The 144,179-nt window shown below is 39.7% G+C and overlaps 2 protein-coding genes across 4 annotated transcripts; both read right to left on the reverse strand.

Annotated features, from left to right (window-relative positions):
• Nucleotides 1-18,263: 18,263 nt before the first annotated feature.
• Nucleotides 18,264-38,296, reverse strand: CXHXorf38 (chromosome X CXorf38 homolog). 2 transcript variants are annotated; one of them, XM_058292283.2, is made up of 8 exons: nt 37,839-38,296; nt 37,529-37,663; nt 32,103-32,222; nt 30,147-30,296; nt 29,065-29,244; nt 21,536-21,701; nt 21,038-21,059; nt 18,264-19,611 (listed from the first exon to the last, which is right to left on the reverse strand). In XM_058292283.2, exons 1-6 carry the CDS (start codon nt 38,244-38,246, stop codon nt 21,537-21,539), a joined length of 1,158 nt encoding a protein of 385 aa, XP_058148266.1. In that variant the 5' UTR covers nt 38,247-38,296; the 3' UTR covers nt 18,264-19,611; nt 21,038-21,059; nt 21,536. The 2 variants fall into 2 exon arrangements, with proteins under 2 accessions (XP_058148266.1, XP_058148265.1); XM_058292282.2 differs by lacking the exon at nt 21,038-21,059 and having other exon boundaries at nt 37,839-38,295.
• A 2,185-nt stretch (nt 38,297-40,481) lies between these two features.
• Nucleotides 40,482-120,129, reverse strand: MED14 (mediator complex subunit 14). 2 transcript variants are annotated; one of them, XM_058291707.2, is made up of 31 exons: nt 119,424-120,129; nt 114,631-114,657; nt 112,293-112,398; nt 105,456-105,629; nt 104,701-104,830; nt 104,170-104,298; nt 103,760-103,867; nt 103,146-103,278; nt 101,812-101,962; nt 101,219-101,330; nt 98,550-98,675; nt 97,070-97,148; nt 85,885-86,044; nt 83,621-83,815; nt 78,179-78,313; nt 74,635-74,711; nt 69,660-69,820; nt 69,433-69,579; nt 68,650-68,741; nt 67,509-67,661; nt 66,930-67,199; nt 60,186-60,332; nt 57,985-58,096; nt 53,933-54,064; nt 51,829-52,011; nt 50,164-50,399; nt 48,361-48,540; nt 48,160-48,267; nt 45,740-45,865; nt 45,179-45,371; nt 40,482-42,619 (listed from the first exon to the last, which is right to left on the reverse strand). In XM_058291707.2, the coding sequence occupies exons 1-31, from the start codon at nt 119,636-119,638 to the stop codon at nt 42,546-42,548; spliced, it is 4,371 nt and encodes a 1,456-aa protein (XP_058147690.1). In that variant the 5' UTR covers nt 119,639-120,129; the 3' UTR covers nt 40,482-42,545. The 2 variants fall into 2 exon arrangements, with proteins under 2 accessions (XP_058147690.1, XP_058147691.1); XM_058291708.2 differs by lacking the exon at nt 53,933-54,064 and having other exon boundaries at nt 119,424-119,985.
• Nucleotides 120,130-144,179: the final 24,050 nt, after the last annotated feature.

The following is a 144,179-nucleotide window of genomic DNA, read 5'->3' on the forward strand; positions in this document are numbered from 1 at the left end:
GTATATACCCAGAAGAACTGAGAACAGTGACACAAACAGACATCTGCAAACCCATGTTCACAGTGACATTAAGAAATACATACTGAAGTTCTTAAGAAACACTTGTAGGGGTAAAGAGAGAACAATAAAGCAAATGTGGTGAAATGTTCATAGTTAGTAAATTTGGGTGAAGGCACATGGGAGTTCTTTTAACACTTCTTTGTTATTCTTGTTTTAAACAATTCTAACTGCTGTGGGTTTGATTTTCTTTTGTTCTTTTTTTTTTTTTTTTTTTGCTGTGGGCTTGAAATTGTCTCAAAATTAAAAGGTAAAAAGAATAATTAAAATAAAGAGAGGCTATCTTTCTGGTCTGCTGCATTGGAATTCACTGAAGAGTCATGTAGGTCCAGGGATCTTGGGTAGAAGAAAGTGTGCGATGATTGTACATTTTCAGTAGACTGGGAAAAGGTATGAATCAGGCTTTGCACTTGCTTGTTTTCCCCCATCGTTTTCCTTTCTAAGACAATACTGAACTTGCCAGCCATATTCCCATTAGTATCTCTAACTTGAGTTACACAGTAGACCTTTGACAGCTTGTAGTTTGAGAGAAGTACAAAGTGCAGAAATGCTACTTCCAATAATATTAACGGTAAAGAAATATTATTTAAAATAATGACAAACCTTTAGCTGCTGAGTGTCATCTATTAAAATGCAGCAGACTATACAGCAGGACTAATAGACCTGTGGCAAGGGATCATCACAGGACAGCATGACTGGTTTTCTGGTTTTCTCTAATCCTGAACCTGTTTTGTCACTATCTTTGCTTCAGTCAGCTAAAAGTCTCTACAGCTTTTTTCATTCCTAGCCCTGTCCCTTTCTTAATGCTCTGTATTCCATCTTGAAGACCCTTTTACATCTATGTTTCCCTTCAAGCTCTGGCCAAGGTTCACCCTACTGTCTTACCCTCTGTTCATACTGTAGGTTCTGCCTGTTCATTTTGCCTGTAACAATCAACAGATATCTACCAGGCATGAAACTTAGACAAAGGATATACATATATAGTCTGGCCTTTACCAGTGGTGCCAGGGAGTGATTGTCTGTACCTCCTTTTCTCTAGCTATCAAATACCCCTTGGAATAGGCAGGACTTTTCTTGTTTCATTTGTGTCACATCCAGTTAATGCATTAGAAAGGCCTATGGGAAGAAGGAGTATTTCATTTGATGATTCCTTCCCTCATCTAAAGGAACTTACAATATACATGGAAAGACAAAAACACATTAGAATTTAAAGTGATTTGCTCAGAGGATTGATTTGAGAAATAGGACAGCTTAATCCTGGTCTACCATGGCAAAGGACATAATCTCTTTAAGGCCTCATTCCTTATTTGTAAAATGAGGGTGTTGGACTGGATGATATTAAAGGTGATAACTAGGGAAGCAGTTGTGGCTCAACTGATAGAGCGTCCGCCTACCATATGGAAGGTCCAGGATTTGATACCCAGGGCCTCCTGACCCGTGTGGTAAGCTGGCCCGTGCGCACCGCTGCCATGCGCAAGGGGTGCCGTGCCATGCAGGGGTGTCCCCCACGTAGGGGTGCCCCACATGCAAGGAGAGCCGCCCCATGCAAAAAAAGTGCAGCCCGCCCAGGAGTAGTGCTGCACACATAGAGAGCTGATGTGGCAAGATGACTCAACCAAAAAAGCGACAGTTTCCTGGTGCCACATGACAAGAATGCAAGCAGACACAGAAGAATACACAGTGAATGGACACAGACAGCAAACAATGGAGAGGAAGGGGAGAGAAATAAATAAAATAAATCTTCAAAAAAATAAAAATAAAGGTGATAACTAAAATTCACTGAGCACTCATTACCTACCAGGCCTTCTGCTAACCACTTAATATGCATTAACACATTGAAACCTCTCAGTACTACTGTGGGGGAGGTGCTGCCATCCTCTTTTTACAGAGAATCTGTGAATTCCTTTTCAACCATAATGTTCTAAAATTATTTGATTTCAAGTTAAGTAATATGGCAGATTGCATTTTCTAATGGTGGCCACAACAACAATATTTTCTATCCCATATGTTCTTCTTAAAGTGTGATTTTGACACCCCTCCCATTGAGAGGTGGGTCCATGCTTCCTCCCACTGAATTTGAGTTGGACTTGTGACTATGGTGAAAGTGATGTTATATAACTTCTGAGGCTAGGCCATAAAAGGCAATATGGCTTATATTAGTTTTCTATTGCTGTGTAACAAATTACCACAGATTTAGTGCCTTAAAACCACACCCGTTTATTAGCTCACAGTTCTGGTAGGCCATAATTCTTGGCACAGTATGACTGGGTTCTCTACTCAAGGCTGAAATTAGAAAGACTTCTCAGAGGCTCTGGGGGAAAATCCATTTCCAGTCTCATTCACATGATTAGCAGAATGCAATTCCTTGTGGTTGGAGGACTGAGGTTCCTGTTTCCTTGTTGGCTGTCAGCTGAGGGTTGCTCCCAGCTCCTAGAGGCTGCCTGCAATCCTTTTTTGTTTGTTTGTTTGTTCTAACAAAATTTATTATGCAGTAAATAAAAAGGTTAAAGACTTTTCCATTCAAATAAAAATAACTTATAAGTACACACATAATATAGTACCTTATGGTGATTCCAGTAAATATCACAGGAAATACAGTACATTTTCAAGTTGGAGAGACAAATGCTTTCTCATTCACAGTGTCACACAGGAAAGCCTGCTGACATGAGGATGTGTATAAGGTCATGCTCTTAGGAACAGTCCACACAGAGCTGTGCCGACACCATGCTTTCAGAATGTGAAGTACCGGGCAAACCACTCCTGGCGCTGGGGATCTGGAGAAACCACTGGGGAAGCATCACTCTGAGGAGGATGTCTTTGGGGGGAAATTACAAGGCACACAACAATGTGTAATGAAAACTCCAGTAGTCATGTTCCTTGAGCTCATGCGCATGCATCTTACTGATACCTCAAAAATGTCTTGGACTCTTTGGGTGGCACTGGCTGTGGAAGTGGTTTGCTGCTGTTGAACTCAATATCATGGACTGGAGAATTAGGAGTGGGATCTAGGTGGTTGGGATGTCTGTTGCCCACTCCACCAGATTCCAGAGCACTTGAATTGGGAACACTCAATGGCTACCTCCAGCTTCAAAGCCAGCTATAGAGACACTCCCTCACATCAAATCCCTCTCACACTTTGAATCTCTGACTTCTTCTGCCTCCAACCTCTAGACCAAGACTTAGAGGGTTCATGCAATTAGGTCAGGCCCACTTGGATAATCCTATCTTAAGGTCAGTTGATTTGGGGACTTGATAACATCTGTAAAATTCCTTTTGCCATATAACACCGGGGTAATAGTTCATCATATTTGCAGGTCCTCTTCACACTCAAGAGATTATACAAGGGTGACAGTCACTGGAAGTCATCTTAGAATTCTGCCTGCCACATAGCTTCTGCTTAGTACTCTCAGCACATTTGTTTTTGGAACTCATCCACCCTTCTGTGAGGAAGCCCAAGCAGCCATGTGGTGAGGAACTGAGGCCCTTTGGTCTACAGCCCAGGCTGAGCTCCCAGCATCAACTTGCCATGTGAAAGAACCCTTTTAAAAGTGGATCCTCCACTCCCAAGCTGAACCACCCCAGCTGACAAGGTAGATTTGTGAGTAAAATTAATGGTTGTCATTGTTTTAAGCCACTAAGTTTTAGGATGGTTTGTTACACAGCAATAAATAATCAGAACCAAAAAACCTATGTGAGACATCTACGAGTACTGAAAGCTTCTTGCAAACAAGGAACAGTAACATCTTTCTCTTAGGACACTGGAGCATCTGACAATGTAGGCCTAAAATGTCATTTAATACATACTTTCTGATTTATGAATTCAAACTTACTCTGAACTGATTTGCACAAGTATACCAGTTATACATATTTGGGAACCCAGCATTTAAAAAGAGTTATCTAGAAATAATGCTGCTCTCCTTCTGAGCAATAGCCGTGCTATATATATATGTTTTTTTAAAGCTATATTTGTAAAATATTTAGGATGTGAATGAACAGAGATAATCAATGTACTACTTTTTTTTTTTTGAGGTACCGGGGCTGGGGATTGAACCCAGGACCTCACATGTGGGAAGCTGGTGCTCAACCACTGAGCCACATCTGGCTCCCCAGGTTGGTTTTCTTGTTTGTTTTTGTTTTAAGGAGGCACTGGCAACTGAACCCAGGACCTCCCATTTGGGAGGCAGGCTCTCAACCACTTGAGCCATATCTGCTCCCTAAATGTATTATTTTTTTTTAAATTGAAGTATATCATTTGTACATGAACATACGTAAACAGTAAGTATACAGTCAAAGTTGTGAACTTACAAAACAAAAAAGCATAACATCATACAGGAATCCCATACATCAATTCACCATCAACACCTTGCATTATTATGAGACATTTGTTTGAAATTAGGAAAGAATATCATTAAAATCTTACTACTAACTATAGTCTATATCTTACATTTGGTATATTCCCTCTCCCAACCCACCCTATTATTTTTTAAGTATATTTTTATTACAGAAGTTGTGAACTTAAAAACAATCATGCACATGTGTAAAATTCCCATACAACACCCTTACATCAATACACCACGCTGTGGTGGAACATTTGTTACTGGTTGTGAGATAATATCATCAGACTATTACTACCAACCATGGTCCATAGTGTACATTTGGCACACTTTTTCCATATTCCCCAATTATCAGCACAGTACCTCTTTGGCATAGATGCATAAATATTACAGTATTGCTGTTACCCACACCCACAGTCCAGTTGTATTTTTCACATGCTTCTTCACATTCCCATCACCCTGCAATAGTGACATACATCTGCTCTAGCTCACAGAAGGACAATCTTGCATCTGTACCATCAACCACAACTCTCACCCACCTTTGGGTTCACTGTGTTATTCAGTCCCTAGATTATTCTCTAACTTCTTTCAATTGACATTTACTTCCCTAGCTATCCTTTCCAGCCACATTCCCATTTATAAACCAGCTGCTACTCACAATAATGTGTTACCATCAACTCTATACATTTCCACACTTTTACAGTAAAGTTAATTAAAACGTCTACATACATTAAGCATCACTAGTCTTCCTCAGCCCCCCTCTTATCTCCTTTAAGAATCCACCACAGGGAAGTGGACTTGGCCCAGTGGTTAGGGCATCCACCTGCCACATGGGAGGTCCGCGGTTCAAACCCCGGGCCTCCTTGACCCATGTGGAGCTGGCCCATGCACAGTGCTGATGCGCACAAGGAGTGCCATGCCACACAGGGGTGTCCCCTGTGTAGGGGAGCCCCATGCACAAGGAGTGCGCCCTGTAAGGAGAGCCGCCCAGCACGGAAGAAAGTGCAGCCTGCCCAGGAATGGCACTGCACACACGGAGAGCTGACACAACAAGATGACACAACAAAAAGAAATACAGATTCCCAGGGCCGCTGATAACAATAGAAGCGGTTACAGAAGGGCGCACAACAAATGGACACAGAGAACAGACAACAGGGGGGAGGGGGGAGAAATAAATAAATAAATCTTAAAAAAAAAAGAATCCACCTACCACCGTTCTTGAAGATGTTTTCCTACTTTTTCTTCTAGGAGCTTTATGATTCTTGCTTTTATATTTAGGTCTTTGGTCCATTTTTGAGTTAATTTTTGTATAAGGTGTGAGATAGGCATCCTCTTTCTTTTGGCTATGGATATCCAGTTCTCCCAACACCATTTGTTGAATATACTGTTCTGCCTGAGCTGGGTGGGTTTGACAGCTTTGTCAAAAATCACATGACCATAGATGTGAGGGTCTATTTCTGAACCATCGATTTGGTTCCATTGTTCTTTGTGTCTGGCTTTATGCCAGTACCATGCTGTTTTTACAACTGTAGCTAGGTAATATGATTTAAAGTCCAGAAGTGAGAGTCCTCCAACTTCATTCTTCCTTTTTAAGATATTTCTGGCTATTTGGGACCCCTTACCCTTCCAAATAAATTTGATAATTATGTTTTCCATTTGTTTAAAAAATGCTGGTGGAATTTTTATTGGGGTTGCATTGAATCTATCAGTTTGGTTAGAATTGACATTGATAGTCTTCCAATCCATGAGCATGGAATGTTCTTCCAGTTATTTAGGTCTTTTAAAATTTCTTTTAACAATGTACTGTAGTTTTCTGAATAAAAGTGCTTTACAGGAAACGGACTTGGCCCAGGGGGGAAACAGACTTGGCCCAGGGGTTAGGGCATCCGTCTACCACATGGGAGGTCCGCGGTTCAAACCCCGGGCCTCCTTGACCCATGTAGAGCAGTGCTGATGCACGCAAGGAGTGCCGTGCCACGCAGTGGTGTCCCCCGCATAGGGGAGCCCACGCGCAAGGAGTGCACCCGTAAGGAGAGCCGCCCAGCGTGAAAGAAAGTGCAGCCTGCCCAGGAATGGCGCCGCCCATACTTCCATGCCGCTGACGACAACAGAAGCGGACAAAGAAACAAGACGCAGCAAATAGACACAGAGAACAGACAACCAGGGGAGGGGGGAATTAAATAAAATAAATAAATCTTTAAAAAATAAAAAATTAAAAAAAATAAAAGTGCTTTACATCCTTGGTTAATTTTATTCCTAAATATTTGATTCTTTTAGTTACTATTGTAAATGGATTTTTTCCCCTGACTTCCTGCTCAGATTGCACATTCCTAGTGTCTTTTAAAGTCTATTTCATCTGATATAAGTATAGTTACTCCAGTTGTTTTTTTTTAATGGTTACTGCATGTGTGGAATATCTTTTTCCAGTCTTTCACCTTCAATCTATTGGTTATCCTTGGGTCTAAGGTGAGTCGCTTTTAGACAGCATATAGATGGCTCATATTTTCTTATCCATTCTGCCAGTCTGTGCCTTTTGATTGGGGAGTTTAAGCCATTAATATTCAAAGTTATTACTGTAAAGGCAGTTCTTATTTTACCCATTTTGACCTTTGGGTTTTATCTGTCATATTTTATTTTCACCACTCTTTTGAGACTTTTAGTTACTTTTACTGATATAAGCTTCATTTCTAGACTCTCTTCCAAGCCTCTCTCTCCTGTCTTTTCTTTTCAGACTGTAGCACACTCTTTAGTATTTCCTGCAAAGTCAGTCTCTTTGTTTTAAACTCTCTTAGTTTCTGTTTGTCTGTGAGTATTCTAAACTCACCATCATTTTTGTTTTTTGTTTTTTAAAAATATTTTTATTGGAGCATATCATTCATACATGAACATATATAAACAATAAGTGTATAGTAAAAGTTGTGAACTTACAAAATAAACATGGATAACATAATACAGGGGTCCCATACATCACCCCTCCACCAACACCTTGCATTGTTGTGATACATTCATTACTAAATATGCAAGAGCAACATCAAAATATTAGTAACTATAGCTTACATTTGGTGTATTTTTCCCCCAACCCACCCTATTTTTTCAAACAAATCAATTTTATTGATACATATTAATAAAGTATGCAATTTATCCAAAGTGTACAATCAATGGTATTTGATACAATCACATAGTTGTGCACTCATAACTTTAATAATTATTAAATTATTATTAATTTATTAAATCAATAAATTATTAATAATAATAATGATTAATAAATTATTAATCATTATTTCGGTAATAATAATTAAAAAAAGACAAACAAACAAGAAAATTCCTTCCCTCTCAATCTGTTTCCCCAGCTATACATAGCTGTTATTTTTGGCTATTCTTGCACAATTATTTATTTGTTTATCAAGCAATTTTATTGAGATATATTCACATATCATATGATCTATCCAAAGTGTATAATCAATGGCTTTTTTAGCAGTTAAGACCTTTAGTGTGTAAAATTGTAAAATAAATAGAAAAATAGATTGAAAGAAATTATGAATTTTAAAAGAGAGTTCAAGGCCAAGTTAGATTTAATATAATCAATTATAAGAGATAGTATAGCAACAAATATTTATAAATGTAAATAATAATTGTAATATAATAGAAATTAATTATAACATTCTAACTTTTATATTACAGCTCTAACTATTGGACATAATAATCTTTAAGAATGAAATGAATTATTTGTTTAGTTATTTAATTTCCATTTAGGCCATAATTCTTTCTAGCTAATCAAATTCCTATTTGGGAATTCTTCACATCTTATTGGAATGAATTACAGCAGATAACAATATGCCAACTCATAATTTTATGAGGCAGAAAAACTCAAAATCTTTTTCAACAGTAGTCATGCTAAATCATTACTGGTCCAGATGGATTATTTTAATTAAAAGTATACATAAGAAAGGGTTAAAGAAAAATGAAGTATCCAAAAATATATCTCTTCTCCAGTCCTCAGTTAAAAGCAAGTGTTTATTTTATATGAAGAAACTTACAGAATACTGATCACAGGAACAATTTGCTAGTTGCACTGAGTAATTATTATTCACATACTATAAAACTGTTATTTTTACATTTATCTGGTCTACTCCAGCTTTTTTTTTTTGGTTACTATTTGCATGGAATACCTTTTTCCAACCTTTCACTTTTAACCTGGTTGTGTCCTTACATCTGAGATGGGTCTCTTGTAGACAACATATAGATGGCTCATATTTTTTCATCCATTCTGTTAGTCTGTGTCTTTTGATTGGGGATTTCAATCCATTAACATTCAGTGTTATTATGGTAAAGGCATTACTTACTTTATCCATTTTGTTCTTCAGTTTTCTGTTGTCATACCATTTTATTATCTGTCTTCTTATCCTTTAGTTTACCCTTTCTAATAATCTTCATTTCTAAACTCTTCTCCAAATCTCTCTCTCATCCTTGTTTTTTCCTTTCAGGCTGCAGCACCCCCTTTAGTATCTCTTGTAAAACTGGTTTTTGGGTAAAATATTCTATCAGTTTTTGTCTGTGAAGACTTTGAACTCACCCTCATTTTTGAAGAACAACTTTGCCAGATACAGAATTCTTGACTGGCAATTTTTCTCTTTCAATACCTTAAATACATCATACCACTTTCTTCTCTCGTCCATGGTTTCTGATACAGGTTTGCATTTAATCTTACCAAGTTTCTCTTGTATGTGTTGCTTTGCTTTTCTCTTGCTTCTTTCAGAATCCTCTCTTTATCTCTGATATTAGTCATTCTGAGTAGAGGTTTCTTGGGGTAAGTCTACTTGGATTTATTCTGTTTGAGATATGTTGTCTTTCTTGAATATTGATATTTATGTCCTTCATAAGGGTTGGGAAGTTTTCAGTCATTATTTCCTTAAATATTCTTTTTGCTCCTTTTCCATTCTATTCTCCTTCTGGGAAACCAATAATGCAAAAGTTTGTGTGTTTCACACTGTCATTAAATTCCCTGAGACTCTATTCCATTTTTTTTCCATTCTCTTTTCTTTCTGTTCTCCTGTCTTTTCCAGTTCAGATGTTCTGCTTTCAAAGTTGCTAATTCTGTCTTCAAGCAATTCAGATCTGCTCTTATGTGCCTCTAATGTATTTTTAATCTCATCCGTCATGTATTTCATTCCCATAAGTTCTGTTACTTTTCTTTGGAGGCTTTCAAATTGTTCTTTATGCTCTCCCAGTGTCTTCTTAATATCCTTTACTTCTTTAGTCATATTTTCTATAAATTCTTTGAAGTGATTTAGGAGAATTGTGTGATTATCACTGATTAATTGTCTTAAATCCTGTATTTCTTCAGGATATTTTGTTCGTTCTTTTGGCTGGGCCATCTCTTCCTGTTTCCTAGTATAGTTTCTAATTTTTTGCTGATGTCTAGGCATCTGAATATGTTGGTGAATTTACTCTGGTGGCCAATTTCTCTCTCTTGCCTACTGTTTTTTTTAATCCACCCCCCCTGCAGCTTTTTTTGTGTGCTGTCTGCTCTCTGTATCCATTCATTGTACATTCTTCTATGTCCGTATTTATTTATTTCCCCTCCTCCGCTTGCGACTTGCTTGCTGTCTGCTTTCTGTGTTCATTCACTGCAGGCTCCTCTGTGTTCTCGCTTGTCTCCCTTCTTTTTGTTGCATCACCTTGCTGAGTTGACTCTCTGCGGCATCTGAGGGTTGGGTGGTGCTACGCTGTGTCTGCAGGCCGGGCAGCACTCTGCAGTGGGCGGGCGAGCCTGCCTTCACAAGGAGGCCCCAGGACATGAACTGAGGGCCTCCCATACGGTAGATAGGAGCTCATCTGATTGAGCCACAGCTGATTCCCTATTATTTTTATTTCCACAGCTTTTCCTTGGTATTTTGTTCAACTTATTGTCAGTCTTTAAAATTGCCCAGCTTAAGTTTTCAAAATCAGGCCAGGGACTCACTAGTGGGGCAGAGATTTTCTCCCAGGGGTTGGATACAGAGAGCATGAACAGTTTTTGTCCATGCAATTTCCAGACCAGCCAGCATATAGTGCTAACTAGAGTACTTTTCTGCTGAGTTGTTTCAGTCTTGGCTTTCCTGTGTTGAATCTCTAGAGAGAAAATTCAAAGTGGGTTCTGCTGGCCGAATTCACTGAAGGAAAGCACCCCAACCTCCCCTCCCCTTTCCCTTGAAACAGATGGCAGAAAGGAAGAGGTCTGTTCCCCTCACTGAATGCAGTGAGCCAGGGGTTTTACCACAGCTTAATATCTTGGGGGTAGGGGAGGGGAACCCTTCCCAGATGCTATGGGGCTTGGTAACTCACATTTTAAATTTCAGCTTCTTTGTCTCTCTGTCCCTCACCCTACTGGGAGTTGTGTAGCACTGTCCTGGTCTGTTGACTCTCAAAGCAGATTCCTCAGACAGCCTTTGGTTCTTTCTCTGTTGTTTTTGTGAGCGCATTCAGCTCTGCCTATTAGCTATTAGTCTGTCACCATCTTCCAACAATCTCCCTGGGTTTTTCTGCCATCATTTTTAAAAGACAATCTTGCTGGATATAAGATTCTTGGCTGGAAGTTTTTTCTTTTGCAGTATCTTAAATATAACATGACACTTCCTTCTTGCCTCCATGGATTCTGATGAGAAATCAGCAATTAAATCTTATTGGGTATCCCTATATGTTATGCATTGCTTTTCTCTTGCTGCTCTCAGAATTCTCTTTGTCTTTGGCATTTGACATTCAGATTAGTATATGTCTCAGAGTTGGTCTATTTGGATTTATATGGATGGGAGTATGTTGTGCTCCTTGGGCACTGATATCTGTCCTTCAATAGGGTTGGGAAATTTTCTACCATTATTTCTTCAAATATTCCTTCTGCTCCTTTTCCCTTCTCTTCTCCCTCTGGAACTCCCTTGACATGTATGTTTGCACATGTCTTGCTGTCACTTAGTTCCCTGAGATATTGTTAAATTTTTCCATTATTTTCTTCATCTGTTCTTTTGTATGTTTGCTTTCGGAGGCCATGTACCTTTCATTTCCATAAGACCTGGTATTTTTCCGTGTATGCTTTCAAATTCTTCTTTGTTCTCACCCAATGTCTTCTTAATGTCCTAAATCTCTTTAGCCATCTCATTGAATTTATTAAGATTTGTTTGAACATCTATGATTAGTTATCTCAACTCCTTTATGTCATCTGGAGGCATATCTTGTTCCTTTAACTGGGCCATATCTTCCTGTTTCTTGGTATGGATTGTAATTTTTTGTTGGTGTTTTGGCATCTGACTTACTAGATGTATTTATTCTGGGTGCAGTTTCTCTCTTTAGTTTAGGGCTTTCTTGCCCTTTCTCCCTTGCTAGTTGTGTAGTAGGAGCCAAAGATGTAGTTGGTGCTGTCAGTTGTGGAGGCTCAAGCTGCCTGCATTACCCCTGAGACTGATGAAGCTTCTCCCACCTTTCTCCTTTGCCAGGGGTAGGAACAGAGCTGCAGTTATGTTGTAATAATCCAAATAATGCTGGCCAAGACCATCTGTAGTTACCTGGAGAGACTGATGAAGCTTCACGCCTCTTGCTCCCCTGCCTGGGGCAGGGATGGAGCTGACAGATGTGAGCAGCAATCTATGCTGTGTGTGTCCAAAATGATTGCAGGTACCCAGGTAGACTGACGTAGCACCAGCCCCCTCCCTGTCAGGGGTGGGGATGGACCCTCTGGAGTGCCCAACAATCTAATTCATGTGGGCTGAATGTGCCTGCAGTTGCCCTGAGAGGCTGATCAAGTACTGTCCCTTTTGCTTTTTAGGGGGTGGGAATGGAACCACTGACTCCCAACAGTTCAGTCCATGTAGGCGGAAAGTGCCTGCTGTGGCCCAGAGAGGCTGAGGGAACAGCAGCCCCCTCCTATCCTATTGGGTGGTAGAGGTAGATTCACAGGTTCCCAACAGTTCAGTCCCTGTAGGCCGAGAGTCTGGATAGGCTTAGGATACACCAGCTTCCTCCTATCCTACTGGGGGGTGGAGATGGATCCACAGGTATCTACCAGTCCAGGCCACGCAGGTCAAAAGTGCCTGCTGTTGCCCAGAAAGGCTGAAGAAACACAGCTCCTCTCTTATCCTATTGGGGGTTGGGAATGGAGTTACAGGTGCCTGAGTATCCAGTCTGTGTGGGCTGAAAGTGCTTACGGTTTCCCAGAGAGGATGAAGAAACACCAGCCCCCTCCTATCCTATGGGGGGGAGGTGGGAGTGGAAATGGAATTGAAGGTGCTCAACAAACCAGTTCCTGTAGGGTGAAAGTGCCTGTAGTTGCCTGGAGAGGCTGAGGAAACACCTTCCTCTCCTATCCTATTGGGGGCAGGGATGGAGCTATAAGTATCCTAGTATCCAGTCTGTGCAGGCTGAAAGCACCTGTAATTGCCCAGAGAGGCCAACAAAACCCAGCTCCTCTCCTATCCTATCAGGGTGTGGGGACAGAGCCCCAGGTATCTGACTATACAGTCTGTGCTTACCGAAAGCACCTGCAGTTGCCCAGAGAGGCTGGTGCAAGTCCCCCCAGCTTCCTCCCTGCCAGAGGTGAGGCTGGGGCCTAGGCTAGGGCTGCTATTTGATCTGGGTGGAAAGAAGCTGGCCCCTACCATCACTGTGATTTTTAATCAACCCTGCTTTCCCTCATGCTGGGAGCAGAGTTAAAATGGTGGCTACCAGACTCTTTCTGACCAAACAGGTTCAAACTTTGGCTGTTCCTAGAATTATCCCTTAGCCAGCCTAATTTACTCATCAGTAGCTAAAGTCAGCGGCCAACCATCTCTTCCTCCCCCATTTTTTTTGAAATATACCTTCCAACTCCAGCCATGGAATAACTTCCAAGGTGGCTTGTGCTGCCAGTGGAGGATGGGCACCAGCCTCTGCAACGTGGAGTGCTCTACTTACGAATCCTCATTGCAGATGGGCAATCTCTTCCTTCTGTTCTTTCAAGGATGTTGTCAGATGCTCTTCTGGTCTCCTGGTCCCCCCAAACAGATGCTTTAGTTAGCTTTGTTTAGATTACTAACTGTCCTGTAGGACAAGCTGACTCCTGGAATGTGTTACTCTGCCGCCATCTTGCTGGTTGTCCCAAACATATTATTTTGTAAAAGTACAATGGGCTTGTTTGTAAACCAGTTCTTAAAATATTAATAATATTTCAATTTCACTAAGAATCTTCATCAACAGATATTAAACCTATTAGGTTAGGTGAAAGACTGTTGGAGAACAGACCATTCATACGTTCTTACAGTGGCTCCCCTTTGATTATTTATTGATTAGAGAGAGGAAAAGTACTTTTACAAAAGAGAAAACTAGCAGACAACTCCTTAACCAAGTGATCAAACTTAATAGGACCAATGATGGAACAGAGTGACATCATGTGCCTCCCCTTTTGCCAAAGATGCTTAACCTGAATCTAATCATAAGAAAACAGACAAGTCGAAATTAAGGACATTCTGCAAAAGCAATGGCTTGGACTCTTCAAAAATGTCAATGTCATGAAAGACAAAACACAAACTGGGGAGCTGTTCTACGTTAAAGGAGATTAATCTAGAGGAGCTGATAATGAAATGTGAACTTGATTCAATCCTGGATCTCTCCCTAATAAAAAAGGGAAGGGGGAAAGCCATCCAGAAAGTTATAAAATTTAAATATACGCTGCATATTAGATAATAGTACTGTACTAAATGGTAATTATCTGAGTAGTGTATAGTATTGTGTTTGAAGTAGGAGAACATCCTTGTTCTTTTTTTTAAACAGATGAATTTTATTGCATCTTTAAAATATCACAAATAGGTCTGGCATCTTGTTTCCGTTGCCAGACAACTCTCAGATATTATTCATCAACCTGCTGAACTGTTTCTTTTTTAGAAACACAGATGCCAGTCCAAAATTTTTCTGATATCATTGGTTTTAATTGTTGTGGTTTGCTGAAGCAAAGAGGCAGGCTTTGATATAAGTTCAGTGTCATTTCCTTTAAGCATTAACACATCTTTCTGGGTCTGAGCTACTGAACAAGCCACACCTGGCCTCATCGGAACCCTACAGCTTCATTTTCCACCCAAGAAATTTCAGAGATCAACAAGAGACCCGTTCTTGTGCATCCTCTCAGCGTGATGTTGACAGTGGTCTTCATTCTTGCAGTAGATGTGGCAAAAGAATGTCCTTGTTCTTAGGGCAGACATGCTCAACTATCTGCAGTGAAATATCACTATGCCTGCAAGTAACGCTAAAGCAAATTTGGTAAGGATTAAAATTCTGTACCTGATCGAAGAATTCTGTATCAATACCCAGTCAACTGTGTCCACAGACTGGACAGGGAAGCCAAGTTTCCTTCTGCACGGCTGAACAGACATAGAAAGGGTGAGAAGTAGCAGGGAAGAGCGAAGCACGAGGCTGATTCCGCTTTGCCAGAGGGACATGCACGTGTATGCGCGCCAATTCGTGCATGCCAACCCCACGCGCTGCCCACGCATCTATGGCAGTCGTGAGGAGACGCGAGACCGAGGCAGAGGCCCCCATCCAGGTTGGCTGCGGGTTCGAGGCCCCACGAGCCTGGCACCATCTGTGGCTGACTGTCCATCCATCTGTCGGCGCACCCACGGCTCGGCCATCATGGCAGCGGATGGGGTGGGGGGGAAATGAGGAACTACTTGGCAGATCAAGGACTTCCAGGGATACCTGCCCAGTATGCACTTCTGGGCTCCTGTGACCTTCACAGGCATGAAGTTGCTGCTGGACATCGTCGGTGACCACGTGGCCTTCTTGCGCATCGAAGCGCGCTGGGAGCATTGTCACGCCACCAACATGCTCTCGCCTGTCCCCCCCCCCCCCGCGATTTTGCAGCCTCCAGGTTCAGCCAGGCAGCTGCGTGGCCCACTTTGCGGTTCCCCAAAAGATGTTCTAAATGACTGGGAGGGTCAGAGCCGAACTTGGCAGCTGGCAAGCGCTGAATTATTTCTTTTCAAGCAAAGACAAATGAAAAGTTTGATTTGGGCTCCAAAAACCATGCAAATCCGATTGAAACCAGCAGTTTGGGTTAATAAAAATAGAAAATAGCCCAGACTTGAAGGCATTGAGTCTTGCCTGTTTTGTGACCTGGAGAGATGAGGTTAGGTGAACTGTTGTTTTTCACAGGACCTGCAACCTGAGGGTTTAGCTTCTGTGGAAGGAAGCCCGTTTGTTTTTTAGAATGGGGGACACTAAAAATTATCCACTAATTGTTTTGTTTGTCTAAAGCTCCCCTGGGAACATGTCTTTATTTTGGTGTCCAGGCTAAATAAGGGGGCTTAGTACCACACCTGACTTTTAAAAACTTGGTACAGCCACAGATCTCTTTACACACACACACGAGTCAAAGGGCTACCAAAGGAAATGCTTTGAAATGGGTTTAAATGAATTCAATGAAATCCAGGTTAGACTTTAAAGGAGCACATTCTTTTTTTCTCTTGAGGTACTGGGCACCAGAGACTGAACTCGGGACCTCGTTTGTGGGAAGCCGGCGCTCAACCACTTTAGCCACATCCACTCCCTCGGAGGACTTATTGAGAAAGGGACCTTAGACTCTCTTGGTGACTGAGAACAATTACACCCTCCTCCTTGGGAACAGGATAAACAACTCTGAGGATGGTTGCTATCAGCCCTGGATCCTAGGTACATAAAAGTTAAACAGGACAAAATCCTAATTCTTCCCTCCTTTCTTCAGCCCTAAAGATGGGGGAAATGGCAGTTTGTAAAACTGGTTAGTCTATCACCCTGTGTTGAAAGCAAGTTAGGGTTGGGGGTGAGGGTGGGTGGGTGGTCAAGGGCACTGGCCCAGAGTAGCCCTCTAGGAATCCTGTGGGTGTGTGGGCCTCGCCTCTGCACCAGAGGCTGTCCTCTAAGAGTTGATCTAAAATGTCCCTCCTAAAAAAAAAAACAAAAAAAAAACTTCCTCTTGCCCTTACTTCTGGGAGATGCAGGAAGTTCAGGAGGGATCTACTGGGGAACCCCAATATATGTTTAGTAGTGCTTAAATCCTCCTTTTAATAAAGAGTTCAAATGTAAAGGAATTGCAAACTATCGGAAAGGTTCTAAAGATAGCAGCTCTTGGGTAAAGCAGGCATACCATTAGTGGAACCCCGCTAGAGCCCTCCTTTGCTACGGCATCTAAGCAGAAGTCCTCTTGGCAGGCAGTCTTTGTGTTTCATAGTCTGCATACAGGGTGGGGAAAAAAAAAACAGTGGAAAAGCATGGTGTATCAGTTATCTGTTTCTGTGTTAACAAATCACACCAAAACCTCAAGAGGTTTAGAAAAACAAGTATTATCATAAATTCCAAGGGTCAGGAATCTGGGAGTGGCTTAGCTGTGGGCTCGCTTAGCTGTGGGCTGGGGCTGGAGGATCTGCTTACAAGCTCACACACACAGCTGCTGGCAGGAGCCTTCTGTTACTATGTGGGCCCTTCCACAGGACTGCTCACAACATGGCTTTGCCCAGAGCATGTATTCCGAGAGAGCCCAAGATGGAAGCCACAGTCTTTCTTATCTAATCTAATCTGGGGAATGGCACACCGCCACATAAAGTGTGCCGTGTTCGTCACACAGACCAACCCCCGTACATTGTGAAAGGACAACACAAGGGTAGGAATTCTACGAGGCAGGGATTGTTGAGGGCCGTCTTGGCGGCTGCCTACCAGACAAGGCTCTGAAGAATTCGCATGCCTTTCTGAAGCTCAGTAAAGTAATAAAGCTTGCACATAAAGTCATTGTCCACCTGCCCAAAGAGATGTCACAAAGTGTTCAGTTTAGTTTTGTGGTAGTTATTAATGTGCATATGTAATAGGGCATGGGTTTGAGAAGCAGGAAAGAAGTTTTTGGAAGACAGTGGTACATCTTAATATTTTAGATAATTGAGATTACAGTGTAGTAATAAGCCAGTTCTTAAAAAGTTCTGAAATGAATCATAGCCTTACATTGTTTTTTCAACATGAGAAATTAATACATTTTTGGGTTTGTCTTACAAAATGTACTTTGTAATTTGAGTGTTATATTTCAGTAAAAGGCCACTGTCTATTGAAGACATTTCACAGCAGGCTCGTTTCTAGTTTACCCGGTAAGAGGAGGAAATTTATGTTGATAATTTCTCATCACTCTACATTTATAAGAGAAAATATCTGAAGATTGCAACACTTCCGCTCTAATGCAGTGCTCCACTTACCAGATCTAATTTGTAGTGTATCCACCCAACTAGACCTTTGTTGCCTAGGCTGAGTGGCTAAAGCCATATAAGTGATTAATACTTTAATAAAAATGAACAATCTTTTTTTTTTTAAACAACCATTTCATGATCTCCCCAAACTCTCAAATGCAATCCTTTCTGACCTTGGCAATTTAACTTGAACTGTCCACAGATCTCCACCACTCCATTATGAAGCCAACGCTTTCTGAATTTGGCAGAACTATTTTTCCAGAAGATTTTGTCACTGACATACTCTAGTTCTTCCCCAGAATTCGGTGTTTTATACTGAGTTTAGTATGTAATGTCCTCCTCCTTAGGGCCCCTGGGCTCCCTGATAAAGGACAGGCTAAATTAGAAGGAGCTGCCTTATCTTTGCAACTGTAACGCTAAACCATTTTCCTCCTCTTAATTCTTCCAAAACTAGGAGTCACATGTTGTGTCCCAGGGAGAGGCTGAGAGCAAATCACACTGTTGGATGAAGACAGGGCACTCGGAAATGAAACAAAGGCAGCCCTATGCAGAAAGGAATCCACTTACTGAGCTACTTCTCATGGCCCTGCAATGCCTAGTGTCCCAGGAAGTGGACCTGACCTCCACAAGAACGGAGGCTACCATTATTCCAGGAAATGTGACGAAGCAGTTTTACAGTTTGAACTTATTCTTTATTATTTTGGAATTTACAATTTCAATAATAATTTAAAAACCCTCAACATCCATGAGTTCAGGTTTGTAGTAAAAATGTCAGACAGGAGTATACAAAATAGAAAAGCCAAATTCCTTCTCACCAACCCTCCTCCCCATCTACTTCCTGGCCCAGAAGGAAAATCACATAACCTTTGAGAACTCTGTTATTTAAAAATACAAATGGTAATACAGTAGGTTATGCATGGTTAAACATTTTTTGCTACTTAATGTGCCTTAGAGCTCATCCCATATTAACTGCACTGCAGCATGACCCTGTTCTTTTTAACAGTTGCAGAACATTCTGTAGTAGGGAGGTGCTATAATATATTGAACTGCCCTCTACCGATGGGTGGTTGACAAGGCTGCTGTGGATGTCCCTGTGGGTGCCTGCCTGTACCCAGTTTTGGAGAAGGAGATGCCCACAGGTTTAAATCTCTGCACATGCCCTGTTTGCTTTAAAAAGCCTGTTCTGGGCATTTCTTCCTTTCTTGGTTTCTTATTTCAATGTAATTAAATGTTGCCAGTTGAAAGTTTTCTGAAAAATACTTTTAATTTAACAGAGCAGGCACTAAATAAATCTAGTAAGAGGACAATAGCTCCTATACCATTGTCCATATCTTACAAAGCCTCACAATTGTACCTACTTCTAGGTCTGGCACATGGTGGACACTCGATCAGTGTTTACTGAATAGGTAAATATTGCAACTAACTAGATGCCAGAAGTATACCATGAAAGTTCCTGAAACTCAAAATTAGGTCTTTAAATTGTTTAGTGAATCGAGATTTAATTCTATCCCAAGTCTTGTATCTCATATATAGGGCCTAAGAAATATTTCATTGAAATTTCTTAGTCTGGGGGAGCTGCAAGGTGAATGAAAATTCTTACTTTACAACCTAAGTCTTCGCAGGGAACTCCCATGAAATGAAGGGAGAAAGAAAATGTAAAACTAAAGGTCAAAAAGTAAGTGGAAAGATTAAAAGAGGAATGTAGAGGCACATCTGCCTTCATCCAGGTTTTACAGAATTATATTAAATGCATTTTAACGTTAAAGTATGTCAAACACCCCTCCCCCATTGTTGATTCTCTTCGGCAGATTTCATCCTGGATGGGCAGTTGAACACGCAAAGCAGCATGTCTTCCCTCAGCTTGGAATGGAAGCTTCTCCCAGGCAGTGGGGACAACGGCAGTTGTGGCCCTGAAGGTCCAGAGGTGACACAGCCCAGTGGTAAGGAAAAGAGCAGATGCGGGCAAAGGTGAGGGTGTGGCGGATCTCCAGATCATCACATGTATTGGGCTAGTGCTTCTGCAGTTCAGGAAACAAATGACAAAGTCAGGAGTGGAGGACTTTTTGGCCAGAAGGACTGCAGGGACCCCACCCTCCCTGTATGAAAGCCTTGCTAATTCCTTTGCAAGGATGGGTCTTGCACAGGAAGCGGTGCCAGATCCTGTCCACTGGCATCCTGTCTCTGGCCTGCAGCCCACCTATACTGTCCCCCGCTGCTCATGACCCACTTAGGAAACACCACTCAAGGTAGAGTAAGGGTTGCAGCTGTGGTCAGCAGCTGACTGCAGAACTCAGTCAACAACAAACTAGGACTTTGCAGCTTTTAGTGCAAACTCAGGACTGTACTTCAGTGACCTTGGCTAAACCTTAGCTCGTTATAATAGTAAAGTCTCCTTCTCTGGGTGGATTTAGATGCCATTTTCAGGACATGCAATGTATGGCCAAGCATTTTAGAGCATGTTAGAGCACAGAGCATGCACAGTTAAGAACCCACTGACAGAAACCCCTACCTGTCCATCTTTCCTCACCACAAAACCCCTCTCTAACAAACCAATAGAAGGCTGCAACTCCTAAATTCGGGGAGGTGAGTATGAGACTTGCTCCCTGGCCTCCACCGGCTTAATAAAGCTCTTTCCCTTGATTGACCAATCTTGGCATCAACTCCTATTCTCTACACCAGGCAAAAGAACCAGGCAATCTATAAGGGTCCACTACGGAACTGGGGATATAGCTGTGAGTGCCATGGGCGTTTCCTTTTCCTAAGAGAACCAAAAACAAGCCCCGACTGAGTTCTCCCCCTGGCTTTCCTATTCATGGTGCTGGCCCAGGCCCTCTCCTGCTCTGGTCGGACGAGTCATTCTGTTCTCCAGCATCCCAGGGACCAGCTTGGGCCTGTGCCCTTGCCCCGCTCTGCCTCAGGATGCCAGAAGCTAGTAGTCACAGTGCGGTACTAATTGGACATGGCTAGAAAACAGTGGCCTTCTAGGCAACTTTTTCCTTGCCTACAGTCCATCCTTGGGTATAACTCGTGAATGAGACTTTCAGGCAGTGGGAAGGGAGGGCAGGCCTTGTCTGCCCATGGACAGGGCACTCTGTGGGAGCCCTCAGCTCATGACCCGCTGCTCTGCCGCAGCACTATGGTCTTTACTATGTCAAACAGCTAGTTTAGGACGAGGAAAGAATATCATCTTTTAAACAGAAAAAGAAAAACAAATTCCTGGATGGCAGCAAGTTTTGGCAAAAGAGTACTTAATATATTTTTTTGATTGGTATAGATACACAACTCCAAGCTTATGAATATTTTAAAAAACTAATCCTAAAGAGCCAAATGAAGGTCCGCGAAAAGACAGCTCCTTTTTGCTTGTACAGTACTCTCATAAATTTCTCCTGCTGTGCAGAAAAGGATGTCTGAGATGAAAGCCATGCTGACTTTCACAGAACCTACCTGATTTTTGTCAAAGGGCAACCTAAAATAAAAGAAAATGTTTTAATTTTCTTTATTTGAAGGGAAAGAAAAATGAGATAATGAAGACACTGATTTAAAAAAAAGTTTTCCTTGTGAAAATTAACCAGTTGCTACTAATGCCACCGCTAAGAGGCAGGCATTCTTGGTAAACTATATTTTAGGGCTGAAATCCTTTCTATATTATAAAATTGATTCACTTAAGACTAGACCAATGACTTCAGGTATATTTGGCTAAGCAAAGTTGACAGGAAGTTTGTTATGTTGAATTATTTCACAGATGTGAGAACCATTAATGAGAAACAGCACAAGGCTTAGTGTCCTTCATTTCATATACAAGGGCACAGAGAAATAACAAGGGCATAGGAAACCTCAGATGAGACCAAGTTGTGCATTCAGTATGACTTTATATGACAGAACAGACATTACAAAGACGAGGCTCTTCTGTTCTTATTTAAAATCATATGCCTAAAAACTCACCTCAGGCCTTTTCTTGAGACGTCCAGCCGGCCCCAGATTCCTTTGAATCCTGTTTTTGACCCTGGAGATAGAGGCTGTCTAGCCTCTGCATATCTTCTCTAAGACCATTTCTAAGATCCTCATTGTCTCTCAGAAATTCCTTCACCATTTCCAATCTATTTGAGATCTGCAAGAAGAAAATCACACAATGTACAGCTTCAATAATTTTTTGCAGACTTGTAATTCAAATGAAAAACTTACTGGCTCCAAGACTGGCTTCTGCTCATGAGTCCACCAAAAGAGACAGAAACTCTGGCTATAGGAACCTGTCCAGACAGGTGAAGTTTTGAAAAACAAAAACAAAGCAAAGTATCCTCCACTCAAAACACAATCTGGGATAGCTGGTTTTGGGACCACAGAGTGTTTGTCTCCTCAAATTGACAGAGTACATGTTGGGTTTTTTTTTGCTTTAAAACTTCCTGCATAAGTATGAAAGAGCTTTGTTTTAGTTATTTTAAAATATATATTAAAATATACATTTATTAATGATATAAAGGAGGTAATAAATGCACGATACATGATTCAAAATGAATGCAAGAGTACGAGGTAAAAAGTAAGCCCTCTTTCCGACCCTGTCCCCATCCAACTCCTCTCCTCAGAGGTAACCACAATCAATGGTTTCCACCAGAGATATTCTATGTATTTACATATGAACTACACATACATGTGTACATATTTTTAAAAACACAAATGAGAGCATACTGGACACTGTTCTTCACCTCATTTTTCCCATACCAGGAGGCTGAATAGTAGTGCAGTGATGGCTGTTTCATATCATAATAGACTATTTCAAACCTGTTAAGACAGACAATGCTACAGTAACTAACTTGGTGTATGTATCTTTTTGCACAAGTGTCTACTTGTAGGATTTGTTTACTTATTTTTGGAGGTTACTGGGGTTTGAACCTAGGACCTTGTACATGGAAAGGAGATGCTCAACCACTGAGCTACACCCACTCCCTGGACCCATTTTTATAAGTGGACTGCAGTTTTAATTGTGATAGATTTTTCCATTTTAATCTTAAGAGATTTTCCTAAAAATGACACCTGTAGGAGCTGGGCAAATTTAAACTCCCACCAGCAGTATATTTTCTGACATTTAAACTATTAAAAGTGCTCATAAGATAGTACCATGGCAGTGTTGCCACCAGGCTTCTCCCAAGAGACCAAACTGGTCACTGGTCATTACAAAGAGGAGAGGTCACCATATTTTGGGATATGGTGGATTTTTAAAAATGGAGAACCCAGACTACCAGCTAAGTCGCGACTATCTAAATCTAATGAAGAAGAAGAGCGACTGCACACTCTACCTCTAGCAGAGAAGTGGTTCTCCCACTTTCAAGAATGTACATAATTGATTCTGATTCAGTAGGTCTAGGGTGGAGCCTGAGCAACTGTGATGTCAGGGAATGAAAGTGCCAGATGCGAGATGATGGCTGCCAGGGATCCAAGGAAAGGGGCACGATACCAGCTTGGGGTCAGAATGAATCAGAGGAGCTGAAGATGACAGGGGGTTTTCAGACATGTTGGGAAGGAGACTAGGGATGTGCCCTTGAGGTGGAGTACTTTCTTACATGGTTGGAAATAAGCCTAGAGCTCCTAAAGGATGATGCCTAGGCTTCAAATAAAAAGTCTAGAAATCATAAAGATCTGAAAAGACCACATCAGTGACAGTCATGGCTTCCCTTAGTAACAGTGGATATTTCATCAGCCCTTATCGACTTATTTACTATGCCTGATGCTCCCCACACGCCATGCTCAGTGTCAAGGCGGACTTCTGACTCCTTCCCCCGGTTGGGAGTGCTTCTCATTTGATGACTCCAGACCTGAACTGGGACTCTTGTGCTGTCACCCTCTGCTCCTTTCCCGCCGGCCCTCAGAACACATTCGTTTTATATCCCACTCAGTTTCTTTGCTCGAGGTTTGATGTGGAAACCTCTGCTCCTCCACCATCTGCTCTGCATCTCTTTTCTATTCCAAATCGCCTTTCTTTCTAATGAGCTCCAGTGGGCGTGTCTCATGATGGACATATCTTCGAACTTCAGGTTACTCTTCTGGGAAAAGCAGTATACGCATTTGCTCTTGAAATGTTCTTGAGAGGCGCCTGTAGCTGGGGAGATGATTTCAGTGGGGAGGAGAAGCTGAGTCAAAAGGAAGCTTTCGCTTTTTTTTTTAATTACTCAGAATGGGTAAGGCTTGTGCATGTTTTTATGTAAAGGAGGAGGAAGAGGTAGAGGGAAAAATGAAAAGTACTGAAAAAAAAACACAAACCGATGGAATGCAGACAGACAGACCTGGGTACTGAAACCCAGCTTCATCAGTTAGCTAGTGGCGATGTTGGGCAAGACGCTTCACCTCCCTACCAGGTAGGGAGGATACCAACCTCAGAGGATTCGAGGAGGATTCGAAATCATCTACTGAAAGTAGTGCTGTGTCTGGTCCGTCCCTTCCTTCCTACATTTGTTTAACAAATGTTCACTGCGAGTCTAGGTTCCTGGCTTTGTTCTTGGTAGAAGATGCTTAGCAGCTCCAATCTTTTCCAGTCACTTATGCTGAAACACTTGGCCTTGTCTTTGACTCCTCTCTCTCTCACATGCCACATTTACCCACCTCGCCACCTGTACCCTGGTCCAAACCACTGTCCTCTTACATGGATTGCTTGTGACAGCTTCCTAACAGGTCCCCCAGCTTCTGTCCTTGTCCTGCCCCCCCTCCCACTCACCCCAGCTCAACACACATCCTTCAGCCAGCAGCCAGAGGGCTCCTGTTGTCATCCCTCTGCTCAGAGCTCTGTGATGGCTCCCATCTCAGAGTAAGAGACTATGTTCTTTCAAAGGCTCATTGGGCCCAGTATGGTCTGTCCCCTGCCCCCTTAACTTCTCCGACCTCGTTGCCCACTCTTCCTTCCCTCACTCCACTCCAGCCACACTGGTCAACTTGCTGATCCTCAAACACTTATAGCAGGCTCCCACTGGGGCCTGGGCATGGCTGTAAATACTCCTCCTCCAGGTAGGTAACATGGCTACGCCTCCCCTCCTTCAAGGGCTTGCTAAGCCTCGTACTTTCTCAATGAGGCCACCCTGACCACCCTACCCAATGCTCATCCCCACTCTGCCACTCCTGCTCTACACTGCATTTCTCCTTCTAACATGGCACCCAATTTACTTAGTGTTTCTAGTTTATTGTCTGTCTTACCCTTCTGGGGATCTTTGTTGGTTTTATTCGCTGATGTATACCAAGCTTCTAGAACTGTGCCTAACACAAAGAAGGTGCTCAATAAATAGTTCTGGCCTGTAACAGATGAAGCATCATTGGCTCTCCTTTTCCCTACTACTGCTAGAGTCCACACGGTCACTGTTCCTTCTTGCTGTGCTTCCCCATGGGGTTCTGTGAGGGGGGTTCCTTCACCAGGGTTTAAGAAATCAGAAGTGATTTTAAAGAGTGTGCACACAATTTACATGTTTTTTATCCATTTACTGCACTCAATGTTCTTTTGCTGAATTTTTTTTTTTTTAAGGAGGTACCAGGGATTGAACCTGGGACCTTGTACCTGGGAAGCAGGTGCTCAACCACTGAGCTATATCTGCTCCCCTTCTGTTGAATTTTTAAACATCCAGATCCCAACAGAGCACAGAAGGCTGAATTCTGCTGCAGATGGGTCCACGGCAGACACAAGCATCTCTGGGTGCCCCAGGGGCCTTAGCAGCTGCTGCTGCTCTCATTTGGCTCCACAGCAGAAAGCGTTTTACAATCACAGTTATACATGCATAGTATATTTTAATGTGAGGCCCTTTTTATAATTTTTTATACCATTTTTATAACGGAAAGACTGGAAGAGGTGAGCTCTCTTGGCCATACTCTCCTTGGCACTGCCAGGGGGGATCAGATGGTACAGCCTTCCCATGCTCCTCGGGGCTTTGCTGAAATTGTGACACTAAATTACCAGCATTAACCAAATTTTTCTTTCTACTTAGCCTTCCAATCCTGCCCCTACTGTTTTAACTAAAAGCAGAAACAGGTCTTGTTAAACATTCACAAAAAGTCTTGGGGTCATAATACAGCTGCTGTATTTCTTGATTCCTATATGAATTTTTTCATATTTTAACATCTCAAATAAGAAGACACCTTACTGCTGATAGTGTCTTACAACTAACTGGTGACTTTTTTTCTTTCTTTCTTAGAAGTAACTGAATACCCTAAAATTGATGGCACTTAAGAAAAAAAATTACTGATATTTGGTCTTATCATTCATATGCTCGAACTTTGAGCACTAACCCTAAAGAACACTGATAACCTATATTTGGTAGTGAACTTTCAAAACAAGTCAAGGTCCACACACCATGGAAAGCCAACCTCTAACTTCTTTACTTAGAGACATCTCACCTATCAATGCTAACTGACATTTTGATCAACTGAAATATTAAGAGAGTTGCCATGGTCGGCTGCACAGAAAGCATGAAAAATAAGCATTTATCAACTCCATCTAGATACTTTGTGACCTAGGGGACAAGCCAAATTAACCCCTAACTCCTCTGTAAAACAGAGACAATTAGGGTTTAAAATTTACACTCGCCAGCTCCCAAGTGATACGAAATCTGCAGCCCAGCATGTGAAAAGGCACGGGCCCAGAAGCAGGAGCGCTCTGCGCCAATCCTCCCAGCCCAGCCATGTGGCCTTGCATCCATCCATCAGTACCTGTTTCTTGGGGCCACTGTCTCGTGTGTAAAGCAGGGGGTGTGTACAATGACTGCAAGGTTCCCTTTTGGCTCTCAACTCATATGAACTCCTGTATGTTGTTACTGAATATACAGTGCCCCTTATTAAACAGATAGGAAAAGAAGCGCAGCTCCCTTGAGAGAGAAGAGAACTCCTGACGACTCAGGGACAGTGAGCCTGATCTTGGGGTTGTCTTCTTTTGCTCTACTCTGCTTCTGAAAGAGACGGAAGAAAGAAAACCAGGGCTGGCTCGAAAGATATTTTAAAATAAAGCAAGAGGGAAAAGGATGTGGCTCAACCAACTGGGCTCTCGTCTACACATATAGGAGGTCCAGGGTTCAATGCTGAGGGCCTCCTGGTGAGGGCAAGCTGGCCCATGCAGCGAACTAGCCTATGCGGAGTGCCAGCCCATGCGGGAATGGGGTCCCGCACAGGAGTGCCGCCCTGCATGGAAATGGCACCCAGCGCGGGAAAGCCACATAGGAGTGCCAGCCAAAGCAGAGAGCTGGTGCAGCAAGACGACACAACAAGAGACACAGAGGAAAGAAAATAAGAAGATGTAGCAGAACAGGGAGCTGAGGTGGCACAAAAGAGTGATCACCTCTTTCCCACTCCGGAAGGTCCCAGGACCAGTTCCCAGAGCTGCCTAGTGAGAATACAAGCAGATGATACAGAAGAACACACAGTGAAAGGACATAGAGAGCAGATAAGGGAGGGAATGGGGGGAACGGGGGTGGGGAGAAAGAAATAAAAAAGAAATCTTAAAAAAAAATAGTAACACAAGATGGAACACATGGGTTTAAAAAATTAAAGACTTAACAAAAGGCCCACATTCTCATCCATCCTTCCCACCCCCTGCATCTTGCTTGCTGTCTGCACTCTGTGTCCATTTGCTATGCGTTCTTCTGTGTGTCTGTATTTATGCCCACCCCCCCTTTGTGGCTTGCTTGTTGTTTTTGCTCTCTGTGTCCACTCACTGCATGATGTTCTTCTGTTGTTGTTTTTTTAACTTGTCTCCCTTTTTTTTGTTGCATCACCTTGCTGAGTCGGCTGTCCGTGGTGCTTGTGGGCCAGATGGCACTCTGTGGTACTCATTCATCCTTTTAAAAACCCATAGTGTGCCGGGGCAGGTGCACCCAAAAACCAGTGGCACCCAGTCCCTGCACTAAAGGAGCTTACCAAGCTACATAGTTATTATAGGTAGGTTTACAGTAAGGAGCATGGCAATGAAAGAAATAGGTACTTTGTATTTAAAAAAACAAAAAACACCACTCTTCCTGTATTTAATGAGGTAACCAGCAAACTACTTTCCTAGTTCAGGAGGAATGGAGAGGTGAAATGATTTGTCCATAATCTCTTGGTGATCTAGAATTCTAATCTAGCCAGTGCTGAAGTATTTCTGAACCTTTTTAGAATATGATTCCACTACTGTTAGTACCTTCTATAACTTGACTGTAATAAATTCGTCCTGTATTCCCTATCAGGACATAAGACTATTATTGGCCTCCAGGGTTCTAAACAAAAACCCTGATTCCCTGCCTTCCCTACCCTTCTGCCAGCTCCATCCCATGCCAAAGAAATCTAACCAGCCACAAAGATCTACCAGTGCTGCTGAGCAATGCCTCCAGAACCTGGCTCCTCCTTTATTGTCCCTAGTTTATACCCTCGTTCTCTCACCCTCACATGACTGCCAGAGCCACTCCAGTCCAACCTCCAACTGCCATAAGAGTTAACTTTCGAAGAGTCGTATCTGATCACACCGCTCTCTCTTGCTTAAAACCATTTTGGCTCCCCAGTCCTTTTAGGAATAAGGTTTAAACCCCTTGGCATGGCATCGAAAGCCTTTCAAAATATGGCTGGTACCACCATCATTTCTGACCATACCTCCTGAGTATGCCTGGTTGTTCCCTGGGCCCAAACTATTCTTTTGTGCCTTTGCAAATGCTGTTCCTTCTGCCAAGAACGCCCTTCTTCCCTTGCCACGTTGCTGCTTCTTATTTGATTCAGCCAGTGCCAGCTCACCAGCACCGTCCTGGCAAAGCCTATTTTGCAAACCTCTGACCTGCAGAGAACCCCCTCAGTACTCTGGTGTGTCACTGTTTTGGTTTTTTTTAGGAGGTACCGGGGACTCAACCTGGGACCTCGTACATGTGAGGCATATGCTCAACCACTGAGCTCCACCGTTCCACCCCTCAGTACTTTGGTCAGAACACCGCTGTAGCCCTTAGCAAGTTGTTGCACTTGGTGACACCGATTAGGCACTCAAATGTTTGCTGACTAAATGAACGTGTTTGTTAAAAAGTAGTATTACTCTGTGCCAAGAGAATATTCATTTCTGGAAATCATTTGCCATATAAATCAGAAATATAATTGGCTATATGTTAATATTAGCTACTTTGTGAATATCCTTGTTCTCAGGAAAAGCACATGGAAATATTAAGTGTTCAAGGAGCATGATGTATATCACCTACCCTCAAATGTTTAGAAAATATAAACAGAGAGAGAGACGATAGATAGGTCGATGGACAGAGAGAGAGAGAGACAGAAAGATATGGTAACTGTGGCAAGATGCTAAAATTCGGGGAGCTGGGGAGCTGGTGGGGGGAGGGGAATGTTGGAGTTCTCTGTATTATTTTTTGTAACTGTCTTATAAGTTTGAAATTATTTCAAAATAAAAAGTTTAAGAGGGAAAAAAAATGAGCTGCTTTTCCTCCTTGGACCTTTTTTTGTTTTGTTTACTAGCACAGATGATGTAATACTTTTTTATTTTTTACCTCTTCAGGCACCACCTCTTGTTCTTCTGCTTGAAGATAAATCTCTTGAAGTTTTTCCTTTAGTAATTCCATTTCTATTTCATTTACTTGGCTCTCACTCAGGTGAATTCTTGTTTGACATTCATTACCATCTTGCTGATCTTCCTCGGGGAGATGAACAGCCCAGTCAGATGTCAACAGCTGTTAGATTACCAACCAAACATATGAACTGATTTAATGGAAAAGGTACTCCGTTGGATTACTCAAAGAATTTACAATTAAATATAATTAATTAGATCCATTTCAATAACATCCTGTGACCACAGAAAAGCTTGTCAGCCCAGCAAAATTCTAGAGTTCATAGCAACAAGGTGGGCATATTCTTTCCCCTGCTCACTCTGAAATTTAGCTTACATCTGTGACAGTTAGAGATTATTTTATGAATCCCAAAAAGAGAAAGGTTATGTTTGTAAACTAATCTATTCCTCTGGGTGTGATACCCTTTGATTACATTAACTCGGGATGAGGGCCCTTCAATTTGATTACTTGGTAAGATCCCTTTAGGCTTTTGATTGGACTACATCAGAAAGGTGTGACTCAGGTTGAGTCTTCGCCCCCTTGTTGGATCTGATATAAAAAGAAACTCAGAGACAGACAGACAGGAAAAGGAAGCTGCCATGTTTGATCCTGCCATGTAAGAAAGAAGATCGCTTAAGCACGAAGCCCCAAGAGCGGAGCCCACAATGCTGCTCAAGAGGAGACAAGCTCTATGGCTGGTTGCCCTCAACCTCGGCAGAGATCGGTGGCCATCTTGCTTCGACATGTGGCAGCACTCCAGGATCACCAGTAGCTGATTTTGGTGAGAAAGCATCTCTAACGGTGCTCTGAGTTGGACTTTTCACAGCCTGGAACCATAAGCTTTTACCCCAAATAAATCTCCTTTATAAAAGCCAACCCATTTATCATACTTGACATCAACAGCCCTTTAGAAAACTAAAAGACTATCTAGTAAACTTCAAATTCTACATGAGTGTGACCGTTTCCCATCCCACCCCGCCCCCACTTTGTTCTATAGGCCCAGAACTGTTAAAAATGATTTTTACCTGTTCTATTCTAGAGTATACTGCCATGATCTCTGGGATATTCTTGAACTCATTCAGAAAATTTTGGATCTTCATCTGAAAATCTCGAAGCCATGCAGAAGATACTTTCATCTCTGAAGAGTGCATGATCTCATTACGGCACTTAATCACCTAGGGAAGGACAAAAAGGATAAAAGGCTTCAAACTTAAAAACAATGCTGTAAAGGGAGAGTTTGTAGTTCCAAAGAAGACTTCAGAAAGGCTCTGTTAATTATAAAATCTACAAGTGTGGCCCCCAGAAAAGAATGGCCAGAAGTTTCTCAGAATCATGTGCTTAATCTGGTGGGTACTTGTATCAGGGTTGAGGATAATCCAGCCCCCAAGTTGGATCCATATTTAGTTTTGCCCTGCCCAGAGGGCATATACCAAGAAGTGATGTCCTCCTTGGGTCACAAATGGAAATGTCCTCAAGGGTGTGGTGGGTAACCTGAGTGGAGCTGGCAATCCCTAACAGCAGAGAGACAATGAGGGGTGATGGGATTGGGACTAATTGAAGAGTAGACGCCCTGTCTGAAGGGGCAGCTGCAACTCAGCTCATGGCTTGCTACTAGGGGAGCTATATGAGCCCAATGTTGTCAGATCTCTTGAGAGTTCAAGAGTAGCTGGAAATTCAGATCTTTTTGACAATTAGTTCAAATTTTTAAAAAAACTGGGCAGGATAAAACATGTCTGTAAACCAGATTTTGGCCACAGGTATCCAGGAGTAAAAAGAAGGCAACTGGGGAAGGGAGGTATGGCATCCTTCCCCCTTCCTAAGCCTCTGGAGCAGATTTCCAAGCAATCCAGACGTTCTTGAGATGATCATGGGCTCCCTGTGGGTGCTATCAAGGTTCGGGGGATGTTCAACCTCCTGAAGCTTGAATAAATTCATCAGGGTAAGAAATGCAAATGAACCTACAGTTATCCTTAGCCCTTGAAATCTTGTGGCTAGCTGGATACCACTTTCACATATACCCAAATCCCTTAACCTAAATCAACCTGTCAAAGAGCAAAGAGCAAAGAGTATTGATTCTGGGTATTCCCACAGGCTGAAGCAGGTAATGCAAAAATCTTTTAAATAGCTCTGGGAAGTTGGGCCAAGGAAGTTTTTTGATGTGGGATCCATGATGAAAAGAAAAGCAACTTTTGCTTATATTTTAAGACCAATGGTGTGTCTAGTCATATATTAATATATAATTCACATAAAGACCTCCACATTGTGGTTAACAGATATCAAAAGGGTCAGCTACTACGGTAACTCTTTGTTTCTGCTGATGTCATAAAGGATTCCTGGTCTTTTAATTAATCCAGGTATGCTATATACTCTTTTCAATGGCCCTCAGAGTAATAAAAGTGCAAGAGTTGTTTCCTGGGTACTAGAGAAAGTCTACATCTCCCAGAGGAACTCTGATAAGCATCGTGATCTACTCTGACCTTGTTTAGCCACTGGTGTTTATGTTTTCCTCAGTTCCATGTAACTTGGTCTTGCACTGTTTAGCCAAAGGGAAGGATTCAAATGTTGGGGTGAAAGTGGCAGAATGATGTTTTGCTCCATAGTTTTTTTTTTTAATAAGGAAAATTACTTTGTTTCTGTTTGTGGCAGGACAGGGAAGTGAAATTTCAGGGTCATATATTTTAGTGGTGAACAGCACAATAACAAGTTGTCAGGGAACTGTGATTAGGGAGAAAATAATGGGTTAGTCTCTGGACAGCATTCCTGCCGGGATTCCTGGATATCACAGGAGGCGCACACGATCTGCGCTCCACTGGCCTGCGTGAACCACGGCTGAATTGTCACTGCATGCCACTGTGTTGGGAAGATACTGCGTGTGGTTTCTGCACAGCTGGCTCCACAGCCCTGGGCGTGTTTCACTGCTGGGCTTCACACTACGTACCCGACGGACTCTTGTGACGTGGTGTTAAATCTCCAGCTCTTACCTCTGTGACTTTCTTTCGATCAACCACGAAGTGGTCACAGAAGTTGATGAGACTTAAAAGGGCAACAGCATCACATTCCTCGGGGCCTCTTTTGTCAGTCAGTCCTCGGGGCATGAAAGCCTGTAGTACAGGAAGGCACAAGGGCACCTGAGTTTCCTCCAACTCCAGTAGCTGGCGGGGCAAGTATGACATGCTTATTTCAACAAAGGATGACCAAGCTCCTCTTAGTCACTGAGTCTTCAACTTAGAGGCTTCCAAGTCCAAAATAGAGAGAGGAGAAATGGTGTCCCAGGAAAGCCTCGCCCAGGGGAATAACTGACAAACCTGACCAAAGGCCTCCCACATAACTGGTTTCTCTGTCTTAATGGCACACAAGCCAGGAAGCATGGGTAGAAAGCCTTTAGCCTTTTTTTTTTCCTTACTGAAGTTTCAGTGGCTGAGTTGTGAAAGATTTAAAAATAACACTCTTGTTCCAAAGTAGACACTTCTTCACTGACTTGAGAAATTTCTGTCTCTTGGTTTAAAGTTAAGAGTAAGGGTTTGACGATGTATACAACCTACTTTCAAACTGATAGGGAGACAAGTAGATAGATAGATTAATAGACAGACAGCTGGACAGGTAAAATGATATGGCAGGGAGCAGATGTAACTCAAGTGGTTGAGCACCTGCTTCACATGTACAATCCTGGGCTTGATCCCTGGTACCTCCTAACAGACAAATGGAAAAACCAACTCTCATTGGGGAGCAGATGTAGCTCAGTGGCTGAGTGCCTGGTTCCCATGTATATGAGGTTGGGTTCAATCCCGGTACTTCCAAAAAAAAAAAAAAGATGCAGCAAATGTGGAAATGTGGCAAAATGTTAAAATTGGTAAATCTGGGTACCTGAGTGGGGAGTGTCCTGGGAGTTCTCTGTAAGTGTTCTGTATTATTTTTGCAACTGTTTTGAAAGGTTTGGAACTATTATTTTTTTAATTAAGGGTTTGCAATCTGACAAGAGCTAGGTTCAATTCTCAGCTTTTCCACTTGCTAGCTGTGTGACCTTTGGCAAGCTGCTTCTCCTCATCGGTTAACAGGGAGTAACTGTCCCTATCTAGCTTGAAGGATGATGTGAGAATTAAATGAGTTAGGGAAGCGGACTTGGCCCAGTGGTTAGGGCGTTTGTCTACCACATGGGAGGTCCGCGGTTCAAACCCTGGGCCTCCTTGACCCATGTAGAGCTGGCCCACGCACAGTGCTGATGCGCGCAAGGAGTGCCATGCCACGCAGGGGTGTCCCCCGTGTAGGGGAGCCCCACGTGCAAGGAGTGAGCCCCGTAAGGAGAACCGCCCAGCGCAAAAGAAAGTGCAGCCTGCTCAAGAATGGCACCGCACACACGGAGAGCTGACACAAGATGACGCAACAACAAAGAGACACAGATTCCCATGCCACTGACAACAACAGAAGCGGACCAAAAAAAAAAAAAAAAAAAAAAAAAGGAACACGCAGCAAATGGACAGAGAACAGACAACTGGGGCGGGGGAGGGGGGAAGGGGAGAGAAATAAATTTAAAAATTGAAAAAAAAAGAAAAAAAAAGGAATTAAACAAGTTATTGCAGGTAAAGCACTTGCAGGGTGCCTGGCATATGCTAATGGACATGCTAAGAAATGCTGGCAATCGTCATGGTGATGGTGCCAGGTGAGTAGGATGCACAGAGGAGTTGACAGATGGAACCCTGTTCGGGCATGCTCTTGCCTTTAGTAGGATTTTATGGCCTGAACCCCAGAAATGGTGCTATAGCCAGGACGGGCATATTTCCTTACTGAAATAGCTCCCAATTTGCATCTGGATGCAACCGCTTTACCAATCTAAGAATCTCAGGAGTCCATTCCTGCCAAGGACTGGAAAATAGGACATACGAAAAATCACTCGCAATGAGAACTCCAAATAAAGAGAACTATTTCCTGGAAAGCAAACACATTTCAGTAGGCAGTATCTCTTATGAAGCTGTCCATAACGGTTTTCTGAAAGGGCTTCTGTGATAGGCGGGCACACCCCAAGGAGAGTCAGGGGTGGAACTGCACACCTGAGCCTCACATAATTAAGACTTTTGGATCCCCTGACTGACCCGTCAAAAGGTGCCCTAGCCAGTACCATCACCGTCTATGTCTCAGCCAGCCGACTTTAGCCTGTTACGGATGCCTCAGGTGTTAGCAAAGACGGTAACTCTACACTTATCACAGGCAAAACAACACAATGAGACTGAAGAAAAGAAGCCACTTAATTCAGCTGTCGCTGGGAGGAAAATGCCAAGTTTAGGGGGCCTTAGCTGCCTCAAAACCAGGCATAGTTTTTCCATTACTTCCAGACTTTAAATCATATTACCTAGCTAATATGGCATAAAGATAGACACACAGACCAGTGGAACCAAACTGATGGTTCAGAAACAGACCCTCACATCCATGGTCAAGTGATGCCTTCCTGCCCCCATGGCTCCCTTGTCTGTTTTCTCATTGTCTGCTTGTTTCTTCTTTTCAGGAGGCATGGGGACCTGAACCTGAGACCTCCCATATGGGAGGCAGCACCCAATTGCTTGAGCCTATCTGCTCCCTGCTTGTTTTGTTTTTGCTCGCTGTCTGCTCATTTACTTGCTCATTGTCTGCTCACTGTTTTGTTTTGTTTTTTTTTGCTCATTGTCTGCTCGTTATTTGTTTGTTCTTCTTTAGGAGGTACCAGGAACTGAACCCGGGACCTCCCATGTGGGAGGTGGGCACCCAACTGTCTGAGCCACATCCGTTCCCCTCAAATGATTTTTTTTCTTTTTCAAGTGATTTTTGACAAGCCTGTCAAACCCACCCAGCTGGGGCAGAAGCACTCTGTTCAATAAATGGTACTGGGAGAACTGGATATCCACATACAAAAGAAAGAAAGAGGATCCCTATCTCACATCTTACACAAAAATTAACCCAAAATGGATCAAAGATTTAAATATAAAAGCAAGAACCATAAAGCTCCTAGAAGAAAATGTAAGAAAACATCTTCATGACCTGGTGGTTCAATGATGGGGGAGGTTGTTGGTATGGGAGGAGTGGGGTGGGGGGATGGGGGGCTACGGGAACCTCTTATGTTTTTTATAATGTAACCTTTTTTGTGATGTATCTTCAAAAAATGCAAGTTACAAAAATGATGGGGGTGGGGGTGGGGAGTGTGTTATATGGGAACCTCTTATGTTTTTTTAATGTAACGTTCTATGTGATCGATTAACTTTAATCTTAAAAAGTGTGTTATTTAAAAAAAAAAAAAAAAGCCTGGTGGTAGGTAGTGGATTCTTAAACCTTAAACCAAAAGCACAAGCAATGAAAGAAAATATGAATAAATGGGACCTCCTCAAACTTAAACACTTTTGTGATTCAAAGGACTTCGTCAAGATGGTGAAAAGGTAGCCCACTCAATGGGAGAAAATATTGTAAATCACATATCTGATAAGGGTTTGATTCCATCAGATATAAAGAAATCATACAACTCAACAATAAAAGAATAAGCAATCTAATTTAAAAATGGGCCAAAGACTTAGACATTTCTCCAAAGAGGAAACACAAATAGCCAAAAAGCACATGTAAAAATATTCCATATCACTAGCTATTAGGGAACTGCAAATCAAAATGACAAAATATCATCTCACACTGTATAGAATGGCCATTATTTGAGAAAAAAAAAAGTGCTGGAGAGGATATGGAGAAATAGGAACACTCCTTCACTTTTGGTGGGATTGTAAAATGATGAAGCCTCTGTGAAAGACAGTTTGGCTGTTCCTCAGGAAGTTAACTACAGATCTGTCATATGATCCAGCAATTCCTCTACTAGAAAAATATCCAGAAGAACTGAAAACTGTGACACGAAAAGATATCTGCACACCAATGTTTATACTGGCTTTACACACAATTGCCAAAAGATGGAAACAACCCAAGTGTCCATCAACCAATGAATGGATAAACAAAATGTGGTATATACATACAATGGAATATTATGCTACAGTAAGAAGAAAGGGAATTTTGGACACATATGATAACATGGATGAATCTTGAAGACATTATACTAAGTGAAATAAGTCGGACAGAAAAGACATATTGCTTGGTCTTACTAGTACAAACTAAATACAAAGAATAAACACATGGAGTTATAAACCCAGAATATAGGTTATTAGGAGATAAGAGGAGGGCTGTGAAGGCATTCTGATGCTTAATGTATGTAGATGCTTTAATTAACTTGACTGTAAAAGTGTGGAAATGGATAGAGTTGATGATAACACATTATAGTAAGTAGGAGCTGGTGTATAAATGGGAATGTGCCTGAAAAGGGTAGCCTAGGGATGTAAATGTTAATTGAAAGAAATCTAGAGAATAATTTAGGGACTGAATAACACAGTGAACCCAGAAGTAGATGAGAATTGTGGTTAAAGTACAAATGCAAGAATGTCCTTCTGAGAACTAGAACAGATGTACATCACTATTGGAGGGTGACAGGAATGTGGAGACACCTGGGAAAAACACAATTAATGTAACCTATGAACTATAGTTAACAGCAATATTGTAATTTTCTTGCATCAATGCCAATGATGTTCTGTATTAATAATAGGGAGATATGGAAAAAGTATGTCAAATGTATGCTATAGACCATAGTTAGCGGTAATACTTTGATGATATTATCTCATAATCTCTTCCACAATGGTTTGGTCCGCTGGTGGAGGGATGCTGTATGGGAATTCTACACATGTGCTTGTTTTGTAAGTTCATAACTTCTGTAATAAAAATATATTTTAAAAAAATTCTAAAGTGTCCCCAACAGGCCCAGTTAGTAAGTCACATTGTCCAGATTTGAATACAGGCCTAACAATCTCTTTCTAGCTGGCTGCCTACTCCTTTCCTATTCCCTGAGATTTTATTCCTTACTAGGGAGCTTAAGGTCCTTTCCAGTTTAGCCCTAACTTTCACTGTCTTACTCTGCCATCCTCACGGCACCCTATATGCCAGTCAAGAGCTATTCAGTGAGCCTCTCCTCAAAGAGGCCTCCCTCTATGCCTGTGGTCCTGATGCCCGCTCTACATCTTCCCCCATCATCTCTTGTTGAAATCTTTCCTCTACCTTTCCAAGCAGTGGGTAGCAAACTCAAATGCCTTCAGGAAGCAGACAGGTAGAAGAAACGGTGAAGCTAGGTTGGGACCAATATAACAACTCTGAACTGCTTAGACGCTTAGAATAAAACATTAAAAAACGTTGTGGATCAAATACAACCTTCGGTCAGCCTTTACTCTAAACGTAAAGTCAGCCAATGGCTCTCCTCTCTCCCCACATCTGTTTTTATGAGTTCCCAGCTTCCACACAGACCCAAGAGATGGTCCCCGGCACCAGGTGACTGCAGCCTCCCTCCCTCCAGGCTGCAGGTGCTTACCTTGGCCACCTCCCAGGCATCGACGGGCCAGCGCCCCGGATGGCAGTTTCCCCAGTGGACGTCTGCATTTCTGTTGGTGTGATGTTTCAAAATCTCTCGCTTCCACTCGGCACACACCTGACACTGAGGCTGAAACTACAGGGGGCGGCGGTGAGGAGATGAGACCCGGGAGAGAGACGGGAGGGAGACGGGAGGCATCCTGGCCATCAGAGCCCGGACGTCGCGGTCGGCCCGCCCCACGGAAGGGACGGAAAAGCTGTGCTCCGAGGCGGGAATGGGGAAGTGTCAAGGCCCGGAGCCAGGTGCTCACCTGGCGGGCGCGCGGGTTGCACCGCGAGCCACCGTAACAGAGGGTGCGAGGGCCCAGGCCGGGGAGGGCGGCGAGCAGGCCGCGGTGGAAGGCGAGCACCTCGCGGCCGACGAACCCCTGCAGGCAGCCGCGCAGCAGCAGCAGACAGTGGCCCGCCTTCACCCAGTTCTTGTACTCCGCGCAGTTGAGGCGCGCGGCCAGCTCAGACAGCACCATGTTCAGCTCCGGGCGGGGAAGTTGGAGGTCGGGGCGGGGTGCCCGGGTGGCAGTGCGCAGGCGCAGGGGCCCGCCAGGGCGGCATACGCGGCCCCGCCCAGAAGCCGCCCCACGTATTCGGCGGGGGTGGCAAAAGGGGCGGTGCTTCCTCACTGACCACTGGGACGGGGTGTTTTTTGGCTTCACTGGCATATTGGCCTGGCCCTAGACAAGGGGTTCTTAACCTTTTTTGTTCACGATCCCTTTGCCAGTCAGGTGAAATGAATACTGTAATTTATTACATACACTCATAAGAGAAGGAAATGCTAGATTTGTTATAGGTCAGAGAAAATTACTTTTTTCAATTCAAGCTCACAAACCCTCTCAAACCCGTGGACCTCTGGTTAAGAACCCGTGTTAGATGTTTAAGGCAGCTTCTACCTGAAACCTTTACATCTTCTTCCCTGTCCCCCAAATTGAGACCCGTCACCCCTGGATTTCACTTCTCCTGATGCTCAGCTTTAATTTTATTGTAGAGAACGAAAAGTATTCAAGGCACACTTCTTGAATTTTAAGTGCTTCTTGCAATCTAGAATTCAATTCTAGGAAGTTTAATTGGTCCCTATGCCCAGATTAGCTGTAGCAAGGCCCACTATGCCTGTACCTTGCACCTATTTATGCCTCTGCTGTGTGCCAAGCTGACAGAAAGCTCAAAAACCTCCTCCACCACTGGTCCACCTCGTAGGGGTCAACAGACAACACATCACCTCGTTTCTGGAGGGCTGCACAGCCCTGAGCCTGAGAGCGCATTCTTCCACTGTGGTCCTGAAGCGTGGAGTAAAAGCTAGACGATGGTTCAGTACTCTTGATTATATGATAATGGGTGTTCCCTTGACTTAGAAGATGGCACAAGGCAGTCTAAGTTCCAAATAAGCTTCACATGAGTTGGCTAGAGGTACTCTACACAAGAATCACTGGAAGACGATGGATTATCAACTCCAACTGTCAAAAGGCCATCTCGGTTTCTGGTGCTTTGAGTGAGCTTCTTGAGCTTGGAAACCATGTTAAAATTGTGTGTCAAAAGACTCTGAGGAGTCTGGAGGGCTTGCCTATACACTGAAGCCTTTCCCTAGCTCCATGGTAGCAGCCCAGTGGTCAGGAGCACTAGCTCTAGGCTCAAACTCCCCCTTCTTAGCTCTGTTTTATCTTAAGTAAATTACTTCACTTCTCTGAGCCTCAATTTACTCATTTGTAAAAGGAGGATACTAATACCTACCTCACAGGCTGGTTGTGAGGATTACATAAATACACTAAAATACTTAGAACAGTGCCTGGCACATAGTAAGCCCTCAGTAAATACTAGCTATTACTTTATATTGCCCCAAATATGTCCTTTAATCAATCAGCCATATTTTCTTGGGCAAGGTATTTTAAATCACTGGCCACTTGGAAAAGGAGGCAATTTATAGAAAATTATGAGCAAGTATGAGATCCAAAAGATCATGGTGCTTTTGGAGTTGTGCAGCTCAGTGCTAGCTGGCCTCTGCTAATTTTTTCTTTAAGAATCTCCATACTAAATCTATCCCAAGTAAACTTTAAATCATTCCCTTACACATACTGTCTACTCCCATCAAACCAAGTGAAAAAGAAAATTCCATAATAAACAATGGAATAAACCTTAAATTTCTTTTCCTGTCTTTTAGGTTCTTTGAATGTAAGTTCTCTTAAAATTTTCTGTATACTGATTTTATACCAAGAACACTTGGATGATAAATATTAAGAAAAATGTAATAGGTAGTTCTTTTTGGGGGGAAAAAACATGAAAGGAACAACTTTTTATGTTGAAATTGGATAAGAATTCTGAGTAGCAAAATTATACTGAAGTTATCAAATTAACCATATGGACCATAGAATGACTAACAAATTGTCAGTATCCTGTGGCTGAACAGGTTATCGTGTTAAGTGCAACATAAAGTTATTAATGGACATTTAAATTCAAATTTATGTATATTTTAGTTTTTGCTTGCACTTAGCTCAGTGTTAATTTTCAAACATAAGGTTCAGCACCTTTTATTAATAACTTCCAATTGATATTTTCTGTTGGAAGTTGTCATCTTCTTCCTTTCTGTAAGTCTGAGAATTACTTCTATACATTCTGAAACAGCACTTCAGCAGATGGGAAGGGGGAGAGGTGGCAAACCAGGACCAATTTCTGGTTTCAAGATTAGATAAATATGAAACCAGACTACTATCCAAAATAACTTCATCAAAATTAACTAGAGAGTTGGTAGTTCTCTGAAACTTGTGGTGTAAATTTTATTATTCAAAGTACTAAAATCACACTGAAAACACCTAAAGTTAAAACTAAAACCACCTATTAGGAAAAATCACTATGGGCATCCGGTCCCTTTGGTTGAACCTTGGTAACAAAAGAGGCAAAAGGCATGATTTTGTGATGAAGCCTAAAATTCAAATGCTAAATGTTTTCAAACTTTAATAAGGTATATATCAATTCCAAGTATCAAGCATATCAAAATTCAAATTCATGGGTTGACTCTTAATAAGCATAGAAAGCAAATTCTGTTCACTGAATCCTACCTGACTTTCAATCTGTACAATGCATTCAGAGGTAAGTTAAAATTGGGGGGGAAAAGTGTCCAATGAATGCATCACATTTAAAAATGGATTTAACATTTCTAAACCACACTTAAAAAAGGAAAATACTTGAAAAGTTAACTCTATTAATAAAATTATTTGAAACAATGTTATTCTGCAGATAAAAATACAATTCTTATTTATACATGTAGATGTCTAAATGACAGAAAGGATTCAACATCAATTAGAAAAGGGCTAAGACATCTTAGATAGCCAAACTGATCTTACTATCATTGTAAGAACTGAAAACAGAAAGATAAAAGGTAAGTTAAAGGAAAGATAAAAGTTCATTCGCCTGCTCCTGAACAGTGGCAGAGTTGGGTGAGAAGCAGGAAATGAAGGCAGAAATAAGACATAGAAGAAAGGCAAAGAAGGCCTCAACTCTGAACAAAAACGAACAGAGAATCAAGCAAATTCAGAACAGATATGATATAGCTGCAGTGAGATGCTCAATACTAGAATTTGGTAGTTGGTAGTTGCAGAAACTCGATTAAATCATCTTAAAAGTAGAATCAGACAAAGGATCTACAGTTTAACGGAGATCCAGTATTATAGTGACCAGTTAACTCCGCATGGTGTTATTTTTTTAAAAACTTTCCTAATGAGGTCAAACCACCAGAAGACCTTTGCCTCAGATGGTGTTCTTAGACTTTAGTCTCTGACTGACTGGGAGAGACATCACAGTGCTTGAAAAAGAAACCCCGTGGAGATATGTCAGTACCAGAAACTACATTTGACTCTGGATTTTGGATTCTTCGAAGTAAGGTGACTGCATCAGGTCTCTCTCAAGCAAAGCATGCTATCTTTTTATTGACAATGAATTCAGCTGGGATTGTTTAAGAGTTGAGGGGGAGAATTTGAGCAAGATAAAGAAACATTTCAGGAAATCTCATGCAAGGGTAAAGCATTAAAGTCCTTTGTTTCCTAATTAAGGTTGTAAGCAGAATTATCTTGTAAACTAAATTTGCCTAGCAGAAAAGTTACACATCCTCAATAGATGAGAATGATTGCATTATTTGGGATCTTTGCTCAATTATGACACCCTTGCTGTCTCTTCTCAAAGACTAGGTTCTTTAATTTTAACCCAAATCCTACACTGAAAGACCACCGAAATGCTAAATGTCAACCACCAGTCAATGAGGAATGTTTGAAGAAAATAAATTAACCTTGAAATAAAAAAGCAGATGCTTTTGGTCAAATTTCAGACACGTATTGTTAGAAATTAATTACTGGCCCCACCAGGTCAGAGATGAAGGGAGGCCCTGAGAAGTTTATAGCGTTTATACACACACAAGTGAGTGTCACTGTTTTTGTTTTTGTTTTTGTTTTAACCTAGTTTTATTAAATATTGCTTCTTAGGGATCTGTTTATAACAACTCCCAGAACATTTTCATGTAAGGATTCAAAGCGGTCATATTAAAATACAGCTTCAATATAAAGTTTATCACAGTTTTACAGTATTCAAAAATGACAGACCTGCCTTAAAAAACAAAACAAAAACCAAAAAAGGACTGTTACACCCAAAACATAAGAAAACAATTAAATAAACAAGGTTTGGCATTTCCATAACTTTATAGTATAAAACAGAATATTAAATCTATTACTGGCAAGTGGACACTGACGTATTACCTAGTTTGAAATGTGTCCCATTGAAACACACTATACAAGTTCACTATACAAAAGATTGATGCTCTTTTTGATGAAAGAAGTGCACCCTGAAATTTTTTTTTGCCAGTTTAAAATATTTAGCTCTTAAAGTCAAAAAGTCCTTTTTTTTTCTTTTTTAAACTGAAGGCTGAGTTCAGATTTTTTGTTGTTTTGTCTCATTTGTCAGCCTTCCTGGTTTAAAAATAGTGTCTATGGATGCCCACCAGGGGGCAGTGTAAGATTAGCCATTAAATCACGAACAGCTGCAAATATTGTGCATTCACCTGCAACAGAGAAAAATGGTCATTAGCTATTCGCAATACAGGAAAGATGATGTTAACACACCGGTGAGGGAAGGGTAACTAAATTTAAAATCAGTAAGAACTTTAAAGATCAAAATAAAAGACTAAATTTTAACTGCTCATATTATAGGGGATTAAGTTTGGTGTTAAGTATCAGATGCTTAGTTTGGGTTTTGTTTTTTTCCCTCAAGAAATATTGGACAATTCCCAGTTAGGCTGAAATTTAAGATATGCCTAGGGTTTCTCTACAGAAAGACTGCATGCAGCGCTGGAGAAGCCTTTGAAGTTGGGCTTTACTTGCTTAAATATTTTGAATCTAATGAAAGGATGGCTTTTATATTTATGCCTTACTTATAACCTCAGTAATGTCTTTATCAAGTTGCATAAAAGACTACATGAAAATGTCTATGGCAGCGTTGTCTGATAGAACATTTCCACAATGATGGAAATGTTCTGTACTTGTGCTGTGGCTACTGAGCACTTAAAATGTAGTTAGCTAGTATGACTGAGGAACTGAATTTTAAACTGTAATTAATTTTAATTAATTTAAAATTAAATAGCCACCTGTAGCTAGTGGTGGTCATGTTGGACAGTGCAGGTCTGAGGCATCTATTGCTCCTAAGTTTTAAGGAAATGGTCAACTTCTACAGTTCAACATTAAAATCAGCTAAATTTTTTAAAAAAGTGGTTTTTCTTAAAAGCAATTCACAGGGGTAGGGAGGTGATGGATTTGGGAGGAGTAGAGGGAGGCTAAAGTATGCACACCAACAATCCAAAAATGAGATTTGTTTGGGGACTGATGATTCATTCTCTCAATTTCCCCTTTGCTAAAAGAAACTGAACACTCCTGCCTCTCATTTCCTGTAAATAGTACAAGTGTTTAAATATTATAAATCCAAAATGGATGTAATAGTACACACTAAAAGCTGGATTCCTTCCACTAGAGAGCATGGCCTAACACATTATGGTGGCTAAAAGTGAGGGAAGAACTGGACCTCATTTGAATAAACGGCCTTCTGGCAAAGGTCAGTATGTACAATGATACTGTGCAAGTTACTGCCAACCTTCTCTCCCACCACTGGCAAATTAAGGTATAGGGAAAAAAAAAGAAATCTAAAGGTTTGTTGTCCAGCCTAAGGTAAAAGTTAAAAAAAAAAAAGAGAGAGAGAGAGAAACACTTCTAAATATCCCAACAATTTCTTAAAAGGAGAAGTTCTATCTTTTTTTCTCTTTTTTAAAATCACATTTTCATTACTGCCAGGTAGGAAAACTTATTTGATCCCAACAGGATCAAAATATGATTTCCTTTTAATTTTGAATTCCATAAGACATAATAATGGTAGTCATCTGCTTGGGCAGGAATGATGTTTGTTATCGAAGTTCTATTACACAGCTATTCTAAGAATTCTGATAGCTTTAAACTTTGATTCTTGAGAACCAGTTTTAAGCTGAAAGAAGAGGTAAGTCAAAGAATGAAAGTAGAAAATTAGAAGTGGAAGAAATATTACAACAAAAGAAGCATACCCTTCTCTACTGCCCAGTGTATTCCTAATAGACTATAATTAAATGAAAACTCACCTATGTATATAATACGGGGAAACAAACAGCTAAAAATAAAATTTCTCCCATAATTCCTGCTTCTAGTAAAATTGTGACACTGAGATAACTGAAAATGTTTCAGAGAACAACTTCCCCTCATTTTAAAACATAATTCTTTAGTCAAACTATTTTGAATGGAGAGGATTTTCCTTAACACTAGAAATAAGCAAAAATTCAAATTAAATTAAAATTTAGTTTCTTTAATATTAGAAATAAAATGGAGAAAAGCTCTCTTTGCTGAGCTTTATCCTTTGGAGGCCAAAATTTAGCTCTGCCAGGAGTTATATGTTAAGCGTATGCTACTACAGTAGGGAAGGGACCTTGTTTATTTTTCCAGAAACATTCTGGTTTTCTCGAAAATGTTCCGTTTGAGAGCTTCATTGTGCACTTGGTGAAAAGGTTCACTTGCACCCACCTTACACTTATATAAGAAGCCCAAAAAGCAGTGATGCCATTTGTATCAGCTTTTATTCTTCACAAAACATTTAGAAGATACAGAACTTTTAATGATAGTATTCTATTCATGATTGAACCATGAAATATGAGAAATCAACATGCATTTCAACTTTGTGAAGTACAGAGTGGCAGGTATCAAAGATAGGGAAGGAATTCACAGCCATGGAAAATTTTTATCATCCTAACCTAGGACTTTATAGCAATATGTGCTATAAGTACAAACTTCTGGCATTAACAACTGGGTCAGTCCCGGTAGTAAATTATGAACAAAACTAAAGTCCAGGCAGCAGAGAAATGGACAAAAATGAAGAACCAGTGAGAAAGAAAAAAGCAACAGGCAGACATTTAGAGGGCCACAGCAACCAGAATTCTATTACTGGGGTTGGGGGAAGGTTAGGGAGGGAGAAGAGGGGAGGAGAAGGGGATGTATCTCAAAAGAACTTTTATAACATACAGGCAATAAAATACTGTCTACTGGTCATGTACCTTGTCGTGGTGGATTCATCTCTGCAAACCTCTTCAGAATGTTGCTGACCATCATGGGAGCAGCAACAGAAGAGTTCTGCTGTCTGGGAATGTCTGCCTGCTGAGTTGTACCTGACGCCATGTCATAAATGATTGGAACTATAATACTAACAGGTTCTTGGGGAGGGACTGATGTTTTCTGAGTTAGCTGAAGCTGTAGACACACAACACACACAAAGAAAATAAAAACATAATGAGAAAGTAAAATATTTGTCTCCGTTTATCAAAGGCACTATCACTTACTGCACTTTCAGATTAAGATACAACAAGCAAAAGAAAATTAAATATGACAAGAAAAGTGGCTTAAGATGCAACTGTGGCACATAATTATCTAGTTCAATAAATGTCTGTCTATCCACAGGATCCAGGATTCCATGAAATCTAAACTGACAGTTAAGGAATCTGGCTCTGTATTTGGCAGCAATAGATAATTTATGCAGTTATCCAGAAGTTGCTCTATTATCCTCACGAGGCTTTTGACCCAGAAGCTCTGCACACACACAGCTGCTAGGTGGTACTTACAAAGAAAAGCATTTTAGACTTCAGCACCACAGCAGGCGTCCCAGGAGGTGCAATTGGTGGTGCGCTGGGAGGGATCGTCAAGCAAAACTGAACGTTCCATTTCAGTTGTGTTGCCTGGTCAGGGAACTGTTTTAGGGGGAAAAAAAAAAAATCAAGATAAAGTCATGAACATTTAAAATTATGTTCAAGTAGAGGAATCTGACAGGTTAGAATTTTATTTTTTGCCTAATTATTAACAGAACATAAAATTGATTTTTAAAAAAGGTTATAAAAAATGAATGGGCTAATATGAAAAAACAAAATGGAATTTATAAAAATGCAATAATTTAAGTTAAAAACTCAATGTAAATGTTAAATAGCAATTAGATAAAACTGAAGACAGCATTCATAAACTAGAAACTAAAGATCAAACTACAGCCCAAGAGACCAGAAGGATAAGAATGTGAAAGTCTAATATTTGTAATCAGAATTCTGGAAAGGGATTGTGGCCAGCATTGTTAGTTGTTTCCAGTATTCATTCTCCTCCTTTCCTACAATAAACAGAACCCCTGATTTTCAGTGGGACATATGAGAGCACTGAATAAAGAACTACATTTCTAGACCCTCTTGCAGTTAGATGTGGCCACGTCTTGGACAATGGTATGTAAGTGGGAGTAGGGCACACAACTTTACTTAGAGGAAAGAGAGTATGCCCGTCTCCTGCTTTTCTGTCCTATTATCAGGACTGCTGAATGGAATGGTCCCAGTCATCAAGAAAGAACCACTGGCTGAATTAAGAACAGAAGCCACTCATGGCAGGGTAATATGATAGAAGGAGCTTGGGTCTCTGACATTATGACTCCACCTAACAGCCCTGGACCCCCTATCCTGGGGCTTTGACATAGGAGAAAAACAAACTTCTATCTTATTTAAGCCATAGGAATTATGGGCTTGCTGTCACTTATAGCTAAACCTAATGCCAACTAAACCAGAGAAATATTATAAATCTGTACAATTCAGCATGTTAATAGGAAAAAGGATAAAACCACATTTCAATAGATGCAAAAAAAAGAAATGATAAAATTCAATGCTCATTATCAAAATTTTAAACTAGAAAGAGGACACTTCCTCAATCTGACAGTATCTACTGAAAACCCACAGAAAACATTATACTAATTGGTGGAATGATTACAGAAACTTGATATATGATGGATGTGGCATTGCAGATCTGTGGAAAAAGGGTAGATTACTATATAAATATTGTTAAGGCAACTGATTATTCATATGGGAGGAAAAAAACAGAAATTAGGTCATTACCCCACACCATACACAAAAATCAATTCCAGGTGGGTTAGACTTAAAGGTGAAAAGATTAGGGGTGAGAAGGGAGTTGCCGAAGACCAGAAGACAGAATTCTCTTCTGTTGCTGGTGGAAGTGTAAACTGGTACAAGAACTTTGTTTGGAAATAGATGTGCATCATCTAATTAAGTTACACATACGAACTCTTCTGTGCTCCACTCTTATCATTTGTTTAAGATGGGGCAGAAATCAGTACTTATTCATAAGGTTGAGCAAATTAGGTGAGATACCACATGTAAAATTTTTAATATAGAAGCTAATAGTTATCATATGGAAAGCTATACAACAGTGAAAATGAGTGAACTCCAGATACCTACTTCAATAAGGATGATCCTTACAAGCATAATAATGAATAAAAAGAGCAAATCATAAAAGAATTCAGTATATACTATTTATCTAATATTCGACATTTACACCTTAAGTAATATATTGCTTAGGAAGCTTATATATGTGGTAAAAATATTAAGAAAAGGGAAAATGGATACAAAATTGTTCTTGTGGGTAAAGAAAGGGGATATAATCAACAAAGAACACTTAAGAGGCTTCAAGGAGTTAAGAGCAATGGTCTCTTTCTTGAGCTCTGTGGTGAGATGTTTTATTTTTATTATTAGTCTTTAAAACATACATGTATTATAAATTTTTACATGATCTATTTCATAATAAAAAAAGGAAAAAGTATAAAATAAGGATGTTTAGGTGATAATTTGTAAAAAAAAAAAAGTTTATGGGAGAACTCTATGTATTTGCTTTTATGAATGGACCCTCTGGAAGAAAGAATAAGCAAGATACTGGAAATTCTGGCTGCCTGTGGAGAGAGGAGCTGGATGGCTGTACAGGATCAATGGGAAATTTTTCACTGTATCATCCTGAAGTTCTAAATTCAAAAGCTACAACAGGATTGTGTTACCTATTCAAAGTTAAATAAAATTTAAGTTAAAACAGAGAAAAATGTAAGAAGATTGTAAAATATTAAAAAAATGTAAAAATGTAAATGGGTGAAAGCCAGTGAACACTGCTCCCACCAACGCCAACCTCTTCAAACAGACCTTGCTATAAAAATATATCTTTCTCTATAACTTACCAACTCTAGCTTCATAATATGCACACAGTCCCTGAGGATGTGTGTAGGAGCTCCTAACAGCTTGGTGAAGGCTATTAATGTATTGGCTTTAAATGGCGGTCCTGCAACCTATGAGAATAAATAAAGCAAATTAATCTTCATTCTACCCCAACTCTTCTATTTCATTAAATATATTAAAATCATACATTATTAAGCACATACTCTTGTTTCAAAGAATTTCTCCAAAACCTGAAGTTCATCAGGTTTCCACTGCCCTGCATTTTCAGGTGTCACTTTCAGCTGAAGTGTTTGATTGGTTTTGGGACTAAGGGCTACTCTGCATTTCAGAGCATCAGTCTTAAACATGATCACTCCCGGTTCATTGGAATTAATCAGCTGTAGCTACAAAACAAGAAGGATACACAAAATTTAACATGTAAGACATTAAAGAGAACATGAAAACGTTACTAAGAGAACTGCAATGAAAGGAAAACAACTAATGTGATACCTGTTCCAAAACAAATAATGGTATCTAGGTATTGCCTATCAACAACTGTTAGCATCACAAAAAGAGGGGCAATCAGACATTACATATTTCTTTATGGCAGAACAAAATACTACCTATAAAGTATTCTTGCAAAACAGGAGCAACAACAAAAAACCTTGAATTTGAATTTAGTAGCCACATCCAGAGGACTGATCAATATTACAGGAAATATGGGGATCAAAAGAACATGTTGAATGATTCCAAGGGGATGCAATCAGCAAAATGCAGACTGTTAGAAACTCTATAGACAAATGACTTGGTTTCCTCAACAAATAAATTGTGTAAGGAAAAAAGAAAGAAGACACAGAAGAGGAGCCAGTATTTTTAATAGGGACTTCAAATGAGGAAATCGGGACAACTAGGTAGGGTGATAATAAGCTATTTTTTAGGGATAATAATGGTACAGTGTTTTTTTTAAGTTCATATAAAAATTATTTATGGATGAAATGATATGATTCTGGGACTTGCTATCAAACAATAGGACATAAAGATGAAGGAATACTGGTATGCATTAACTGTTGAAGGTGAGTGATGAGGCCATAATGCCTCATTATACTATTCTCTTACATATGCTTAAAACTTCCCACAACAAAAAGTGTTAAAAAGTGGCACAATGGGGGAAAAAAGAATAAAGAATACAATAATGTTAGATATGGATTGGGCCCTTTTTGTAGCCTGGGGGTTAGTAAACATTTTCTGTACACAGGGCCACAGAACAAATATTTTAGGCTTTAGGGGACATATGGTCTCCATTGCAACTGCTCAACAATGCTGTTGTAGTGCAAAAGTAGCTATAGACAATCCAGCACAGCTGTGTTCCAATGAAACTTTATGTACAAAAACAGGTGGCAGGCAGGATTTGGTCCCTGGACTGTAGTTTACTGGTCTGACCTATCTTCTAGCCTAATAATGTTGATTAATGATGTGCAAAATGTGCAAACTGAGGTTCAAAGAGCTGAAAACTAAGATGCTTGGTGTCAACCTCAGGGTAGATATTTTAGATGATCACAATTTTCACTACCTCTAACACATACATGTATCAATAATATAACATAATTATGATTAATATGTATTCAATGTTTTACATGAAATATCTCAAATTCCCACAATACTATCAGCTAGGTAGATATTATTACCTATTACTATTAGAAAGATGAAGAGATGTGCCCAAGATCACACAAGCAGGTGAAATGGCCCGGCTACTAATCCAGGCGGCCTGACTCTAGACCTGGCACTCTCAAATCAGACCTATGGGCATCACCACAGGATAGGCTAGAAGTCATTTGCAGTAAGAGCTTTAAATAAATTCAATAGTTAATGCATTTAAAAAGCAGGTTTCATACTTGTGATCATAAATAATTTTATTTCAATGGAGACTCAGATTCAAAGCCAGTCTGCCTGCAAAGACATTCCAGAAGGCAAAGAGTTACTTGGACCTTGGAAAAATCACCACTTACAAGGTCATTAGGTACCCATACCGTTTCTTGTTGAATAATTCTTTGAAGGTGTCGTCTCATGATGACTGATCCAAGGAATCTCTCAAGTGGAGAACAAAGGTAACTACCAGCCAGGCCAGGCACAAGGCCTGGTGTTGGAGAAGGCAGCAATAAAATGTTCAAGGCACTGTGAGTGAGGATGGTGGGTATGGATGCTGCCCAAGAGCGCTGAGGTAGTTTACGAGGAGGAGGCATGTTTGTTGGCATTGTTTGGGAACCTTTTGAGAAAGAAAACATGTACATTACATTTACTTAGAAATACAAACTACCTCAATTTTTTGTTTTGTTTTTATTACAAATCTTGGGTATTCTAAATCAAGCCATACAGTTTTAGTTACCCTTTGTGGTGAATCCTAGGCAAAAATGGCCACAATTATCTTCCTTCCTGTATCCGTGCCCCCCCTGCAATGTGACTTTGCTCTTCCTCCTTCAAGAGCTCCTCTGACTCCTTCAAGAAGTGAAGTCTATTTCTCCAAACAATCTGACTGGCCTTGAGACTTACTATGGACAACAGAATGTGGTGGAAGTTACATCCTGCAAGTTGCAAAACTAGGCTTCCACTCGCTCTCTTGGAACCCTGTCCTGTCACCAGGAACAAGCCCAGACTGGTATGATCAGGTATGAGAGACCACATGGAGCAGAGGGCAGCTATCCCAGCCAGCCCCTAGCCAACCCAGCAGTTGACCCCAGACACATGAGCAAGCCCAGCAGAGACTGGAAGAATCACCCAGCTGTATTAGCCCAATTCTGCCAACCTGCAGAATTCTGAGCTAATATATGGTGGTTGTTGTAAGCCATTAAAAGTAATGCAGCAAGCTAATTAATGTACTTGTACAGTTTTTTCTTTTCTGTATTTATTTGCATAACCTTGTCAGTTAACTTAAGGTAATTTTTAAAAAATTTTTCTCTCTCTCCCCTTTCCCCTCCCCCACCCCGGTTGTCTGTTCTCTGTGTCCATTTGCTGCATGTTCTTCTTTTTGTCTGCTTCTGTTGTTATCAGTGGCACGGGAATCTGTGTCTCTTTGTTGTTGCGTCATCTTGCTGCGTCAGCTCTCTGTGTGTGCGGTGCCATTCTTGGGCAGGCTGAACTTCTTTTGTGCTGGGCGGCTCTCCTTACGGGGTGCACTCCTTGCACGTGGGGCTCCCCTACGCGGGGGACACCCCTGCGTGGCACGGCACTCCTTGCACACATCAGCACTTGTGCGTGGGCCAGCTCCACACAGGTCAAGGAGGCCCAGGGTTTGAACCATGGACCTCCCATGTGGTAGACGGATGCCCTATCCACTGGGCCAAGTCCGCTTCCCTAAAGCTTGCCATTTTAATTTAGTGGCACTAACTGAATTTACAATGTTGTGTGACTATTACCATAAGGTATCTTTTGAGGTCCAGGATGGCAGCTAAAAGCAAGCGGTCATGTCAGAGGTACTGGAACTCACCTCATAAGATTTTTGCAGGAGACATTCCTCTTACATTTTATCTGACTCTGCAAATTAGCTTTGTTAACCAATTTACTAAAAGGAAGTTTAAGCAATTAAATATCTCCATTCAGAAAGTTGGTCATGACTTTCAAATGTGAGGATGAAGTAAAATAGGACATGTGCTGGTTATACTAAAAACCAAAACAAAAATGCTGATGACACTACTTACTTGTTCCAGCCCGAGGTGAATGAGAAACATCTGGAACTGGAGAATGTAGTGATGGGTTAGCTGGTGACATTCCAGGCATGCGTGTTGCTGGAGAGGGGCCAGATACTTGAGGTGACCCTGGCCAGTTCCCTGCTCGTCCACTTGGTGACACCATAGTGTAAGGAGAACTAGGGTCAAGTGTTCCTGTAAAAACGTTAACTAATGGTTTTCAAAACCTGTATTTTAATAACAATAAAAATATATCCATATGACAGTGTTCAAACCCTTATACGGTGATGAATCTATTTTTTGTTTCACTAAGACATTTTACTACAACATCATACTTCTCAACAGGCCACATTTGGATCTCTAGTCTGTGCAGTTTATGTACTTTTTAATGTGACAAGAAATTAGAAAAATAAGAACTAAGATAAAGTTCACTTTCGCATAAGCTTCAACATGTGTATTATGTAACAATCTACTTTATGCTATAAACCAATTGACTATAAGGTTGAAAATATTAACCAAAAAATTTCAAAGCTCCTTTAAGGGCAGGAATCTTCTCATTCTTTTTAATTAACCCTCACAAATTATGATTTCGTTGTGAATAAAGAAGGATGAGGAAAGGGAAAATTTTCATTTTCTTTATTTAGTAAAGGACACTGACTAAGAAATAACCCAAGAATCAAGTTTTGAGAGCAGCAACTCCCTGAACAATCTGGTATTTAAATTAAATATCCTGAAGGTATCTCCAACATATTATTTACATTCCCTTATAATAATTATGACAAACTAAGAAAATATTTCTACCATGTATCAGAGAGTAAATACAGTCCTTACTTATAAAAAGAAGTCTTATAAATCAATAAAAAAGGAAGAATACCAGAAGAACATAGGCAAAGGATATAAACTGGCAGGCACAAAATAAGAAAACACCAAAGACTAATAAACATTAAAAAAATCCAACTTCAGTAATAATCAAAGAAACATACATTAAACAGTAAGATACCATTTTTCACCCATCGAAATGGCCAAGATTTTAAAAAATCATAATACCCTGTGTTGGCAATGATGCAGGAAAACAGACATTTTCATATGATGCTATAGGAAACTGGTATAGCCTTTCAGGTGAGCAATTTGCAAAATGTTTCAAAAGCTTTAGAATTTCTCAAACCCTTTGAGACATAGCAGTTCCACTTCTAGGAACTTACCTAAGGAAATATTCATGATGTGAGCAGAGATGGCACCATTTTTAATTGTGAAAAAATGGAAACATTCTAAATGTGTAACAATAGGAAAGCAGTTTAATTATGGTATGCCCAGACAAAAGAATGCTATGAAGTCATTTTATATTATGATGATGTTGAGTTTTTACTGACAGAAATGTCCCACAAATATTACTAGTAAAAAGGAAAATTACAGACACTACACAGCTATAAAAAAATGAGAAAGCTCTTTATGTTCTGATATGGCATGATATTCATGATACAATAGGTAAAAAAAGGCACTGAACACTGTATGGTATGCTACCATGTGTGTAAAATAGAGGAGTAAAGAACACTTACATGTATTTGTTTGTGTATGCACAAAACATCTCTGCAAGAGTACATAAAATATTAATAACACTAAATGCCTCTAGGCAGAGGAACTAGGTGGTTGGTGGAGTAAAAAGGAAACATTTCACTGACTACCTCTTGAATTCTGAATCTATTTGAACCAATTCAAAATAGAATTTTTGAGTTTAAAAAGTCAAGTCTCAAAACAATACATATGGTAGGGTCCCCATTTTTGGGAGGGAGTGGGGATGTTTGAGGGGGAAGACAAGTAGATGGGTAGAGAGCAAGCAAAAGCAACAGATTCGTGAGCCGGCAAGTGAGCAGGGAGTGCAGCAAGACAGAGCGAGCCAGACAGGGAAAGGGAGACAAATTTCAAAGCAGAGACAGACTAACTGGTGATTATCTGTGCATGGTAGGATTAGAGAAAATTTATTTTCTCTTTGCTCAAGCAGTATTTTTGCTATTTCCCAAAAAAACGTGGCATTTTGCAATAAGAAAATAACCTATTTAACAAAAACTACTTTCATGTCAAGCTCTTATGCTCTAGCCATTTCCATGTATGGACTCACCATGTGGACTAGCAAAACTGGCCCCTGGTCCTATTGAGATTCCATGCGAGGATGGGGGAGGAGTTGGAACAAATGACGCTGGTGATGGGGCTCTCAAAGCCCCACTGGGGGAGCTGGCGGCATGCAGATTTCCTAATAAAGGAAAATAATTATCGATGATCTTGCAGGACACATATTATGTCCTGTCCAAGGACCCCAAGTTAAGAATCTCTCTGCAGACTTAAGAAACAAGTATTAAACTTCACATCAATAGTGCTAAGAAAAACTAGAAAGATTTCATTATCAAAAAGGAAAGAGAGATCAATTCCATGGGGCCCAAATTTCAGTTCTTATACTGACAGTTTTTTTTTTTTTAATACCCAGTGCACTTTTTATTTATTTGCTCCCTCATTCAACAAGTAGGTACAAATGCCAACTTCATCCAGCACTGTCCTAAGCACTGGGGATGCAGCAGTTAACAAAAAAGACAAAAATTCTTGCCCTTGTGGAGCGTATATTCTAGTATAATGAGTAAGACAAACATGTCAGGTAGTGGTTAAATGCTAGGGAGAAAAATAGAGCAAGGTAAGAGGTGGGACGATACCATGTAGTGGTGGAGACAGGTGCTGTTCTTTATATACAGCAATCAATGAAGACCAAAGAAGGGGGCATTTGAACTGAGACACAAAGAAAGGGAAGGATAAGGCTTAAAGATATTCCCAGGCAAACAGAAGAGCCAGTGCAAAGGCCCCAAAGGTAGAAGTAGGTATAAATACTGGAGGATGCCAGTGTGGCTGTGAGCAAGAGGGAAAGTGGTAGGAGATGAGGTCAAAGAGGTTGGGAAGGGGGACCAGATCACACAGGGACTCGGAGGCCACTCTAAGGACTTAAGGTTTACCCATAATGAGATGGAAAGCCACTGCAGAGTTTGGGACAGAGGAGCCATGAACTAACATCTGTCCCAGAAGGATCATTCTAACTGCTGTGTGAGAACAATACAGAGCTGGGGCAGGGACAAGAAATCAGCTGGAGGTAACTGCTATAATCCAGGTGAGATGATTAGTGGCTTGGAGAAGGGTATCAGAGATTCAGGTGGTGAAAAGTGGTAGGATTCTGGATAAATTCTGAAGACAGAACCAACAGTATTTCGTGACTGACTGAATGTGGAGCTTGAGAAAAAGGGGAGTCCAGGATGACTGGAACAGCCTTGGCCCAAGTGGCAAGAAGGAAGGGGCTGTCATTTACTGAGGTGGGTTTTTGGGGGGAGGAGCAGCACTGGGGGCAGGGGTGGGGAACCAGGAGTTTGGTTTGGCCCTGTTGAGTTTCAGATGGCTACTCAACAACTACATGAAAATGCTGAAACCATTTGTAAATACTGAATTAGAACTCAGGGGAGAGGTCTACATTGGAAATATAAAATGGCAGTCAGGAGCTGAAAGATGCTGTTTCAAGTCATAGGACTAGTTTTCATTTAGGATTATGAAAGGGGAAAGTGTGACTACCAAAATTATGAATAAATGCAACATTAAAACATTTGTTATATCACTATAACCATCTTTAACATCAGCAAGCTTCATATTTTCCTGTTTTTATGTTCTATGATACCAAATGCACAGTGCCTGACACTAAATATGTCGATAAAACCAATTAACCTTTAAATGTTGTATTTACTCATTATTGCTGTGTGACCTGAGCAAGTGACTTAACTCTCCATGTCTCAGTTTCACCTCTATAAAATGGAGACAATAATAATACCTATTGCTGGGTTTCCTGTAAGAATTAAATGGGTCAAGTGCTTAGAAGAAAGCTTGGCACTTAGTAGGCACCATATACATGTTTGCTACTATAGTTATTTTAAAGTAACTATTTACCTTTCTATGCAAAAAGTCTCAACTTATATCTCAGAAACACACCCCCCTTGGGTTTGATAACACCGTTTCTCCTGTTCTACTCCTTGCCCCCAGCTGTTCCCAGGCTCCTAGACAGTTACTTGGTGACATTCCTTGGGGAACTGAGCTCACCCACCTACTTCCTGGGCTTCAACAGCCCAAGATATGACAACAACCTCAAGGCTTCATCTGTGATCCAAGTGTCTCTGATGATATGTAGGCCTCATATATCCAACTCTCCATTGGACTTCATGGTTTAGAAGTCTTCCAAGGATTTGAAAAATCAACAGGTTCAAAAGAACTTACCTCCTTCCCTGTGAAATCTGCTCCTCCACCACTCTTGTCCTTCTCAGTTACGCAAACTTAACCCTGAGCAGCCCTTCCATTACCCAGACAATAAGGTCCAAAATCTCTAACACAGTCCCATCTGTCTCCCCTAGCTCTTCATGCTCCAGCCATTCAGGACAGTCCACAGTCTTCAGGGATCTCAGGCTTCACATATCCTGCTCACTCTGCCCAGAACACCCTCTTCCCTCCACGTCCCTGTACCAGGCTAATTCCAAACCATCCTTCAAGGTTCAGCTTAACCAGTGTTGGGAGGCAGGGAAGGCATCCAGGGCAGAAATGATGAAACCCTTTTGCTCAGTCCCCTTTTGTAACTCCTTCTAACACTCACCTCAGTGGCATACCAGATAAAGACAGCAAACATAGGAAGCACCCCCCCACAAAAGAGAATTTTAAGGTTTTAAAAGTGAGGATCTATTTTTTTTTTTTAAACCCACACTACTGTAGTAATTTGAAGGGTAATCTGAATGGCTACTACGTGAGAGTTGGGGTGGGATCTGCCAGAATGCAAGTGCCCAGGCAGTGACTGGGCAATATGAGCAACAAAGCAAATTATAATGGGCTGATTAAAAGTACTCTGGTTAGAGGCATTTGTTACACGCCAGGTCCCATATTAAAACACTTCGTGTGGATGATTTAATTCAATTCTCACACCTCTAAGATAAAGGTATTATATTTTTCCCAATTTAGAAAGCAGTTAGCTGGTTTACAAGTAGTGATGCCCCTACATCTCTCATCTGTAGTCTAACAAGGTTTTGCTAGTCAATACAAACTCTGAATTATTAATGTGAAAACCTATATGCAAATATATTTGTTGTGTTTACGTCACTTACAAGTCAGAGTTTTATGCAACATATTTTTCCAGTTTTCTGATAAGCCCAAATGCCTTCAATTGGTACAAAACTATTAATGTATTAACATTCTTTATTTGATTCGTCTGATATATTTATATCAAGGGTGTTTTGTTTTTACTATACAAAAACTTTTTAAATTATTTAATTTCCCACATATTTTACATCCCAAATTACATATCATACCTTTTATGCTAGTACTTTTTTAAAAAAAAATCATTATGCTCTAGAAATATTATAGTAGGCATGGAAGCTCTTAGGTAAGGGATCATCTACCCCAGAAATCTGATTATCACCTTCCTTGCTAGATGATAAATTCAAGAGCAGGGCCAGTATCTGGCTCGCTGAGAAATACCTGGTACCATGCAGCATTTAGCACAGATCAAGTGCTCAAGAGATACCACTCTTCAGTTAAAAGTAAAAATCTGACACTCTCAAGTGATTTTAGAGTGCACTTCATGGGGCCACCAAGAGTCATTTTGTCTAGACAAGCAGGCCGTGTACTACCTAACTCTAGAGGGCACCATTCACATATACCAGGGGTTGGCAACCTTTTTCTGTAAGGGGCTGCTATAGCAGCAAAGAAGCCACAGACAATACATAAATAGGTGTGGCTGCATTCCAATGAAACTACTTACAAAAGCAGAGCAGGTGGAATAATTTGGCCCATGGGGCTAGATAGGCAATAGTTTATCAACCTCAGATCATAGATTATATTATGGTTAGCACCCCTTGTAGTTGTGCCATGAGACTGGCCATGGGTAACAACACCTCCACTTAATTCAAACCTTTTACACACAAAGTCCTTCTGAACCATCAACACCGATTTCACAGCCCTGCCATAATGCATGAATAGCAAACATCCAGGCACAGATTAAAAAGCAGTTCTCTCTGAAGTCTAAGGCTACCTGCATAGTGCTTTTCAATGTACACAGATATATTCTGAATTTGGAAGCTGAGCATGACAAGAGAATAAGTAATATCTTACCTGGGGATTGAGTGTGCATCATAGAGGGAGACTGATTGACTGTGCTATGATAAGATGTAGGGGGTGAAGTAAGAGGATAAGCACCTGATGATCCTGGCTGCTTTGGAAATGGCTGAAAATAAGAAAATTAAATGTTGACAAAATAGTCAATTGTATACAGTATGATAGTGTAGCTTTCCCCAATTATACCTACAGTGCTAACATAAGCTTACATGCTTCACTGGTTACCAAATAGGAAACATGATGATAAAGACGTGCAAAATACACATCCATAACACAAACCTTTAAAAACTCCCTGACTTAGAAAATGTTTTAGAGGTAGCAATATCCTCATTCCTGACCTTGTATCCCTCAAGATGTTTTTTTTTTCTTGCTCATTTTAATCTACCATATTTCACTGACTCTACAACACAGTTTTTCCCCCACATTTTAACATCTCTGAAATCAGGGTGTGTCTTTCACTTGATGGCATATCATAGTTTAGTTTAACTGGCAGTATTTTTTCCTTCTTAGCAGTATATAAAAATTTCTGTGCATCTTACATTTGGTGGCATCTTAGAGTCAACGAAACATGGTAATTCACCTTGCCCTCATCACTGTCTATCTTCAACTCTAGTACTGAAATACCTGGACAATCCAATTACCTTCCTACTCTATATGTTTTCAGATTGAGTTATTATTCACATGTAATAAAGTGTATAAATTTTAAGTGTACAGCTTGATGAATTTTTACAGATGTTAACTACTGACAAAGATCAAGATAAACAACATAACCAGCACTCCAGAGGCCTTCCCTGTACATCTTCCAAGTCTTTATCATTTCCTCAAAAGCACTGTTCCGACTTTCATCACTCAAGCTTAGTTTTGCCTACTTTTGCATTCTGTATATATGATGAACATAATCTTTTGCCAGCCCTGTTCTCAAAGCTCTTCTCAGTTACTTCTTTTCCAAAAGAGAGGTGGCTCATGCCCCCTGCTCTGTATCAGGAACAGGGAACACATACATACAACAAAGTGGCTCCCACAGAAAGAAATGCACTTCTCTCCCATGATGGCCCAGCTTACTCAGAGGGCTAATATTTCCCTTGAGACAACCGCTGTCACAAGACCTATTGAGGGAAGATGAGCTCCACACCTTGGCTACACAGAAGCATTCACAAGGGATTTTGCTGAGTTTACCATTATTTTCATGAAGGTAAGAAGGGATGCAAATATTGAGTAGGAAAGAAATCTAAATAATTACCAGGGACAATATACCTTCCACAAAACCATCTTTCTGGTAAGAATCTAGTACTTTGTCAAGGATATAAGCACTAGAACTTCTCACTAGAAAGTTTCAATTACTAAACAGTAGACCAGAAGCTAGGCAATAGAAAATGTCAAAATGCCAAGCAAAGAGGATTTTCAGATCAATGCTGGTTCCAAGTAATGCTGTTTCATGAAAGCTTCTGGGTGAGAAGCAGTGAGCTATTTTGTAAGCGTAACCTAAAGGATGTTCCAAAGAGCCTTGCCTAGGGGTTGTGTGCTCACACAAAACTAAAAAATTGTAGATGCTGAAGACCACATCCCAGAGGTAAGAAGTCTCTCCACAACCACAATGAGTATTTTCCAGGCTGGGGAATTACACAGGACTGCTGAAGAGGTAAAGAATCACCAGTTGCCCTCTATTTCAGGATGATCAATGAGAGAACAAAGTTTTGAGTTGGTAGCCTGCTCAACACCCAGACACATGAAGATTATGGGGTAGAATTCAGAGCTCTTAAGATTCTATAATGTGGCTTATCCAAATAATCTGAAGACAAAGTCTTGAAATTTGTACATTTGTTCACTACAGAAGTCCCCCACGGAACATCACTAGACATTTAGTTTGCTGTGCTTGACTTTAATAACATCTCTCTTTCAAGACATGGTGATGGCACTCTCCCAAAGAACTCCATGATCCTATACATGGTGTTTCCACGTCACAATACATCCTTTTAAGAACACAGGTGAACTAAGTGAGGTTAAGACTATTTCCATTTAACTCCCATAACTGGACACTCCCTCCTCTTCTCTGCCACATTTTTTTTTTCATATGGATTTCATGGGCTTTTGGGGCCCAGCAAGAACCTCCTTACCTTTGAACAAAGAAGCCCAGGCACCTTTTGGATCTGTTAAATCACACATTTGCGACACCATTTGGAATTTCAGTCTGATATTACCTGTTGCTGGGGTGGTGGCTGGGGCTGGAGTTGTGATATTAAAGAATCCATCATATCTCCTCCTATAGGAGAAGGGGGATTATCGTCTTCATTTACAGACCTTCTTCGAGCATCCTGATTACTATCAACAAACATATTCAGGAATGTCTGTGGATATAAACAAGCAAAATGTAGGTTATTTTACTCAACTTTAAAAGATTTTTAATCATTTAGAGTAGTTTAACAGAAACAAGCATATCATGCCCATCACTGAAGTAAAGCTTTGAAATATGGTCACTAGTATTATGACAACTGAGAAAAGATAATGATATTTTGAAGGAAGGAGGAAACTGAAAAAACAACAACAACAACAAAAACAACATCCAGGGAAGCAGATGTGGCTCAAGTGATAAGGTCTTTGCCTACCATATGGGAGGACCCGGGTTCAATCCCTGGGGCCTCCTGGTGAAAAAGAAGAGAAAGTGTGCCTGTGCGGCAAGCCAGTGTCTGAGTGGCAAGTCGAGGGCCCACGTGGTGAGTCTAGTGCCCACACGAGTGCCCATGTGGCGAGCTGAGTGCCCGCATGGCGAGTCAGTGTCCACATGGTGAGCTGAGTGCCTGCACAAGTGAGTCACACAACAAGACGATGATACAACAAAAGAGAGATGAAGGGGAGAGTCAAGGTGAAGTGCAGCAGAGACCAGGAACTGAGGTGGCACAACTGACAGGGAACCTCTCTCCACATCAGAGGTCCCCAGGATTGAGTCCCAGTGAATCCTAGAGGAGAAAGACAAGAAGAGAAGACAAAAAGAAAAAGAGATATAAAAGATCGCACAGTGAATGGACACAGGCAGCAAAAAGAGCAGGGTGGGGGAGGAGGAGGGGAAGAATTAAAAACAAAACAAAACAAACCAAAAACATCCAGTGGATTAGGGTGTCCAGTAGACCAAGACGATGGAATAAGATGCACCAAGGTGCTGATATACGTACCTCCCCCCCCACCAATCTTTGAACAATTAGCAAAAACTGACAGAATCATCCTCCTCAAAACTCTGGAAAACAGTTAAAGGATTGCAGTAACTGGACAAGCGTCAAATCAAGAAAGCACAGCTTTGAAAGCAGTCAGAGAAGTTTGTGGCACCCTTGCTGGCCTCTCCCACATCCACTGCCCAGCGTGGTGTAGAACCAACCTGCACACCCAATGAAGGTCCCTGGCCCTGTTCTGGAGGGAGGAGAGTAACCCCCAAGCACATAATGGGGTATGTGTATATCAGTGCCAATCAGTCAGGTGGCAGCATAACAGACTGAACTGGGTAACTGGGCCTCCCAGAACTTGCTCCACAGGCACCAGCAGCTTACAGACAGGAAAGCAGAAAGAAACAACTAAGTCAAATAAGCCTGGGGCAAAGGATTACCTGCTTTGCTTCATAAAATAGATGGGTTGAAGGTTTATTTCACAGGGAGTAGAGGGGGCGTTTCAATTCTCAAATATGGGGGAATGCCTAAAGTCATGAATGACTACAAACCCAGGCAAGATACAGGCTCAGAGAAGACTGAAAGGACTCTGCGCTTTGCATTCCCGTGTTAGGCTGATGTTCTTGATAAGAGGGCTAACTGTGACGAAGAGCACCCACATGAAAATGCAGAGCCAATCTGCAAAGGCTGTGAAAGGTGTTTTCTACTTCGTTTGTTTTTGTTGGCTCCAGGCACTCAAGGAAATATCTATTGTATTATTATCTAGATCCAAACTTAAGGAACAGACAGTTTAGGGAGTAAAGCACAGAATTAACACTTTAAAATATAATGTACAGTACGTAGCAAAATATTACAACACAGAGAAAGAAGAAATGATGGCCCACCAAAGGAACAGCATAAAAATCCAGAATATATCAATGAAAATGACCAGACTTTGGAAATACCAGACAAAAAATTTTTAAAAAATGATCCTCAGTGTGATGAAGGAGATGAAGGAAAATGCATTGAAAGAACCAAAGGTTATCAGGAAAATAAAGAATAAAAAATCTGAGAATTTCAAAAAAGGGACAGAAATTTTAAGAAGAACCAAACTGAACTACTCAAGATGAAGAGCACAATAACTGAAATGAAAAGTTCCCTAGAACACAACCAATCCAATGTCCACAGAGAAAATGTGGAATGGGTGTGGGAAGGGTAGCCACGGTGGCTGCTGGGTTTGGGGAATGGGAGGAAGAGATGAGATGTGGAGGTGTTTTCGGGACGTGGAGTTGTCCTGGGCGGTGCTTAACGGACAATTACGGGACATTGTAGATCCCCCCAGGGCCCAATGGATGGAATGTGGGAGAGTGTGGGCTATGATGTGGACCATTGACTACGGGGTGCAGTGATGTTCAGAGATATACTTACAGGGTGCAATGGATGTGTCATGATGATGGGAGAGAGTGTTGCTGTGGGGGGAGTGAGGGATGGGGGCGGTGGGGTTGACTGGGACCTCATATTTTTTGAATGTAATTTTTAAAAATAAATATATAATTTTAATTAAAAAAAAAGAAAGAAAAAGAAAAGAAAAGTTCCCTAGAGATTTTAACGGCAGACTGGAGCTAGCAGAAGAAACAATCAATGAACTCAAATTCAAGACAACTGAAATGATTCAGGCTGAGGAGCCCAAAGATAAAAAAGACTTAAAACTTCCCAAATTTGACAAAAGCACAATATACATATTCAAGAAGCCCAACAGACCCCAAGCAGGAGAAACTCAGAGAGGACCATGCCAAGACAAGAAGTTAAGACAAAAAGCAAACAAACTGTCAAATGTCAAGAGCAAGGAAAGAGGGAAACGGACTTTGGCCCAGTGGTTAGGGTGTCCATCTACCATATGGGAGGTCCGCGGTTCAAACCCTGGGCCTCCTTGACCCGTGTGGAGCTGGCCATGCACAGTGCTGATGCGCGCAAGGAGGGCTGTGCCACGCAAGGGTGTCCCCCGCGTGGGGAAGCCCCACGCGCAAGGAGTGCGCCCGTGAGGAAAGCCGCCCAGCGTGAAAAGAAAGAGCAGCCTGCCCAGGAATGGCGCCGCCCACACTTCCCGTGCCGCTGACGACAACAGAAGCGGACAAAGAAACAAGACGCAGCAAATAGACACCAAGAACAGACAACCAGGGGAGGGGGGGAAATTAATTAATAAATAAATCTTAAAAAAAAAAAAAAAAAAGAGCAAGGAAAGAGTTCTGAAAGCTGCAAGAGAAAAGCAATACATTATGTACAAAGGAGTCCCAATAAGGTTAAGTATGCAGTTTTTCTTTTTGGAGCAATGAAAATGTTCTAAAATAGATTGAGGTGATAAAAGCACAGTTCTGTGATTATTCTGAGAGCCATTGATTGTACACTTTGGAAGGACCATAAGGTGTGGAATAAAAGTGCAATTAAAAAAAAAAAAAGATTAAGTGCCAATTTCTCACCAGAAACCATGGAGACAAGAAAGCAGTGTCATGAAATATTTAAGGAGCCCAAAGACAACAATTGCCAACCAAGAATTTTTGATCTGGCGACTGTCTTTCAAAAATGAGGAAGAGATTAAGACATTCCCAGATAAATAAAACCCAAGGGAGTTTGTTACCACTAGACCTGACCTAAAAGCAAGACTAAAGGGAGTTCTTCAGGCTGAATAGAAAGGACACTGAACAGAAGAACAAAGCAGCATAAGGAAATAAAGATCTCCAGTAAGGTAACCACATAGGTAATTACAAATGGTAGTTTTATTGTATTGTTTTTTTTTTTTTGGTATGTAACTCCATTGCTTACCTCTTAAGGGTTCTAAAATGCAAATTCATTAGAAGCAATGACAGTCTATGGTTTTGGACATACAATGTATAAAGATATAATTTTTATAACAAGTATAACAAGGACAGAGGAGTATAGGAACAATGCATGTGTATCCTACTGAAGTTATGTTGGTATCAAACCAAACATGACTGTTATATATTGTTAAATTTTAGCCCCATGGTGACCAAAAAAAATACATGAGAAATAGATACAGAAAGAAGTGAGAAGTGACTAAATGGTACACCACAAAAAAATCAAACAAATATGAAAAGAGGCATTAACAGAATTACTGAGGGACAAAAGTTTTAAGACCTACAAAGACCAAAGGGCAAAATGGCAGAAGAAAGTCTTATATTACCTGTAGTTACTTTAAGTTTAACTGATAAAGGGGTCAATTCAACAAGATATAATTATAAATATATATGCACTAATGGCATAGCCCCAAAATATATGAAGCAAATACTGATAGATTTGAAGGAACAAAGAGACAGTTCTACATTAAGAGTAGGAGACTTAAATACACCACTTTAATAATGGATAGAACATCCAGACAGAAGATTAATAAGGAAATATAAGACTTGAATGGGGGAAGCTGATGTGGCTCAAGTGATTGGGCTCCCGTCTATCGTATAGGAGGTCCAGGGTTTTATTCCCAGGGCCTCCTGGTGAAAGCAAGCCAGCCCGAGCAGAGAGCTGGCCCATGCAGAGTGCTGGCCCATGCAGAGAGCTGGCGCAGCAAGATGATGCAACAAAAGAGAGACATAGAGAAGAAACAATAAGAGACACAGCAGAAACAGGGAGATGAGGTGGCACAAGATATTGAGCGCCCCTCTCCCACTACAGAAGGTCCCAGGATCGGTTCCTGGTGCTGCCTAAAGAGAAGACAAGCAGACACAAAAGAATACACAGTGAATGGACACAGCAGACAGCAAATGCAAAAACAATTGGGGGGGGGGGTTAGGAAATAAATAAGTCTTTCAATTAAAAAATAAATAAAAAGACATGAATGGTGCTATAAACCAACTAGACCTAACAGACACATATAAAACACATCACCCAAGAGCAAGAGAATACTCGTTCACCTCTAGTGCACATGGATCATTCTCTAGGATAGATCATATATTAGGTCACAAAACAAATCTCATGAAATTTTAAAAGACTGAAATCATACAATGTGTCTTCTCCATCAACAATGGAAAGAAACTAGACAGGAGTAAGAGAGGTAGAAACGGAAAATCACAAAAGAGTAGAAATTACATTATTGAACAACCAATGGGTCAAAGAAGAAATTACAAGGAAAAGCAGGAAATATCTTGAGGCAAATGAAACAAAAACACAACAAACCAAAACTTACAGAATGCAGTAAAGGCACTGCTGAGAAGGAAATTCATAGCTCTAAATGCTTACAATAAAAAAGATTTCAAATCAAAGACCTAACCTCACAACTGGAGGATCTAGAAAAAGAAAAGCAAGCTTAACCCAAAGCAAGGATAAAGGAAATAAAGGTTAAGAGCAGAGACAAACGAAAGAGATGAAAACTGCATGTCAAAAAATTAAGATAACCTAGATGAAATGGACAAAATTCCCAGAAACACACAACTTCTAACACTGACTCTGAAAGAAATAGAAGATTACAACAGACCAAGAACAAGAAAAGAGACTTAATCAGTAATCAAAAGCCTCCCAACAAAGGAAAGCCTAGGGCCTGAGTGCTTCACTGGGGAATTCTACCAAATATCCCAATAAGAATTAGCACAAACTCTGCTCAAACTCTTCAAAAAAACTGAAGAGGAGGGAACATTTCTTAACTCATTCTGTGAGGTTAACATCATCCTAATAACAAAGCCAGATAAAAATATCACAAGAAAAGAATATTACAGACCAATATCCCTCATGAATATAGATGCAAAAATCCTCAAAAAAATATTAGCAAACCAAATCCAACAGCACATCAAAAGAATATAACTAAGAGTTATATAACCGGGAGGGAGTTTAAGGTGGAATTAGTGATAGGTATAGAGAAATTATGAAAAAAAAAAAAAATCAATTACTAATTCTCAGTAAAAAAAAAAGTCAAGAAGAAAGGAAAAGTTATCATAGTCAACTGGATAGCTCAGTGGATGTTTACATATTCCTAATACTGCAAACACTGGAAAATTATCTAATCAAAACTACTCTTAGCCATGTTGAAAGAATAGGAGGAAAAGAAGAATGTGCTTCTGTATTGGGAGCAGCCTGAAAGGAGGAAGGAAAAAAGAATTAAATCCTCATCTTCCATTGTGAGAATCATACCTTGCCTTCAAATAAAAAGTCAACAATGACGAAAGCAAGATTGTGATCTAGAGATATGGCTAGATTTATATCAAGAGTATACAGTAGTTGAAAACAGGTGCCTCTGGAGAACAAGAAATGGCAAGAGAGGGCTGCAGAGGTCTATTTTTCAAAACAAGTCTTTCCAAACACTTTAAATTATAAGTACACACGACTTAGCTATTATATCAGAATCACTTTCAAATGATGTTACATTTTTAAAGAATATCACAGTGGAGCACGTGTAGCTCCGTGCTTGAGTGTGTGCTTCACATGTACGAGGTCCCAGGTTCAATCCCCAGTACCTCCTAAAAAATGAAAAAGAAATAAATTAAAAAGCATCATAGTTGAACTGAAGATCAAATTTTTTCAATAATCAATGATAAAAACTACTTTTAAAGTTCCTGAAAGTTCCAAACAGCAAATATAACTCTCTTCATTATCTTCTGCCTTACTCATCACAGGGTAAGGAAATAAAGAAAAAGACTTATCATCTCTCACATACACAGGCATATGTCACTTTATCACAACTTCTAACTCTCTTAGAATGAACAGGAATTTATATTTTTTCCCCACTATTTCCCCCTCAAAGGAATTATTTTAGAGATCATTTTTATGTATACTCATACTATAATATACTATTACACTAAAGTCTGTTACCTTTAGTCCTGGAGCAGGATAAAAACCTTCAACTAATTTGCTATTATCAAAAAGACTATAGGCACCATCTCGTATTGCCACAACGCCTCGACTCCGACAGTATATATCAATGCAATACATGTTCCTGAAGGCCAGTCTTATGTGGGTTGATGACTGTGGCAAAATGGAGAAGCACTGGTAGGCAGTGTTGGTTCTCTGGGTCAAGCCCAACATCGGCACAGTAGGAAGCTTGTTGATGGCATTCAATGGAGCCTGAGTATCAAATAGTACCTATAAGAAACAAATAGTGAGAACAGCTGGTTTCTGTACTCTAAAATCTCAGAATTTTAATGTGCATTGTCACATATGAGGCAATGTCTTCCTGGCACGTTTCATAAACCCACCCCCCCAAAGACAAGGCAAACTAAATCAGTGTCTGCATTGAATCAAAGAAAATTCTCAAAGAATTCAAGATATAAAAATGAAAGGTACCCACACTGTCATTAAAGATAAGGAAGTCCACACGATTTTTCTGAGTTTTGCATGAGATACTGACATTGGGCTGAGTCTTATTTTCAAACAGGAAATAAGCTTAATTACCTGTAATAACTGAACCACATTTGGTGTTTTGTTGAACATTTCTTGCAGTTGATGGAGGATGGTATTGTGACAGTTACTACAACCTGAGTTTGGGCCAACAGTTCCCAAAGAAATGTGAAATTTTTGATGTAAGGAATTCCATTGGATACTTATCTAAATCAGGGAAAACACATGTTTCAGAAACCGAGAACGTAAAAGACGTGAGTAGAAGAAAAAATGTTCAAACAGCAAGGTAAAATGCCAAAGATCTGAGTCTCTTTTGAGAAGTAATAAGACTAGACTCTATAAACTCCAGATGTGCTGTTAATATGGACCAGTATATCCCCCAAGCATGTGTGCATTAGATAGCCCATTTCTAATGAGTAAAACAGAAAGAGAAGGTGCTAAAGAAAAAATTTTAAACTTTGACAATTATCATTAGTGTTTCTTATTTTTCATTTTTCTCTTGAAGAAAATTCAAGAGTCACATCTTAGTACAATCTCCTAAGAAGCTCTTTCATAAAGGGGAAGGAAGCCAGCGCTAACATAGACACCTTTGGTTAACAGACTTTAAAACACTCAAATTTCTGATAGTTCTTGATGTGGAAGATTCCAGAGAAAAACCAGCTGGCAGTATTTTTATAATAAATTTCTAGGACTTTATATATGGAGTGGGGAAAACATAAACAGCTGTAGATTATGGGGAATGCCTTTGTAATTAAGATAAAATCAAAGTATGTTAACAATCATGTGACCTAAAGCAAAGACATTCTCTATTTTTCATAACCAAACATACAAATAATCTTCCTTACTAAATCATGTTGACAAGCAGATGTGAAATCAGTGAAGAAAAAAATACAAATGCCCAAAGTACATTATTTTGTCTAAAACTCTTTGAGATCACATACCCCATCAATTAAGGTATGTTTTTGTTCTCAATCTTAAACGGTTAAGGGAAAATATTACTGTATACTATATTTAGATCACAAAATACTTAAAATTTTCCATTTTATCCCTGATTTTTACTTGAGCCCCTAATCATTTTGAGGCAATTTTCATAATTTTTGAATTCCTGATCTTTAAAAAATTTGTAAGAGAGGAATTTCAGGATTTTAATTTACAGATTTTGTTTTAAACTGCACAAGATTAGTTAATCACTCACTGAGCTTCCCTTGGTGGTTCCATAACACAAGATAAGTTTTCGGTAATTATAAACACGAACTTCCGAGAAAATATTTAGATGAGCAGGTATGTCTAAATAGAAAGGGAAACAAAAGCAGATATATATATATACAAAATTCAAATATATATATATATTTGAAAGGGTATTTTGGTAATATTAAACAATTTTAATACATATACCTCAATAAATTCACATTAGGCACTGCTCCTAAAGATATACTCACAGGACTGTAAAGAGGTCTCTAAATATATGATTTAGTAAGAAAAGCAACAGCATATATAGATAGCATGCTTCCATTTCTACCATAAGGGCGCCAGGGCAGGCAGAAGACACACTGAAGCAGTACGGCAGAATCATTAACAGGTTCCAATTCTAGCTGCCCCACTTACCAATTATGTGACTTTCAGCAAGTTTCTTAGTCTCTGTGACTTGTTTTCCTCATTTATAAAGTAAGGAATAATAAAACACCTACCTCCTAGGGTTTTTGTGAGGATTAAATGAGCTAACACAAGCCAAGTGTTTATTACATTGTGTGACACAGAGTAAACTCTCAATAAGTATTATTATAACATGTAAAAATTTCTCAATACATAAGAAACAGCAGTGGTTGTCTCTGGGGAAGGAAACTGGAATTTGAGGTGAAAAGGGAGACTTATTTTTCATTAGATATACTTCTGATACTTTTTAAAAAACACTGCGTATTTTACTTTTTCAGTTTAAAAAAGGGGATTTTTAATTTAAAAGAAAAATTATCACATTTACCTGGTAGAGAACGTGCAAATTCCAACACACACTCATATAATCGTGCAATACTGTTCCAGTCATTAAGGAACATTTCAACCACTTTTCGACCACCAACGGGTTCAGACAACAGATTTTCATATGTCAGGTAAACATGTCGGGATGGTCCTAAAGTATTAAAAAGATTAATAATAAGCAATACTAAAAAATTCAGAAATATCCAAAACAAAGTGTGTGAAATATCTCACCTTGCTCCCTGGTAGAAGTGCCATTAAGTGGGCAATTTGCAAACACTAATTCTGCCACCCACGTGCGGTTATTTCTACCTTGTAATCGGAAAGTGCAATCAAGAAGGGAGCGGTCCAGAGCCTTTTGTGTTTCCTCATTTACACCCTTACAAGGAGGAATTCTGGTGATGAAAGACAGCATATGAAATGGTATTTTACATTACAAAAACTCAAAAGCACAATGTACACAATGATAGGCAGGTCCTCTTCAAACTCCAATTCTAGGCATCTTCTGTCAAGGAAGGAAGCAAATTCCTAAAAATTCACCACAATTAATAGCATTTAATCCATTCACATCAACATGGATTAGGGCTCTCACTTTGAGAAAGTGACACTTGTCTTCATTCTTATTCTTGTCATTATAAAAGACTACAATTTTTCAAAATGAAAATCAAGGACATCTGTTTTCTATAAAATGTATCTACAACTTCAAGGAAAAGCTAAAGGGAAAAAATACTGTAAAACCTCTTTAAAGGCTGGTCGATATAAGCTGAAAGAACAAGGGCTTTGGAGTCAGGTACCTGAGTTTCAATTCTGACTCTGCCACCTTTAACCTTCCTGAATTTATTTACCAACTACAAAATGGAGAGAAATAATTACCTTATGAGTCACTGATTAAAAAATGACAAAACATAAATAAAGTGCTTAGGCTGGTGATATAGCAGGCATTCATAGATATTAATCACTCCCACCACCACCCCCGTAAAAACCAAATCTTGATCACTAGCTGCCATGACAAAATTCTGGGTTCACTAGCCCCCCACCCCCTCCTCCTCTATATAGTCAGTATTTATTGTGACAGACCATTCTAGGAGCTTTACATGTATTAACTCACTTAACATACATATCACACACACAAGAGGAATGCAGTAACTTAGGTGTCTTAAAAATACTACCTACCCATTTTCCACTTGCAGCTTAATGGACTTTGTCATAAAACATTAAGAGGTATTATCTTTCACTATTAATGAGTTTTTCACTAATGAATTAAATGAGATAATATATTATTTAATGACATATTACCCCTTAACTCATAGGGAAGGTGGGCTAATTCTCAGATTTGGCATAATGATTACATCTACAACCAAAAAAATATATAATCAGAAATATGGAATATTGGTTCAGTTCTCTTCTTCAGCATATAACACTTAGAACATGGTTTCTCAATCTTGGCAATACTGACATTTTGGGCTGGGGGGCGGGGGGGAAATCAGTCTTGTGCCTTACAGGATGTTTTAACAGCATGCCTAGCTTCTCCCTACTAGATACCAGTAGCAGCACTCCCACCCCCAATTAACCACAACCAAAATATTTCCAGACATTGCTAATGTCCCCTAGGGGGCAAAATCACCCCTGGTTGAGAAACGCTGACCTAGAACAATTTAAGAGAGCAGCAAAGAGACAGAGATCGCATATGGCAACAACAAAAAAAATCTGTAGAGAGGGAGAAAGAAAGCTATACAGGTTATATTAAAATAGAAATTAACACAGTATTGAAATCTTCTCAATCAGTCCCAAATATTAAAACTTTCACCACAGCTTCTCTTAAATATACAGGTTTTAAAGCTTTTTCAAAGTTATTATTTTATATTACGTACTTTGTATCACTACCAGAAAGATTCCATCCAACTTTATTTTGCGTATGTTATAGAAAGACCACACAATGAATATATGTTTTTAAATCACATGTATATTCAGGAGTTGCCTGTCCTTACCCTAAAAACTTAATCCTAACCCATAAACCCATTCAGATAGATTTTTTTAAAAATCTCAATTTGAAAATACAGATGCAGTACGTTATCTCCTTTTCACATAAAATAGGTTTTTTCCTGAAGTCCATCTGGACGGAAAGTGAAAGCACAGAAACCAGCCTGTTTTCAAGAAAAAACTAAGAGTAATATAAGACTCCTTTTAACATGTATTCCCAGGGACAATGTGACTCTAAAAATACATTCTATGTCACTTTCCTAATCTGTGATACAAGTATAAGTGGCTTTACTTCTAAAGTTATGAACATCTAACATAATGAATAAAAATGGACTACAATTATAACTTTAATCCTCCCAACATGACACATGATGTGAGGGAAAAAAACAAGTTCCCCAAAAGGAAACCGGACAAAATTGTTATAAACTCAAAATACTTAAGTGATTTCATATTATTAGCCCAAAATTAAGAAGTGAGGAAGATGTTTGCTGGGACAATGTATTAACCTTATCTGAAAATTTCGACCAATTCAAAAAAGTTTTTAGATCTAAACTCTGACCGATTTTGATCCTGTAACTCTGGGTACTCAAAAAATGTAGGAACTAAGCTGTGGTCCTCTGGGGCAGGTGTGTGTGAGCACTGCCCTAGTAACGGCAAGACACACAATCCTTTCTACAGTTTCCTTCTGAGGGGTTTACAAATAGCACTAACCACATGACAGGCCCCTTAATGAAAAAGCAGTGGGATCACTCAAGTGCCAGTAAAAGGAGCACAATTGTGCCTGAAAGGCAAGTGAAGATAGTTTTTAAAAGGTCATAACATATATATGCAGGACAGGTTGACTCTCACAACTTGTGCCTATGCAAACAACAAGCTACAGAGGCAAGGGATGAGGTGAAAAAACTCGTGGGTGTGGCTAGAGATCAGCAACAACTTACCAGTTACCCTGAAGTTAATTCAGAAGAAGGTGGGGAGTTTGCTCAGGAGCTCAAAATTAGGCACTTGGTAGGCTACTCTAGAAACTTGTGTCCCACGCCTCATTTGTGCCATAGGATCAAGGCTCTTTTGGGTATGCATGAATCACAGCAAGGTACAGAATTTACTATGACACTTTCAGAGATCTATCAAAGAGGCCTGCTCAAAAGCTTTTCAGAGACACAAGTTGAACAAGAACAGAACATATTTTCAGGAAAGAAGAGAAAAATATGCCCAACTTTAAAGCCTTGAAATATCAAATCACACTATTTAATATTAATTTATCTAGCTTCTATGTTTTCATTTTAAAATCATAACAGAAGAGTTTCTGAAGATTAAATGCATTAGAGCAACTATGTATTAATTAGATTTATGCAGATGTATACCTGAATAAAATCATGTTTAAACATTATTTTTTTCCTCATGTCTATATTCTACCCAAATATTGGACAGCATTTGTTGTACCAATATATTGATTCATTTCTAGATATTTTCACATTTTAAAAAAACAAGTCAGAATTATAGTGAAGGCTTTCTTTAAAAATTGTGGTTAAAATGAAGCAAAAAAATACAAAGTGTTTCCTTCCTTGGAAGTACTACAATGAGTTTTTGAGTTCAAGAAGGGGACTCTGAAGTTTCTCTTATAAAAATGCTGAGAGCAAGATATTTTTAAAATCTTGTAAATCATTAAAAATATAACTAAAGTACAGAACACAAATGTTAACATCCACTTATCCGCAGTTGCCAAGAAGAGTTTTAAAAAGAAATGATTTCCATTATAAGACTAGCTCTCCCACTCCTGAAAACTTTCTGCAGAGATGGTGTTAAGATAGTCAGCCAGAAAGGAGAGCTATTTTAGTTCTTCAGTTATTTATCTAACGCAGCACACAGTAACACAAAGGCTCCATCACGGTAGGGGGCAAGAGGAGAGGGAGGCTCCCGAGCATACACACATACACTCCTACCCCTCAACTCCAGCAGCCAGAACTCAAGACTTGCTTGCCATTCCCATCTTCCACAGAAACAAATTGATTCCCAAAAAGCAACAGTTAAAAGCTTGCCGCTCAAATTACACAGTTACCATGTCTTGGCAGACAAAAGGAATTCAATAAATAAAAACCATTTATATAATTTATATCATTAAGTAACATCTAAGAAACAATAAAATGCCAAAAGTAGAAAACTTTTTTTCTGAACCAAAAAAGGTTTTTCTTCTAAATGGTACTCTTAGCTTTGTAATAGTCCATACTGGATCATTTTATAAATCACAAGTCCTTTGGTGTCTTATCCTCTATCCATTTAGCACCAAGCCCTCTCCTCATCTCCTCTGTATACTCTTCCCTGGTGATCTAATCTACCAGTCCTCCTGGACACTTCCCCTCTTCTCTAATGTCAATCCTATCACCAACCCTTGAATATTTCATCCTGTAAGCCCTTGTGGAAACTGTCTATTTCTCTTCATCACCATATTTCATGTTACCAACAACTCTGGTGTGATCCACTTCAGCAACTGAGTTCATTATTTCAGTCTTGTTCCCCCTCTAAGTTATTCTCTATACTGCTTGCAGGGTAAACTATCAAAAACAGCAATCTAATGACGTCAACTTCTTAAAAACCATTTGATGGCTTCGTACTGCCCTTAGGATAAAGTCCTAAATTTCTTAAGGACACTTACAAGGCCCTACAGGATTTGACCCCTTTCTGCTTCCATCTACAAGCCTCATCTTGCCTACCTCCCACCACGATAAATTTCTTTCAGTTCCAGGGTACCGAGCTCCCTTTTGACTTCAAGCTTTCACATCAACACTGGCTAGGACCTCCCACTCCCACCCTACCTACCTCCCCTTCCTCTGGCTAACACTGAGTTTTCCTTCAGTCTGAATACAACTGGTACTTCCTCAAGGATACCCTTCCTGACTTCTGAACTAGCGCAGATTCCTGTGCTACAAAGAACCCACAGCATCAGGAAACACCCTAACAGAACCTGAGCCTGATACACAGTCACGCTCAATAAATTATCTGTTGAATGAATGAAGGAAATGCAGAGGAAAGATATCCTAAAATTCCAAGTGGTGCTGGATCTCCTCTTCACAGGTTAGAGAGAATCATCTTCCAAATCTTAATAATTCTATGCAAAATCCATAACATCCAGATTCTGAACTCTGCTTTCTTGTCTTATGGAAGGAGAGGAGCAGCTTTCTGGCAGTGTGTCTGCAATGTGCAAAACCAAATGAAACACCTGATAGAGGCTTACTTTAATAAGCGGATTGCATGGCTAAAGCCATCACCTTCCATTTGCACTCCCTGATGTGGAATCTCCAGATTGGACAACTGGAAAGAAAAAAGCACATTGTATCAGACCACCAATTTTACAAAGGAAATTAGCTTTTCTAAGTACTTATCGTCTCTATTCTCATGGCATCTTTTCCATTATTTCCTGGGAAAGTACATTAATTCCAGTGAAGCTCAAAGCTGCCCCAGAGCCTCTCCTCCTTCTAGAAACACCTATCCAGGTGGCAAATCTTCAGAATTTGTGAAATTGATCTAATTTTTACTGCTAGCCAAAAGGAATCCAGAAACAGTTCTGGTGGTTCCAAAGGCAACTGTAAAATCAGATTGGTTTTCTTGTATAATTCTTAGACTTATTATGTTTGTTCAAAACAAGATTCAAGTCATAGTCTTATCTCATTTCTAGTCACAAATGGTACTTTTTAGTTTATAACTTCTCTGAAATAAATTTTTATTTTCAAAAAATATAATTATTTCTTGTGTGAAACCTAAGAAGAAAAGATTTCCAATTTATTCATTAACTCAGCAAGGTTTTTTTCCCAATTGGAGGACTGAGAAAGTGAGTTTAAAAAACAAATACAGGGATAGTGCCTGAAAACCTGTCCATGGAACAAAAGGTTATTAAGGTATGCCAGAAAATCATGTGATCTATCACAGAAATGTTTGCCTGTGGCAGATATGTCCATGTCTTCTATGAAAGACTATTTATATCTACTTGTTCCAGAAAGGATTTAAGGCAGCTTTAATTGTTTGGCTGAGTCCTGCTCTTTGGGCCTGAGAAGGGAAGAGGCTCAGAAAAAACAAACTGCTAGCCTAGGATCTCACTGACTGCCACAGCAAACAGTGCCTCAAACAGTGGGGTTCCTGAGGGGTCTAGAGACATCCAGAAACTATAAGCAGGACAGACAGCTCAGGAATTTGGCACCCTGTCAGTGGGCCTTACTTTGGAATTTATGCTTCCCAGTGTAACAGAGTTAGACTCATTTATAGGTTCTCCACAACTGGTTCTTCTGCCCCTTTCACCTAAACCTACAATTAGCACTATACTTAATAAATATATGTCCCAGAAACTTAAACCTTCTATCTGTCCATGTGCCAGTTGAGCCCTGAATCCTGGCAGAGTTGCAACACCTACTCTCCAGTTCATTGGACTCACCCAGGACAACAAGGTTGATGGACAATGCCCATCCCAAGGAACAGAGTATCTACAAATGCAAGATAGTTCCATCCATCTGCCTCATGGGATCTAAGGTACCTCTGAATTAGAAACAGAGTGGGCATCGCCATCCCAAAATTCAAGATTGGGGAATGAACAATGGACTCAAGTAGACTTATATTATTCTCCTACAGACACTATTCTTCTAGCAATGGGAGAACTCTTATCATTGATATAAAGGGAGTGGCCACCAGAGGTTCTGAGGGATGGGAGAGGGAAGAATAGGGGTAATATGGGGGCATTTTTGGGACACTGAAGTTGTCCTGCATGACACTGCAGTGACAGATACAGGCCATCATATATTTTGTCATAACCTACAAAATTGTGCAGGACAGAGTGTAAACTATAATGTAAACTGTAATCCATGGTTAGTAGCAATGCTTCAATATGTGTTCATCAATTTTAACAAACGTACATTAATAAGGGATGCTGATGTGGCAAAGTGTGGGAAGGCGAGGGAGTGGGGCATATGGAAATCCCTTATATTTTTTATGTAATATTTATGTGGTCTAAAGATTCTTCAAAAAAGAAAAAAAAACTGCTGAACAAATAAGTAGTAGGGGTTCAGATTCAAAAGAAAAGGAAGTATACCAGGGCTCTAAAATGTTGCCACTATTCTATTAATTTGAGATATAAACATCTCTGGGAAGATTAGATTGAGTTATTCACAGCTCACTATAAATTACTTTAACCAGAAAAAGTGCTTTTGTCTGTAACACAGCTAGAATTCTCACTGAGAGAAAAGTAGGTAAGTTTTTAGGAGCTTGGCTCAGTTGGTATTACAGAATGTTCTTACATGTTGTATGTGTGCAAGAGATATAGGACTACAGAAAAGGGGGACAGAGGGTACTGATCTATGTAGGCACGACAAAGACACAAGTCTTTGCAAATTCTAACCTGTGGGTATGAGGCCAGACAGAAAGCACTGGACAAGTGGACACAAATGCATTATGTTGCCCCCGGGGCACTCCTTTCCCAATGCCCACGTAGTAAATGAATGATAGTTACATAACTGATCCAAACAGAATGATGAAAAAGTCGAAGAACACGGTCAAGTGGATAGGAGCCATGGCCAGGAACTACGGCCAGTACCGAGACAAGAGGATATTCCTCAAGCTCACAGTTGTAGGCTCTGAGACAGCAAGGATATGAGTGTATTCTTTAGGTGCATGTTGGGCTTGGGTCTGTCTGGACTTACTGCTATTCTTCATGATTTCATACCTAATCTTCTGCCTTTAGACCCAAAGCCCAAAGCAAGGGTCAGCAAACTACCACTCACAGGTCAAATCTGGCCCATTGTCTGTTTATGTAAATACTGTTTTATTGGATCACAGTCAAATTCATTTATTTACATATTGACTATGGCTGCTTTCCTCCCCCTAAAAGAGTTTTGAATAGCTATAACAGAAACCATATGGTTCACAAGCCTAAAATATTTACTCTTTGGTCCTTTACAGATAGTCTGCCAATCTCCACTCTAAAGCATAAAGATATTTTGAACAAGTCTTCCTAAGGCCATCACCATGAGCCCAATGGAAGTAATCCTTCTACAAGTTTCCACATCTCTTCTTCTTCACAGCAATTTAAAGGGAGGGATATTCTTACAAAAATGTGAAACTTTAAACTAGAAGGAAATAATTAAGGTTTTAGAGTGTCCCTTTTGAAGGGCTGCCAACCCTTAGTCAAAAGCCCTCTTTGGGAATATAAAAATACAGGTTCTGTTACCTTCTTTTACTTTCATGTTTGGGGGTTTTGCTGGCTATCAGAACTACGTATTCTTGAAAGACTAATTATACCTAAGTATATTGCTTCTTCCATGGCAAAAAGTAAAAATTTAGTTTAGTTTATTATTCTTTCTAGACCAGCTTCTCAGGAAAAAATCCAAATTTACTAGTACTTAAGCAATATGCACAGTTTCAGTAACTCAAGAATAAGCTACCCCGTTATCAACTAACCATTCTTAATAGGATTAGACAATGCTTCCACTACGTAGTATATAAGTAAGACATTAAATCTTAAAAGTTGTCCATATTTTTTTCACTGGGAAGGATTAGTTTCCATTCCCATAAAGAACAGAAGGCCCAGAATTTTGAATCGAACAAACAAAATAATTTAAGTTTGAGGGTATTTTACATGCACACCATCAGATGCTTAGTTTTAACCCCCCAAGCCCCAAAATAAACAGGCTCATGATCATTCTGGTTCTCCTAATAGAATCCATGTACCTTTCAAAATACACTTTTAAAAATGACTCCTTAATATACAGTACCCGAAACTGTTTTAAAAAAATTACCTCCAATCGAAGTCCTACAAATGGCATATTTGTATCACACATAGCGACAAAGTGAGCTAGAACTTTATTAAAGGCACACATTTCTCCTGATCGTTTGGTTTTCTTGGGTTCCACTGGACATGAATCACCAGACAACTAGAATTTAAGAACACAAGTGGGTAAAAAAGAACATGTGATGCAATTAATTAAAGCAGTTAAATTTCTATAGCAATAATGTATGTAGAATTTTTAATTAGCTTCATTGTAAAAGTATGGAAATGGACAGAGTTTATGGTAACACAGTAAAGTGAGTATAACAAACAAAGTTGGTTTATAAATGGGATTGTAACTGAAAGGGGTACCCTGGGGATGTAAATGTGAATTGAAAGAAAGCTCGAGAATAATCTAAAAATGAAATAACAGTGAACCCAGAGAAGGAGAAGTGTGGTTAATAGTATAAATACAAGAATGTTCTTCTATGAACTAGAACAAATGTACACCACTACATGCATGAGAAAAATACAATTAATATAATTACAGACTATAGTTATCAGCAATATTGTAATATTCTTGCATCAATGTCAAAGAAGGTACTGTGTTAATAATAAAGGGGTATGGAAAACATATACCAACTGTATGCTACAGACCATAGTTAGTGGTAACAGTCTAATGATGTTCTCTCATAATATGTAGCAAATGTACCATAATATTCTAATGTGTTGGTGGAGGGGTGTTACATGGGAATTCTGTACATTGTATATGATTGTTTTGTAAGTTCACTTCTCTAATTAAAAAAATTCAACCAGCAAGATGGTGGCAGAGTAAGGAGCTCCTAGAGTCATCTCATGCTACAGGACAGTTAGTGACCACCCAAAGCTATCTAAAGCATCTGTTTGGGGGCTTCAGGCGACCAGAAGAGCAACCTGCAACATCCTTGAAAGAATGGAAGGAGATTGCCCATCTGCAGAGAAGATTCGTAAGTAAAGCATTCTATGCCCTGGAGGCTGGTGCCCATCCTCCAATGGCAGTATAAGCCACCTCGGGAGCTATTCCATGGCTGGAGTTAGAAGCTCCACTTCCCAAAAAGGGACGAAGAGAAAATTGGACACTAACTTCAGCTACTGATTAGTAAACTTGGCTGGCTAAAGTAAAAATCCTAAGAAAGCTAAAGCTTGAGCCTGTCCAAGTCAGAAAGAGGCCAGTAGCCACCATTTTAACTCTGCCCCTAGCACTAGGGGAAGCAGGACAGACTGAAAATCACAGTGCTGGTAGGGACCAGCTTCTTTCCATCTGAATCAGACTGCAGCTCTAGGATAAGCCCTAGCCCCACTTCCGGCAGGGAGGAAGCTATGGGGACCTGCATCAGCCTCCTTGGGAAAATACAGGCCACAACACAGAGGCCAGTGATCATCCTACTCTGGCGGTGCAAGCCTCCTCGGGAGCTATTTTGTGGCTGGAATTGGAAGCTCTATTTTCCAAAAACAGGGAGGAAGAGATGGTTGGCCACTGATTTCAGCTACTGACTAGTAAATCTGGCTGGCTGAAGTATAACCCTAAGAAGAGCAAAACTTTGAACCTAACTTGTAAAGAGGATGGTAGCCAACATCCTGGCATGAGGGGAAGCTGGGTGGACTGAAAATCATAGTGAAGATGGGGACCAGCTTCTTTAACCTAGATCGGCCTGCAGCCCTAGCTTAGGCTTCAGCCCCACCTCTAGCAGGGAGGAAGCTGGAAGGCCCTGCACCAACCTCTCTGGTTAACTGCAGGTATATGTGGCTGGCACAGACTGAACAGTCAGAAGTCTACCAGGGCAACTACAGTCATTTTGGACCCACATGGCATAGATTGCTGCCCACGCCTGCAGCTCCATCCCTGCCCTAGGCAGGAGAGAAAAGGGCATGAAGCTTCATCAGACTCTCTGGGGAACTACGTCTAGGCATGCACGATTTGGATTACTACACAAGGCTGTGGCTCTGTCCCTACTCCGACAAAGAGAAAGTTGGGAGATGTGTCAATGGTCCCTGGGGAAATGAGGGCAGCTTGAGCCTCCACAGCTTACAGCACCAACTACATCTTCGGCTCCTACTACACAACCAGCAAAGGAGAAAGGGCAAGAAAGCCCTAAACTAAAGAGAGAGGATGCACCCAGAATAAACACATCTAGTAAACCAGACGCCAACACACTAACAAAAAATTACAATCCACACCGAGAAACAGGAAGATACGGCCCAGTTAAAGGAACAAGATAAGCCTCCAGATGACATGAAGTAGTTGAGACAACTAATCACAGATGTTCAAACAAATCTCGTTAATAAATTCAGTGATACGGTTAAAGAGAAAAAGGATATTAAGAAGACATTGGATGAGCACAAAAAAAAATGTGAAACCACAAAGAAAAATAACAGATTTTATGAGAATGAAAAGCACAATAAATGAAATTAAAAATATACTGGAATCATAACAGATTTGAGGAGGAAGAAGAAGGGATTGGTGAGCTTGAAGAAATGGCCTCTGAAAGTGAACATACAAAAAACATATGGAGAAAAGAACAGAAAAAATTGAACAAGGTCTCAGGGGCAGAAGGAATATTTTAAAAAATAATGGTAGAAAATTTCCCAACCCTATTGAAGGACATGGATATCCATGTCCAAGAAGCACAATGTACTCCCATCCAAATAAATCTGAATAGGTTAATTCTGAGACACACACTAATCAGAATGTTAAATGCTAAAGACAAGGAAAGAATTCTGAGAGCAGCAAGAGAAAAGCAACGCATAACACATAAGGGATGCCCAATAAGATTAAGTGCCGATTTCTCATCAGAACCATGGATGCAAGAAGACAATGATATATTTAAGATACAGCAAGAGAAAAACTTTCAGCCAAGAATCTTATATCTGGCAACTGTCTTTCAAAAATGAGGGTAAGTTTAGAATATTCACAGATAAACAGAAACTGAGAGAGTTTGTAACCAAGAGACTGGCTTTACAGGAAATACTAAAGGGTGTGCTACAGCCTGAAAAGAAAATACAGGAGAGACAGGCATGGAAGAGTCAAAAATTAAGATTATATCAGTAAAAGTAACTAAAAGTGTCAAAAGAGTGATGAAAATATGACATATAAAACCGAAACATTTAGGAATAAACTTAACCAATGGTGTAAAACACTTGTACTCAGAAAACTACAATTCATTTTTAAAAGAAATAAAAAAAGACCTAAATAATTGGAAGAACATTCCATGCTCACATATTTAAAGACTAAATATCATTAAGATGTCAATTCTACTCAAATTGATATACAGATTCAATGCAATCCCGATAAAAATTCCAGCAGCATTTTTTAAATAAATGGAAAACATGATTATCAAATTTATTTGGAAGTGTAAGGGGTCCTGAATAGCCAGAAATATCTTAAAAAGGAAAAGCAAAATTAGAGGACTCTCACTTCCAGACTTTTAAATTGTATTACCTAGCCACAGTGGTAAAAAACAGCATGGTACTGGCATAAAGACAGACACATAGACCAATGGAACTGAACAGATGGCTCAGAAACAGACCCTAATATCTATGGTCAAGTGATTTTTGACAAGCTGTCAAACTCACCCAGCTCAAGGAGAACAGTCCATTCAACAAATGGTGCTGGGAGAACTGGATATGCATAACTAAAAGAAGGAAAGAGGACCCCTATCTTACACCTTATACAAAACTTAACTCAAAATGGAACAAAAACCTAAATGTAAAAGCAAGAAACATAAAGCTTTTAGAAGAAAATGTAGGAAAATATCTTCAAGACCTGGTAGTAGGTATTAGATTCTTAAAGGAGAAAAGAGGAGGACTGAGATGAACTACTGATGTTTAAAGTATGTAGAAGTTTTAATTAACTTTACTGAAAAAGTGTATAAATGTATAGAGTTGACAGTAACACATTATAGTGAGTAATATAGTGCTTTATAAATGGGAATGTGGCTGAAAAGGGTAGTCTAGGGATGGAAATGCCAATTGACAGAAAGCTAGACGATAATCTAGGGACTGAATAACACAGTAAACCCAGAGATGGATGAGAATTGTGGTTGATAGTACAGATTCAAGAGTGTCCTTTGTGAACTAGAGCTGGTGGACATCACTTTTGTAGGTGGTGGGAATGTGGAGAAGTATGGAAAAAATACAACTGGAGTGACCTATGGACTGTGGTTAACAGTAATAATGTAACATTCATGTATCTATGCCAAAGATGTACTGTGTTGATAATGGGGAAGTATGGAAAAATAGTGCTGAATGTACACTATGAACTTGGTAATAATCTAATATTAGCTCATAACCTGTAATAAAAGTTCTACCACAGTGTAGTGTGTTGATAGAAGGGCATTATATGGGTTTTCTGCACATGTGCATGACTGTTTTGTAAGTTTACATCTTCTGTCATAAAAATATATTTAAAAAAATAATAATAAGGTAGGTTGGGAGAGAAATATCCCAAATGCAAGATAAGGACTATAGTTAGTAGTATGATTTTGATGATATTCTTTCATAATTTATAACAAATGTCTCACAACAATGCAAGGTATTGGTGGTGGGTTGACGTATGGGAACCCTATATGATGTTATGCATATTTGCTTCATAAGTTCACAACTTCTACTATACATTTATTATTTATGTTCTCGTATAAATGATATATTAATAATAATAATAATAATAGGGTGGGTTGGGGGGAAAATATACCAAATGTAAGATACTTTGGTTAGTAGTAATATTTTGTGGGTGTTCTTTAATCATTAGTTAAAAATATTTCACAACAATGAAAGGTATCTGTGGTAGGGTGAGGTATGAAAGCCCTGTATGTTATGTATGTTTTGTAGTTCACAACTAATACTATACACTTATTGTTTACATATGATATACTTCAATAAAAAATACATATATATTTTAAATTACTATAGTAAACTTCAAACCTAACCAAAACAAACATTGATTTATTCATTCACCAACGGCTTATTGAGCAAATACTGAACAAAACACTAATAATTTAGTGGTAACTATTGTGTGTTTAACAAATTCTAGTCTGGAAAATGGTATATAATTAAGTAAGTGATTAAAAGAGAAGCATGTTGGAGAGCAGATGCAGCTCAAGTGGTTGAGTGCCTGCTTCCCATGGACGAGGTCCAGGGTACATTTCCTGGTACCCTCTAAAGACAAAACAAACAAAGAAATGAAAAAATCAATTCTCACTGGGGAACAGATAAAGCTCAGAGGCTGAGCATCTGCTTCCCATGTATGAGGTCCTGGGTTCAATCCCTGGCACCTCCTTAAAAAAAAGAGAGAGAAGCATGCTCAAGAAAAGCCTTGTTGCTGCCCAACTGCTTAAAAAAAACTCTAATTGCTTCCCACATTAAGAATGGTTAAAAAACACAACAAAGTTAATTTAATACACAAAATTTCTGTGCTTATTCCCATATGTGAGCAGACCTTGCGCTTGGTACCAGTTCTGGGTTGTTTCCCGGGTTTTGTACGAAAAACCAAGTCCTCAATGTTGTCCTTGAACTGCTGCAGCAGGAGTGCCATGACAGGGCTGTCTTCACGCTCTGCACTGTTTACAGACATGAAGTAGTACTTGTATGCCAGTTGTGTGGGTTTATTGGGAACCTCCAACATCTCTACAACCTAAAGAAACCCAAATCAGGAATGAGACTCAGAGAAATAATATGTGTTAGATATTTTCCTCTTTATAGCAAATGGAGCTCAGAATTACACATCTAATGTAAATCAACCATGAGGCCAAAAAAAGGACTTATCAAATTTTACACTAAAAAGGCTGCATTAGGGAAACGGACTTTGGCCCAGTGGTTAGGGCGTCCGTCTACCACATGGGAGGCCCGCGGTTCAAGCCCCGGGCCTCCTTGACCCGTGTGGAGCTGGCCCATGCGCAGTGCTGATGCGCGCAAGGAGTGCCGTGCCACACAGGGGTGCCCCCCGCGTAGGGGAGCCCCACGCGCAAGGAGTGCACCCATAAGGAGAGCCGCCCAGCGCGAAGGAGGGAGCAGCCTGCCGAGGAATGGTGCCGTCCACACTTCCCGTGCTGCTGACAACAACAGAAGCGGACAAAGAAACAAGACGCAGCAAAAAGACACAGAAGACAGACAACCGGGGGAGAGGAGGGGAATTAAATAAAATAAAAATAAATCTTTAAAAAAAAAAAAGGCTGCATTGTTACTGTATATAAATCAAATGTCAATAAAAGTGACCAATAAACCAAAAATAAAAAATAAAACTAAACTAACTGGAAAATAATTAAAAAGGAAAGCAACTGCCAGAAGCCTTTCCCTGTTATTCTTAATGTCCATGGTAGAAGCTCTTTCCATTTTGATGGATTTATCATCCCATAGTCATAAATCTGGAGAATGTGATTAAATACAGATTTGGTCTGAACTATGTGAAACAATCTATTGCTTTGTAATAAATCACTGGCCTTCAAAACCAAAGTCTAGCTTTTTGTTGATGCTAAATAAGGTCAGAAAATAATAAAATATAACCATTTAATTTGATTTGTGTGTGGCTAAGCGTAAGAGATCTTTGTGTATTTCCAGGTTTGGCTGTTCCACATGTATTGTGCATATCATTTCACATGTAGACCAGGCAGCTCACTGAGAACTGCAACAAAAGCTTTTTGCTGTTTGCTAAATTTAGTTCCACAGCTGGTGTTTTAAGACTTCAAAAAAAGTCAAATTCACATCAAAGACATAGATATATTAGTCTACATAGGCAATCCTAACTTAAGATATGTTAGGCTACATGGGATATCTTTCAAAGATAATATCTTTAAGCAGTATAGCTTAAATCCTTAAAAATTGTTCTCCCATTACCTTCAACCAATAATCCTTAAATTTTTCAAGCACCTTTGGTTCTTAGCCAAAAGTATCAACTTGGTGTACCAGAAATTTTTACAGAAGGGAATATATTTAGGGTGAGCTCATATTTTGAATTCTTGCAAATTTTAACGCATTTGAAGATCTCAAGGAAACTAACAATACCTAGGAAAAGTAAAAAAGGAATAAGAAAAGATCCTACTGTGCCCTGAAAATTACATGCAATCAATAAAATGGAATATGCCTTCAAGCAAGCAAGGATGAAAAATTAATATTCAGCCAGTCTAAATTTATAACCAGCCTAAATTTATAAGGCTGCATTATGCAAGTTAACATTCAACTAAAACCAAATAAGTTTATCTTGATTGCCAATACATCTCCAAACCTTCACGGTAGTTCTTCCCAATTTTTTTCTTCTTACACAAAAGGAGATGCCTCATTCCAATCAGAAACCAGGCCTCACTCACTAGCTGCTGAGGGTAGGGAGAGGGAAGAAGAGATATGATGTGGGGGCATTTTTGGGACTTGGAGTTGTCCTGGGTGGTACTGGAGGGACAGATGCTGGCCACTGTATGTTCTGCCATGGCCCACTGGGTGAACTGAGGGAGAGTGTAAACTATAATGTAAACCACTATCCATGTGGTGCAGCAGTGTTCCAAAATGTATTCACCAAATGCAATGAATGTGCCACAATGATGAAAGAGGTTGCTGATGTGGAAGGAGTGGGGTGAGGGGGGTGGGGGGTATATGGGGACCTCATATTTTTTTAAAAAAAGAAGAAAAAAATGTAAAAAAATAAATAAACCATTCAAGACACTAATAGAATTACTGAACTCAATCGACCAAATCACCCTTTTGCATACTTACAATGTAGTACTGTGGAAGACGGGTAAGTTTAATAAACAGCTTATTCTTAGAAAGGTTTCCAACGGGATGGGTTGAATAATTGGAAAGCTGCAATGTTTCACTGCTTATTGTAGGCAGATGTTTTATAGATTGTTTGCAACGCTGTTGTCCAAGCCAAAACCTTAATTTAAAAGAGATAACCTACATCACAAAATCATAGATATTCCTGATTCACTGTGTGCTACTGATTCATAAGTAGATTACTAAAGACCAAGAAAACACCAATTAATCGAAATTTAACTGAACTAGTAAAAGGATACAAAACCATAATGATGAATTATTTTTCCACAGTTCTGTATTGGATTTTCAGTTCTAGTTATAGTCTAAGAAGTTTAAACTGCAAGGTGAATGATTTTGGTTAGTTATAAGGAAGAATTATTAGTATTAAGGCTGAGACACTATATCAGTTTATTATAGAAAATGACAGATTTCCTATGATTTAAAGAGAGCACAAATTAACCTCAACATCCTTTGTGATTATGCCAATTACCACTGCATGCATACTTTGGATGGACTGTATGCTTTATTAATATGTAACAATAAAATTGGTTTGTTAAAAAAAAAACCCAAGTATTTATAAAGCAAAACAGAACCTCATTTTTTTCTGGTATCACTGGAGATACATATTTCACAAATATTAAATCTCCTGATAACTGTAGGTTTCTAAATTTTATGGAAATATATTACAACCTCCCCACCCTATTTATCAGAAAATACTAGATAGTTTGACATCAAATATTATACTGTACTGCTAAGCAAGAATTTTCTTGAAGGTAACATAGTAGAAGCTGTCTTTCCCTATGCTAAATAGCCCCCAGTACATTATACTTTCTGAATTTTCAAACTGTCTATGTGTAAAGTACCTAAAAGACCCAGTAGGCAGCAGTTAAGTGTTAATTACCTTCTCTCTCTCTCTCTCTCCTCCTTTTCAGTTAAGCCACCCAATTTCACTTTGATTCTTTCACTACAGTACCCTCATTCCCTTTATTTCATTATCAATCCCAGGGCTAGGAAACCATATATAATTATGTGAAAACAGGTAAAGTGACTGGCTCACAAACTTACTGATACACAGTGAGAGACCTACAGAAAATGAGAATACATATTTTGAAACTTTTCACAGCAATATAACAATACCACAACGTTCAAGCTCATAATTAGTAAACTTGCCTTGGTGAATAGGGTATAGATGAGCTGGGTTGTTGCTGCAGGCAGGTGGTGAGTCATATGTGGTACAAGCTGTGTACTAGTCATGTGTAGTAAACCATGTTATAATGGATGGTATTTTAAGTGTAGCTTGCCAACTGGTATCCAAAAGTATATAAAATCTAGAAACTTTTTTTTCATTGAAAGACAACAAATTTAACTATAATTCTTCATGGTAAATTGCTGAAAAACTCACTACTAATGAAGGAATGAAGATGAATTTTGAAAATGCATCACTTACTTCATTTTGTTTTTACCTTTTTTGGAGGTACTGGGGATTGAACCTAGTACACTGTATATGTGAAGCAGGAGGTTAACCCCTGAGCTATACCCACTCCACTTACTTTGGATAAAAGTTTAAAAATGAATATCCTGAACTTGTTAAAATTGCTTAAAAATCTCTACTTCCATTCCCATTAACATACTTTGTGAAACTAATGTGGGCTATGGGTGGGAGGCTCTTTGTCTCTTCAGAGATAACCTAAGCTGTCTGACTTCTGGGTGTGAGACCGTAAGAGGCTGCAGTCCTGTCCTTGCTGACCATGGCAACGACTCTCAGTCCCAGGAAACAGTTTAACAATGCAAGGTCTATAAACTTTAAGTATTCAGGGGAAATGCAAACCAAATATGTTAAAAGCTTATCTAGAATGTATGAAGTCCATACTAAAAACTTACCTAGGATGTAGAAGATATATGCTAATTCAAGCCTATTGAGAACTGAAACAAAAGGACCATTTGGCCTTTCCTCTCTGTGTAAAAGGGATTCAAAAATCTTGTTCCGGGCGGGATTGAAACAGAAAGCTCCGGAGTCCGGCCGGCCAACAATAAACCCCATTTTTCCTTCTCAAAATCATCCCTGAGTCCTGGCCTCTCTCTACGAAAATAAATGAACCTCTCTCAAATTCTACATTTTTGGCGACTCTGGTGGGACTGCAAACGAAGGCCAGAGACGGTAGCATTTTGCTGCCCCTTCCAAATCCCCGAGGAAGCTGGGAGGACTCGGGTGAACCCCAAATCTGGGCGCCCCTGGATTAAATTTAATCCAGAAAAGATGTGGGCTCCACCAGAATCTTCCCGACAAAAATCGAGGGCAATGGAAGGTCTGAAGAGAAAGATTCTGGGAACGAAAAAGAACTCCGAACATGGAAGAAGGTAAGACTCCCCGGGTGAGCACAGTCTGGAAAGCCCTAGCTTTAATTGCTAGGAAGGGGAGGCTGATCACTTCCCAAGAGAACCCTAGTAGCCCCAGAAAACTGGGGGGAAGCCGTTCTCTCTAGGTCTGGAAAAAGGAGAAAAACAAGGGAAAAGCCCTGGTGTTTTAGGTTTGTCTTAACTGCATGTTAGAATCTGGTACTGGTCTTATATCCACTACAGGAGTGGAGGCTTGATTTTAATAGGAAAGGTTGTTTATAGGTTTGAGTCCTAACGTCTGGAAATTGGTCTGGATTTAAAAAAAACAACTTGGTTACAGGAAAATGGATCGGCTTTTCTAGTGGAGCTTGGTCTGGGTGGTAAAGTTAAACAGTGGAAAAAGTCTAGCTGAAATCTTTTGTTATGGTGCTAAATTGTGAACGAATTGGCTTTATACCAAATGTTAAGTGTCCTAAGGTTTGTGATGGCTGTGGGGGCAGCCATGCTGAAAATACATATACAGAACTTGTGGTTCAGATTAGTGACCTTTGTGCTTCTGTCTGTGTCAGCTCAATGCTAGTGTTGGAGTTGTGTGGTTATGTAAAGTAGAATTCAGTTGAGGTGGAACCCTCCCTTGCCATTGGCAAGGGGGTGAAATGATTATGGGGCAAAACTGAGGAGTCTAGATGTTTGTACATGCTCTGCTGTCTTATCTCTGGTCTGCCCTTTTGCTGGGGCTTGGAGGTCCTCTGTGTCCGCACCACGCACCCAAGTTTGTTGGGGCTGCCCCAGTCAGGGTGGCTGGGTCCCTGGGAGAGTTGCCGTATTTGAGTAGGCTCTGTCTGCCCATTTTGGCTGAAAGATGGAAAGGGGGGAGCGGCTTGCCCCTTTCCAGTGAGTCCACACCTTCTATTCATAAGCCACATTCCTGTTTGATTGTTGTGCACGAAACTCCCTGGAAGGGGGGGAAGTGAAGGGTGTGAAAAGCAGAATCAGAATAAATGCAGTAAAGTTCCCTCCCTAGGGTGTCAAAGCCAAAATACGTTTGCATTCTGCCCAAGTTCTTAGAAGGTATTGTAGTAACTTTAAGTAAGAGAATGTGTTCCGTGAAGGTAAAATCAGTCTTAAAAGTATAAATAATTATAAAAGTTTAACAAAGCATTGTTTAAATTAAGGTATTTAAATGGCTAATTGCAGAAAGTCATTATTAAACAAAAACTGAATTGATAATAATAAAAGGTAATTTTATAATAATAGTAAGTAATTTTATAACAAGAAAACTTGTTGGCAGCCAGCCTCCCCTGCCAACTTGCTTCCAAAAAATTGTTTCTGGTATTACATGCTACTAAGTGTTTAAAGTGAAGGAAAGTTCATTATTTTAACACGCTTGTTTAGTATTAATGGCAATTATATGTTGTTAAGAAGTTTGCCTGGTAACTTAGTATGTGGGATATATGGAATGTGTTTTTATTGTCAAGGAAACAGAAGATGATTTTGTCCTAAGATAAAATGATTGATTATTGGAAAGAGTAGAGTGTGGGACAAAACCTGAATGAATACTGAAAGTGTAGAAGGTTTGTGGAAGGAAAATTTTTATGATTAAAATTAAGTAAGATCAATATACAAAAAAATCTGTTTTATCAAAATAGCTTCTTGTGCTTTAACCTCATCATTTCCTCAGTATTTGAAGAAGGGTCTTACCTCTTTTAAAAGAACATTATGTTCTAGAAATCAAATCCTGAAAAGTAGCTTTTTATTTCAAACTAACTGCAAGAGATTTATTCTTTTACCTTAAAAGAAAAATTAAAAGAAAAATTAAAGTAACAGTTAAGTTCATTTAATATGTTATAAGTCGAATGCAAAGTGTTTAAAGGGTTATAAAATTAACAGGTTTTAAAAAATTAATAAAAACTGTAACTAACAGTTAAAATCATTTATAAATGCATTTATATTATAAAACAGCAGAAAGATAATAACTGAAATTATAGCTGGGTGAATTTAGCCTGAAACTATTATTTAAGTGTAAATTCTAAACTAACCTTTTCTTTGTTCATGGTTACTTCAAGCCTAACTTCACCCCTTGCCTTTGCCTATGGTTATTTCATAATAGCTTCTGCCCCTACAGGCCAGAGAAGAGCTGGGACATCACTGTCTCCTGTCCTGATATTAGTAACCCTTTCTCTCATGAATTCAAGTGTAAACTAAATAAATTGCTGCCTGATGGAATAAGGTTAAACGACCGCTGGAGTTTTATTATCTCCAAAAACTGGGGGAAAATAGGGGGGAGGGGAGGGGGAGAAGTCTCCTGCCTTGACGGTCAGTGTTCCTATGAGTGGCAATTCATGAGAGAAACCAGTCTGTCTCCCTGAGGCTTCAAATAGCCTCAGTAATATATATAAAATTAATCTTGTTGCTTATCCAAAATTCTGCTAAATTCAAAGTAAAATATAAAGTTCTGAAACAAAAAATGGTGCTAAAGCATTGAGAACATTTTGGTTACAATCCATTAATTAAGAAAGAAAATTCTTGCATAAAACTGCATGGTCATAGTATAAAACTGCTCAGTCATAGTGCAAATTAAGAAAAGTTTCAGGAGTCTTCGAAATGTTTTGCAGTCACATTTGTTTTGTAAAAATTAAAAGTTTAACTAATGTTATACTTTTGTGTCAAACTATTCATGTCTGCCTATTTGCTCAAATTGTTGAGGTTAAATATGCAGTTATATAAATAATATATATTTCTGGACCCCAAATTAAGCTAAACAGTATATAAAATAATGCAAATTATAAGTAACATCAATGAGTTGTGTTTCTGTGTCTGCCCATTTGCTCAGTGTATGTCTTCATACATCAGGATAATAATATCAAATTAACATGAGAATTCTTAAAAGAGCTCTATTCAAATTGTTAAAAATTAAATATGCAGTTATATATGCAAATAAATATTCTTAAAGCCCAAATTAAACTAAGCAGGATGAAAAAGTCATATAGAAATCTGATTATAGAAACAATTGGAAAAGGGCCTCCTCTTTGCAAGAGCTTTAAAAGCAGGACTAGGTGTGGCAGATTAAACCTATCTACTAGGCTAGGAAATTAAGAATCAGTTTGCCCTGTAATTTCCCGGTTTAAACCTTTTGTCAGTCATAAAATGTAAAAAAACAAAGATTAGGTTAGTTTTCACATAAGGAAAAAAAATGTTGATTGGTGTAACCTGGCGGCCTGCTGCCTCAGTCTCCCACTCCTGGGTTGGACAGCAATGGAAGAAACCAGCTTAGGCCAGTCCTATGGGCAGTAGAAGGATGCCCAAGAAGGAGCTAGGTTGGTGCCATTTTGGCACTAAATTCTATTCCTTATATGACAAAGGGGAGCAGGTAAAAATGGTTGGAATGTGATAGAGGAAGCAGTTAAATCATAAACTTTTGTTCGGGAAAGTTAGATCTTCTCAGATAAAGTGTAACTTCTGAAGTATCCAATCTATAGAGAAACAGAGGAAGAGCTTGTGTGCTAGGCTTAAGGGTATAAATTGTGTCATTTTTCTTTGTTTGGGGTGCCAGCCATATCTGGCTCTGTGCCCCTTCTTGCAAGACTGAGAATAAATTCTTTTCTTCTCCACAATCTAGTGAGTCTTATTTTCTTCCAGAAGATTTCTTTCCAACAAAATAAAGGTAATTAGTGGCTCTATTAACAAATTTCAGTAAGTAAAGTCCATAAAAACTATGGAGTGATCTTTCCTGGATTATGATTAAACAAATTAAGTAATTGTGTAATGTGTTTTAAAACCTGGTAGTCAGTATGCTTTTAAATTATTCATTTTCATAACTTAAACAAAGAAAAGAAGTTTTTAGCTTCCTGTAAGGGAAAAAGAGAACATTTCTTGCATAAACTATAATGGTTTCAATTTTATTTGAGTGATATATGTGTTGCATTAAATTGTTTAAAATATATATAAAAACAAGGAATAAACTTTAACATTGTCAAACTCTTTTGTGCATTCAAACCAGGCCTTGAATACATTACAGGTGGCCTCTCCATGTGAGTTATTGGCTAGGCTGGTCACTGACCCCTCAATTAAAAATATGTGCTATATCAGCCTCTGGTTCTGCTCCTGAAGTCGATGGAAACTACGTTGCAGTTTCAAGCTCCTGCAGCAGCCAATGATGACTCGGTATAGCCAAGTGTACAATGGATATCGCCTCCAGACTGGCACTGTTCCATAGTGCCAGAGAGCACTATGCACCAGGCTAGTAGAATACTGGAAAATCTCTGTAAGATCAAGGATGCTGCGACTTGCTCACTGCGTGAAGAACATGCTTAGAGCCATGATTCCAGGATACTCTTAAGTAAAATTTAAACACAATTGGCATTATGGCCTGCTCTCATGGAGAGATAACGTAAAGTATTACAAACCTGAAACTTAAAACTATTAATTGCAACTCTAAATCCTTTGCATTAAGTAATAATACATTAATTAATATTAAGTGCTGTACTCTTATCCTGTACTAAATATATGCCTAATAATTATAACGTTATCTTTTCTATTTTAGATCAAGTGCAGAAATATATTAGACATTTTAAATTCCTAATAAATTCATTTTCTAAACAGTTAATAAACATGTCTATAAAATAAGGTGGCAGTCTCAGCCAGGCTGAGTCAACTTACTATATTCTACTGTACTCTACTGTGTCGCAAAAAGTTAGGCTTGCTTGCTAATAATGAGTCACCTATTGAACAAGTCAAAATTACTAAAAATTGTACAATTAAAACCAAAATGTAAAAAAACCTTTATTCTGTAGTTCTGATCACTCCCACAGCTAAAAACTAAGAAAATTTCCAACTTGGTGTACTAATCCTGAATGAAACCAATTGCCCAAAGGGTGCCAGTTCACCAGGAGCATCTGACAGAGCACATAAGTGCCAATCATTAAATGGCTTGAAATGTGTCTTCAAACAAAGATAAGTATTTATTGCAATTTCTCTCTAAAGATAAATAACATAGAAAAAGTATATATATATATACTGTTCCCACCAGTTTTTTTAAAAAGGAGTGCCAATCTTTATAAGCACCTAACCTTACCTCTGTAATCCAATGTTCTTTTTAAAAATGGGTATTCCAAATTTTTAATTAAGTTTGTTTCTTTCAGAATGAACATCTTATTAACCATATGAAAACTTCATGCAACTTCATACAGAATGCCAGATCCATCTTCCTCCAGTTAAAATAAAATAAGAGTTTTACACCTTGTTAGGCAATGACTACAGCCCATGGCCAGCAGGAAGCAGTTAAAGAAAAGAGATCATCTCCCTTCAGCACCCCTTTTAGATTAAAGGTTTAAACTCTCTATGGGTAAAATAAAATTAATAGATGGATCTGGAACCTGACTGGAAATCCACGTGAATGCTGGTGGCCCCAGGATGACTGCAGGGGGCCCCCACCCCAGGATTCTGCTGTCCAGAATGAAAACTTCTAAGAACAGTCCTGGATGCTACACTAGAGATTGATAAATAATCAAAACAACAAACAGCCATCCACCTAATAGCTCCAACAATAATTATGCCAAAGCTTAGCAAGTTAAACTTTGGCAAAGGGGGGGAAATGATGTGGGCTATGGGTGGGAGGCACTTTGTCTCTTCAGAGATGACCTAAGCTGTCTGTGACTTGTGGGTGTGAGATGGTAAAAGGCTGCAGTTCTGTCCTTGGTGACCATGGCAACGACTCCAGTCCCAGGAAACAGTTTAACAATGCAAGGTCTATAAACTTTAAGTATTCAGGGGAAATGCAAACCAAATATGCTAAAAGCTTATCTAGAATGTATGAAGTCCATGCTAAAAACTTACCTAGGATGTGGAAGATATATACTAATTAAGTCTATTGAGAACTGAAACAAAAGGACCATTTGGCCTTTCCTCTCTGTATAAAAGGGAATAAAAAATCTTGTTCGGGGCTCGGGATTGAAACAGAAAGCTCGCGAGTCCGGCTGACCATCAATAAACCATTTTTCCTTCTCAAAATCATTCCTGAGTCCTGGCCTCTCTCTACGAAAATAATTTAACCTCTCTCAAATTTTACAACAAGACTAATATCTACTAAAAGAAAAACATAGAAACGGGTAAGTCACTATCTTCTGTGCTTCGCATTATCATCACTCCATCACTCTAATCTAGAAAAGTTATTACAAGCAAGAAGCTCATTTGTCACTTACAAAATTTAAATATCAGTATACAAGGTATTTCATTCTTGACTTCCATTTTGATATAATTTTATGGAACAAAAACTTCTAGAGTGAAGTGATTTTCTGTATGAAATGCCTACATGTACACTTTAACTGAAAAAAAGTACACTTTAACTGAAAAAAACAGACATAAAATTACACTTCAATAATTATAATCAGAACCCTTTTATCCTGTTGGTTCTGATTATAATTATTGAAGTGTAATTTTATGTCTGTTGACTAAATTTTTTTTAAATTGGGGCTTATATTTTGTATGTGTTTTTTCATTTCTTTTTTTAGATTTCACTTTTACTCATATTATTAAAGATTAAGGACATGAAAAGATGCTCAACATAAGAGTCATTAGAGAAATGTCAATTAAAAACACAATGAGATACCTCTTCACACCCACAAGGATCACTATAATCAAAGACAGTAAGGGGAGCAGATGTGGCTCAAGAGGTTGAGTACCTGTTTCCCACCTGGGAAGTCCCAGGTTCAGCCCTGGTGCCTTCTAAAAACAAAAACAAACAATAAGCAAACGAAAAAACCAACTCAGGGGAGCCAACGTGACTCAGCAGTTGAGTGCCAGCTTCCCACATATGAGGTCCCAGGTTCAATCCCAAGCCCTGGTACCTCACAAAAAAAAAAAAAAAAAAAGTAAACAAGTGCTAACAAGGATGTAGAGATATGGAAACCCTTGTATATTACCAATGGGATTGTAAAATGGCACAGCCACTTTGGAAAATAGTTTGGCAGTTTCTTTAAAAAGTTAAAACAAAGATTTACTGCATGACCCACCAATTCCACTCCTAGGTATCTACCTAAGAGAAATGAAAACGTAAGCCCACACATAGACTTGCACATCAATGTTCACAGCAGCATTATTCATAATAATCAAAAAGTAAAAACAGCCCAATTGTCCATCAACTGATGAATGAATAAACAAAATGTGCTATTATCTGTACAATCGAATGGAATTCTACTAAGCAATAAAAAGGAATGAAGCACCGATACATGCTACAACATGGATGCACCTTGGAAACATGCTAAGTGAAAAAAGCCAGACACAAAAACTATATACTTTATGATTCCATTTACATGAAAAGTAGATTTGTAGTTGGCTGGGCTAGGAATGGGGATATACTGCAAACAAACATCTTTTTGGGGTGATGGAAATGTTCTATAGCAGGGATAAACCTTTTTTGTTCCATGGACCCCTTTCCCAGTCAGGTGAAAACCACAGACCCCTTACTAAGTCCAGATTATACTGTGTATTACTTAATAAATATATCACCCCCGCTCCAACATGTCCCTATAAGAACGTTTTTTTAAAATTTCAGTTCAAGTTCACAAACCCCTTGTTAAGAACCCGTTTTAAATGTTCTAAAAGTAGTTTATGGTGATGTTGAATTGTATGCTCAAAATGGGTAAATTTTATAGTATGTAAATTATACCTCAATAAATTGCTTTAATTTTAATTTCCCATGAGAGATTAGCGACAAACTGGTTATTCACCACAGATCATTTGAGAATTACTGCTCTACGTGCTTATAAGAGACTTTTTTAATAAATAAATTATAAGTTTACAGAAATACATCTCACAGGGCTTCAGTCCTTAGCTTTCTGGTTTTAAGGTTATATTTCTGCTGGCTGAAAGTGCAAGAACAAAGTCAAGTTAAGCAAGATGGCAATTGCTAAGCATGCATATTATTAAGTATTTAAACCTTATTTAGCCAAAATGCACAATAAAACATAAAAATGATGCTAAAACACTAAAAATTTTAAAAATTGCTACCCAGAATGACTATCCTTTTTCATACAGATAAACTAACAAATATTATTAAAATGCCTATATAATATTATCTGTTGGCATCCCCTAATAATAAAAGATTATTTGACTAAATTGAACTCTTCAAATATTTACAAAAGCAAAACTGGCAAAAGGAGAAGGGGAAGGCGACAAGATCACAAAAACAATAGATCCCACTGCACAGTCTTGGTCTTCTAGCCTCCCTCGTCTCCATTTGCCGGTTTTGGTTTTCAATTGCTATTATTTATTTTTATCCCCTGGAATTGTGTTTTATTAATTTTAAAAGACAGTTTGTTGCAGGTGCCATAATGGTACCTTTGTGTAACTGGGTGGTAATGAAACCTCTAGCTCCATTTTCAATTATATTTAGTTTAACAATGTAAGGCATTCATATTGAACGACAGTATTAGAGAAGCAAAAACCAGTGTTCTGTATCAGCTGGGAGAGTCATACCATGAATATTATCCTGGATAAGAACAAATAAGAACCTATTGCAGAAAACACCTGATACAAGAATCATTGTGTAAATGATTTGTAAAGTGCTTATACAGGAGAAAATGTGGCAAGGAATGAAAGCTAAGTGCCATGCCTATATTTGCTCTAGAGGGGAATCTGATATGAGGCACTACCATTTCGAAACTATTCCAAGAGAATTTAGATTCTAAGGTGCTCAAGTTTCTTGTCAAAAACCTTAAGGACAGTGACTGATCAATAGTAATGATGAAGAAAATATGTCATGTCAAAATAAGTCTTCATTTTTAGTGTTGAGTCAAATAAATAAGCTTACTTAAGTTGTTGAATCCAAGGAATGATCCGTTTCATATCATCATTCAAGGACTTCTCCATTTCATCCAGAGTTACCTGGTCTACAGAATACAGCACTTCCTCAATTAATTGCTTCTATGAAACACAAAATCTTTATCTAGGTCTTCCAAATTTTAAATAAAAATGATTTTTTAAAGGCAGAAAACAGTGTTACTTTCGAGTCAGAGAAAAGCTAAACTAAACACATCATTGGATATAAATCAACCTGATTTGTCTTCCCTCTTCATGTAGGGAGAGTTACAGTTAAGACAGCCATTAACAGCAAATGTACACTGGTAGGAAAAACAAGTAACAAACACATGAATTGATTCTTTGCCTACCAGTCTGGTTAATATGTTTAATTGACAGACACTTGAAGAGTGGACTTAGAACCTGAAAATAATAAAAATTAGGAAAGGCCAAATAAAAATCAGTAAAGGCCATAAATATGTTTATTTACTAAATACAAATGGCTGTGGCTGAAGATCAGCTTGCTAAATATGCTATTTAAGAGTTTTTAAAGACACTAGAAAATGCTAACAATAGAACGTTAGCAGAAAAGCAAGATACAAAAGGATTTTGATTTAAAAAAAAATTGAAAAATTAGAAGAACATATACCCCCTAAAATAATAATGATGGCTAAAAGGTGACCATTTTCTGTTTCTTCTCTCATTTTTATAAGTTTAGCCTTTTTATTTATGAGTACAAACTATGTTGATAATCAGGAAAACAGTTAAATAGACAGTTTCAAAGAACGAACAATTGCCCTGCTGGTTTGAACCAAAGATAGTTCATAAATTTGATGCAATTCAAAGTAATAAGTCCAGTTTTCCATGAGCAGTCCAGAGAAAAATCAATCTTCACAGCCATACAATATAACCAGACAACTTTTTATTTTAATCAATCTATTTAGCTTAATATTAATTTCAAACAGCAAATGTGCTAGTACATTCAAGAACGCTGATATGTTAGCAATACAAACACACTAAGTTCACAGTAAATAATCCATCATTTCAGAACACAGAACAAGTTAGAAATTAAACTTCAATTTCTACTGTATTTAAGCCAACAGATCTGTTAGGGATTTTCTGTTTCTACTACAGAAACACACTAATCATTAAGCAGAAAAAGTCCTTTCCTCCAGGACTCTGAAATCCAAGTCAGCTTAGATATTTATATTGTCATAAATATGTCGTCAGCCACAAATGACATTACAACCCCTTGCAGTCATTTCAATGTCACCCAGATACTAGTGAAATTTAACATCTGGTACAAGAAAACCCAATTAGTCCAGTTAAATTAGGGCCCCAAGGAACAGATGTCAGCTAGTTATTCCTTCCATACCTACTTTCTACACTGCCTACTACCACTCCTTCCAATACCTAATGGCAGACAACTTTTATTTTGCTTTTGTTTAAAACATTTTTCTTATACTGAATGAATTTATCATTGTGTAACTTACCAAGTCCATAAAGCATCAACTGGAACATTCCAGAATGCAAATCCACAAAAATATGTAGACACTCCGAACTACTGCAGGGCTCCAAGATAGGAACAATAAGAGCTGGAAGTGCTGTCTCTATGGAAGCTGAACAGTTAAGAAATAAAATTTGTATTTCCATCTGAATATCATCCCCCCAAGAAAATTATTTCTAAGTAAAAATAAAGCAACTATCAAATGATCCTTAATGTTAGAAGATAAGATTTTGCAAAATTTAGAATGGTACTATTATGTCAGTTGGTAGCTGGAAAGGAAGAATGCAATTTTCAATTTGACTTGAAGCAAATACTTTTCACAAATACTAAAAAAACTATAAGATTCCTTGAAAAGAAAGGGTTAAAAAAGCTAGTGAACATTTAACCTCATCAGGAAGCTGAGTTCCAGTTTTACTTTCACTTGGTAGTTACCAGTGAGTTCATTTTTCAGGATTATCTTTTTTATATAGTAGGAAGATAATTAGTTGTTTAGCAAATGAAATACATTTCATCTATAGCCTAAAGATTTTCAATACCTTTCTTTACAAAAAGAGAGGTTTTCTGGCACTTAGGACCCATGTATTTAAAAACAAACCAAAAAAAAAACCCTGAAAATTATTAAACATAACTGGTTATAGAGGAAAGAAAACATATTTTTTCCAAGTCACAGATAAGAACACAGGCAACTGCTAAATATATATGCCCAAAGCTGCCAACATACATGGATCTAGAGTTTCATAGTATTCCACCAGGCCCAATTAACTTTTCCCTTAATCCCACAAGTTGGCATAACAAAATCCAGCAAATGAACAAAGCACTGAAAGCACAGCAATTGTTGATCAGATTGAGGAGTTGTAGAACAACTATATTCCTCTGGTTACCAAGTTCCTCTAAAGTTATAGCTTTAGAAGAAAGGCAGTGAGAGGGGGTTGAGTGGTAATGTAGGTACAGCTTTTCACCAGGTGTGACTTCTTGCTACTTTGTCAAACAGGGACAATATCTTCCTGTCCATGCCAGGAGCCAGGTTGTTAGGAAGAAAAAACAAGCTTGTAAAGGTGCTTTAAAAAGCCAAGTGCTCAAAAAAGTATACATTATCTGCGTTGTTTTATGAATCAAAGAAACAAAGTAAAACCTCTATTAATTTCTAATAACTAAGATAAGTGAAATTACCACTAGTTTGCCTTACATATAAAAGAAATATAGGGGCTGGGATGGGGGTAGAAAATGAAGAGTTAATGCTTAATTGGTAAAAAATTTCTGTTTGGGAAGATAGGAAAGTTTTGGCAATGGATGGTGATGATGGTAGCACAACATTGTGAATGTAATTAATACCGTGAACTGTATATTTGAAAGTGGGAAATTTTAGGCTGTATGTCACCAGAATAAAAAAGAAAAAAATAAAAAAACACAAGAATTGTACATCACAAAGATGGAATCCTAATGTAAAAACTATGGACTAGAGTTAATATGTAAGTATAATAATATTGTTCTATCCATTGTAATAAAGTATCACAGTAATGCAAAATGTTACTAGAGAAGGGAAGTGGATGTGCCTCAAACAATGGGGCTCCTGTCTACCACATAGGAGGTCCAGGGTTCAAGACCCAGGGCCTCCTCGTGAAGGCAAGCTGGTCCATGTGGTGAGCTGGCCCATGCCAAGTGCTGCCCCACGCACAAGTGCTGCCCTGTTCAAGAGTGCTGGCCCACGTGGAGAGCTAACGCAGCAAGATGACACAACAAAAAGAGACACAGAGGAGAGATAGTAAGAGATGCAGCAGACCAGGGAACTGAGGTGGTGCAATACACTGACAGCCTCTCTCCCACTCTGGAAGGTCCCATGATCGGATCCCGGAGCTGCCTAAAGAGAATTACAAGCAGACACAGAAGAACACAAAGCGAACGGACACAGACAGCAGACAGTGGGGGAAGGGGGGAGAAAGAAATAAGTAAATCTTTAAAAAAAAAGTTAATAGGGAAAATGGGGATATGTGGGAACTCTGCAGCTTCTCACATTTTTATGTAAGTCTATAACTGCTCTAATGAAAACAAAGGAAAAAAGGAAACATCAACACAATAATTCAAAATATTGCAGGGAACATTTTTAATCAGATGAAAAGAAAATGCTTTCAAATATATATAATACATACTTCTATACAAATGCTTAATATGCAGGTCCAGGAGAATTCTTAAGTGTGACAAATTAGTTCAAATTAGTAATGTTTTGCTGAACTGATTACTTTAATATAACAAAAAGGGCCTACAGATTTGAAGCAGAGTTGGGGTAGAAACATATTTTTAAAGCACAGCCACTCTTAAAGTGTGACAATGGAATAAAACTAGTACAGGCAAAACTCAAAACTGAGTATTCCTGAAAAGACAGGGCATCAGGAAAGAATACAGATAACACAGTCCAAAAGATAGGAAAAACTCTGATGAATATCTATGAACATATTTTATGACCATGACTGCCCATGTCATTTTTTTTTTTACAGAACATAAAATACAACGTTTTTTAGCATATGTAAGGTCCTAATAAGCATTTAAAGGCAACTGGTTTTGCTAAAAATGGGGGGAAGGGGAACCTATGAATAAAATATAGAAGAGGGAATTAAAGGCAGGCAGATAGACAGAAATATCAGTTTTTAAAAAACCTACAGTTTTCATTGGCATTGATGCCTCTAAGGATGGCCTTCAGTTCCTGAAGCTTCTGATGAGCTCTTGCATGGACACTGTCAATCAGGAGTTTTTCTATTGATAAGTGATCAATCTGCATAAACAACAGAATCATATGTGCAATTTAAACATCTTTACTTTAAAAGCCTGAGAGTAAATTACTGTGTCTCTAGATATTTTCCTTTAGAATCACATTACGTGTTGATGAGTAAAAGAAAGCAAAATTAAAAATTAATTTACATGGCATTTACCACTGAAAGACTAGTTCACATTTTGACTATTCTGATCAGCTATCAAAGTAATCAAATGGCAGACTTTAAAAAGATAATGGTTGTCTTATCTAAGTTACAAAATTTGAAAGAACATCCTGAAAAACATCTTAAAAAATTATGTCATCAGATTAAAAAAAAAAACCACACAAATGTAGCAGCAGAACATTCACTTAAAAAAAGTTTCATAAAGGGTTTCAGGGATAATTAGTCAGATATTTGAAAGAATTTGTGCTAAAAGTTTAAGTATAAATGGTAAGCTGTATTATAACCAAACGAATACTAAAATATATTCAGGACTTTTACCTTCATGGCTCTTTCTACTAATTTGGAATCAGAAACTGGCAAAGGAGGATCATGAAAAATTTGTAAAGGCTTGGAGACATCATTCTCATCAATTTTAATTGTAACTTTGTGAACAGATGCTGTCCCTGTTTTTCTCCCAAGAACCTGTTGACTAAAGAGAAAAAGGAAGTACTAAGAATTTTTTTCAACATAGCCTATTAACTTTTGGAATAAAAGAGACATCTATTGTGCGCTTTAGTCAGAACCTGGAATATGGCAGGTCCTCAGTGTTTGTGGAGGGAATAAATAAATATTGGGAAGACAGTTATTCTGAAATCCAACACGGTATTTGAGTTAAACACAGAATTTAAAAAATAGAAAACAAGCACACAAATGTTGATATTCTCAAGCATACTCATATCACTTAAACAGAAAAATTTTTTTAAAAGGTATACTTCAAAGTATAAAACTGATAAACAAGCATATTTTTAAAAATTATACCCATGGGTTATATATATTTAGACTTGTCTATTAGCGCACCATTTTTTTTTTTTGTAACCTAAGAGTTAATTAACAATAGCATCTATGTATCTAGAATAGTCCTAGTGCCAGGCACTGAGGCAGTCAAATTTGTTGAAGGAAGTTCTTTACAATCCTAGGAATCAAAATTGTTTTTTCTTGTACTGGCTTCATTTTCTGCATCAAATGACTTTTTCATTAGATGTCATCTATACATAAACTGAATGTATTTGATCCTAGATTTTAAATAAGTACATGAGCTGATGGTGAGAAACCTGATTTTTATTTAACTGTGCGAAGATAGCATTATGCAGGCATTAGGCCATGGTAGTCAAGACGCATACTGGTGCAACAATGCCCGTGAAAACAAATCATGATTGAAGACTGGGAAAATATGAAGTGTTTGCCTTTGCAGGATTTCCATTATTTGTAGTCAACTTTATTCGTATATGCTGCTACCCAATATGGCAAGAAACTGTCAAATAAACTGTTTTCTGATCATTTTTCTTCCTTGCAAAAAAAAAATTATACTCAACAATCTTATCTAACGGCCTTTTGGCTCAGAGTAAAATAATCTCTCAAACTTTTTAAGAACAGTAAGTCTCAGTACAAATAGATGACAAGGTATTTAAAACATGCCATGTTCTTTAATAAAAAGGAGTCAGTTATGGATGTCCTATATGATCTATGTAACATCCTGAGATTTTACTATACAAAATCATGTATAGTGCTCAAGTTATTGGCAAGTTAAATCAGATGTACGAGTGAAAAAGAGAAACAAAAATACAGAGCATTTACAGATCTAGCAAGAAGCGCCCAAAACCAATTTTACTTACTTCCAAACTGAGAGGGAGAGGCACTTTCCAGCATGATACCTTTCCACCTGCACAAGGTCTCCCCACCGCTCTCGGATTAACATTAGAGTTTGAGAATGTAATACTTCTAACTGAAGTGATAAGCAGAAAGAATCTGATGGATTTTGTTAAGCAAATATAATATAATTTAGTACTCCAATAGCTACTCAAGTACAGGCAAACTTAATTTAATAGAGGCTCTCTTTCCAAAAAGCTGGCTATCAAGGAAATTTCTGGAATCACATTTCTCCACTGACTTATCCTAAAAAATGTTATAATTTGTGACATGATTTTTAGGGTTCAGGTTACCCCTTAATTCATCATAGTTTAGAGTACCAAAGTGTACTATCTTTAACTAACCACTTTGTTTTTACCCGCAAAGTCAACAGGAAATCTTTAAAAATTTTGGTTTATTACAGACGTATCAATATTCTTCACACTGGCACATTCTCTAGCCCTACATCCACCCCCAAAAGGGCATGGGTGGGGCTTAAGTAAGCGACTACACTTTAGGACTAAGGGCAAAAGAAAAAGGTGGGGGAGAGAGACAGACACAAAATCCTTACAAATATATGCTTCAAATTTCAGAAGGATACGTAGGCAGTTGTACATGTCCTGAAGAGGTTTCTCATCAGCAAAGAGTCTAGACTGTACCAGCTGATGGATAAAGTTGATTTGCATACTATGAACCAACGCTCGCCCATCTTCCAATGGCAGAAGAAAAGAAGGTGGTTAATCATGTCACAGTACCAGTTAAGGAAGACTATCCTAACAAACAATGAATTATAACACAAAAACAAAAGAAGTGAAATTATCTATGGGAACTACAGAAAATTATACTTTGAGAAAAAAACTTCTATGGTTAGTAGGTAGTTATGACAATAAAAAAATTTGTTTCAAATCACAGAATAAGTAAATTACTTAATATATTTATTATTCTGCAGGAATGTTTCAGTAATATAAAAATAACAATAATAGTTAAATCAGTACAGTGTTTATGATTTACCTCCTGTTTCCTTATCTTCAACCAGAATTTCTAGCTTGAGAAGACGCCATGGAACATCAGGATCATCTCCCATCACAGTTAAGGTGGCTTCAAATTCTCCTTCAACTCGAAACTTCACCCGGCCATTTGCTTTTAGAAGAAGTAGTAGAAGAATTTTACTTTGCTATAAAAAGAAAAGCCGCTTGCTGCTAATCTAGAAGTTTGTTTTGCTTTATAAAAAATTTTAAATAGACTGAAGGTTCTTTTGTAAGGTATCCACATAACTCAATGCTTCCTGCATAAGTAGTAGCCAGCTTTCATATCATCAAGAAACAAACAAAAAAAAGCACCTTGACTCTGGTACCTCTTCTTTCCTTCAGCCCTAGGTGATTTTACCCAACCCCAGGTTCAAATATTGACAATTCACAGATCTTAACACCACCAAAACTGTAGGTAAAAACTTCATAATATTTCTTTTGAATGAAACAAACAAACAAAAGCGTTAAAAAATATTCAAAGACATCAACTTTTAAAAAATTTTCAGGTACATACCAACTGTAAGATTTGCTAATTGAGGAGGGAGATCTGTTGTTACAAGCCGGTGTCTTAGAATCTGGTTCAGCTGATGAAGTGTGGCTTGTTTCTCAATTTTGGTAATTGGATCAGGAGGAATAATTTTATCCTACAAAAAAGATTTAAGTAATTTTCTAATAATGTACAAAGAGGCATTATTTTTTACCTGTGCCTATCTTTACACAAATGCTTTCTTACATTATCCAAGAGAATCTCACTCATTTCTGCAGTCTACATGCAATAGTGACCATTACTATAGTGCATTACAAAGTGCCAATGATTCCAGCAGCACCTAGTTAACATGGTAATACAACACAATCTTGGTTTACGCTCCATTTAGGAAACCAATTAATGCTTTTCACCACTTTTTGAAAGTATAAAATATATTACAGTACCACCAAGTCCAGAGAGTACTAACCCAATGGTAAATTCAAAAGCCATTTCCAAAAAGAAACCAGCATTCAGTGTTTTCCTATCTGAAATAGACCTAAGTGATATTTTGTACATCTCCCCTCCCACCACACCCCAAAACAAGATTCATCCCTCTTCATAGTTATTCACATTCTGGTCCCAATTTATTTTAAAACTACAATTTTTGTTGTAGACAAAAAGGTAAAGAAACATGAAATATTTGTTTTTAAAACATGGAAGTGTTTTTTTACTAGACTACTTAATACAGTGGAATCCAATGCCAAAGCCTTCAACTTTTGAGAACATGAGGACAAAACACTTACTCTAATGCAGGTTGGCAGCCGCGGGTAAGACCCAGTAGTCAGGACATCAATTGCATACGGGATGGCAAAACTAGGCAGGCGTGCATGGACCAGAGCATCTCTAGCTAATGAGGCCAGGCGGTCAGCAGTGTCCACAAACAAGATGGCTTGCTGATCTAAAAAGCTCGAGATCATCTTTAAAGCAAAGGGTAAATGCATTAAACTACCTGAAAAGTATCTGCTCTTCTCTTATTTATTTCAAAGTAAACTTCAAGCGTAATTAATATAGGTTTTCTTTAAATATTTCTTTTAAAAATTTCCCAGTAATTTGAAGAAAATGGAAATACTTAGTACAACTGTATTTGGCCATAGAAACGATCATTTTTTTTATCGCTTTAAGAAAGAAAACGTTTTCCAATTCATTTCTCTATCCTAAACATTACACATAGATGACACCAGAAGTTAGGAAAAATAAACAGAACAAAATGCTTTTTACTTTTATAGACTTCTAGGGTTGGTTGGTAATGAAAGTACTTAAAAGCATGGACTCTGGACCCAGACTGCCTTGGTCTCACTTTCAACTCTTGCAACTTACTAACCAAGTAACCTTGGGCAAGTTACTTAACTTCTCTGTGCCTCAGTTTTTTCCAACTGTAAAATGGAGATGAAAATATGATTTCCAACCTCCTATGGTTGTCCTGAGAATCAAGAGTTAATGTTGGGAAGTGGACGTGGCTCAACTGATAGAGCCTCTGTCTACCATATGGAGGGTTCGATCCCCAGGGCCTCCTCACCCGTGTGGTAAGCTGGCCCACACGCAGTGCTGCTATGCGCAAGGAGTGCCGTGCCATGCAGAGGTGCCCCCGCGTAAGGGTGCCCCACGCGCAAGGAGTGTGCGCTGCTAGGAGAGCCGCCCCGCGTGAAAAAAGCGCAGCCTGCCCAGGACTGGCGAAATACACATGGAGAGCTGACGTAGCAAGATGATGCAACAAAAGAGAAGCAGTTTCCTAGTGCTGCTGGATAATGCAAATGGATGCCGAAGAACACATAGCGAATGGACACAGAGAGCAGATAATGGAGGGGAGGGGAGAAAAATAAATAAAATAAATCTTTGGAAATAAAAGTTAATGTTGGGGAGTGGATGTGGCTCAAATGGTTGAGGCCCTGCCTCCCACATAGGAGGTCCCAGGTGCCTCCTCAAAACAAAAACCAAACAAGCAAACAAATGAAAAAAACCAACTCAGGGGAGGCAATTTGGCTCAGTGGTTGAGCACCAGCTTCCTACATATGAGGTACCAGGTTCAATCCCCGGCCCCTCAAAAAAAAAAGAGTTAGTGCATATAAAAATCTTTAGAACAGTGCCTAGAACATAGGAAACACTAAATAAATGTTGCCCATTACAAGATATAGCTTAACTTCAAGTCCCACATTAAAATCCTTTTTATAACTTCTCTACTCAATGTATTACATAAGGAAGCCTGAACTAACAGAGCTTATTACAGAGCTGAAAACTACTTCCTTGAATCTTTTACCATCTGATTCTATTCTGGAACAATACTAAAAGATTCCTCTCTCATATTCTTTAAAGAAGGGAAGCCTACCCATTTCATATCCCCAAAGTTCTGATTTACCATCCTCATTCCACTGCCTAGAAATGCTCTGTCAGTGGCCAACTTTAAAACATAGTACCTAGAATTAATACCACATCATGCATGCACAAATGCTTTGCATTTTCTCAGTATTTCCATACTCAGTTTTTATCACCTGATTTTCACAACTCTAGGAAATAGAGCCAGATCATTACTAACATCCTGGAGAAGAGAAAATTGAATCTTAGGTTGAGACACTTGTCTGAAGAATGACAGCTTATCAGAGAAACTGGAACCAAAAATTGTTTCTTCTAACTCTTAGACTAGTATGCCATGTAGAAGTGTTAACTTCTTAGACTAGTACAAGGGATTTCCATCTATGCCACCAACACTATTTATTAACAGCCATGACACTGCTAACACACAGCAAGGCTAGAAGGCCTTGATCTTTTGTATAAGAATCTCTATCAAGTAAGGTCTCCTATACTCATCCTGAAGCTAAAGCAGAACTGTAATGCTGCCTAATTTCAGGGTATTAAACCATTTTGGATCCTGCTTCTCTCAACTTCTCAAGTGTTTTTAACTCAGATTTAGGTCATCCCAAGTCTCCCTTCACTCAAGACATAGTAAAACACTTATCAGACCAAAGCCAAGGCCAAAGAACACCAAAGACCTCCCTCCAGGAAGACATATATCAGCCCTATTGGGATGCCACTTACATCTAAGCACATCATTCCATCTCAAATGTGGGTGATTAATGAAACATTCTCTAAACTTCCTTGCTGAAATCAAAATACATTTCTTTCAGCCATCTTCCTTTGACTTAAAAATCCAATTAATAAAGGTAAATTTTAGTTTTGAGTAACTTATTAGTCAATCCATGTAAAGCACTCACATACCAGCTGTTAATATGGTTAATAATAATCTCCCTTAGAATTTAACTGAGCATTAAATAGACATTTCTTCAAGGAATATATACAAATGGTCAATAAGCACATAAAAGACATCATTAGTTATCAGGGAAATGCAACTCAAAACCACAGCGAGATACCATTTCACACACCTACTAGGATAGCTACAATCAAGAAGTCAGGGAAGCGGACTTGGCCCAATGGATAGGGCATCCGTCTACCACATGGGAGGTCCACGGTTCAAACCCTGGGCCTCCTTGACCCGTGTGGAGCTGGCCCATGTGTAGTGCTGATGTGCGCAAGGAGTGCCCTGCCACGCAGGGGTGACCCCCACATAGGGGAGCCCCACGCGCAAGGAGTGTACCCCATAAGGAGAGCCGCCCGGCGCAAAAAAAAGTGCAGCCTGCCCAAGAATGGCACTGCACACACGGAGAGCTGACGCAGCAAGATGACGCATCAAAAAGAAACAGATTCTAGTGGCACTGACAACAACAGAAGTGGACAAAGAAAAACACACAACAAATGGACACAGAGAACAGACAAAGGGGGGGGGGAAGGGGAGAGAAATAAAAAAAAATAAAATAAATCTTCAAAAAAAAAGAAGTCAGATAACAAGTGTTGGCAAAAATGTTAAGAAATTGGAACACTCATACACTGCTGGGTATGTAAAATGGTGCAGCCATTTTGGAAAACAGCTGGGCAGTTCCTCAAATGATGTAACAGTTACCATATGACCTGGCAATTGTATTCCTTAGTATCTAACCCAAGAGAAATGAAAACATATGTCCACAAAATAACTTGTACACCAATGTTTTTAGCAGCATTATTCATAACAGCCAAAACAGTGGCAACAACCCAAATGTCTATCAATGGATGAATGGCTAAACAAAATGTGGTCTATCCATACAATGGAGTATCATTCAGCCATAAAAAAGAATGAAGTACCAATACATGCTACAACACAGATGAACCTTGAAAACTATTAGCATAAGTGAAAGAAGTCAGAAGCAAAAGATCACTTATTAGATAATTCCATTTATATGAGCTATCCAGAATAGGCAAATGCATGGAGACAAAAAGCAGATTTGTAGCTGCCAGGGGTTGAGGGGAGGGGGAATGGGGAGTGGCTGCTTAGTAGGTAGGCAGTTTCTTTATAGGATGATAAAAATGTTCCGGAAGCAGATAGTAGTAATGGTTGTCCTCTGTGAATATACTAAAATCCACTGAATTGTACACTATGAATGGGTGATTTATATATCGCATGTGAATTTTATCTCAATAAAGCTGCTTCAAAAAAAAAAACTCTAGGAAAATGAAAGCTATTTTTCTCTTTTCCTTAGATAAAACATTATCCAGACTGCTTTACCATTAGTCAGAGTTTCATAAATTATGGATTTAAACACTCAGCTACACATATAATCTATGTTTGTCATGACTAAAGATCATTATTAAGAATCTCTTTTGACACTAGTTAAATAATCATTAGGTTGAGAACAGAAGTGTCAAAACATGCACAATCCCCTATTTATCTGGTTGATAGACTCCATCCCTGACATGAACACATCTTTATCTATATTTACAAAACAAAAATGCCATAACTATGTAAGTTGACTATAGAACTTTATTTAAGAGTATGATTTATTTGAATAGCCAATTCAAAAACCTAATACAAGAATGCTATACTATGAGCTAAAGAAAGATTAATTCAATATGGATCAATATCAAAATCAAGAGTTTTGGATTCTGCTTGATATTATATTACTGAAGCACAACTCAGTGGTATCAAACAGGTAATATAAATATCCACAGTATAATTAGGGATTTAACACCAAATTTGAAAACTTGAAATCTTGGCTTTGATATACTTCATAAGACCTAACTTCTACTAAAAGTTTAAACGGCTTTAATAAAAGATTACCCCAAACTAACTAATTACTGAAAAGAAACCTCAGATTTTTCAGAAATAATATACCATGCTTCTTCATTTCAGCCAAAATAGACTCATGAGACTTGGTATCTGTTGGAGAATAAATCCTATGCCCCCACAAAAGGCATATTCAGGTCCCAACCCCTGGCCCTGTGGGTGTGAACCCATTTGTAAATAGGACCTTTGTAAATAGAACCTTTGAAGATGTTATTAGTGAAGGTGTGTCCAAACTAAATCTGAGTGGGCCTTAATCCAACATGGCTGACATCCTTATAAGCAAAGGACATTGGTCACAAAGAAGGAAGACACAGGGAATAATAGCCAGAAGCTTGAAGTCAATGGAACCCAGAAGAGAGACGATCCTGCCATGTATGTTGCTCTGTGAAGGAAAAGCCAAGGAACCCCAAAGACTACTAGCCAGCCAGAAGATACCAACCACAGGAGGAAGCAAGGTTTTGGCCTCTGAAACTGTGAACCAATAAATTCTAGTTGTTAAATCAACACATTGTGTGGTATTTGTTTTAGCAGCCAGAAAACTAAAACAGTGCCCAAATTTCCAAAACATTGAGGTGAATTTTAAACTTTCTGATAAATAAGCTTGGAATAAACCTGTTTATTAATTTCAAAAACTACTCTTCGAACAATGCTTTAAAGTGTACAGAAGACTATGGGTTTACAAACTTTAATTTTTCAACCACATCAACAGATGATGAAAGGAATCTTTTTTTAAAAACACAAGGAAAACTTAATATATCGTACATGTTCTACCTCTAAAACCTTGATCAATGTTACACAGTATATCAGCTTACTCCTAGAAACAGAAGATATGTGACTGGATGTATCTTATAGAAATCTTACAGCCTTACCATTTGCTAGCTGCCAGGACTGGAATTTAACATTAACTTCAGTGAAAATCAAGTTTTGTTTTTAACTTAAAAAAAAAAAGAATATGTATTCTAGAATTTAAAATTGTTAACTTCTTCATAACCTCTTTCTTTCTTTCACCTTGGCAACTTTTCCATATGCTCTGTGTCTAAAGATGAAGAAACTTAGTGAAACAAAGGATAATCAAATGCAGCAGGCTAAAATTGAGGGGAGATATTGGGAAAATGATGAGGACATGCAGAAACATGTGTTGTAGATTTCTTTCTGAAATAGAATTCAAGGGAATGGGCAAATCCCCATAGATGTGCAAATATAAAATTTACTACAAAATATTTACAACTTGTCTTGTCAGAGTGCTAAAAATAAATTTATTATGGTACCTCTGTACTGGGAGCTGCTAATTTTAATTTATCCAGGAAGCCCAGTAATCTTAAGAAAATTTAAGAATGACTTGAATATAATTTCATTAACCAACCAAAGTAAAGTTGTCTTTCTGCTTTAAGCTATGAAAACTGGTACAATTTTTAAACATAATTACATAACAGAATGAAAAAATAAAAGAATTTAATTGAGCATCAATGTCAAGGTTACTTAGAGACTCTATCCATTTTCCCCCATTTCCTAAATATGACTGACAGTGGCTAGCAATTTTCTTGGTCTCCTAGAGCTGGGTCTGAGGAGTTGACTTCAATTAAAGTGGGTAAGTTCAGGACTTTATTCATTCTATGATAATTATTCTATCCTTTCCAGTATCAACTCCATTCTCATTAGAATCAAAGTAACACAGCAGTGTAACTGTGTCTCATCTGTTAACACCACATCATATCCCTAAAAGTCAGAAGCTCAACTGATTTTTTTCCCTCCTTAACACTTCTTGAACACAGCTAAATATCTTTAAGTGTGTGTGCAGAATTCAGCATATCTGGTACACTTCACTTCGTATATCACTCCTTTGAATTCAAGACATGACTCCTTCGGGGCAGTGACTCTGCCTTATTCAAGTCTCCATCCTTATACCCTACACCCTATGCTCATTAAAGGTTTGGAATATGAGTAGACGAATAAACCAACCAACAGATAAACAGATAAATGCTATTATCAGCTGTGTGACCTTGGGGAAGACACTAGGAACCTTATTTCCTCATCTGTAAAACAGGAAGAAAATACTGACTTTGCCATTCTTACAGTATAGTCGAGAATCAATAGGCAAAATATAAGGGAGTAATTTCCAAACTCTAAGGAATCATACAAATGTATGCTAACCCTTATCCCCACCCACTTTGGTTCAAGTCCCATACTTACATCTCCTAACATAATGATTTCCCCAGGTTATTTCCCACTTTTCTTTCTAATCTGGTGTCCACAAATACTAAGTATCCATGGAAATATACTACACAGTATCATACAGAAATATGATTACTCACATAAACTGTCCCTCAAAACAAAAGATACTGAAGCTAAAATAAGAAACTATAAAGCTAAAATAAGAAATTGTGACTATTATAAGTTAACATTCCAGAAGTTATAAATTAAAAGATTAACTTACCGCACACTTTTCCACTTTGCCAGCATTATTAGCCCATTTTACTAAAGCTAATAATCGAACAAAGAGTTGGCGTGTCCGGCTAGCAAACTGCACTATTTCTATTTTCCTATAAAATAAAACAATTCTTAATGAACCAGAACATTAGAAAGACTTCTTCACAATTTATCTCATCTAAGCTCAATAATAAATCAATCTTTATTCCCAACCACTATGACAAAATGAACCAATTATACTTATCCAAATATGATTTATTATTCTCACATTTTGCATACCATCTGGCAAGGCTTTATTTTCCACCTTGGAATAATAACTCCAATACAACATTTTAGTAATTTTTTATTGTTTTATGTTGTAATAAAAGTTGTTTGTGAAAATATTTCAAATTAATGGGTAGGTGGCAGTAGAATTTGAGTCACAGAGGAGACCAAACTTAGGTGTTATGAATTAGATGTATATAATCTTTTGTGATCTTTGTAGAGAAGAGAACCAAAATGGCTCTTTACCAAGGCTTAAAAGGGTATTCTTTCCACAAAAGCAAAGGTCCGTTTCCCATCTTACTGAGCATGATTTTAAAAGCTGAATAATCAAGGGACTTAACTGTGCAACTCTTTACCATACTAATTACAATGACAAGTTGGAAATGCTCAATTATCCAAACAAAGTTAAAGAAACTAAGGTCAGTGCTAAAAACAAAAGCCACCATAAAAAAATAAAAAATAAAAAAAAAAATTTAAAAAAAAAGCCACCATAGCATCATAGTGGGTATAGCATCAGTATTTTTATCATCTCTTCATAAGGCCTTAAAGCTTTATTAAAAGCTCTATTCCATCAATCAATGTGTTAGCTAGACCTTGCAACTTCATGTCAACCACAAAACCCCTACCTCCCATGGTTTATCTTAAGACACTGAAAAAAATATTCACCAGGCCATGACTGATGACAGGGCCCAGCAAGACACTAATCTCCTTCTCCAAGGGGACTCTGACCTATTAATCTTAGGAACAATGATCTACAGCTCCATCCCACATCTCAGCATCTTCCCATTAGCAGCACCGAAGTAAAAATTTTTGCAGTAATCATGACTGAAGATTCCTGAAGCGCTATCAAGAACATGTGGATCCCACAAATGACCTGAAAGACCTCCTTAAAGATCAGCGAACAATATTAGTGGTACTATAAACAGAAAACCAAGGACATAGATACAATTGTAACCTTTTACCAGTGTCGCTGAAGGACGGAAAGTGATAAACAAGCAGAGCTAATGGGCAAGACTGAGACAAAGCTGAAACCCTAAATGTACATTGCGATTTGGCAGCCACCTCAGTGCCAGGAGCGGAGCCTCAGTATATCACTCTAACAGGGTAACAGCTTACAGGGCACAAACCTACTTGTATAAACATACTTGTGATATTACTTTGGTTTCCCAAATGAGCTCCTCTACTAGAAAGGTGTCTCCCTTTGTAACGTATTACAACGTGGATTTCCGACCAAGCTGTCTCAAGTGACAGGCAGCACGAGTCAGTTTTCCAAAGGCGCTGCTGCCCTTCCTACCCCAAAGCAGACAGAATACTTTCATTTCCTTCCTTTAAAACTGACCCAGTCAAATCATAACTCAGGTATGCCCCAGTTGTCTTTTTCATCTCTACCTTTTCAATCTATGTCTGATTCTATCAAAAAGGTCAGTTGGGGTGGGGTGAGGTGGGGTGGTTGTAGAGTGAAGGCACTAATAAATGCTAAAAACTTTCCTAATGACTTGATATTTAAAAAAAAAAAAATCAACCAAGGAGCATAAGTAGTGCCAAAAATAGTCAATCAGCCAATGCTATAGTCAAAATTTAAATCTCTATCATGATTTCTTTGAAAACTTAATTTATCTTGTTCCTTTGACCTATGAAAACACACTGTTTAGTTATGTCTTAAGCCCCAAACTCCAACTGAAACATAGATTCTTTCAACTATAAAGCAGTAATAGCAGTAGTCAAATGTCAATTCTCTGAAGATATCTAAGCATAAATGCAACAAATGGTAAAATAGCCAGCCTGCTCTTCAGTTTCTTCCATTAGGGACTTTATCTTCTATATCTTCCTATCCCCCTCAGGGATTTGACCCTCTCAGTCACTCATTAAAGCTTGTCAGAATAGAAGATCCAGAGCTAGTCTCACGCCAAATATCGCCAAGGATGAGGAAATGTCATTTCTAGGGGGCTTCCCAAACACATGATATGAGAAAGCACCCTAGGCCCTTTGGGCCTATGTTTCTAACCCACAGTTCTATAACACACACACACATACTCATCAGACAAAAAACAGGGACAGATTTAAGGCTTCTTCATACTCACCTTTCCACATCAGATTTCCTTGGCAGTCTAAAGGGGAAAAAAAGGAAACTGATTAAATACATGCACACCTTCATCAAAATGTAATAATAAGTCTTTACTTTGACTCTAAAGGAAAAACCAACAAAAGAACACAAACCAACAAAAGAACATTTCTCTTCATTCAGAATGCTTCAAAAAGGAATTACATAAAGCTCAAAAATCTGAAGAAAAAAAAAGCCCCAGGTCTTAGATTAGCACACTGTATTACAGAGAGTCAAAGAAAATATTCTTTTAAGACCAAAATGGCCTCAGATGATGGAGTACTACTTAGTTGCCAGCTTCCCTGTACCCAACGGAACCTTGATTCCAAAAGCAATAATCCCTCCATGTTTTGTTATGGTGGGTAACACTGGAAGGTAGGCACACAAAAGGGTTCAGGTCAATCAAAGGTTTTATAGTAATGGTAAAGTTATTCAGTGATTAAATGCAAATGACTTGTATTACCTTTAAACAGCTCCACTACAGTGCTGATTTCTCTTCTTTTCCCAAGTTCTCCAATACTGAAAGCCAGCAATCAATGCCACAGGTTTTCCCTGATAAAGTATACTATTTAACACTCCTCATTTCTCACTCACATACACTGATGCTTAGAAAGGTCTTGATTTGCCATAGTCTGTTAACCTCTAATCCATTCAATGGCCTGAACAAATCTCATGCCCCCCCCATCTAATCAGTTCTTGAAAAATGCCCACCTAGACCCTTAGATTCCCTCCTCCCACCCACAAGCCTGAGGAACAAAAAAAGTAAAACCACTTGCAGAGATGGTACAAGGAGAGGAAACTATTAAAATAGGCTATGGCATATAGCTATCCACAAGTCTCAGAATAGACAGAGGGATGGGAGAAGCTGAAGCTATGATTAGGGTGATAAAGGGAACTAGGTAGGGACTGGAAGGACCAGCAGAACAGAGAAATAAAGCAAAATTTAAAGCATAATATACTGACAGCAAATAAAAGCAGTCGCTGGTAAGTTCCTCTATATGCAAAAGCTCCTGCAAACTATTCTTCAGAAGTCACATCCTTGTCTTCAAGAAGGAAGGGAGAGAATGAGAATGGTGTATGTGTGTGTGTGACAGAGACAGAAGAGTGTAACCTTTGGGGGGTAGATAGAACTGGAATCATTGTCCTAGCTCCTTCAACCTACCCCACGGGTCCTAAAAGGATTAACTCTTGTCAGAGATGGTATCATTTCAAGCAAAAATGACAGGCTTTGCTGCCTGCCTCCTCTTTCCTTCCAACCTTCCTCATCTATTTCAAACTCCTTTAAGGGTAACAAATCTTGTATTCCACAATTTGGGGTAAAAGGTCTAAAACACAAATGTTTGGAAGAAGGCACCGAAACTTAAGAGAAAATAGGAGTTTACGTAACTTTAGATCTTCACGTTCCTTTAGTTAAAAAGATGTTTAAAAACTAAAACTAAAACAAAAATCCCCCTCAGTCTTTAAAAATTCAAGGCAGTGTATAAACTAAAATGATAGTGTGTTGTTTGGGGAAATGGAGGGAGTGGATAAGCAAAAGGAAGAAAACAGAAACCTAGGGCCAAAAACAAACCAACTAAATTGCCAAGGCTGCCCTTTTTACCTTCAGCAGTTCATAAACAAGCATAAAATGTGGCAGAAATAAGTAACCTTGTCCCTTAAGACTCTTACAGTAGAACACTGGTTCTACATTAATATATCCATCCTGGCAGTTTCTACCTTGAACAAGGAAAAATACGCTTTTTAGGAATTTCCAAGGTAAGTCCCTAAACTAACTTTGGTTATCACAAAACGAAAGAGAAAAAAAGTTATATACCTAAGCATCACGATTAACAGAGAATTTTCCCATTAAATCCTCCATAGTCAACAATGACAATTCTAAAAACTCATTTATTCATGTATTAGATCAACGAATATTTAATTAAGTCCCAACCATGTGCCAAGCATTGTCCTAGGCCCTGGAGAAGTATAAACAAGTCAAAATCCCTATCTTCATGGAGCTTAGGTTCCAGTGGTGGGAGACAAGACAATAAACTAATGTCAGGTCATGTTAACTGCTGTAAAGAAAAAAGCAGCATAGTAAGAAGGCTAGAGTGAAGGGACAGAGTACTATTTTGTATAGGGTGGTCAGACAAGGTTTTTCTGATGTGATATCTGAATAAAGACCTAAGGAAATGAGAAACTAAACCACACAGATTTATGGGATAAGAGCAAAGGCCCTGAAGTAGGAGAGTACCTGGCACCATCAAGAAACATCAAGAAGGGGGCGGCGGACTTGGCCCAGTGGTTAGAGTGTCCGTCTACCCCACATGGGAGGTCCGCGGTTCAAACCCCAGGCCTCCTTGACCCGTGTGCAGCTGGCTCATGCGCAGTGCTGATGCGCGCAAGGAGTGCCCTGCCACGCAGGGGTGTCCCCCGCATAGGGGAGCCCCACGTGCAAGGAGTGCGCCCTGTAAGGAGAGCCGCCCAGCGCAAAAGAAAGTGCAGCCTGCCCAGGAATGGCGCCGCACACAAGGAGAGCTGACTCAACAAAAAGAGACAGATTCCCGTGCGGCAGACAAAGAAGATGCAGCATATAGACACAGAGGACAGACAACTGGGGGGGGTGGGGAGAGAAATAAATAAATAAATCTTAAAAAAAAAAAAAAGAAACGTCAACAAGGGAAATGTGGCTGGAAAGAAAGATGCAAGGAGAGTATTAATCAGGAAATGAAGTGAAACAGGTTAAGGGTGAGAGGGTACAGTTCATGCAGGGCCTTAAAGATAAGGTGATATGTCCTGGTGTGCCCAAGAGTATTATTAACAGGTGTGCCCAAAGTATTATTAACAGCTGCCTTTCACGCTCAAGAGTGTCCTGGTTTGGATGATACAATTTATGGTTACCCTATATATAGACAATTATAAAAACTTTTAAATCGAAGTGACCTGGGGAACCATTGGAGGGTTCTGAACAGAGAAGTTTTAGGGTTTAGATCACACTGACTATTTTACAGAGAAGACACCGTAGAAGGGGCAAGGGTAGCAGTAGAGATACCAGTCAGGAGACTACTGTAGTAGCACAACCAAAGGATTAGGTGGTTTGGACTGGACTAGGAATGGTGGAAGTGGTGACAAGTGGTCAGATTCTGGATATATTCTGAAGTCAGAGAGCTGACAGGACGTGCTGATGGACTACATGTGAAGAGGAGCCAGGAATTACTCCAAAGTGTTTGGCCTGAGCAACAACAGAAACAAAGTAAACACTATTTAGTGAGATAGGAAGATTGGAAAGGTTTGGGAGGTTGAGGGCAGTCAGGAGCTTGTTTCCAGACTTGGTACATTGAAATGCCCATTAGATATTGGATTTAGAGTCTGGAGTTCAGCAGAGAGGGATGTGATGGAGATATAAATATGGGAACTGGTCAACATTTATAAAGGGGGAGGAACTACCCTTACTCTAAGGCAATAAAACACGTTTCTCTCTTCAAAAACCAAGGCCTAAAACAGTAGAAAAGTCATGCTTAAGAACACAATATAATTCAGGGAATTTCTACAAATCTCCTACGGAAAAACAAATTACAAAACCAGTGAAGGCAGCAGTTCTCAACATTCTTTCCACAGCTATACAGAGGACAGGTGACCTTCACATACATGACACTTTCTAATAGGTACTCTTGGAATTTTATGAAATCTAACAATAAAAAGTGCAGAGAAGTATGTTAATACAATAACCCCTAAACATGACAGCTATTTAAGTTTCTCAATAGACAAGTGAAGGCTTCTTTACCTCTTTCTGTGCCTTTTTAAAAAGTACAGTATATAAAAATTGATACTGATGCTTTCTTTACAGGAAGAGGTGGAAACTATTCGAATTCTTTTAGTCATCTGCAACATTTTAACATCTCTAGCAACAAGTTATTTGTGATACTGTTACAGCTTAACATCTACATATTCATACTTCAGCGGAAAACACCGATTTGAAAGGGAAATAATAGAAAAAAGAAAAACCAATCCAGATAACTCTGGCTTACTTTTTCTGAACCTGGGTCATAAAATGTGAAACAGAAATTAAAGTATATGCCCCCAAATTTTATAGTGCCTTTCTACACATACTTAAAAAATTCATTACAGTGTATTCTGATCCTACTCCGAAAGGATTAACACCCTAGTCATGTCCCATGGCATTTCATGGCTAACATGGTGATTTACAAACTCCCTTCATACTCCAAGAAATAATAACAGCAGGCCTGCTACACCGCCCCCCTCCCCCCAATTTTATTTACACTGAATTCGTACAGACTTCTAACATCCTCAAATATTCCAGAAAAATACCTGTAATCAAAAATTTTGGCTCGGTTTATACACAACGTATCTCCTGTGTTCCAACAATCACAGTTCCAACCCACGTTTAAAATGTACTGTCAAGAGGCTCTAAAGCAGATATCCTATCTTTGGTTTTTGTTTCTTTTTTAAACTGGAATATCATATATCCCTAAACCCTGGGCTAAAAAGCTTCCAGCAAAGAAACCAATAGAGCTCTGTTGGCAACTCCAGCAAAAATCCGAAAAGACAATTTTCAGAAAAAGTCTTAAATACCACGCGTAATTAACAGGTCTCGGTGCTTCATCGCCAAAAAGACCCCAAAGGCAAAGCTGCTCCTCCACCACCTCCGCTGAACCTTTTGAGTTCAGAAACTGTAGACTAAGCTCAGCGGAGAAAACAGCAGCCTCCTGGAGAAAGGGAGGCGCAAACCTCTCTGGGCCGGTTGGGCGGGAAGGGGGGCTTCGCAGCACTTACAGGTCCGTCAGCACCATGAGCTCCGAGTAGGCCCGGTGCAAAAGAAATTCGATGAGAGTGCTGAGCCGGTAGCCAGGGTTGGCTGCGGCCGCCGCCGCCGCCGCCACGGCGGCTCCCGGGGGAGGAGGCGCCGGGGCTGACGCTGGGCCGCCACTGCCCCCGCCACCGCCTCCTGGAGGGACCAGCTGATGGTTCTCCAACTGCACCGGGGCCATGGCGGAGCAGGGCCGGGCTTGGCGCAGCGGCACAAGATACGGCCCTCGAGCCTCCCGGGAATTCGGTCACCGTGCCGAAGCGGGCGCGAGCAGAGTCGCCGCCGCCTAGCGCCGAGACGCTTCTGAACAGGAAGCCCAGAGCGGGCCGCGGAAGCCCGCCCCCATGTAGCGATGAGCCCGCGAGCCCCAGGGACGGGAGCGGGGGGGAAAGGGGGGGAGGGGGAGGGGCAGGAGAGGGCAGGAGAGGGCGGGAGAGGGGGCGGGGAAGACGCCGCTGAGAAACTGCGCCTCCGCCACCGATCAGAGGCCGATTCGCCCGGAAGCCGCAGCGTCCGCATAGCCCGCCCAAAGCGGAAGTCGTTAGGCAGGGCGGAAGGGGAATCTACAGGGGGCCGGCGGACAACAACCTGCGCCTGTTCCCGCGAGCCGGGGAGGGGGCACTTGGGGGCGCGTGGGAGTGGGGCGGGGCCCGGCGCGCGGGCGGGAAGGACGCAGGCGGGGGCCGTACGTCGCCGGAAGCCGGCTTGAGGGCGGAGTCAGCTTGGTCACACCAAACGTCAGCAGTTACGCCACCCTGACTCGCGCCGCCCCGCAGAGTTTTAAAGGCGCCGCTGTTCCCTGAGGAATCAGTCTTTGCTCCCTGCTGGGGCCCCTGGCACAGCTGTGCGTTCTCTCTCTGGATGTTCGTGCGTTGTGGTCCAGGAATCGCTGAGAAATTGCTGTGGCACCGCGCTTGGAACTTCTCAGACCTTTACATCTCCCTCGGGCGGGCAGGGCTCCCTCCATTCATGGGTTAGAAAACATTTCCTTCTTTGTTTTTTTTAACGGTGGGAAAAAGTGCGGGAAGATATGATGAAGATATAGGGTTTGGGCCGCCGACAGAGTAACCTAACATCAATAGAATTGGACATATGCCAAGCTGCTTACCGTCCCCCAAATCCCGCTGATTTTGTCACAGAAACAACCCTTAAATCCTCTGCCTTTGCCTTTCAGTCAGCATTTTCCCCTGCTTTCTGTATCGTTCTGCTAATCAAGGGCTTAGAATTAACCTTCTATGCCTACCCTACTCCGCAAATTCTCAACCTTGGCTGAGTGTTCAAATCCCCGGGGGAGCGAGGGGGCTTAACACTTTCTGCTTCTGAGTTCCACTCCCAATTCTGATTTAACTATTCTGGCATGAAGCCTGGGCTTCGGGATTTATTTATTTTTTCTTAGGAGGTACATGGGATTGAACCCCGGGACCTTATACATGGGAAGCAGGCGCTCAACCACTGAGCTACAAACTGCCCCCCCCCGCTTTGGGATTTTTAAAAGCTTTAAAGCTTTCCAGGTGATTCTAAGGTGCAGCTAAGGTAGTGCTCCACTGCTAAAAGCATCCATTGCTGCAACCCTTTTCAAACATCTTTTTTTAAAAATGTTTTTATTAGAGAAATTGTTGTAGAACAATCATGCATAAAATACAGGATTCCTATATATTACCCTATTTACACCTTGCGTTGGTGTGGTACATTTGTTAAAACTGATTAAAACACAGTTTGATAGTTGTACTATTAACTATAGCCTGCAGTTTAATTTACGGTTCACTGTCATGGATTTTTAAAATTTTTATTGTCTTGCCATATATATACTTGTGTATATATACACACAAACTCTAACATTTCCTTTTTTCACCACATTCAGTTATATATTTCAGTGCTGTTCAAACATCTTTTTGCTGCTTTATTTCTGTAACCCTTAGAGTATAGGAGATGCTCAGGCTGTTCCCCGAGCTTGGATTACTCTCACAGTCTTCTATTTGTGTCATTGTTAGTCATTCTTGAAAGTCACACAAGTCTGAAGGTGTAATCTCTAGGGTGTAATCTCCCGCTCCCTCCTTTGTGGTCCTAAAGTATATTTATATGTAATATCATCATGACATGCGTCAAACTGCAGTAGGATTATTTTTACCCTCTACTAGCACAGTTGCTGGAAGCAGAGACTTTCATTCATTCACCCCTATGTGGGCTGCCTTAGGGAGTAAACACATTTTTTTCTAAATTAGCAAGAATGGTACTATTTCTTTTGCCATTGTTTTGACTTGTTTTATTGGATGGTCACACCCCCCTCCCCCTTTTGAAAACAATATTGACTTCAGTTAAGGAACCCTGGTTGTCACAAAGAACAGATAGGTGATTGTACAAGATAATCCCTTACGGTCTTTTCTAACACTGAGATTCTGGGTCTGTGTGATCTTGATAGGATTTTAACCCTGTCTTAATGCGTATATTAAACACAGTTATATACCATGCCTTTTGGTATTCATTCTATTTGCCTGTAAGTTTCTACCTAAAAAGTACAACCAACTTGCAAATAAAAGAAAAAAATAATTAACAGGCCAAATGGGAGGGGGAGGGGTGTTTCAGAAAGAAGAAAAATTCGCCCACACCAATAAGATGAGATTTCCTTGCATTTTCTGTGTGTTTGAATAAATATCTTTAAAAATGGAAAAGTATTAGCTAATTTTTAAAAGCATGTTCTAAAGGAAAATAGGATGAAAGTACAGGTAGGACTGAGACTTGTGCTTGCATTGTTGGAGATCAGGGAGGTAATGGAAATGAAAGCTCCTGAGTGAAGGATACCCAAGCCTCCAAATCAGATAATACAACCACTTGGCAAACAAGGAAGGCTAGCAGGAGAAACGAATGCAGAAAGAGAGAAGATGTTAGCATGTTTGGCTGAGTTACTACTAAAGGAATGACCCACATTCAAACTGCTTTTGGAAATAGTTTAACTTGTAATTTTAAAGCCTGCAGTACAGTATTTGGCCCTGGAGTATATGTACATATGTCTTTCATTCATATTTTTCCATTATTCCTCTTTAGTTGGTTATTATCTGATTCTTACACACCTCTATCATCTCAGCTCTTAAATTAACGTAGAAGCTTTAGATTTTTCATGAAGTCAATCTGATTTTAATAAAAGGAATAAACTGATTGCAAAACATGGAAGGAAATAAAGAGCATTTCCTGTTAAACCTTTTTGATGGAAAAATGAAGTTGTGGCACATATGGTTTCATTTTGAAATAATACAGCTGCCCCTCAGACACGAAAGGGTGGGAAAAGAAATCTTTTCTTTCTTTTTATAAGATATTACGATCCCTGCAAAACAGAGCAAAAGCAATAACTGCCTTCATTCAAAAGCTGCTACATTTATACTGCAGTTGAGGGAGGGAACTCACAAAGCTGTGGGTATGGTCTGACCAACCTAGAAAAAATGAGAACCATTTAATGGTTTGCAGTTAGAATAAAACCCAACATCTTACTGTGACCTCTAAAGCTATTGACAGAGTGGCCCTTGCCTGCTTTCCACCTCCATGTCCTGCCACTCTTTCCCTCACTCACTACACTGTTAATACTCACTGAGTCTAGGGAACGCCATTTCCTCCCACAGTAGTATTTGTGTACACTGGATACCTGAAGCACTTGTTGCCTGACCCTTCACGTGGCTGGCTTCTCATCCGTCAATTATCAACTTAAATGAGAAAATTTCAGAGAGGCCTTCCTTGACTATACTACAGTAAGCCTGTACAAGCAAGTTCATTGCAGAATTGTTTCTAGAAGCAGAAAAGGGGCAATCTTAACTGTCCCTCAGAAGAAGAATGGATAAGTAAATTACTGTATCTCTACATAGCAGTTAAAACGAATGAATTAGAGCTGCATGTATCAACCTGGATGCAGATCAAAAACAATATTTAGTAAAGCAACATTTTTATACCATTTGTGTCAATTTTAAAAGCACTCAAAATAAACTCTAAAATCGAATGCATTATGCGAGAAGGGGCGCAGGACCAGAAAACGTTGCTGGCGCCCCAAACAAAGAAAAATGACACAATTTATAGCCCTAAGCCTAGCAGCAAGCCCTTCCTCTGTTTCTCCATAGATTGGATACTTCAGAAGTTACAATCTATCTGAGAAGATCTAACTTTCCCGCGCAAAAATTTGTGATTAACCGCTTCCCCCATCATATTTCAACTATTTTAGTTTTTACCTGCTCCCCTTTGCCAAATAAGGAATGGAATGTAGTGCTGAATTGGTATTGACTTAGCTCTTTCTTGGGCATCTTTTTTACTGCCTATAGGACTGGCTTAAGCTGGTTTCCTTTGTTCCTGCTTAACCCGGGAGTGGGAGACTGAGGCAGTAGGCTGCCAGGTTACATTAATCAATATTTTCTCTTTTATGTGAAAACTAAACTAATCTTCGTTTCTTACAATTATAATACAAGTGAAAAGAAAATGTGAATGAAGATGATATATACCACCTTCAGGATACTGATTCATTCTAGGGAGTGGTAAGGGATGAGGTGATGCTTTATGGGTTTTTAGCTATCAGTTACATCTAATGGATTTCTTCAAGAAAAATCTAGAGGAAATTCTACAATATTAACACCTGTTAAATCTGGGGATAGAGATATGATTATTACTATATTCTGTACTTATCAATATTTTTAAATATTCTATGATTCTTAAAAGTTTAAATTAAAATGTTACTACTAGTGTAATTTACATGAGCTGTCATTACAAACAAAATTCTCAATGACTTAACATAGTAAAAGTTTATTTCTTGCATTCACAAAGTTCAATAACGATATACTTGATGGGGCAGGTCTCCTCTAGGTAGTAACTTGGAGGTTCAGCCTCCTTCTGCTTTGGGCTATGGGTGGGAGGCTCTTCATCTCTTTGTAGATAACCTAAGCTGTCTGTGACTTGTGGGTGTGGGACAGTAAGAAGCTGCAGTCCTGCTCTTGGTGACCATGGCAACGACTCCAGTCCCAGAAAACAGTTTAGCAATGCAAACTCTATAAACTTTAAATATTCAAGGAAAATGCAAACCAAATGTACTAAAAGCTTATCAAGAATGTATAAGGTCCATGCTAAAAGCTTACCTAGGATGTAGACAATATATACTAATTCAAGCCTAATTGAGCACTGAAACAAAGAACAATTTGACCCTTCCTCTCTGTATAAAAGGAACTCAAAATTCTTGTTCAGGGCTCAGGTTTGAAACAGAAAGCTTCTGAGTCCGGCCAGCCGTCAATAAACCATTTTTCCTTCTCAAAATCATTCCTGAGTCCTGGCCGTTCTATACGCAAATAATTGAACCTCTCTGAAACTCTGCAACACAACCATTTTGGGAAGTTATTAATCTCAACTATGAGATTACTTTTTACGTCCACCTACATCAGCCAGATTTAGTTACATGGCCCCATTTAAAGGCTAGGAAGCTGGGAAAGAAAGTATTCCTGTGTGCCTAGGAAGAAAACAGTGTTTTAGTGAACAAACAGTATTGCCTTTACCACCGTGTTAAAGCAGTCTCTCTTTTTTTGTTTTCCTTAGAGCATGGTCTCTGAAATCGGACCACTTAAATTCAAATCCTAACTCTACCTCTTACTATCTGAATGCCCTTCAGCAAGTTACTTCACTCCTCTGGTTCTGTTTCCTCATCTGTAATAATAGTATTTACTATTACCTCAGAGAACGATTGTGTAAAATAAGCAAGTTGTTTGCAAAGAGCTTAAAACAGTAAGTGATCAATAAATATTGACTATTATTATCACCATCAGCATGTTGGAGCAATAATTATTGTATTTTATTTTTCACCTAATAACCTATAAATTTTCTATCTTCTCCATTAGAATGAAAGACACCATTCCTACCTTCATCTGCCTATCTTGTAATACCTAGCTATCTGACTTTAATGAATGAATAGAACAAGTACATTCCTTCATCCATGCGCTATAGTTCTATTTATATTGCTTTAACTTCCTTACAGTTAGGATTGGACTCACACGTATTTACATGTGAAATGACATGTCTGAGATTTTTTAAAAAATACTTCAGAAAAAAAGAAAAGTTGAAGGAGGTAGATGAAATGAGACTGGCAGAATGTTGATCATTGTTAGAGCTGATGAGGGATACACGGGGGTTCATTAGCATCTTTTCTTTCTCTACTTTTCTGTGTGTTTGAGAATATACATAATAAAAAAATTTTTAAATATTGGGAAGCCAAATTAAAGCTCAGATCTTTTTTCTTACCTAATGAAGAGCCTTTAATATAAATCTATTTACTCACAGATTTTTTTTCACATTTTGTAATTTATAGCGCATTTAAAACAAACTTCTAAAAAAGAAAACTAAAAACATCTAAAAGGAAACTTCAGTTATAACTGCTTATAAAAGAGATGGAAGTGTCTAATATTTTTAACAATTTTGGTTTCATGCCTTGCAATAAGAATGTTTCCAAGGAGCCCCCCTCCCCTCAAGTTATACAAATTTATAATCTTAAATTTTCTAGCTATGCTAAAATTCAATCATCTTTAAATAAATGCTTTCTAATGGGTAAACAAAGGAAGAAGAAAAAGAGGGGCATTATTAGAAATAGAAAGGAGAAAGGAAGCTACCCATTTAGAACACAATTAATATATTCTTCATTGTTACACATCTCATCTTGGGAAGTGGATGTAGCTCAGTGGTTGAGCACCTGCTTCCCATGTATGAGGTCCTGGGTTCAATCTCTGGTACCTCCTTTTAAAAAAAAATCTCACCTTGCTTTGTCACTTTGTTCTATCTTTGTTAGGGAAAAGCCCCAGCCTCTGGATAGCAAGGAGTAAGCCTGCCACTCCACAGATGCCAAAAATAGATGAGTGTCAGAGTAAGATAGTTGATTACTCAGCACAGCAGACAACAGGAGCGTCATCAGTCTTGTAGCTCAGGACACGGTTCCTGTTCTTGCAAGTCCCATGGAGCCCAGCAATAGGCCCAGATGGAGGTAATACACCCAACTACAGCATAGCTCAGGAACCCAGGGCTAAGGGCTCAACACCTTTTATAGCAAAAAAGCCATTTCCCTTCCGCTGGGAGCAAGAAGTTGTGCAGTTATGTGCTAGTCATGATGTGGTCATTTTGACCTACTTAATTACCTTCAGAAATAGCTACCAAAACTGCTCAGTATGAGAAGGATTGGGTCTCCTTCTTAAGATTCATTATTTATTTATATCTCCCAACCCCTTTGTTGTTTGCACTTGCTGTGTCTTCCTTGTTTCTTTTTTTTTTTTAAGATTTATTTATTTATTTATTTCTCTCCCCTTCCCCCCCCGACCCCGGTTGTCTGTTCTCTGTGTCTACTTGCTGTGTCTTCTTTGTCTGCTTCTGTTGTTGTCAGCAGCACGGGAATCTGTGTTTCTATTTTTGTTGTTGTTGCGTCATCTTGTGTCAGCTCTCTGTGTGTATGGCACCATTCCTGGGCAGGCTGCACTTTCTTTCACGCTGGGCAGCCCTCCTTACAGGGCACACACCTTGCGCATGGGGCTCCCCTACGTGGTGACACCCCTGCGTGGCATGGGATTCCTTGCGCGCATCAGCACTGCACATGGGCCAGCTCCACACGAGTCAAGGAGGCCCGGGGTTTGAACCGCGGACCTCCCATGTGGTAGACGGACGCCCTAACCACTGGGCCAAGTCCGCCGCCTTCCTTGTTTCTTTAGGAGGCACCAGGAACTGAATGAGGACCTCCAATATGGGAGGGAGGCGCCTAATCGCTTGAGCCACCTCTGTTCCCTGCTTTGCTGTGTCTCTTTTTGTGTCTTTTGTTGTATCATCTTGTTGTGTTGCCTACCCATCACGTTAGCTTGTTGTCTTGCTTTTCCTCTTTAGGAGGCACTCTGAACCTCCGCTCCCTGCTTTGTTGTGTCTCTCATTATGGTTTTCTTCTTGTGTCTCTTGTTGCATCAGCTTGCCACACCTGCCTGTCATGCCAGCTTGCTGTCTTCTTTAGAAAGCAGTGGGAACCAAACCAGGGACTTCCCATGTGGTAGGCAGGAGCTCAACCGCCTGAGCCACATCCACTTCCCAAGGGTTAGTTCTTACAGTTTGGTTCACTTAAAGCTGTGCAGGAAGGAGATGTGGCTCAGGTGATTGGGCTTCCACCTACCACATAGGAGGTCCTGGATTCAGTTCCCTGTGCCTCCTGGAGAAGGCCTTCTGGCACAGCAGGAAGGCACAGTGAGCTGGTGTACCAAGATGATGCAACGAAAGAGACACAAAGAGGAAAAACAGTGAGAGACAAAACAAAACAGGGAACTGAGGTGGCTCAGGTGATTGAGCCCCTCTCTTCCACATGGGAGTTCCCTGGTTTGGTTTCAGTGCCTCCTAAAGGAAGACAAACAGACACAGAAAGCAGACAGCAACTGCAAATAATGAGGTGGGGGGATTAAATAAATAAAATAAATCTTAAAAAAAAAAAAAAGCTGTGCAAGGATGCTCAGGGCCCATGGCATACCGCCTCTCCCAACAGTCTACCTCTCAGCTTTATGTGTTCTTGGCCAAACTCAGATGTTCACGTGCCCTGTCAGCAATACAGAACAGATGCATCAACATTTGTCCATTTGTCTCTTACAACACTTGATTAGGACCATTATCTATAGACTCTTGATCACCACGATGAAGCCAACCGGTAGTATTGACCTAAGCCATGTACCCCATGATCCTGGACTCAGCCAACTCAGCTGAATAAGTTCCAGAGAAGACTAGACAGTCTAGCCTAGATAACCATTTAGCTTTGTTTTTTTATGGTATGTATGATTTGTTCCATCAGACCAGTGGTATTACTCCCAATAGGACAGAAAGTATAGGTGACGATATATTCTCCCCATTCAGCTAGGATGTCATCTAAGGCCAATCTACTCTCCGTTACAACAAGCACAGGAAAGTTTAGACAAAAATGAGGATCTTCTAGAGATAGGGTTCTTGACCTTTTTTGTTCCATGGACCCCTTTGCCAATCAGGTGAAAACCACGGACCCCTTCTTAGAATGTAGCAGCAGATAGGTACATGACACTCAACGAGCGTCGTGTCTAACAACTACCATAATTTTGGAAGTATGAATGAGCATAATCAATTTTTCAAGATATGCAACAACTGTAATATGATATGAAATGAATACTACTGTAATTTATTGCATACATTCATAAGTGAAGGAAATACCAGATTTCAGTTAGAGGTCAGAGAAAATAAAGATAATAAGTTGTTTTTTTTTTTCAATTCAGGCTCACGGAACTCCTGAAATCTTTCCACGGACCCCTTGGGAGTCCATGGAACCCTGGTTAAGAACTCCTGTTCTAGAGCTTGTGCCATCTGATTGGCTGTGGTAGCTAAAATTAAAATCGTCTCCAGGGCGTGGACTTCAGTACTAGGAACAGTACTCATCCTACTGTATGGAATCAGGAGTCATTGTATCCCCTGGGTAGGGCAGTCCTTTTTACCTAGAGAACCAATAAAGGGAAGCCTGTCTGAGGAGTGATGTTATTTTCAATAATTATCAGGGGCAATAAGTAGGCCAAAACAACCCCATAACAACAAAGAGACATTCCATGGTCCATTCTCCTCACAGACAAATATATCACTCAAAGGGACACAGGTCACTTCAGTTCTGGATTTGTTGTTAAACCAAGTAGTTGTAGCCTTGATTGCCATACATTGCATAACCCATGGCCACACAGGCATTAGAAGAAGCATATTGATTGGTATCAGATTGGAAGAAGGTTGTACTGGTACACATATGGGAAGGAGCTGAGGTGTCAGGCATAGCCGAGCACCCCGTATCTTGAGGGTATCCTGCTATCATGAGGGTGTCGGGCACAGCAGAATAGTTTAGGTCCAGCCATACCCGTATGAGCTTTTTCTGTTTTCATACTCGTGGATGGATTGGCAAACCCAGCAGTGGAGTCATATTGCCAGTTGCAGCTGCTGCTTGATTCAGGTGGATCATGCTTGTTTTGCAATGCTTGTGGTGCTGCATCTAGGAGTCAAAGAGAGCATTAAATGTTCCTTCCCACCTCCCACCCCATACCTCTTAGGGACTACGGGGTTCCTTCCTCAGGTGTCAGGCTTATTGCTCTGTTTCTATGGCCGCATATTCCATTCGTCCTAATCTTATAGCTGCTACTTCTCTCTTTGCCCTGCACTGAGACCTTCTTCTGTTTCAGATGAATCAGGGGTCATTGGGGATGGGCATGATAGAACTCATAGCAGCCCATGATATCCCCTATCACTTCCCAAGTGGGCCACTGTAGGAGTACTTGAAGGTTCATGAATTTTACCAACTGCTTAGTATCCTCGTGGTCAGCAGTCTTCTATACCCAGCAACCGAAACCAAGTGGTAGTAGTGGAAGCAAAGGTTGCTGTCATCTTCCTCCTGTTGTCTCACCTTAAGATGAAACCAGTTCAGCTTCCCAGGCACCGGGATCGGAAGACGCATGGTGGGGAATTGTCAGCATGGAATCACAGATATGGAGGGAGGTGTCTCCCAGTCCTCCTACACTTTCCACCCTGACCTTCCCTAAGCAACTGTTCCAAAGGGGATGTTCCCATGCAGGCCCACTGGGCCATGTGGTCCCATTCATTCTCACCTGGGTGTGGACTCTTCCTACACGTGTCCACATAGGTTACGTAAATGTCCTGCTGGGCTATAGCTGAGTTCTGCAGGTTTCCAGAGTTTGCAGTTCCATAGAGGGGTGTCTTTAATATACCAATCCTGTTATCACCTGGGTACTTGAGCAGGTAGCTAAGGTATAAGCCAAGCCCAAGAATTGGTGAAAACATTACATGTGTGGTCCTTAGGAGTACTTTCTAAGCAAGGGTGATGATGGTTTTCAGTTTGGTCCATTGTACTGACCAGTCCTTACTGCAGTTGGTGTTCCAAAATCGTTGGAGCCAGACAGTTGCTGCTGCCCAGGACACATCACCAACTTTTAGTTTGACCGAGGCATGAGTAAATCAGGCTCAACTATCCTTAGGGACTTTCTGGAAGTGGGGTCCCTAGTTAGCCAAAGACTGCCCCTGTGAGTGATCTAGGGGAGGTACGTATAGTGGCCCTAAAAATTGTGGCCATAATTTTTCCATGTAAGGAGGACCTACCTGTTGGCCTGGACTTGCTTCTTTCTTGAATATACCGTTTAACAAATATACCATTTTCGTTAAATAAGAAGAGGTTGTGCATTGAGTAGACCTAGCCCAAGATGGGATTGTCTGGGTGCAGTGTTTGCCTGGAGTATAAAATGCTTAGTCTTCACAAGTGCCTAACATCAGATCAGTAGCTCTTTCTCAAATGGATGTAGTGGTAGGTGTCAGAAAGGCTGTGAGTAGAATCCAGAACCTTAAGGGGTGCCTCAGAGCAGAAGCTGCCTCCCTTTGTCAGAAGTGTACAACAGGGGTCCCAACAGCTCCATGCAGATGGTTACAGTTCCTTCCCTTCTCTACGTAACTCCATTTCCAAATCTGGCCGATTGAATGCATGGCCATGACTGTGTGGCCATCACCCCTCAAGAGAACCTGGTAAAATAATCACTTGGGCACTAGTATTCAAATGAGCCTTAAATATTTTTATCCTACTACCCCTCTATGCCATTGTTCCCACATAGAGTTTAAGACCTCTGGTCCTCTCTTTAACTTAAGGGCAGTTAAATCAGAATACATCATTCATGGTTAAGCAGTAGAGGTGCTGAAGAAAGGATTTTAAAAAAGATTTTCTTTTATTTATTTATTTCTCCCCCCCCCCCCCCGCATCGTTCGCACTCACTGTCTGCTCTCTGTGTCTGTTTGTTGTGTGCTTTCTGTGTCTGCTAGTCTTCTTTTTTTTTTTTTTTTTTTTTTTTTTTTAAAGATTTATTTATTTTATTTAATTTCCCCCCCTCCCCTGGTTGTCTGTTCTTGGTGTCTGTTTGCTGCGTCTTGTTTCTTTGTCCGCTTCTGTTGTCGTCAGCGGCACCCGCTTGTTGTCGTCAGCGGCACGGGAAGTGTGGGCGGCGCCATTCCTGGGCAGGCTGCTCTTTCTTTTCACGCTGGGCGGCGCTCCTCACGGGCGCACTCCTTGCGCGTGGGGCTCCCCCACGCAGGGGACACCCTTGCGTGGCACGGCACTCCTTGCGCGCATCAGCACTGCGCATGGCCAGCTCCACACGGGTCAAGGCGGCCCGGGGTTTGAACCGCGGACCTCCCATATGGTAGACGGACGCCCTAACCACTGGGCCAAAGTCCGTTTCCCTGCTAGTCTTCTTTATTTAGGAGGCATTGGAAACCAAACCCAGGATCTCCCAGGTGGGAGGCGGGTGCCCAACTGCTTGAGCCACATCCGCTTCCTGGAAGGATATCTTTTAAGGCTGCTTCTTAGTTCCTCTAATAGAGAGACAGATTTCTGTGGAGGAATCTATTTTTATAAGAGGCACTTACAGTTTCAACTGGGCAGACAACTGTCTCCTTGGGCCCCTCAAAGCTCAGTATCTGGACTAAATTTACTTGATACTCACCCTATCAAACTCTTCTGCAGGAAACCCCTGTTTGAACAGCGATATCCACATTGCTATGTGGCTGGGTGTCTTTGGAGGAAATTTGATATTCTTAGTTTTATTTCAGATTGTAGAGTCTTTGCCTGATTTGGGCTGTCCATCTTTATCCTAGGCATCTTTTGCCCCAAAGTCATAGCAGCCTACCACCACAGAGGGTCTCTGAGTATTAAAAACAAAGATAATGGAGTCTTCCACTTGGTGGTAGTCAGGGATGGCACAGAAAACAAAACCTTCCTATTCTCTGAGTGAGGGGCTCATCATTATAGAGTCAGTCTGCAGCACCTACAGCCCTCAGACTTTGCATAGCTTCTTCCGTGGTATTGCATGGGACATTGTCAACCTCAGGGAAGTCTTCCTGGGTTAGCCATGATGTAGTCAGTGAAAGAGAAATCCAACATTGTCCGCATAGTCACTTGAAGCAGGAGGTCACATGTGAGGCAGCCCAGTCACTGCCATTTGCCCTCATTCCCTTGTCACACAGACACACCAGCCAAGTCTTTAACAGCTCCCCTGTCTCTTGGCCAAAGCAGTCCCAGATGTCCCTCACTATGATAGGTCAATAATCCTAATTAGTTTCAAACCACAGATTTATCCCTGGTGGTCTTACGCTGATTAGGTCAGGACAGTTTGGATTTCTACCAAGGCATAATTGACACCCTCATTGCCATGGACCAGGAATCGATAATAATGTACACATCTGTGACCCTTTGTGTAAGTTACTAACTTGAGGCATCTCTCCCTGATTACATGGGTTTTATGCTGAATCTGGTCTCTGATGAGCTCTTTGGCCCTTTGATGCCATGCTTATTTGTCTCCTGGGATTTTAGGGTTCTGACCAGTCTTTGGTATCCTCTAGTGAAATTTGGCTTTCAACACCATCTTCTGTCATCTGCCTGTCCACCATCTTGTCATTTGTCTGAATACTGAGTCTTGTCTGTGTAGGAAAAATCGGCTTTGGGAGAAATTATCTTTGTAACTATTCTGCCTTTCCAGGAGGCTGCTTCTGCTGACTTTTCCAGGCAGCAGTGCAGGTGGCTTTTAACTTTAGGGTTAAGGACCCAAATCACTTATAAGTGGTATTTTTACATTTAACTGACTTAAGTCAGCCAATTTCTAATGGTTTTGTTTGCTAATGAACTTGTGCTAACTTCTGGCACAATCTGGACAATTTGGAATCATAGTGGCCACTTTGGCAAACTTTGACATGAACAAGATTGTTCATTTGAGAGGTACTTTAGAACAAAAGGGGAAAAAAAGAACTCTTATGAGTAGACTGGTTTGCTTGTCTAAAAGAGGGCAATCATTTTTTTTGTTTGTTTGCTTAAATGTAGAAGATTGCCCATCCTCCATTTTCATACATTGGGTAGTAATTTGTTTTTTAAATGGTATGGCTTGATAAAATTATCGAGGGCCGAAGTTATTGTTTAAAATCCCTCTAATGACTCTGTTGTGGGTGTGATAATTAAAGTGATAATTTCATATATGTCTAAAACTCCCTTTCTCTTTTAACATCTTTCCCCATCTCTCTCTCTCCTTTTTCCTCACTAGGGAAATTTTAAAGTTAATTTTAAAAGAAAATTTCATTCTTCTATTATATATACATTCTAGAAATATCTACTCCAGATAGTTACAAATGTCTACAAGAAAGAAATTAAAAATTTAATAAGCTGTGTATCTTTCACACTAAAAAATATGGACAAGTACATTTAAATAATAGCCTTTGTGACTATAGTTACAAGATAAGATTGTCTTTTCCTTGGCTTTAGTCTATGAAATTGTAGATTAAATGCAAGCCGGTGTTCTAGTTTGTATAAAGCTAAGAGCAAACTTCTCAGGATTTAAACTTCCTAAATTTCCTGTATTGGTGTTTTTTTTTTAAAGATTTATTTTATATATTTATCTCTCCCCACCCCCTCATTGTTTGCTTTTGCTGTGTCTGTTCTTTAGGAGGCACCAGAAACCAAACCCAGGACCTCCAATGTGGGAGGGAGGCAGCTAATCACTTCAGCCACCTCTGTTCCCTGCTTTGTTGTATCTCTCATTATGTTTTTTCTCATGTCTCTTGTTGTGTCATCTTGTCGTGTTAGCTCACTGTGCCTGCCCATTGTGCTAGCTCACCATCCTGCTCATCCTCTTTTAGGAGGTACCAGGAACCTCTGCTCCTTGCTTTGTTGTGTCTTTCATTATGGTTTCTTCTTGTGTCTTTTGTTGCGTCATCTTGTTGAGTCAGCTTGCTGTGCCTGCCCATTGCGCCAACTCACTGTCTTCTTTAGGAGGCACCCAGAACCAAACCATGGAACTTCCATGTGGTAGGCAGGAGCCCAATCACTTGAGCCACATCCACTTCCCTCCTATATTGGTCATATGGATCCAATAAGTTATCAGTGTTTTCACAAAATATTGAAGATTTACAAATATAAAATGGTATTTTACTAAATGAAAATTTTTTGACAGCTTCCTCTTATAAGTGTCTAATCTTATAAATCTCTCCTAATTCTGCAAATTATAATGGCTTAATGTGTTAGCTAAAACTGTAATTTCCAAATCTTTAGTTAACATTTGCTAAGATCTTAAAATGCTGTTGGGTTAATTGATAAACAATCCTTGGATTCTTAGACAATTTCAAATTTAAAAAAATATAAAACTTTGGGCACTAAACATAGTTTCAATTTACCTTTATTTTTATTTTTTTATTTTTTTATTCTTTGAGGCTATATTTTCGCATTACTTTGTTTTTAACCATTTATTAAAAACATGAAATAATGTAGTATTTTTTAAAGCACAATCATAAAAGAGAGGAACTTAAGACAAAGATCAAATCTGCTTCATACACAGGATGGGGCAACCTCTTACATAATACATTACTCTTTACAAAAATAACTTTTTCAGAAACAGCTCCCATGTTTAGTGTTTAAAAACAAAACAATCTTTTCATTTAGGAAAATTAAGACATTATCTGCTTAGTAAAGCCTATTCTTCCCCTCAGTTTCATAGTTGCTTATATCTTCATTTAGAAACTAAATTTATGAGACAAACAAATTTTGTTACAGTATAAAAATCTTAGGAACAACAGATTACAAATAATCAGTCTTTTAAAACCAAAACTGTTTTTCTTCCTAAAATGTGAACATCCAGTAAATAAAACATACTTGGTATTCCAGGTATAGAAACACTGGTAATTCACTTATGAAAGAGATATGTTCTGGTATATTTGCTGGTAGGAGTTTTGTTTAAGTGTAAAGCACTTCACCAAAAGAACCAGGCCATTATTACTTTAAAAATCTACTCTTTCACCCAGTTTCCTTATTTGAGCAGCAATGCATCGATTTCTGTAGAATTTTGGCTATAGAACCAGGCCGCACACAGAGAAGGTCTCAAATATCTAAAAGTTGTTTGGCTAGTGAAGTGTTTTCTTGAAACTTGGAGACAGTAGTTCATCACTTTGTGCTTCCAGGCATTCCTCAATGAATTTCTTCCCTCCAGTCTTAGAGCAAAGCGCAGGACCTGGGCTCCCGGAAGGGGTTGCTCCCGGCAGGGGTTGCTCCCGGCTGGCACACCGACCAGCAGGGCATCCTTGCAGGCATTCTGCACGCAGTACTGTTGGAGCTCTGCCGCCGCCTGCGACACCTTCATCCTCTCCACGCTGGCCTCCAGCTCGAGCTGCTCCACCAGGCGCTGCAGGGCGTTCACGCTGGCCCCGGAGGCGGCGGTGGCTCGGCGCTCCGGGGGTGGCCTACCTTTATTCTTATAATTATAAAATGGTTACAGAATGTGCCAGTGCTTTAAATGATGTTTTGTGCTTATTTTGCCACCTTAAACATTACCAAAAGAAATTAAAGAAGACCTAAATAAATGGAAAAACACCACATGGTCATAGATTTGAAGACTTAATATAGTTAAGATAATACTACTACCCAAAGCAATTTACAGATTCAATATAATCCCTGTCAAAATCTCAAACTGCCTTTTTTTGCAGAAATGGAAAACCTGATCTTAAAATTTATATGGAATTGGAAGGAACCCCAAGTTGCAAAAAAAAAGAAAAAAGAAAAAGGTCTTGGAAAAGAAGAACAAAGTTGGAAGATTCACACACTTTCCAATTTTTAAACACTATAAAACTACAGCAATCTATAAAGCTATATGTCTTCTGCCAGTGAGATGCATAAGACACATTGACCAATGAAACTGAATTGAGAGTCCAGAAATAAACCCATACATACATCCACAGCAAATTGATTTTCAACACAGGTGCCAAGACTATTCAATAGGAGAAAGAACAGTCTCTTCAGGAAATCATGCTAGAACAAATGGACATCCACACGTAAAAGAATGAAATTAGAATCTTGCCTTACACCATATACAAAAATTAGCTCAAAATGGATCACAGACCTAAATATAAGAGTGAAAACAATAAAACTCTTAGAAGAAAACATAAGGGCAAATCATCATGACTTTGGATTTGGCAATGGTTTGTTAAATATGACACCAAAAGCACAAACAACAAAAGAGAAAAAATAGGTAAATTGGACTTCATCAAAATTGAAAACTTTGTGCATTAAAGCACACTATCAAGAGTGTGAAAAGACAAACCCATAGTATGGGAGAAAACTTTTGCAAATTACATAACTGTTAAATGTCTCATATTCAGAATACATAAGAAACCACTACCACTCAGCATCAAAAAGTTAAACAACCCAATTTAAAACTGGGCAGATGATTTGAATAAGATGTTTTTCCGAAGAAGAAATATAAATGGTCAACAAGAACAGGAAAAGATGCTCAACTTCATTATTCATTAGGGAAATGAAAAACAAAACCACAATGAAATACCATTTCATAGCTTCTAGGATGGCTATAATAAATAAAACAATAATAAGTGTTGGTGAGGATGTGGAGAAATTGAAACCCTTGTACATTGCTGGTGAGAATGTACAATGATTCAAATGCTGTGGAATCATTGGTATGGTTTAGCAGTTCCTCAGAAAGTTAAACATAGAAGTACCATATGACCCAGTAATTTAACTCCTAGATATATGCCCCAAAGGAGTGAAAACAGGTGTTCAGACAAATTTTGTACACGAATATTTATAGCAGAACTATTAACAAAGGTGGAAACAACCCAAATGTCCATCAACAAATGAATGGGTAAACAAAATGTGCTATATCTACACAATGGAAGAGTATTCCACCATTAAAATGAATGGAGTACTGATGCATGCTACAACATAGATGACCCTTGAAAACATGCTAAATGGAAGCAGTCAGACATGAAAGGTCACATTGTATATGATTCCATTTGTATGAAATACCCCAAATAGGCAAATGCATAGAGAGAAAGTAGGTTGTGCCTGCCAGGGCCTGGGGGGAGGGGAAACGGTGATTGACTGCTTAATAGATACAGGGTTTCATTTGGGGTGAAAGAAATCTTCTGGAAGAAAATAGGGCTCACCCAACTGTGGAGAAGAAAAGAATTTATTCTCAGTCTTGCAAGAAGGGGCACACAGCAAGAAAATGTGGCTGGCACCCTGAACAAAGAAAAATGACATAATTTATACCCTTAAGCCTAGCATGCAAGCCCTTCCTGTTTCTCCATAGATTGGATACTCAGAGGTTACAGTTTATCCAAGAAGTCTAACTTTCCCGTGCAAAAGTTTTTGATTAACTGCTTCCCCCATCACAGTCCAACCATTTTAGCTTTTACCTGCTCCTTTTGCCAAATAAGGAATGGAATTTACTGCTGAATTGGTATTGACTTAGCTCTTTCTTGTGCATCCTTTTTACTGGCTACAGGACTAGCTTAAGCTAGTTTCCTTTGTTCCTGCTTAACACGGGAGTGGGAAACTGAGGCAGTAGGCTGCCAGGTTACATTAATTAATATTTTCTTCCTTTATGTGAAAAACAAACTAATCTCCATTTCTTACAATCACCCCTCTTTCTTTTAAAATCTTTAGTTTTCACATTTCTGTTCTTCAAATTTTCTAAGCGCTATCTCACACTCTTCATCATAGGGATCTCCTTCTTTAAGGGGGTACAGATTGTTTTGCCTATAGTGAACATGCATTTGTTTGATTAGGGAGGTTTCAATGAGTCTTTGAACTAGTCCTCGGGCAAATGGAATGATACAACATCCGATTGTGAGATAATGAGGGAAGTTAAGATGGAAAGTGCAACCCCTTTCCATTTTCCAAACCACTTTTCAAGCCATCCTGTGAGTGAATTGCTAATGCCAGAATTCTCTGCTAATTCCTCAGATAGGGCTGTTAGGCCTTGTAAAGCTTTAGTGATAGTTCCATCAGGGGCAGTGTTATTGGGGATGAATGTACAGCGACTACCTCCAATCATAACACAGACTCCCCCTTTCTCATCTAGCATCATATCTAAGGCCATTCTGTTTTCCCATGCCATTCTGCTAGTAGCATCTAATAGTTCTGCAATTCCCTTAACTGCATTCCTGGTGTAATTAATAAATCTCTGTTGATTATAATAAATGTAATTAATCCAATCTACATTTTTATTAATGGTGACCCACCAGAACAAGAATGCCTCAAACCCAGCTGCTACCTGATTTTTAGCCTTAAATTTATCTGGGACTCCTCAGGGAGCTCCTGTATTGTCTAGATAGATCTGCTTGTCAAAAGAACCAAGTAGACTTCTCTCTCCCTCCCTGGGATGTTATTTTTGCTTCTTTTTCAAATGCCAAGGTAAATGGGATAGCCAGTTGGACCAGAGCACAGGTTCTGCCCCACCTCTCAGGCAGTATTGGTCAGAGAATATCCTTTCCACAGTACCACCACAGGTCTGCTCGAGGTCTGACCAAACTGGAGAAATTGTCAGTACTATTACTACTCACATTCCACACTTATGTACACAAGGCCATACTATTACTGCTCACATTCCATACTTACGGACACGAGGCCATAGTTCCAAGGTCCTGGAATCCTTCTGTTGCGTCGTCTTGGAAGAGGAGTTTAAAAGAAATTAAACTCCCTTTCATGCTTTTCCATACCTACTGGAAAGGGTAAAACATGAGCTGTGGGTCGGCCTATTGCACAAACATAACAGTTGCTTTTGTTTAGACTCTGGATATGGAACCTGCCCAGAGGATCTTTACCTGTAACATCTGCTCCCATTCCATATACTCTATTGACTACTTGGTCCCTGGTGCTGCTCCCAGTTTCTAATTTGTCTTTCTTAATAGTTATTACTACTGGATTGCACTGAAGACTTTTGCAGTCTGGTGGGGTATTACCTTTATAAAAGGTTATCTTACCCTTTAATGGCCTTGAACTTGGTGAGACCCATCCCATACTCACGGTCCATCCCTTATATTGGGTAGTCCACCATACATCATCCCAGGAGGGGCAAGGGGGCCTCGACTGTAACCATTCCCCACTGGCTCTGGGCATAGGTATTTGTTTTCCCCACTCAGCCATCGCTGGTGCTCTAAATTCCCACAGTCTATTACTTGGCAGGCATCAAACTGCACCGTCTGGGACTCCAGACCTTCAGTCACATTTATAACTAACTTGATGGGGCTAGTTGCTTCTCGGGTTTGAAACATCATGGCTAGTAAGATTATTTTCACCTGTAACTTAAGATCTGAATTTCTTCTTTGGTATTTTGAAAGGACTAGGGCCACTGTTGACAAGGACAATACACAGCTCAACCCCCTCCCCTCCCCCCAGTTATTGTTTTTTCAGTGTGATCTTTAAGGGATCTGGGGCTGAAATTGTTTTCCAAGACTCAGAAGAAGTTGTTGGGTACTTATCGTTCGGTTCAGGTATTGGTCCCTTTACTCAAGTGTAGTGAGTCCAGCCTTTTCCTGCCATCTGGACTGCTGTTTCAGTTGTCAGCAAGACTTGATAAGGTCCTTCCCAGGTCGGTTGGAGTTTGGGCTCTTTCCACCACTTGATTAGGACCCAGCTGCCAGGTGGTGTTGGTGGACTGCCAATTCAAGAGGTGGAGTCTGAGCCAGCAAACCCCGATGTCTGAGGGATGACAAAGTAGAAGACAGGGCCAGTATATAATTTTGTTTTTTTAAATTTTTTAAAATTTTAAATTTTTATTTTCTTTATTTCTCTCCCCTTCCCCCCACCCCCCAGTTGTCTGCTCTACTGTGCCCATTCGCTGTGTGTTCTTCTGTGGCCGCTTCTATCCTTATCAGTGGCACCGGGAATCTGTGTTTCTTTTTGTTGCATCCTCTTGTTGTGTCAGCTCTCCGTGTGTGCGGCGCCATTCCTGGGCAGGCTGCACTTTCTTTCGCACTGGGTGGCTCTCCTTACGGGGTGCGCTCCTTGCGCGTGGGGCTCCCCTATGCAGGGGACACCCCTGCATGTCACGGCACTCCTTGCGTGCATCAGCACTGCACATGGGCCAGCTCCACACGGGTCAAGGAGGCCCGGGGTTTGGACCTTGGACCTCCCGTGTGGCAGGCGGACGCCCTATCCATTGGGCCAAGTCTGCTTCCCAGTATATAATTTTGAAGAAAGAGATCCTTAGACTCAAAGGAGGGGAGTTCTCCAGGCTTCCCAGGGAAGGGCAGACCAAAAAGCACTTCATAAAGAGAAATTCCCAGTTCCCTCCTAGGGACAGTTCAGATTCTTAACAGAGTTATCAGTAAACATTTAACTCATGGTAATTTGGTTTCTAAGACCAACTTAGATTTTTTTTAAGGTTTGGTTCATTCTTTCCACTTTCCCTGAGGATGGCAGGTGCCAGGGTATATGGAAGTTCCATGTGACACCTAGACCCTGCATAATATTTGGTAATATTCTGAATGTAAAGTGACTACCATTGTCTGAATCTATATTTTCTACTAATCCATATCGGGGAATGATTTGTTCAAGGATAATTTTTGAAGTCCCTGATGCTGTAGCTGAAGCATGAGGGTACGCTTCTACCCTCCCTGTCAGGTGATCCACAATAACCAGAACATACTTTAATCGACCTACAGGGGCATTTCAGTATAATCCACCTGAATTCTCTGGAATGGTCTGAGGCTGGGCTCCCTCCCCCTGGCACTTGCTTTCTTAAAACTTTCTTATTAACTCTCTGACAGTTATGCACTGTTCACTTATTTGTTTGGCTATAGTATAAAGGCCCAAATACCCAAAATGCTTGAGGACCAGGTCACACATGGCCTTTACTCCCCAGTGATTCCCTTGGTGCTAAACTGCTAGTACTTCCCTCATTATTTGCTTATTCTACATCTGCTGGTCGTCTGGGAGGAGCCACTTCCCTTGGCTATCTAAGGTTTCCCCCCGTTGTTCTAGTTCTTTTACTTCCTTTTCAGAGAATACAGGGATTCCAATTTCTTTGGGGATGGAGGGTATCAGGACCATCAGTTCCAGAGGGAAACAGAGGGAAGGCCTCTTTGGCCTTTTTATCAGCCAATCTGTTGCCTTTTGCTTCAAAAGTGTGACATTTCTGATGCCCATTTATATGTACCATGGATATTTCCCTTGGTAAGAGCAGACTGGCTAACACTTGTTTTACCAGTTCCACATGGACTAATTCCTTCCCTCTGCTATTGATCAATCCCCTTCCTTCCCAAATGTTTCCAAAGATGTGGACCACGCCAAAGGCATATTTAGAATCTGTGTAGACTGTACCATCTTTTTCCTCTAACAAGTTAAGGGCTTGATTTAATGCATACAGCTCACAAGTTTGAGCTGACCACTCATTGGGCAGTCGGCCAGCTTCTTTCACCTCACAAGGTAGCCCATCAACAACAGCATAGCCATTGTGCCATTTTCCTTCCAGGACCCTAGAAGACCCATCTATAACCATTTTTTCCCCCCCAATGTAAGGGAAGGTCCCCTAGGTCAGGCCGGACTTGGGTTTGGTATTCAATTAAGTCTAAACAGTCATGTTCAGGGGTTTCTACCAGGTTGGATCCTTTCCAAAGGAAAGAGGCTGAGTTCAGACTATGATCAATTTTCAGTATTAAATTTTTTCCCATTAGAATCACATCATATTTTAGAATTTGGGAATCTGTTAACCACCTTCTGCTTTTTAAGACAAAATAGTCCTGACTTGATGAGGGGTGCTAACAACTAAGGCCCCTCCAAAGGTCAGTTTCCTGCTTTCTTCTACTGAGAGAGCAGTTGCTGCCATGGCCTGAACACACCTTGGTCATCTCCTGGATGACAGGTCCAGGATTCTGGAAAGGAAGGCCACGGACTTCCTTTGGCCTTCCCAGATCTGGGTTGGACTCCTAAGGCTGTCCCCTTATCTACTGTAACAAACAGATGGAAAGATTTTTTGAGGGAAGGGGAGGACTAGAGCAGGTGCTTGCACCAATGCCCATTTGAGCCCCTCTAAGGCCTTTACTTTCCCTTCCACTCTAATTTGTCAGGCTCCTCCTACAACAGTTTTTGGTAAAACCCTTTGGTTTGGGATGCATAAGAATCTATCCCTAATCTACAATATCCCACCAAGCCCAATTACCTCCAGGAAAGAGGTAATTCAGTAATGGCCTGAATTCTTTCTGGATTTATCGTCCCCCTTTCCTCACTAATGAGATGACCCAGGTATTTGACTTCCTTTCTACAAATTGTAGCTTACTTTTTGACACTCTTAGCCCTTGATCCCCCAGGAAATTCAATAAGCTCTTTGTATTTTGGGCCACTATCTGCCTTTCTTCACCTGATATCAGCATATCAGTGACATATTGTAAAAGGAAAATTTCAGATGGGACTGAAAATTTCTCCAATACTTTTTCCAGTTCCTGCCCAAAGAGGTTGGGGGATTCTGTGAAGCCTTGGGGTAAAACTGTCCACCTATATTGCTTTTTTCTTCCTGCAGATGGATCCTCCCACTCAAAGGCAAACAAGTCTCTACTCTCTGGATCAAGGGGAAAGGCCCAAAAGCCATCCTTTAGATCTATTACATTAAACCATTTATGATGGTAGGGGATCTTACTAAGGAGTGTATGGATTTGGGACTACTGGGGGTTGAACTTGAACGATTTGATTAATGGCCCTTAGATCCTGTACCATCCTCCAACTATCATCCAGTTTTTGAATGGGCAAGATAAGAAAATTGAAGGGGGACATGCAGGGTCCAAGAACCCATCATGAAGGAGGCCTTTGATGATGGGTTGAAGTCCCTACCTCCCCTTAAGGGGAATGGGATATTGTCTTTGACAAATAATTTCCTCTTCTTTTTTCAATTTGATTTTAATAGGGGGTACCTGCAAACCCCCTCTCTTCCCTTCTCTCACCCACACTTCCTCTCTGATATCTTTTTCATCTTCTTCTATGAGCATGGCTAAGACTACTTCTATCTGCCCATCCCTTACTTCCAAATCCAGACCCATAAATACTATTTTTTTTTTTTTTGGATTGGATATGTTTTTCTTCTTTATTTTCTTTTAAATGTTACATTTAAAACATATGAGGTCCCTATATAGCCCCCACCCCACCCACCCCACCCCTCCCACATCAGCAACCTCTTCCATCATCACAGCACATCCACTGCACCTGGTGAATACATTCTGAAGCACCGCTGCACCACATGGACGGTGGTCCACATTGTAGTCCACACTCTCCCCCAGTCCACCCAGTGGGCCATGGTAGGACACACAACATCCAGCATCCATCCCTGCAGCACCACCTAGGACAACTCCAAATCCTGAAAATGCCCCCACACCATATCTCTTCTTCCATCTCCCTACCATCAGCAGCCACTGTGGCCACCCTCTCCACATCACTACTACAATTTCTTCCCTTACTAATCACAATAGTTTCCCAGCAGAACACCAGAAAGTCCACTCTAATCCATACTCTATTCCTTCATCCTGTGGACCCTGGGATGGTTATGTCCAGTCCCCCTCTACATCAAGAGGTGGCTTAGATTCCACATGGATGATGGATGCAATTCTCCTGCTTGCAGCTGTAGGCACTCTTGGCTCCCTGGTGTGGTGGTTGATCCTCTTCACCTCCCTGTCAGCTGGCCAGGGTAAGTCCAACAAACCAGAGGGTAGGAGCTGCAAGTCTGCTGAGGCCCAGGGCCTGGCTATCACATGGACAGTCCAGAGATTCAGGTCTCCTGAGTTTACACCAACCCAAATGCCAACCACAGGTCTGGTAGAAGTGACAGAAGAGGCATGTGTAGAAAGGTCATATCTGAGTCCAACTCCATCACACTCAGGAACACAAACTC

This window comes from Dasypus novemcinctus, chromosome X (assembly GCF_030445035.2).
Source record: "Dasypus novemcinctus isolate mDasNov1 chromosome X, mDasNov1.1.hap2, whole genome shotgun sequence".
Taxonomy (NCBI): Eukaryota; Metazoa; Chordata; class Mammalia; order Cingulata; family Dasypodidae; genus Dasypus; species Dasypus novemcinctus.

What these genes read in the sequence shown, in the direction of transcription:
- CXHXorf38 (XM_058292283.2), bottom strand. Translation starts at nt 38,246, where the DNA reads ATGCCAGTGAAGCCAAAAAACACCCCGTCCCAGTGGTCAGTGAGGAAG. An exon ending in GCAACCCGCGCGCCCGCCAG is followed by an intron (nt 37,664 to 37,838) that starts GTGAGCACCTGG and finishes CGCCCCCTGTAG; the next exon opens with TTTCAGCCTCAGTGTCAGGT. An exon ending in AAGAGGTGGTGCCTGAAGAG is followed by an intron (nt 21,702 to 29,064) that starts GTAAAAAATAAA and finishes TTCTTCTTGCAG; the next exon opens with ATCTCAAATAGATTGGAAAT.
- MED14 (XM_058291707.2), bottom strand. Translation starts at nt 119,638, where the DNA reads ATGGCCCCGGTGCAGTTGGAGAACCATCAGCTGGTCCCTCCAGGAGGC. An exon ending in CCTTGGATTCAACAACTTAA is followed by an intron (nt 86,045 to 97,069) that starts GTAAGCTTATTT and finishes TTTTAAATTAAG; the next exon opens with GTTTTGGCTTGGACAACAGC. An exon ending in CATGCAATCCGCTTATTAAA is followed by an intron (nt 69,821 to 74,634) that starts GTAAGCCTCTAT and finishes TTTCATCACCAG; the next exon opens with AATTCCTCCTTGTAAGGGTG.